This window comes from Coccinella septempunctata, chromosome 8, assembly GCF_907165205.1.
Source record: "Coccinella septempunctata chromosome 8, icCocSept1.1, whole genome shotgun sequence".
NCBI classification, from domain to species: Eukaryota; Metazoa; Arthropoda; class Insecta; order Coleoptera; family Coccinellidae; genus Coccinella; species Coccinella septempunctata.
The window spans coordinates 23,986,315-24,130,493 of record NC_058196.1 but is presented as its reverse complement, the minus strand read 5'-3'; the positions used below and the strand labels follow the sequence as shown (position 1 = coordinate 24,130,493).

General features: G+C 37.5%; 1 protein-coding gene across 1 annotated transcript; it reads left to right on the top strand.

Moving 5' to 3' along the window:
* The first annotated feature begins 50,744 nt into the window (after positions 1–50,744).
* LOC123319359 lies at positions 50,745–133,187 on the top strand. Its single transcript, XM_044906277.1, has 6 exons — positions 50,745–51,021; positions 108,956–109,164; positions 123,291–123,426; positions 126,207–126,340; positions 132,225–132,423; positions 132,936–133,187. Exons 1-6 carry the CDS (start codon positions 50,967–50,969, stop codon positions 133,010–133,012), a joined length of 810 nt encoding a protein of 269 aa, XP_044762212.1. The 5' UTR covers positions 50,745–50,966; the 3' UTR covers positions 133,013–133,187.
* Positions 133,188–144,179: the final 10,992 nt, after the last annotated feature.

Below are 144,179 nucleotides of genomic sequence, written 5' to 3'. Positions count from 1 at the left end.
ACGGCAGCCTGGCGGAAAATTGAAAAATAACTCCTGGAGGTGGTAGTCGGAAGTTTTTTTTCTTAGGTCAGAAAGAGCCCCAGGAAAAATCTACCTGAATTTTAATATCCGAGGTTGCCCGGGAGCGAAATTAATAGGAGCAAATCAGATTCGGTTCTATCTTTAGCTATATGACGAGGATCGAAATTTTCAAACCGACTAGCACTGACTCGCACGCATCTAAAGGTAAAAGTACAAACTCAATATCAAGTCACTTGACCTCCTGTGATAACATAGAAGAGTTTATTCATTCATTGCTGTATCCCGTTACCGAGAATATAAATCTACAAAAAGACTTAAAAGCAAAACTATCGGTGCCATCAAACTTGTGTCTGTGTGCCCTTCTGTGACTGAAGAGACCATAGAGAAAGAGACCATAGAGAAAGTCTCTGGAAGAAACCCAACCATGACCTACAGATCCTTCCACACTCCGGGCATGGATAGTCCCCAACCAGATCTGGCCGCCGCTGTATACTTCTCGAGTCTCCATTATAACTGTGTACCAAAGACCTCCACTGTAACCTGTCTAACGCTAGTGGTTCCCAGTTATGATTGGCATCAACTGATTTTAGGGATTGATGCAGTATATCCTTAAAACGCTTATACTGGCCTCCTGGTTTCCGAGCTCCTTTTGTGAATTCGCCATAAAGAGCTATTTTGGGGAGTCTTGTGTCGCATCCTCAGAATATGGCCGCTCCATCTTGAGTCTCAATTGTTATACAACTCGCGCGCTGCAAGACTTCTGCTTTGAAACTTCGTGGAACCAACTGATGTGTATTATTTGTCTTAGATGACATTGTTGTGTTTGTTCAAGCTATTATTATATCGCCCGTAGTTCGTTCAGCTTTCGCTTCGGTAAAGAGAAGTTGGAAGGACCACTACTTTGTAAAGAGCTGTCTTGGTCTGAGAATTGACGTCTTTTGTTATTAGTAAACAACAAATATGAATTCATATTTGTATCGGACGAAGAGAATTCACGGACGGAAAGTGTGTGATGCGGAGGAAATCTCCAAAATTATTCGACTTTCTGCTCAGAAGTTAGTACGTAAACTGTAATTTTTTATTGAGGTCGATGAAAAACTGTTTATGATTAAACGTGTACATCAATCTAATTTTCAAAGTTGACAGGTATGCCATTCGTGCCAATCATATGGTTACCAGAAGTTTCGGTGGCTTTACCACCAGGTTACCAAGCCTACTAAACTCTTTCTGGATACTTTTTGATTATCAAGAATGGACAATTAAAAGGAAACAAAATAATTTAGTTTCTCTAAACCCTTTGGCGTCTACCATTATCATAGATAAAATAAATAATAATAAATATTATTTTATCTAACAAAATAATTTGATATTACCAATGAATTAAATACACACAATCGGAATGCATCCCAGGCATATCGGGTTAAAAAGGCTGAAAATGGTTTAAAAAGACGAAGGTCATCTCAATTATGAAAAAAGTGAAATTTGCGACAATTTTCTAGAAGAGTTTATCTTTTGTAGACCAAGAAACCTTGGAATTTTCGCATTTTTATTGTGTGTGCATCCGAACAAATTTTCGTGCTTACTTCTTTTGTGGAAGAGGAAAAAGCCTCATGATGATGACATCAAAATCGTTTGAATCATACAAGTGATTCAGCTGTAATCGATCGCCAAAATTTGGTGAATTTTTGTTACTTCATTTGAAAGGAAAAATTGTCTTGCCAATCCCATACCATCTGTTTTCATCGATGAATAAAAAATTTTTCAGCGTTGGCAATTCTAAAGCTGTGTCTACCTCGAAAAGGAATGCTTGTAAAAAAAAAATAAGCCATAAAAAGGAAAGCAAAACATATGACGTGTTCACCGTACTCCAGAACACTCTTTATATTTTCATATACCTGAACGCCCAGTTACTGAGGAGCACAATGTATTGCGGCTGTGTACTCAGGTGTCAGCAACAGAAGACTGGACAACATTTGGCTGCAACTGTTTAAGAAAGTCCTTTCCGGAACAAAATTCAACCTGACAAGTATGCAACCCACAGAAGCAGCTACAGAAAAGTACTTCCTACGCGTATCCTTCAGATTGATCACTTATTATCTTCCATCCTTTCTAGATTCAATTGAAGTACTCGTGAATTATATCATATGAAATCATGAGTATGATGAAGCTTATACGAAAATTCATTAACCATTATAGAGTCTCTACAGGTGGAGATGTGGAAGTCCAAAATATCAGATCCAAAAACCTTGGACTGGTATACAAACGAAACCAGTGACCACTGACCTGTTTCCAGCCCCAGAAGATCTACTGCACCAGCAACATCTTTTCCCCCTGCAGGAAGGATTGTTCGGCAGCTTGCTAGCTCCTGCAAGAAAGCTGCCATAAAATGCTCAGGGATATGTTCACATTTGAGGGCCAGACTTACTCCAGTTCTGATTCATTTTGACATCGTTTGACAAATTGTTTCCTCTCCTACAAAAGAATGCAAAAGATACTCTCTTCTGAGTGAAAACTGCAAAAAAACAGAAAAAGGCTAACAATTTCGACGGATCTTGATCCCCAAAAATTAAGCTCTGGCAGAAAACTGTGGCAAAATTCACTTTACTGATTATGTGAGATACCCTCCGTCGTTCGAAACCCCTTCCAACTTACCTATTAGTAATTTTTGGGAACTAAAACCCTAATTTGCCAGGGCTAATGGGCAACTTAGATATGGCAAAAATAATTAAAAATTCAAAACGCCGTTACGTCCTAGCTCAACTGAAATGAATAGATATAGGTACTATAAAAGTTAAACTCCAAAGATTTCAAGGGAAAACATCTTTATTGAATTGTTGTGCACGACTCTGGATATAAAATGAATAAAGCATTCTCCCCCCTCTGCAGGATTACCTGAAAACATTTTCCCAGTGCAAGAACCCGAAAATTCGGAGTTATAAATTAATATCGTCGCGAACACCGAGAGAGGGGTTGATGAATTCAATTCTGCCCCATTATTCGTGTTCAACAATACGAACAACCTTTTGATTTTCTAATTGTGATTGAGGGAAGAACAGCAGCACCTTCCGTATCGCAGTCGAGGACCCATCCCGGCGGAAAGAAAGGAAAAGGGGACAGTCGGAAAACGATCCGCACTAATTGGACAGGACCATTGAACGATCTCTGCAATTTAATTAATTTTTCGACTATAACGGACAATTAAAGACCGTTTATACACACCTAAAGTCGTAACAAGAAATCTAATTACCGGAGGACGATGCCTGAGTCATTTCGTCGTTTCAGGGAAGTTGGAAATCGTTTAAGTTTCCACGAAAACGGATCTGGAAATCGGGAAGTTGTCTGATTTAGAGTGGGGGAAATTCTGATTCTTACTTATATTGGATAAGTTCCAATGACTCAAGATGAAATAAAACCAAAAAATTACCACTCAAGGATTTCATTCTTCGATTGCGAAAAAATGGATTTTTTTCATTATTGTAAATAGTTCCTGTACGTTGGTAATAAATTTCTTGATAAAAGTTTATATGTAAGATATTAGTCCAGGTGTAATCCAAATCTGTCTGCATATACGAGGATGTATTGATATCTAGTTAGCCTAGACCAGTTCCATGCATAACAAAATATTGCGTTGCCATAGCAACGAACAAAAACTAATTAGAAGTGTCAGTGCGAAGTTTGAGTTCAGAAAAGTAAACCAGAGTTACGCAATGGATTAAAAGAAGGAAGATGTGCACCGAAATTTTGAAAATCGAAAAATTGGAGTACCGAGCCATCATCAAGTACCTGTATTTAAAAGGGTTTAGAGGTAAGCAGATTTACGAAGATATGCCCTTGGTCCTTCGTATGCGACCGTGAAAAATTGTACTGCAAGCTTCAAAAGAGGTAAATTTTCCATTGAAGATAATGACCGATCGGGATGGCCAGTTTCTGTGTCAGTCCCCGAAAATATCGATGCAGTTCATGACATGATTTAATCAGACCGTCGAATTGGGCTGAAACGGATATCTGAAGCACTGAATATTTCATACAAACGCGTTCATCATATAGTTCACGTCAATTTGGGCATGAGAAGAATTGGTGCAAAATGGATCCCCAAATGTTTGAATGTTGACCAAAAGCGTGCAAGGGTAGAAGCAACGCGCTCGATCTGTGGATGAGACTTGGGTACATTTCTACGATCCAGAAACAAAGCAACAATCGATGGAGTGGCGACACTCTGGGTCTTTGGTTCTCCAAGACCTAAGAAGTTTCGTGTTCAAAAATCTGGCTGGAAAAGTTCTTGCTTCAGTTTTTTGGGATTGCTATGGAGTAATCATGATTGATTTTTTAGATAATGGTAGAACAATAACCGGAGATTACTGTTCGACATTACTGACCACTCTACGGGAAAAAATTGAAGAGAAAAGACGCGGAAAGCTATCCGAAGGTGCTTTGTTTTTGCAGGGCAATGCCCCTGCACACAAATCTCATGTTGCCATGCAAAAAATTCGTGATTTAGGGTTTGAATTACTAGAACACCCTTCTTATTCTCCAGATTTGGCTTCATCCGACTATCATCTCTTTCCTCAACTGAAAATAGTTCAAAAGGTCTTAAATTTTCTTGCAACGAGGAGTTAATGGAAGCTGTGGAGGTCTGGTTTGCAGAGCAAGAAGAAACATTTTTTTCGAAAGGTCTAGAGACGTTGCAGGTTCGCTGTAATTAATGTATCCAATCAACAGGAGAATATGTTGAGTAATAAAATATTTCGACATTGACCCAACGATACTAAGGCATTATCAAAAATTTTGCTACATGAATTCGAAAAGGGCGTTGTTGGAATTTCACCCACTTTATTGCTGCTAAAGTTTGTTAAACTGATAAGGGATCAGCGATTTTTAAGCTCCGCAGTGATGATGCCCATTATAGAATAGAATAGAATAGAATAGTTTTTATTAATCCATTCAGACACAATACAGTGTATAGGACAAGTCAAAATATACATAACATAGAGAGGAATTGAAATTACAAATCAATGAATGCATTCATCATTAAGATATTCATTAATACTATAATAACATTTACTTAAAAGTAAAGATTTTATTTTCTTACCAAAAGCAGACAACTTCAGTGATTTAATTGAATCGGGAAGATGATTATACAAAATAATACTCTTATATTTAGCAGATGTCTCATATTTCGTTGTTCTATGTTTAGGTACAATAAAAGTTCTAGTATTCCTTGTATCATAGTTGTGGGCGTCGGAAAGCTTAGGAGTATACGCCTCATTCTTTTTAATGTATAAGAGACATTTGTATAAATATATACAAGGAGCTGTTAAAATCTCATGTTTTACAAATACAGTCTTACAAGATGTTAGTGGACTGAGACGGAATATCATATAATCATATAATCTGATATCTAACTCTCAAAGTCCTCAGTAATACGAAGATAGAGATCCATATTTCTTCTTGAACTGTGTAACACAGCTTTTTTCATCTCATTAAACAGTTCTTATTCACAAACATGTCAAGTTCCCTCGCTGAGACCTCAACTTTTCCAATCATGGAACATGATGCTGAAACGAAATACTCGAAAAGGGAAGAAATAACTAATGGACCCAAGTTTAAATAGCATGAATATATTGCTGAAGTTATTGGAAAGCTGCTGAACTAATTTCAACTGCATAATTTGTACGTCGGAAGTAATGAGCTAACCATTTACAGTTTTCCGTTTTCTGAAGTGAAATTCATAATTACACTAATTCTACGAATCTTCTATTGAAGGATTTCGCACTGAAAATGAATGGAAGTCCAGTTAAAGAATATAACATAATGGACCTATTAAAGCAATTCCCCAAATTATACTTGTTCTACCTGAAAACAACTCTAGCGGGTTTTCCTGTTTGGTCCTTTTCACGAGAGCTTTCAGACAAATATTTTCTATTCGGGATAATCACAATCATGCTCACAGCGACTTGCTCTTTGATGTTAGAAGGATGAAATTTTCAGGATATACTATGTGAGGCCATACTGTATGTTTTTCCTATTTTGGTGAAGAAAGTTTTTCTGGTTGTTACAAAGCAGTGCTGAGATTTGTTTCGAGTTTACCTCAGAAGTTTTCAATATTTTAAATGGAAACCAATATCTTTTATTGAAATATGAATCCACACCTGAGAGTCAATTCATTATAAATGTTACCTATCAACGATATGCCTTAAATCAACCATTTTCGTGATATTCAAGAAATAACACTTCGGTAACATGATAAATATGATAACAAAATCACAGTTGTTAGAGTTCTCCGTCTAAAAATTCAAAAGTTCTTGCATGATGGTGATCACGATGTAAGGAAACAATATAGGAGATACTCAAAGTTGTGAGGTTTCATATCAAATCATTTTTTCACGCGTCTCATAATGAGGAAGAAATTTTCAATGAGTTAATATGTTTATTAAGACGTTTTTTTAATTCAAAGCCAAATTGAATGCACTTTTGACTCATTATTTGCAGATTTCTCCTTCAGTTGCAAGAATAATATCTTTATAATTTCCCAAATATTGTAATCTAAGCGGGTTAGATCTTGCGAACGAGGTGGCCAGAGATGAGGACTAATGTTTGCCAGCCACCGATCTTCAAAAAGTCTATACAAAATATCATATAGGAATATTACCTGTGTTATGTGGAGGTGCATCATCTTGTTGTGAGCATTCTGAACGTCGTTTTTCACTAGCGTCTCATTTCAATATATTGCTGACTACCTATCCCCTGAAAGTGAAAGCTAGTAATCGAATTAATATTTCATTCAGATTGATAAAAGGTAGCATAATATTAAGCAATGACTTTAAATACGTTTGCGTGTGCAGAAACATCGATTCGAAAACAGAAAAATACTTACTTCCACATAAAAAAAAATCCCCCAGTTCAGCGGTGTCATAATAGAGCAAAATAACAATATCGGAAATTGCCCCAAAATAAACGCAACAACAGAACTATTTTAATATTCACAACGTAATGAATGGGATGAATATAAATAACACGCGATACAGAACGATTTGGAATATTAATCAAAGGGAGACAATGCGAAAGTTGCCAGTTTTATCCATTTTTAATTCCATACGAATGATAAATGAGCTCGGACTTACAAGAGGAATGGATTCAGCGGAATGACGAATATTCCAGTGAGTAGAGAAGCGATTTTTTGCGTGAAATGTTGGAACACCTGCAATCCTCCACAAATTTCTTCCTTTTGGATCGAGGTTGTGACGAACGCCTCTGCAAGAAATATGGACCTATTGAACGAAGTAACTACTATACTATCTACTAAACTTAAAGCCGATTTATTCACCCATTCTTAAGGTTATTGAACACTTTAAAGATAGGTCAATAAACCGACCCTGATCGTTAAGAAACAGAAATTTGTCGGTAGCTCTTCAGTGACTTTCAAAACAATGAATATGGTTATGAATATACTCAAAACAGTCGCATGTGACCATTAAATTCAACAAAAAAAAAAATAAACAATTCGACATAATAGTAGACATTTGCTTACTTTTATTCCCAATTGTGAAGTTAAAAGCTCTTTATGGAATTCGCCCAAATATAACTTGAAAAACAAAATTTAAAAAGACTGAGGACCCCTATTCTTGCTTGAAGACACCACCCAATTGAGATGTGTCACACTACACTGTATTGATGAGGGACAATAACCCTGAAACCGGTCTACAGTTTGTGTTGACATATTTCAGCCTCTCTGAGAATTCCTGCGCTGAATCGTGACTAGCACGCATTAATGCAACGACAATTCTTTGAATTGTTGTTGCATTCAAATTAAAACAATTAAATATTTTTCAGTCACGTATTTGGAATCTAGAATAGGAAACACAGTGCTTAAAATACAAATGAAAAAAAATTGTCAGGTGTTAGATTATGTAAATTAAAAAAAAACTTATACAGATCAGCTTTCTAAAGTAAGAGAAATATTTTTCATCATAGACAGATTTTAGAATTTATTATCAGAAAAAGTGCTTGCTTTTTATTTGACTGTGAAACTGATTGCAGAAAATAAATAAATATCTCACCCCGATTGTCATCACGTTCAGTAGTCGGATCAAGGGAGTGCAATATATTTTGTCGTCAAAAACGCCGACTATTCAAAACGTTCGATACACATCAGAGGTCCCCACGTCTTTCTTTCCAAGGCCCTTGAGCTGAAGAAAAAGAATCTATTAAGGACACCTTCTATGGACTCTAAAGTAGGCGAATATTCCAATTTTAGGGATCCCGTTTCAACTCCATCACGTTCTAGATGATTTACAACAAACACCGTAAAAGCGAGAGTTTGTATAGTGCCGATTTTCTCATACTTCTTTCCTTCCTTCATTCGCAGAGGACGCGGAAGAAAAATATCGAGAAAAAACGAGGACAATGCCTGACCTCACGTAGGGGGAACCCTTTATTTCCGATTGAAGGAAAACCATCATTTTAAGCCAGTTCGTTATATTTTCAGACGAATAAAGTTGGAACAATAAATTGATAGATATATTAGGAAATGAAAAAGTCGGGTAACTTCTGTTATATGGATTCAATTTAATCGAAACTTCTACCATTCAAAACAAAAATAACTTAAGCACTGGAGATCCATAAGGTTACAATATTGAAATTTATATTATTTAACTGTCAATAATCAGGAACAAATAGAAGCATGAAAGAAAAACGATTCTAGAAAATTCTGTAGATAACTTGTAGAATATAACAATTACAATTTCATTAAGCATAAATGAACCAATATTAAAGAAAATAAAACAATAAATGAAGACAACAAATCAAAAATTTATAAATAAACTCTTCAAGCTCTTCAAGAAAAGATATACGAGAGTATCAGAGGTTGAAATATTTATGAAAGAAAGCTCGCACTGATTTATTTTCAAACGTAAAGTCGTCAACGTATCAAAATTTGCCAGATTGAAATTTTCAACTTGTCAAAAGTTGGAAAGAGGACAGTGAATGTGGTTACAGGTTTTTTCACAGCATTTATATTATTGATCGAATTGAGTAAATGTTGTACTTCACTTCAGGATAGAAACTCATCTTGTTTATTTTCATACAAAAAAAAAGGAACAAAGTGTTATTATACCTACATGTAACATTAATGTGTGTTATGGTGTTATTGTTTTTCTTGTCACCCGAATTCTTAATCTTCTCTTTCAATCATTTCCACATTGTTTTTATTTTGTTCTTGAGACTTATAGGCCAAGGCCCCTTCTCTTTTTGTTTTTATAATAATTTTAATAATAATAATAAAAGAAGCCCAATTTTTGAATATAAATCTACCTGTCTGAGCATATTCACAACAAAAAGATTTAGGTACTGAATTTATTCCAAGTTAGAGATTCGCTTTGCATATAAGTTGATACAAATAAATTGAACGGATACCTCCGAAAAATTGAAACAAAGAAACGATAAAGTCCTAATTATAATATTACAACATCGACTGATTGTACATCCTTGAAGAAAATGGATTATTATTTTACATTGATGCTTCCTGTTACAGTCTCATGAAATCTCACGTTTCACAAGCGAGGTTTGGGTTTGAACCATCACCGATAGCTGATGATGCTCTATATTATTTTCCCTGGATTATATGATCGGGGCAATTCTACCGTAATTCAATAAAAACTGTCTCGGCAATTGATTTTCGCTCTTGATATTTCATTCGGGCATTCACTAAGGACGTAGTATCGGTTGGAAATGGTGATGGATTGGTTTCGATAGAAAATGGATACTCGAAATACGAGTGCTTTTCGATATCGAAGTAGTTGATGATAAGCTACGTCTTTTCAAGGATAACAAAGTGGTCTACTTTATCGAACAAAACGATACGTATTCTGAAACAAATTCTGGGACAGAATGAATTGGCGATAGATTTTTAGAATACAGGAAGTGTTTTGTGAATTTTTTTCTGAAAGTCTTTAGTTCTGATTTCAACACTTGAAGATGCCATAGGCATAGCTGAACACGTTAGGTAGTTTATGACGTATCTTGGGTTTGTTCACTCCTCAATATTACCTTGACCAACTTGTGACAGGTGCACTAAGGTGTGAAAGAAATATTTCTCGGAAATTTCCATCATATACGAGGATATATTGAAAAATTCTTAGCCTACTATAGAACCAAGAAAAAATTTCTATGTCAAAATTGTTTAATACTCAACATATTGTCCTCATAATTGGATACATTCATTACAGCGAACCTGCAACATCTCTAGACCTTTAAAAAAAATGTTACTTCTTGCTCTGCAAACTAGACCTTCACAGCTTCTATTACCTCCTCGTTGGAAGAAAATTTACGACCTTTCAAACTTTTTTTCAGTTGAGGAAAAAGATGATAGTCGAATGGAGCCAAATCTGGTGGATAAGGGAGGTGTTCTAGTAATTAAAACCCTAAATCACGAATTTTTTGCATGGCAACATGAGATTTAGGTGCAGGGGCGCTGTCCTGCAAAAACAAAACACCTTTGGATAGCTTTACGCATCTTTTCTCTTTAATTTTTTCCCGTAGAGTGGTCAGTAATGTCGAATAGTAATCTCCGGTTATTGTCCTACCCTTATTCAAAAAATCAATCATGATTACTCCATGGCAATCCCAAAAAACTGAAGCAAAAACTTTTTCAGCAGATTTTTGGATACGAAACCTTCGGTCTTGGAGAACAAGAGTGTCGCCATTTCATCGATTGTTGCTTTGTTTCTGCATCGTAGAAATGTACCCAAGTCTCATCCATAGTAACAATTCGGTTTAAGAAGTGTACATCGTTTTCAAATCGAGCACAGATCGAATGCGATGCTTCTACCCTTGCACGCTTTTGGTCAACAATCAAACATTTGGGGATCCATTTTGCAGCAATGTTTCTCGTGTCCAAATTGACGTGAACTATATGATGAACGTGTTTGTATGAAATATTCAGTGCTTCAGATATCCGTTTTAGCCGAATTCGACGGTCTGATAAAATCATGTCAAGAACTGCATCGATATTTTCGGGGACTGGCACAGAAACTGGCCTTCCCGATCGGTCATCATCTTCAATGGAAAATTTACCTCTTTTGAAGCTTGCAGTCCAATTTTTCACGGTTGCATACGAAGGACATTGATCACCAAGGGTATTAAGCATATCTTCCTAAATCTGCTTACCTCTTAACTCTTCTAAATACTGGTACTTAATGATGGCTCGATACTCCAATTTTTCGATTTTCACAATTTCAGCGGACATCTTCTTTCTTTCAATTCATTGCGTAACTCTGGTTTACTTTTTTGACCTCAAACTTCACACTGACACTTCTTATGAGTTATTGTTCGTTGCTATGGTAACGCAATATTTTTTTATGCATGGAACTGGTCTAGGCTAACTAGATATCATTACATCCTCGTACATAAATGGTTCGCTCAAAATTTGAGATTTTTTCGGCCTAATTCTTATCAGTGTGATTTTATATTTCTGGTACCTATCAATTTCAATGCAGCATCTTTGGCTCATCATTTTTTTGATTCGAAACCGAATCATCATAATATTATGAACTGTTAGATGAAATTGTTAACAACAATAATTGCTACATCTATGTCAACAAGACGTGGATGATAATGTTCTGAGATTATCTGTATCTACATATATCTGATAAGTATTGCGCCAGCATTGCTATTGTTATGATGTAAACAGCGTATAATGCGTATAATAGCGTATAATATAATATGTCGAGTGCTTCTTCGAGTGATACCGGACACATCATTAGGACTTGTAGTAAACCTAGAACTGCTAATTCTTTTTGTCTATTTGAAGTTCTAGAAATCGAAATCTTATCTGTTGTCAGAACGATGAAAAACAAAAAATCATTTGGTTATGATGAAGTCCCAATGACGGTGGTAAAGAAACACATTTCATTAATAGTCAAGCCTCTTTGTTTCATGCTGAATTGTGCATTCAAGTCTGGAATCTTTCCAGATGCTTTGAAAAAGTCTATTGTCAGACCTTGCCACAAGAAAGGGAATTTGAATGATCTCTCCAATTACAGGCCGATTAGTCTTATAACATCATTTGCCAAGATTTTTGAAAAAATTCTGGTGAATCGTCTGCTGAACTTCTTCAAGAAGTTTAATGTTCTGTCCAAGAAGCAACATGGCTTCACTCGAGGCAGAAGCACGGAGACAGCCATTTTCGAATTCATCCAAAATATAATTGTCTCCCTGGAGGGTGGTGAGTTTCCTGGTGGACTTTTTATTGATTTCTCTAAGGCCTTTGACAGTGTTAACCATCAGATCTTACTCTCTAAACTTGAGGTCTGTGGAGTCAGGGGTGTGGCACTCGATCTGTTCCAGAGCTACTTGACAAATAGAGTTCAAGTCGTGATGTTGCACGATGGGGGTGGTTGTCGTGTGTCGTCTGAGGGTACCTTATCTAAGGGTGTACCTCAAGGTACGATGCTGGGACCCATTCTATTCGTGGTATATATTGATGACCTACCGGAGATCTTCCGGCTGAAGAATGAAATTGCGCTAGAGCTACCCATGAATCAGATTGATTCGAGATCCGGTCTGCATTATGAGAAACAACCCTGCTCGGCTGACGTAATAGGTGTCTCTGGAAAGATCATCTCTGACCTACCTAGCACCTCTTCGGACAATGATGTAGCGGTAACAATAGAAGAATATCTCTATGCCGATGATACGAATATTCTGGTCTCCTCTAGAACTGTTGAGGGTACATCATTTCATTTAACTGAAGCAATGTCATTGATTGAGGGCTGGTGCAGAGAAAATCGCCTTGTTCTCAATAGTGAGAAAACTAATGTAGTTATGTTTTCTAGTAATCGATCTAACTTGACTTGCCCTGAGAATGTTGGTTTCAGTAATGGTGTGGTACAGGTTGGCTCGAGTACGAAACTTTTGGGAGTTCACATCGATAGTTATTTAAGTTGGTCAGTTCAGTGTGAATCACTAACAAGCAGATTGAACTCAACAATATATATGTTGAGAGTTTTACGAAACCAAATTGACAGTATCACTCTTAGGGTTGTTTATTTCGCAAATTTCCAGTCAGTTATGTCTTACGGAATAATTTTTTGGGGGGGGAGCTCTTCAGCAGAACAAGTCTTCGTCACGCAGAAACTTGCTATCAGAACTATTTTCAATATGAAATTTAGAGAATCATGTAGAGGTACATTTAAGAGGAATCGAATTTTGACGCTGCCAGGTCTATATGTTTATAGAGTTTTACTCTTTCTTCATAAGAACAGACATTATTTCCAGGATTGTAAAAATATGAATTCTACAAGGAGAATGCATGAATATTTTTTTCCTAGACACAAACTTTCTCTAACTGAGCGAAATGTATTTTATATGTGTATGAAGATATTTAATTATTTACCCCGTATGATAAGGAATATTGGTGTTTATGACAATTTCAGAAAACGAATATTTTCATTGATAGTTGAGTGTGAGCCTTACACGATACTTGAGTTTAAGGATTTCTGTAATAGATTATAGTTTTCGGGGCTTTGGGTTGAACTTGACTTGTTCCAATTTGTTAATTTTAGCAATTATGGAAATAAAATCATATTATTATTATTATTATTATTAATGTATAATACATGTGTTTAAGTGGCTTGCAAACTCGTTGCACGTGCTATGGAGGTGTTTAACGGTTAACACTTCCCGAAGGAGAAATAAGGAATTAGTCCAGTTTATGGTTATTTGTTACCTCAAGATGTGTAGGAACAGTAGCAAAAAATGTGAATTGTTTACCCGCATCTGTCGCATCATCAAAAGGCATCCTCATCCCCCGAAATGAATCCTGCAAACATTCATAACAGTCAGTATCATAACAATGGAAATATCAATACGGGCGAATGAAAAGGCAACGAAATCAACTTTTAATAGATGCGTTGTATGTTAAACAAACACAAACACTGATATCGTCTATGAATTGAACATCAACGTTGGTGGGAATCGATAAAAGCGACACAGGCCACGTTAAAATGAACAAAAATGGGTTGTTTTCACGAATGCGCTCATCGATTAATTGTTCCTGGCTAATAATGAAAATGATGATTTTTTTTCATAAATTCATTTACTCACCAAAACGTGTAACTAAATTATTCTGCATGGGTGATATATTTAGAGATAAAAGCGTAGATGGTTATTTTGTGTAAATATCCTGAATTTATAAACGTTATTTTTCGAGCGTAAAAAATTTTGTATATCGAATTTCAAACAAAAGCCTATTATTCTTTTTTTATCGAATGAACCTACTGACATGCGAATATTTTTCTTGTAGTTTTGAAGCATATTTTGTTTCAACTCCATCACCAGTTATTCAAAATAGCTATTGGTTTGTCACCGTCTTTTTGTTGAAAAGAAAACCTGCGAAAGGTTAAGGCTAGTTAAGCAATTGCTCAATGGTAATACAGGGGGATTCACCACTATGGACGCTTTTTCTAACTTATTAGAATTTGTGCAAGTGGGATTAGTCGACAATAATGAATAATTTTCCCCCTGAAATAATTTTAGGCTTCCGTTTTCTACTGTCCTATTCCAAATGGTACACAAAGTATATCTTTCAAATGTTACATAGCTGATTTGCTGAGAATCTCAACAGTATGACATACCTTCGTTAAAAACTCAGTAGTTTGTGAGTTATTGGTATTCTTATGAAAGAAACAGTGAAAAAGAAAGGTAACTTTTTTTGGAATATCACAAAATTATGACAATTTCCCCATAAAAGTCTAAGGCCTGCCGCAGACATGCAACTTTTCAGTTTTGCAACTGTTTAGTTGCAGAAGTGAGTACAATGCATTTATATGGGGCCCCGCACACATGCAACTAAAAAGTTGCAGCGATTGCCTTTGTGTGCGCCCTCGAACCGCTTGCAATCAAACTGTTGCGCAACTGAAAAGTTGCATGTCTGCGGCAGGCCTAATAGGTCATCGCGTTCAACCACCCTGTATACTACGCAAGTTCATCCTAGAAAAAACTTCCAAAACCCACTAGAGGATCTAGACTGACCCCTGCCGGAACTCCAATATGTTTTCTGTCATTCCATTCATTAATTCTGGATGATATAAAGTGGGAAATTCAGAAAGCGGACCCAAAAAAGTTTCATCAGTGACAGGTGTCGACATTAGTCTACAAAACGAATTGCCGGCCATAACAAACGTCGGTACACATTGTTGAGTAAATATACAATAGGGATGTGTGACGCATTCTTTGCTTTATTATATTAAACATTCGGACTAATTTGAATTTCAGAGATACTCCGAATTCGAACGTTAATTATTGAAGCTATGGTTTCTGTGTATCATTTAGGCCCGGTACTTTCACCTTCGAATAAATTTTATTCAATGTCAGTGTTTATCTATGTTAAATGTGAATAAGTATCTGTCAAATAATTTACTATCTGAAGGATATCTTATTTCGGTGCTTTCAGATGAAATTATTTGACGAATAACAATTCTATGAAAACACGGTATACTACTTTTAACTGATTAATGTGAAATAAGACACCGCATTGTAAAAATTGTTATAATTCCAACTAGAAAGCAAATATTTCTTGAAAATCACACAAATTATATCCATACATCAAGAAGCTAAAAAATTCAACCAATAATGACGTACCGACATTCGATCTATGACAAATGAACTCTTATTATCAAGTTTCAATGACAGATTTATTCGATGTATAACATTATCTGAAAGTGAAAAGACAGCATTTTTACTTATCCTAAGAATAAGACTTATCTATCGAATAAATTTAGTTATTGGCACGTGAAAGTACTGGGCCTAAGTAGAAAAACGAATATCTTCTACTCTGTTGACGCCCCTCTATGAGGTAATCACAAAAGAATATAATATTTTCTTCTCCTTTCTTTCTTTGATATTCAATATGACTCTTAATTGTGGCCAGTTAATTCTCATCATCCAGTTGACCATCTTTATTGAAACACAATGACAAATATCCAATCCCCCCTCACATAATCTGCCATATAACAAATCCCATTGCATTTTTTTCAAACCTGGAAGTTTATACCCCTGCGAGCTTTCATCCCCAAAGTTCATATTCATTCCCAACTCCAACTTTAATCCGCAGTTAGAACTTCACGTAATCAGATATATTTTCGAGGGACCCGATTCAAACTTATCGAATCATATTTTTCGACGGTAACAATCGCACACATATATGAAAAATCCAATTTCCTGGAAAATCAAACTTCGGAGTTAAGTATTAAATTTGGAGAGGAGAAAGGGGACACCTACTTCCGGTTCGTCGCAGTCAGGGCTTCGAGGTAATGTTGCGGATGATTTGTCCAACATTGAATTGTACTTTGTGAGTTTGTTCGATTCTTTTGAGGAACGGGTTTCTGGAATGGACGGGTAGTCGAGATGTGGTCTGATGATCTTTGACCAAACACAGCCTAATCTCAGGAGCGCACATCAAACTTTTATAGAATCATCCCGTATTTCATTGAAATGATGTACTGGTTATGAAAATGTTGAACATTTGAGAGGGCTACCTGAAAATGGTAATGCTTTCTTCACTTAATAGAAACGTCTGACTCATTAAGATCATTTACTTAGACGTATACAAACACTAATAACTAACTATACCACTATCCTTGCTATTTATTACCACTTGTACGATGTATTGATATCTAGTTAGCCTAGACCAGTTCCATGCATAAAAAAGATATTGCGTTACCATAGCAACGAACAATAATTCACTAAAAGTGTCAGTGTGAAGTTTGAGGTCCAGAAGAAGTGAACCAGAGTTACGCAATAAATTAAAAGAAAGAAGATGTCCACCGAAATTTTGAAAATCGAAAAATTGGAATATCGAGCCATCATTGAGTACCAGTATTTAAAAGGGTTAAGAGGTGAGCAGATTTACGAAGATATGCTTAATACTCTTGGTGATCAATGTCCTTCGTATGCGACCGTGAAAAATTGGACTGCAAGCTTCAAAAGAGGTGAATTTTCCATTGAAGATGATGACCGATCGGGAAGAACTTGGGTACATTTCTACGATCCAAAAGCAAAGCAACAATCGATGGAATGGCGACACTCTGGTTCTCCAAGACCTAAGAACTTTCTTGTCCGAAAATCTGCTGGAAAAGTTCTTACTTCAGTTTTTTGGGATTGAAATGGATCATGATTGATTTTTTGAATAAGGGCAGAACAATAACCGGAGATTATTACCCGACCACTGACCAATGTACGGGAAAAATTGAAGAGAAAGCTATCCAAAGGTGTTTTGTTTTTGTAGGACAACGTCCCTGCACACAAATCTCATGTTGCCATGCAAAAAATTCGTGATTTAGGGACTTTAGGGTTCAAATCACTAGAACAATTACTAGAACACCCCACTTATTCACCAGATTTGGCTCCATCCGACTATCATCTTTTTCCTCAACTGAAAAAAAGTTTAAAAGGTCGTAAATTTGCTTCCAACGAGAAGGTAATAAAAGCTGTGGAGGTCTGATTTGCAGAGCAAGAAGAAAATTTTTTTTTTGAAAGATCAAGAGACGTTGCCGGTACGCTGAAATAAATGTATCCAATGAAGAGGAGAATATGTTGAGAAATAAAATACATTGACTTTTTTTTGGTTCTATAGTAGGCTAAGAATTTCTCAATATATCCTCGTATTTATTTCCACTCGCCGCTTGCACTGTAAACTGTAGTGTCCTATCCTGCTCCTCCGCTGGGCTTATATAGGCGCTGGCACTTTCTAGAAGGATCAGGGCCGGACTGGTTACACCACTTATTCTGGCTCTTGACCCTCTTAAGACACTCTTCCTGGATATTTCCCTAATATCTGGCGAACCACTAGACATTAACCTCGTAATCTTTGCGACATTTTTGACATTATCATGACAGAGACAGATAGGTTGAAAGAATTTTTTTTCAATTTCGACTTTTTGAATCTTCTGAAATTGAATCCGTACACCTTGTAGACTCTTCAGCATATTGTCTGGCAAAAATTGGCGAAAATGATCGTGTGCACAGTATTTCGGGAAATAATAAAACAGCTTGATCCCATCAAAAAGATCTTTGCCGCAGCAACGTTCCTCATAATAAGCTTTCGACATCAAAGCCGCAGCACACGCGGAGTTGAATCGGCCACCTCTTTTCCGATTTTCTATCACGCGTCGCTTGCCGCTGTAGAGTCCTGTTTTTCAGCATTCCAGGACAAACGTCCCGGACTGTTTGATTTAAATCCCCGCGTTTAAACAGGAAAATTCGGGAGGTGTTTACGAGCCATTACCTTCGTTCTGAAACAACGACCGTGCTAACGATTCGTTGAAGTTGGGGTTCTGTTTTAACCGATTACTCTGCGAATATTTGTGTTTCGGTGACTGAACATAATCGGAGCTGAAATGAGGCGTTGGGAGAGCGAATAGGTCGATTGAAAATAATAGAATTCTCATTGCTTTTAATATGGACGATGAGTCGTCTTTCCACAGGAAATTACGGCGATGTGCGATGTGTATCTTCTTGGGTAGGGAAGTTGTAATTGAATTTTGTATCGTACACTACTATATCAATCAATAAATTATAACTGTGGGATCAACCATTGACGTATACGCATGATGAAGATAGGAACTCTCCTAGTCGACGTCCTGGACCGAAATGCTTCTCACAATAAGTAAATTAGAACTAAGAATTTATTCAGACATAAGGACGAAACAAAGTCCTGCATTATTACCCGTGGAACATGGCGAAGGCTCCTGATTATACCTGTCGCTTCTGTCAAGTAGTCACTGACCACACATGGGAGACATTCCTTTTCCTCTTTGTCAAGGTGGAATATAAAAGAATGTTATTCATGTATATTATTGATTATGTATTAGTTCTCTCTCTGTATTAGGTACTTGTTATTCATTTTTTACTTTATTATGTATCCGTTTTTGATTAATTCTTGTGCAATTCTATAGTAACTATACATTTGTTATTCTTAGTTGACTCCTTGATTCTTACGTCACTCTCTTGACGCCTGTAGATTTTGCCTTTCACACATGGTGTTGCGAATAGCGTTGGAAAATGGGAGTTCGAAAGCGATTCACTTCTAGTACCTACTAGTGCAACCGACATAAGAATTTTCTTGAAGAACTCAAATAGATTTCGTCAGTGTGGTGGATGTGAAGGTATGTCACCCACCCCGTACATGTTAACTCTCAACCTCAGGTTAAACCAACCTCGTCTTGTCCTTCTCCTCTTAGCAGTAGTCTGATTTACGGTGCGAAAGCCGCTGGATAGACGAAAACAAAGCTGAGAACGGCATCTTACCGTTGGGTCTTTTCTTTTTACTTATAAACCTCTAATTTTTAGGCTGAGTTCCGTTCCTGTGTTAAGTGAAAGTCTTGGTTCTGGCTGGCATACTAATTGGAGAAATCTGGTTTGCGGTCCAGGTAGTATTCCCTTTTCTTCCTGTTAGATTTACTTAGTAAAAAACACTTCTGACTGTCATCTGCATATGATACTGAGAGAATCTTTCAACTGCATATAGGATATTGTTCGCTATTTCCATCTATTGAACTGTACTTTTATTTGACTGAAACTAGATTATATTTCTGTAAATCGTTGTTATTATTGTACATTACTGACAAATATTTAGAGATATTGAATGAATTTGTGAACTGGGATTTTGACCTTGAATAGTTATCGCTAACACCCTAGGTAACAGGGAATTCTGTCTTTCACTAGAAGCCACCATGGTAAGTTTGCTATTTTTCCTATAAAGATTAGTTGGAAACTCCAAGTAAAAGGCCCTTGCAATGTATCCACCCAACTAAATACAGTAAATGGTTTGTCTATTCTCTTCTAGACCGAAGAATCTCTGTGATGGTCAGTAGTACTGGATAGAACTTCCAGATCTTATGAACTCAGTAGACCACATTTGCCACTTCGAAACGTCTTTCGAAAACTTTGAGAACTTCCCAGACCAACGAGTTGGTCTACGACTTGACCACCACCTGCTCAACCATAGGTGCTATCCAGAGATGTCTGACACCCTGGGGTTTGGAAAGCGCTTGTAGTAATACTCAGACAGGCTTTTCTCTGGCTTCTGCTTAAGAAGATCTTCTCCATAGAAGTCCACCACACCAAATAAGTAAAGGTTAGGAGGAGCCCCACCACCACATTACACAACCAGTGCATAATATGATTTTCGAAGATTCATTTATGGTCCATCACTCGTTGAGTATTCCAGAAAATAACGGCATTAAGGCATCAATTCGTTTATTCCAGCATTCTGCAGCTCAATATCACACCAAACTATTCAACTTGCACATGTAGAGCTCAAGCCCGAACCAACACAGAAGACTGATGAGGTAAGGCACTCTCCTTCTGGTGAAGCAAACCACCTCATCCAGGACTAATTGAAAGATCGTTTTCTAGACACCATCGTTCGATTAAAGCACTCTGATCAACAAATATCGCTGATAATCTTACCTCTTTTCAGCTGGATGAGTTTGATCGTATAGGCCATGATAACCCTACCAGATGCCCGTTCAGGCAAGATTCCAGAGTTAGTGGTGATAGGGCTTACCGCGCCATTGAGATAGTGACAGCTCTTAGGCTAAATGTGTTTCATCCCGTTATTGACTGATAAAATCATCAGTGAGATTGACTCAGACTATTTTTACCTAACACACACACAACTGCCATAGAAACCTCCGTTCCTTGGGACGCCCATCTAATACAATCTGAGAGCTTTTATCGAGGCCTATACTGGCTAGCGAGACAACTGTCATCAATTGGGCAGATGCTACGCGGGTCTTTCAGGCTCTTCGCTGCGAATATTTCCTTCAAGGTGTACAACTCTGACATGGGTCTTGTTCAGGTTGACGGTAAGGTGAGTTATTTGTAGCGAATACATAAATGGCCACCCATTAAAATCAGTGCAGTACCGAAACATGCTGAACGATTGCTGAATGGACCAAAAGTGTACATCATTCGAAGCCAAAATCCTATTACCTCCATCAAACTTTTCTGCTCTAGGCATCGAACATAAACTTCGCAAGAACAATTTCCTGGATCCCTCAAAATAGATACGCATCCAGCGAAATTTCTTAGGGGACTTGGCCGCCATTCGCGGCGGCGCTGAATGCAATTAATCAGGGGTCTTCATGTCCACACACACACACCCGCTGTGCAGGACGTGGGAAATGAAGTTACGCTAACTTTTCGTGGCCGAACTTCCTAAACCAATTCAAGGAGCTCAGAAAAGAGCCGCTATCCGTTACATCCGCGGTTCATCAGTGTCCTTTCAGGAAATCTACTTTCCGCCGTGATCACCGCATTCATTCGGTAACATGGTTGATTGCTTGGATTCCGCTGGAAGAAGGGCCTGCTGATGAGAGACGCGGCATCCTGGGATATATCACAAAAACGGCATTAAAAGTTGTTGTATCAGTAAGATCGATCGCCTGCGAAAATTCGACAGGGTCGGGTTTGGCCCGAACGCGGGGACGGTCTTTCAGGATCGCCAAGTTGTTCTTTTATGGACACTCTCTCTTTCTCTCCTCAGCCATTCGACATCCAATGTTGGATATAGGCCTCTTCCAGACTTTTCTATGGTTTTCAATGTTATGGACCCACATTCGGTAGACTCCAACCTCCGTTTGGAATATTCAGCGCTACACTGTACTGACGAGGGACAATGATCCTGAAACCGGTTTACAGTTGCGTTTAAATGTTTTGACTTTTTTAAGATTTCCTACTCCCGTTTATGTTATCGATATTGATAAAACCAAAAATCCTAGTAAGTCCGCCAGAAAGCCTTCAAACAGATATCAGCCTGAAGGATGAAACCTAGAATAGGTCAAGCAGTTCAAATACTTGGGAAGCTTCCATAAATACTAGGGAAATACACAACCGTATCAATTCGGCATAACGGGCATTCTGGAAGCTTAAGGACAGAGTGTTTCAAAATCACGACCTCAAACTGAAAACCCAGACAGCTGTTTACAAAGTGGTCGTCCTCCCAACGCTTCTTTACGGAAGCGAAAGCTGGACGCCCTACAGGCGATATAATAAACAGCTTGAACAAACGCAACAACGTCATCTAAGACAAATAATGCACATCAGATGTTTCCACGAAGTTTCAAATGCAGAATTCTTGCAGCGCGTGAGTTGTATAACAATTGAGACTCAAGATGAAGCCGCCTCATTCTGAGGATGCGACACAAGACTTCTCAAAATAGCTCTGTATGGCGAATTCACACAGGGAGCTCGGAAACCAGGAGGCCAGTATAAGCGGTTTATAAGAGGTTTGAATTAAACCTCTTGGCAAAGCTCTCCGATATAGTGCTAACACTGGCTGTCACTTTGGACAACCAGGCCACACTGAGGATCCTAGAATCACACAGCCAGGGTTCTCTGCTGATACAGCAATTGGCTAGTGACAACAAGATGACCCTCTCCTATGGCTGCCAGGAAATTGTCTGATATAGAAGAGAATGAAGAAGCCGATGAACGAAAAGGTTGAATATGCTCCCTTTGTAGGTTTGAAAGAGAGCAATATGAAGCAGTGTTTCAACAATTTAGGGTGAAAAATAAAACAACACAGTTATGAAGAAACGAGATGCTTTTACCGATCTGCATCAGAAAGCTTCATTAGATTGCCACCTGCATATGACTATGAGCTGAATAGTAGGTATGCCAGAAAGTGGTTCAAAAATGGAACGAAAATTTTCAGTAGTACACAATAATAAAGGGAAAGTTGAAGAAAAGTACTACAAAAATGAAATGGAACGAATAAATTCATTTCGAAAGATTCTTTATTTTAATTCCAGGAATAAAAACTGGATTTACGTGTTTGTGCAAATTCATAACTAGTGTGTTCATCCAACCAGGTATTAAACTCACACAACGTTGCATGGTTCGTAGTAATTTGTTTTTACTATATTTCCAAGAATTTGGTTCTGATCAAGTTGAAAACTTATATTTGTCGTTGACAAAACATCTGCAGATTTCTTCAAGCAACAAGATATTTGAAAATATGTGATTTTCTTATTTGAGTTCTTTCTGTTTACCAGAGAAATAAATAGAGAGAAAGAATTTGAATTTTCAAATCTATACCTTCACATTCAGTTACGCCAAGCAAGGACTAGGTACCGTCCTTCTCTTCTTCTCGTTCATTCTTCCCGTCACAAACATCGAGACTCCTTTCTGAGAAAAACTGAGTCAATAAAATAACGTCTCCCGCAAAAATTCAGGATGATACCGTGAAATTTACTCACTTCGAAATAAATACACTTGCCATGCAAATTTTATGGCTCGAGCTGAGATAACGCGTTTAAGATTTTTGTTTTAATTGTATCACCGGTGTGACTATAAATTTTCGCAGACCCTGGGGAACAATGTAACCTCTTAATATGCCTTACGCCGAGACAAACGACTACCGTTTGTATACGGTGAGTTTTGAGCGTTCGTTCTGACATTTTTTAACGATCACGCTCGGTTTCAACAGGTGGGTGCACGAATGTTCTATCATTCTATTTGATTGTTATCTATAGATTGATTAAAAAGTTTTACCCCCATGTATCACAGTGGACAAACACTTCGGAAAAAAGACAAATTCATTAATAACTGAGGTAACACCAGTGTGTGGCAATGGTTTATTCATCCCCCAATGGTACTCAGGAACAATAAGTACCACTCCATTTTGTATCTGTACAAATGAATTATCACAACGAAGTTTTTCATGTTGTCCCGTTTATTTTATCCTCATTAAGAGATAAAACCCTCAACTCTTAATAGAATGCCACCAGCATATTTCAGTAAGTTTAGTCATAACCAGAAAGAGTAGCTCCTTTGTTCAACACCCTCATTATTTGTAGCCTTTTCTGCTGTTTGAACTTCCGGAGCATCATGTATCTAATTTGTTTTTTCGCTCCGCTAAATCAAATGAGGCAGCAAGAAAAGCCGTTTAAGTGTTTATTTACGATCTGCGGAAGACTGGATCGCTTTGATTTAGTGCTGTGGTATTGAAGTGACAGTGGGATTGTCGAGGCCCCCAAGGGACTAGCCAGAGGCCATAATTTTCAAAGGGGCTGTGCTGGGAATCGAATTAATCTGGACCAAATTGTGTTATTTTTAAACGAAACACGCATTTTCACGTATATCTTCGCCTAGAGGGCTCTTTTCACCTTCGTTCAGAGTGGAATTTTGTGGGGAAAGTTGAAAACAAAAATATGGTTCACAATTTCCACCGAATTAGATTAATGCTGTGTTAATGCTAACAGGGATATGAAGAGCGCAAACTGTTTATGGTTCTATCGAAAAAGAATAGGGAAAGACCGAACTTGGCAACCAAGTGTTACTTTGAGTAGCAAACTTAAGTTATCAATATTTTATAATATTTATTTGATAATTTTAATACTTATATTGGAGCTTGGAAAAACTTCATATATGCTAAATTGGACAAAATAGAAAGAACAAGCGGTCGTCTTGATTTCAAAAATCTACTGTCAGAATATATGTTCATTTTCATTCATTGCTACAAGAAGGCTCAAAAACAAAACTAGCGTTGTGATTAAATTTATAATTTCTTGGGGCTACTTGCGACCCTGTGCCCTTCTGTGACTGAAGAGACCCAACCGTGACCTACAGATCCTTCCACACTCCGGGCATGGATAGTCACCAACCAGATCTGGCCGCCGCTGTATTGTGAACCAAAGACCTCCACTGTTGTCTGTCTTAACGCTAGTTGTTCTCAGTTATGAGTGGCATTATCTGATTTTAGGGATGGATGCAGTATATCCTCAAACCGCTTATACTGGCCCTCTGGTTTCCGAGCTCCCTCTGTGAATTAGACATACAGGGCTATTTTGGGGAGTCTTGTGTCTTACATCCTCAGAATGTGGCCGCTCCATCTAAGTCGGGCCCTCGTTGCTTGAGTCTCGATTGTTATACAACTCGCGCGTTGCAAGACTTCTGCATTCGAAACTTTGTGAAACCATCTGATGTGCATTATTTGTCTTAGAGGACGTTGTTGCGTTTGTTCAAGCTGTTTAACATGTCGCCTGTAGGGCGTCCAGCTTTCGTTTCCGTAAAGAGATGTTGGGAGGACCACTGCTTTGTACACAGCTGTCTTAGTATTCAGATTGAGGTCGTGATTTCGAAACACTCTGTCCTTTAGCTTCCAGTATGCCCGTGATGCCGAATTGATGTTGTGTATTTCCGTGTCTAGGCTAGCCCTAGTATTTATGAAGCTTCCCAAGTATTTGAACTGCTCGACCTGTTCTAGAGTTTCATTCTCCAGGCTGATATCTGTTTGAAGGCTTTCTGACGGACCAGGATTTTGGTTTTGTCGATATTGAGTCTGAGGCCTAAAGCTTCGTATATATGTTTATATAAGGGTCCAACATAATCTGTAGATCCTCTGAGCTGCTACACCTCTTACAGGCATACTATTTTCAGCAATTATGGAGACAGCTATGGCGAAAATATTGGACAGTAAAGGAGCTAACACGCATCCTTGTTTTATTCCAGAGTTTGTTAAGAAATGGTCGGTTGTGGAGCCATTATGTTGTATTCTAGCGTTGCTGTTGGTATGGAGGCTATTGCATTTGTTCAAGCTGATTAATATGTCGTTTGTAGGGCGTCCAGCTTCGTTTCCGTGAAGGAGCGTTAGGAGGACCACTGCTTGGTAAACAGCTGTCTTGTCGGAATATATGTCAAAGTCAAAGGATAACCATGTATAAAAAAAATTGAAAATATCTACTGCTGAGGAGATAGGACTATTGAACCCAATCAGAAGGAGGAAAGCATCTTATTTTAGTCACACCTTTATAAATGAGAAATTTGCTTTTATTCAGCTGATAGTCGAGGGTAAAATCGAAAGTTTTTCTGTTTGCGAAATCTGTTTCAGTTTATGAGACGCAGCAACTCCAATTCATAAGGCTCGGGAGAGAGATCAGAGTATCAGATGATGGTCGCCAACCTTCACTAGGAGCAGGCACTTCAAGAAGAAGAATTGAATAACTCAAGTACAAATAATCAAAATATGTGCCTGAAAATTCCTCCCAAATTATTGCCAGGTTCCACAGAAAAATGTATTCGATTCTAACTGACCTAGATGAAATGAAATTATAAATTATTTACCTGAAATTCTCGAAATCTCGGAGATGAACGGTTTTAACGACGTTCAGTTGAACCTTTCATAACCGTACACCGTCGTACAACGCTCTGAAAGAAGTTGAAATATTACGATCTCAATTTTTTTCAACATAAAAGAATTCTTCGCGACCTGGTAGATTAAGAGGCCTCCCTCCTAATATCATTCCGTGAAGAATGAAAAAAACGGAAACACGTCCTTTGTCCGCGCGCGATTGACGAAAATTCCCTGTTTTTTTGGGTTAACGGAATTTTAAATCGGGATCCGGGGCATAAAAAGGGGAGAAATAAATTCTGAATGAAAGCGGGAAGGAGTACTAAGGACGAAACAAAATCGTGAGCTACCAAATCTCGAATGAAAATGGGTCATGCACACCATAAACGACCCTCCTTACGGAAATAAAATAAATAATAAATCCCCTTTATAGAGAAACGGCTTCATCTCAATACCTAGATCAGGAGAGAGGGATTTCCGTTGGAGGAATTCAAATTGGGTGTAGAGTAGATTGTAGCGTCTTGACTTGAAAATATAGTTGAGCGTTTTTCTTAGTTGATTTCCTGATGTTGTTTTAAAGGTAAAAAATTATTTTTTATTATACTGATTAATAGATGTACTACTATAGTTTCTGCTTATTTGTAATTACGGAAAAGGTGTGCTCATTTTTCCAGCTTTGTTCAACTATGTTTTCATCGCCATACAGAGATGCCAACTGAGCACTAGTGCTTCTTTTCCAGAGCCGCGTTAAGGTTAAGACACAGAACATCCACGTTCCAAATTGCATAGCTTACTCGAAGATAAATTTTTGAAGGCTACTTGAATTAGATAATGAAATTTCATGAAGTATAAAGGTGATTTACCCACGTCATGTCAGATGAGTACCTACCTAATCTGTGTCCACCTTTAGTGAAAACCTCATTTAATCTTAAGCGCCTCAGAGCAAAAACCCGTATAAAGTTTATACCGAAACTTCAATATGCAGACGACTGCGCACTTATCGCTAGCAGCTTAGAGGATCTACAAATAATGTTGGACACCTATAAAAATATATACGAAGTTTGAGGCCTTAGGCCCGTATTAATAGTCAGATCTCAAAACGGGTCTCAAGACCTATCTCAGTTGATACTTTCTCAAGATAGTGACAGCATCTCAAGATGACGGCTCATTAATAAACTCATATCAAGTAATTATCAGTTTGATACTATCTCAAGAAACGAGACTTGAAACTGAACTTATGAATGTCTTGAGTAATAGTCTTGAGATATACTTCAGACTGCAAAAGGAAAAGAGAAATCAGTATTTTTATTTCTGCTTGATATTCTTCAATACTGTGGCTCACAATAAAGTGTAACTAAGCAGGTTTTTTTTTATCTCGAACGAACGAAATATGTCACATATTGGATCAGCCGCCGATGTATGTGGTCCAGATGGGATCTTGGGGTATAAATCCACTCGCGAAATTAGGTAAAAGGGATGTTGATCAAGAGATTGTTTTTCGACCAGACCGCGGAAGTAGCACAGATTACAGAAACTTCTTTATGTAATCTGTGCCATCACAGAAGGACACTGTAGCTTTACAAACAGCGGAACCCTGGACGTAACATCTGACTGCAGCTTCCGTCCTATAGCATGAGGTCTACAGAAGACCTACAGGACCAGAGTATCCTCAATACTTAAAACTTGAGGGGGAAGCGAAGTTTCCATCTTTGGAGTTAGGTGAGTCAACGAGATGGCGTGAAACTGCGTTCAGGAAGCTATAGGAGATATTGTCACAGAGTGTAGCTCATGTGAACTCTGGACATTTGAAAGATCCTGGAGTCGTGCATGCTTCTTGTCAGTTCACAAAGCAAATCAACCCAACCTTCATTTCGAGATCATCTTGAGTCAGGGTTCGACCATACTCTAAATTTGACGTTCCCAAAACCTATCTTGAGATCATTCGAGTACTTGAGTCACATTTATTAATAAGCACCTACTCAAGTGAGATCGCGGATTGAGACGTCATCTTGACAGAGTCTCAAGTCAAATTTATTAATCAGATTGATGTCTCAAGACGCTACTTAAGACATTATCTATACTTGAGATCTGACTATTAATACGACAGAACCAAAATCCTGGTGAGTCCGACAGAAAGTCTTCAAACAGATATCAGCCTGGAGAATGAAACTCTAGAACAGGTCCAGCAGTTTAAATACTTGGGAAGCTTCATAATTACTAGGGCTAAACTAGACACGGAAATACACAACCGTATCAATTCGGCATCACGGGCATTCTCTAAGCTAAAGGACAGAGTGTTTCAAAATAACGACCTTAATCTGCAGATCAAGACAGCTGTTTACAAGCGTGGTCCTCCCAACGCTTCTTTACGGAAGCGAATGCTCGACGCTCTACATGCCATATTAAACAGCTTGAACAAACGCAACAACGTTATTTAAGAGAAATATTGAACATCAGATGGTTCCACAAAGTTTCAAATGCAGAAGTGTTGCAGCGCGCGAGTTGTACGACAATCGAGACTCAAGTAACGAGGGCTCGACTCAGATGGAGTCGCTAAAATCAGTTAAATACAATCATAACTGGGAACAACCCAGATCACAGTGGAGGCTTTTGGTCCACAGTTATAATGGAGACTCGAGAAGAATACACCGGCGGCCAGATCTGGTTGGTGCCCAGAGTGTGGAAGAATCTATGATTCACGGTTGGGTCTTTTCAGTCACAGAAGGGCACACAGTCGCAAGTAGTCCAAATGAAATTTTAAGTTTGATCGCTCAGATAATTCTGTTTTTGAGTCTTTTTGTAGATTTATTCCTGGTAACGGGATGAAGCAATGAAGTTATCGCTCAGCTAATTGTTAGCTATTGATGAAGACTCGAAATAAATTATGGTGAAAGTCATACATCAGAGTTTTGTAAGGTTTACAGTGTTTTTTGTCCAAACCTTCTTATACCTACATTATCAGAATGTTTTATAATATCATGTTTTCGAAAATTCATCGAGACTGGGTGACACGAGGTATTTACATGTAGTAAAGCTCGCAGAATTAATCCAATGAAAGCGTCCGTCCATGACTCGTTTCGTAATATGAAATTATACAAACACGAAATTGCATTTCTGCATGTCGAAACGTCATTATTGCGCCTACAATGTCTACATTCATCGTTTTCGATAATTTCGTCCGATGGTAACGGCCTCGTCGATACTTAACGATCAAATGGCATTTACAGTAAACGAATCGAGAATTTAAATCACGTTTCCGGGCACTCCATCCCAGATAACACCATTTTTTGAACGTTGTTCATTCGGCGTGATTTTCATCAGCCTGCCGACGATAACGACCAAATAAATTTCGGGGCAAAATGATAGCTTCCAATATTTTTCCAGTATGGGTTGGCGCATGGGATATCGATCAGGTTAATTGAGCAATGCACATATTTATATTCCACCTAGGTTATCGAAGCACTGCACTGTCTTCTGCATCATATATTCCGGAATTTGAAAGCTTCTTGTGTTGAAGATCTCTGCCAAGTTATCCAGGATTAAAATATCTTTGTAGCTAAGGAAAATGAAGAATACAATCTTTTTTTCTTAATGACTGGAACCAATAAAATTCTCCAAGATTTGACGTGTTGGTCAGAGAATCTGAAAGTAATGATTTGACGCTCTATTGTGCGCTGCACCCTCTAGTCTTAAATTATCAGCTCTAGCTACAGTATCTGGATGTTAAAAGGTAAGTTGAGAAATCATTATCAGAATGTTAATAACTAAGCACGCTGAAATCCAGCTACTATAAAAAAACTGTATGTACAGCGTCGCAGCACTTGAATGCAGCGACTACAATGCAACTACAAACTACATTTGTCATGCAGCCACAGTACAGAGTTGTTGAACGGCAAATACAGCGATAATATTGTAATCACTGTACAGCAAGCTATACTTCAAATGCAGCAGTTATGCATGTGCAAAATGTTACAGCAAGCTGCACTTCGAATGCAGCAGTCATGTGCAAAAACTGTACAGCAAGCTGTATCTTAAATCAAGTAGTCACTGTGCAAGGACTGTACAGCAAGATTCACTTAAAATGCAGCAGCCACTGTGCAAGAACTGTACAGCGAGCTGCACATTAAATGAAGCAGTCACTGTGCAAGTACTGTACGGCAAGCTACACCTTTTATGCAGTATTCATTGTGCAGTAACTATAATCGAAACTTGAAATTATGAGCCCATATTCTGTTTATACTGAAGTTACCTGTATATCCAGAAAGTCGATTCTGCAAATCATAAATTTTTAATTTTAATTAATATAACCCATATTTTGGTAACGACAGCAGTCTTCAATTATTGAATTATATCTACTTCTCTTTCTCTTCAACCTTATATATCATAGTCGAATTTTCAAATCCTTTCAACTTCTCAGAGAAAGTATATGTTTGAGTCTCAGAAATTCCTTCGAATTATTAGTCTACAGTCCCTGGCCAGTTTATTAGACGCACTGAGGATTTTTTTTATATTTAATGGTATTGCCCGAAGAAAAAGCAGAATATTTGAATTTCATTTCCACAGAATGTCAGTTTTATCTACGACTCTCATTAAATTGTTCTTTTTGGCATTTATTTTTGATGTTGTAGTATTAGTACTTAAGTATGAATCAGTACTATGTCTTGCAGTGGACGTCTTGCATTCTGCAGGTTCGGACGTTATTTCGATAATCCACATATGAAATCATTATCTTCGAATGCAGCAAACCGAACATTTCTGCATTGATAGTATGAAGCTCTCATAGCTACACAGGGTGGCTCAGCAAAATATTAGAATTTCATATTTAATCATCAATAAATTAATATTTTTTATTGAATATGATATATTTTATGTGGAATCCATTTACAGATGAAGTATATGTAACATATACATTCAATTTAATAATTCAATATTGAGATTTTGCATCGAATCAATGCGTCTAATAATATGGCCAGGGACTGTAGGTTCTATTATTTTCGGTTAGTAGGCAAGTCCAATAAAAATTGATTCAATCAAACAAAACTTAATCATCGAATATAATATGTATATAGAATAATTCATACTAGTACTGTACAGCAAATGTATATCAATTAGGTACTCCTTTTTTGATGCAGAATTATCAATACAGAAAGTGTACAGTAACTGTATATCAAATACTCCCTTTTTTAATGCAGAATAAACTGTGCAATCATTAGAGTCATTCGGGGCAACTGTGCGCACTTTTGCCTTTCAAGCCCTACCCTGTTTCAAATGTTGAAGCTAGGAGAATTAAAACATATTCATAAGATAGATAGATATAGAATTTTCTTATCTATAAGAAAACATCAAAAAGCAAACAAACGAAGACGTTTTCTTTCCGCAAAAAAGAATTTAATAGAGAAAGTCGGAGTTCGTTCACATGCCCCGTATTGCGGGTAAGTGTGCGCACCCTCACGGGGTAAGTGAACGCAGTGCTTAGTGAACCACACAATCAAAACAAATTACAAAATAATCTCATCAAAATGTTACAATATTAGAGAAATGCTGTTTATTGTCAAAACAGAAGCGCCTTCTTACAAGCAGTGCATTATTGTTCGTGCCACAATTCTTGGTGAAGACAACACTTGATACATTCCCCTGTTGGTGGCTCTTCATATTTTTCTGAACAAATAGGACAATATTGATCGAGTCTTAACAAAGAAAATCAACAAAGTCATAATTTATTCCTCACTGAACTAATGCCCATATATGAATCTATGCGCACACTTACCCGCGCACACTTTCCCCAGTAAGCCAAAATTTGAATTGACGTTTTTATAGAGTTGAACAGCTAAGAGAACCTAAAATTTTTTATTATATATTTAGATTAATATGCCCATGATGGAATAAAATATTGTTTAACACTGAGAGACTCGGAACTTGGACCTGGCAGAATTTGCAGAGATGCTGAAAATTAACAAGAAAACTAGTGAATTTGATTGATTGCAAATAAAAAGTTAAAGAAACGTGGGACGGCGCACTCCTTCGAAAAACTAATATGGCGATTTTGCGCCCTTGCTTCACCCAAATGAACCCCTCTTTCATACATTGCATAGTCGAGATATACGCACTGCGCACACTTACCCACTGCGCTCAGTTACCCAGAATGACTCTATAGGTATATTAAAAGCTTCATATTCATAATGCAGTATTATCAATACAGAAATTGTGCAGTAACTGTATATCAAATACTGCAGTTTCAAAGTGCAGAATTATCAATTGTACTGTGCAATTGTACTGTGCAATTTCAGTACAGCATTTTCTGTGCTGCATTCGGATGGCACTTGTTATGCAATCTCTACAGTTGCTGTATATTGTGTTTGTTGGGAGTGTACTAGAACAAATGAGGTAAGGCCAATAAATAAATTTCAAGGCAATTTCTTCAACTCCCACTAGGATTATCACAGATCTAAGATTCTCTTGTAGTTCACTGATATTAGGTGCATCTTAATTTTTCTGATAAATTCCAGCTTTACTATTTGATTGCTAGAACCTCCTCGAAAATCATAACGGATCAAAGCCCCTGTTTGCAACTCTATTATGGTTCTTAAATTCCTGATAAGATCTTAAAAATGTCCGTTGCTCTAATCCAAAAAGCTTCAATCGAAATAAACCCAATATTCGTCTGAATAATTTTGACTTGAAACGTTTTGCAGTTCTTCATCAACACCCTGTCCTATATGTATATCATTTCGACACTCAGCCCGGGTATTTCCATCAAAATGACCCTAAAGAAATCAAATAGAACCTTCATACACCCGCCAAAGTGTCATTATTCCTATTAGGGTTCACACCCCTTAACAGGTAAATTTCCGCTAATCGAGTTTTCAATAAGGTCAGTACTCCATTATCCTAACTGCCTAAAGGGTCGTCCAGACGATTTGAATTTAGTCCCTTTATAATTGTTGGCAACATTGTATATCACCCTCGTGGATGATCCGTATTTGAGATGCCGAGAAAGGTAAAATTTGATTAATATGCTCAGTTGGGTATTCCGTTTGTTGCCAAGGGTTCTTTTTGATCATTAATCAGTTTTCAGTTGTTGATTTAGGAGTCTAGGATTTAATTTGAGTTCTTCAAGCACATTCACAATCTTGGTTCGACTAGATATACGCTGATTCAACTGGTTCAATAAAGAAACTGAGGAAGAGTAGGTTAAGTAGTAGTAACATTATTGACTGGAGATGAAAACCTATGTTACAACCACAAAAATCTATTCCACTCCAGGATAACACCCCCGGAGGCATTGATTTCAATGTTTGAGCGTAAATGGATAACTGCTCAAGTATGTCATCCCTTCCAATAAAAGCAACTATACTTCATTCAAATTTATTTTAGCAGTCGGTTGGCCATGAAATAATTTTCTCAAGTTTTTGTAACTAGAACGAAGTAAGGTTGGCACTCATGTAATGTCGTTAATGTCATAACGCCGTTGCCACAACTATTATCAATTTTTTATTACGAAAATGCCGAAAGTGATTGTTGCCCTGTTACTTGTTTATTCATGTGAAATTTTTGTTCAAAGGTGAAGTTCATTTTAACTTGAAACTTCCTTCAATTCCTTCTACTTATATTGATGCAAGATGATTTTTGTTGAAGAATTTAACATTCTTGTAATTATCTGTTAATTCCTTCGGGAGATACCCATTCCCAACCACTGCATCATATGCATTTCATCTTCGAGTTAATATTTTCGAAAACTACAAATGATGTAAGCCAAAGAAGATAACGAACATAAACTCTCCTCAAGCTAGTGCATATTATGATATTATACTGATCTCTTGTATTTTCCATGCAAATAACTGGATTTGGTATGACTTCAATCAGTTTGTATAAACTTCAATTATGTTCGTCACATATTTTCCGAAGAGATTCGACATTGTGATAAAATACGTAATAACAGAAACTTTTACGTAGAACGGGCAACATAGCGTTGATTTAAAACCCAAAAATGTTTTGACAAGCTTCACATTTTCGAACTATACAGAGTAAAATGTGTCAAATTTCCATGGCCAACCGACTGCTAAAATAAAAGTGAATGAAGTATAGTTTTATCGTAATTTCCCATACAATCATTTCATTTGGACGCCCTGTATAACTTCCAATTAGTCTGATGCAATAACCCAACGTGTGAAAATAATCTCCGCTTTTTTATTGTTATCAAGGGCCAATTTCCCGAACGAATAAAACTGTTACGACGCGATAAATTTATCAGTGTAACAAATCGCACTATCCTCGTCCAATTTACCAATAGAAACTCATTTCAAACTTTCGAATAACACTTCGAATTTACAGTGAAAATTTCCGGGAAAAACTCGAACTTATTTCTATCTACTTAGCCGAGTTCCTCCATCCATAGTAAAGAGCAACTCGAAACAAGTTTCATTTCCAACCAACTTATAGTGGCCCTAGTTCATAAATCTTTATTAAACACACTCAACTTTAACTGCAGTGCAGAGGTCCATTGTAAATTGGGGATTATTTTAATTCGCACCCTGGATTACTCAAAGTTTAATCCCGGCAAAAGTTGCTCTATGGTCGGAATTTTTGGATGCATATAAAGTGCCTCGGAGAGGTTTCGGAGACTGTAGGAATGGCAGGAAATAATCATCGTGGTGATTTATGCAGGACCTAATTGAATCTGAAGAAAAATAGTGTTTGATTGGTTTGAGTGGTTATTGAAGGCTTAGGGAATTTTGGTGGAACTTGTTGCATGGAGAAATTCTACGGAGTTGAAAGGTGTGTGATGGCCTGATGAACACACGAACGCACAGTTCTAAAAAATCATCGAATTTTTTGTTTGTTCGAAAGTCACCGTTCGAAGTGGACATTCTTCTTTTTAGTTGGGGAGCCCAAGAGGGAAATTAGGGATTTACATGAACGTATCAGTTTAATATAAGGGGAGATACCCTGTAGAGTACCTCTACCAAAAATTAGACCTGTATATTTAGGGGAAATTGTCTAAGACAGCCTATCAGAATATTAAAAAAAAAACATTGTACATACTCGATCGTGTCACATAAAGATGTACATATGTGGTTAATTACATGTTGAAAAGTACACATTCTCTTAATCTGACAATTTAAACGTGACGAAAATGTATGAGAGGGCGCCAAACATGCAAAAAAAAACATCATATGTACATTCTCTAGCCCAGTGGCTCTGTTTTCTTATTTTGACTCTAATGATTCAAGAATAACGAAAAAAATATAATCTGACAGTTTAAGCAAGGCGAAACAATAAAGATTGTCCATAAAGGTTACAAAAATCAGTTTTTTTTTAAATTATCTCCTCTCCTGGGCTTCAAATCGTTTTCTAATTCATTATAAAAGTTGTAGAACATAACATTTTCTACAAATTTTGTTCGAAGCAATTTTTTCTACGTTCAAACGTTTTTGAAATATGTGGCGATCAATGACATTAGACTGGGTTTTTAGATTGACCTTGGACTTTCGCATGTGTGGCTAAGCTCCTCGCCCTTATCGCACTCTAACTCGAAAAAGATTAGGAGTATGTAAAATAGCTTCAGGCAAAAGTTGGGAAAATTTTTATTACATACAACTTTCATAATGAATACGGAAACGATTAGAGCTACAGAAAGGGGGATAATCCAAAAAAATGCCTTTTTATCATCTTCAAACTGTCAGAGAAAACTCCCTCTGATTAGTGTCAGAGTAATAGGTCAACTTATCTGCAACACCTAAATTAACCATCTGTATGAAAATCTGACACGCTCGAGTATGTGCAAGTAACTATTTTTTTGCATTTTCAAAGGATCACTGTGACCTTGCTTTACGTCTGAATTGTCAGTCTCTTGAAAAGTAGCTTCTTTTGGGTCCAATCAACATATCCTCTAAAAATCTGACACGGTTGAAGAAACCTTTTTGTGAACCATTTTCACTTCCATACGGCCAGCCCCACCACGCAAACTGTCAGATTAACATGAATTTATTATCATACACAAGTACAGTATATACAGTATCTTAATCTGAAACGCGCGAGTGCGTATACCTGACAATTTTTTTTTAACATTTTTGAGAACCCGCAGACGCTTTCCCCGCTGCTAAAAGTGCATACATCATAAAACTTTTTTTTCTTTCTACCATCTGATTTCAGAATCCACCAGGTCTCCTCGACGCTCGAGTGAATCCCGATTTAGCATCGTCGGCTCCCCAACTATTTGAAGTAAGCGAAAATGGCCGCTATGAACGATGAACCAATTACATTCATTCGTTTTGAAACTCGAACGAAAAAACTTCCTTTACTTTACGAACGTGAAATATCATCATCGCGGCATTCCTGGAAAGCATCAATATCAGCGAGAAGCGGAATATCAACTATTCAGAATTCGAGAATAATTAATTACAGTGGAAATCGAATCTATCCGACTCATTCAAATAAGTCTTCGCTTAATTACATCGAATTATCAATCATCGTCAGTGATAATATGCCGAGACATCTTCGGTATCTGTGGGTAGATTATTACTAATCACATTTTGTTGGAAAGATTTCGTTGAACTACACTGCACAACATTTGATCGAGATCAATTTAGTTGATATATTGTTGTCTGAACAAGAGTGTGTCCATCGGGGCCGAAATCTACAATCATGCTTGAAAAAAACATCCAACGACTCCAATCTACAACTGTTCAATTGTTCTTGTAATGAATTTTATTTTTTTTACAAATCAATGCACTTCTTTTAAAAAAATGAGTTTGAATTTTAAATTGGCATACTTTCAATTTTAATTGAGGGTTCCACTTTTATTAATCCTTTGCCAAAATTTGTGTTCTAACCCTACTGTCATTAGTACGATAATCTGGTGGTGTGAAAACCCAGGGGGGGTCAGGACGCATTCAAGGGTGAGCCGTCTTGCTCGAGCCATAACCCTGCTGAGGTTAAGTTACGATAGTTTTTTTGGGAGATACGCTGATCGAAAATTGACCTTCAAAAGGTGGGTAAGATTGAAAATTGAACAATTGTCAAGACCAAAAGATCTTCTACAACAAATTTGACACTAAACTATGCTGAAAATTTACTTTCTGTAGGGATATGTGAAGTGATTAATTTCTTGGTTTTTCGAATTGTATTTAAAAATTGCTCAGATGCGTTACACGTCATTTTTTCGTCTGCAAAGATTCATAAATATCCTTTTCATTTCAAGATATTCTCGTGGTGCAGGGTCATCATAACCCTGTTTACTCAGTTACTGATTGCTTATTTCGTGACCAATTGGTCTATTAACGTTATATATTATTTACTTTCAACATTGAGTGGATTTCAAGGCATCAGAATCCTTTTCACATCCGCAACGAAAACCGAGGGCTCGAAAAACGTCAAAAATGCACGACGAACACCGGGGGATGAAAGCTCCTGCAACTGCAATATGTAAATGAACGGTCCTCAAACGAATCTAGCCGGAAAATTTCACGTTGACAACGTCCCATCGTAGTTTTCGTGAATCGTGGAGCACATGTGGGATTAATCAATTCAATTAGGATTCAGCTTGTACGCTTCCGGTGATTTCACATCGATTCCATCCTTTGACGGATATCTTTTCCGTAATGAAGCACATTCGAATTCATTAGTTACTTCCAGGAAGCAATTTGTACCTCGTTCCAAAATCCGTCTGAAAATGATAGTTCGTGACACGATCGCTATCCCTGGTTTCTTTCGGATCAGAATCAGGGAAAAACCAACAGGGAAGTTGGAAATTGCGTTTGGGGAAATTGGTTTTCTCGGTATTATTCGATTACGTGCAATATCTATTACATAACCTTCTACCTGTAGTTTTTGGTGATTCCTAATGATGAGTGGAGTAACACATCGATTCTGCAGTCGAGAGTCTAGTTTAATGATCAAATGCCCGCTTTCAACGCAAAATCTTGGAATAATGGAACCATAATAGTTATTTATGTACCAAGGACGCAAAAGTGTCTATTATAGTAGATCCTGTAAATTGATATCCGAGGCGCAGCAGAGGCTAGCAGGAGGGTGGGACAAAATAAAGTTTTTTTGCCGAAGTGCATTTTTTTTCGACTTCACACACCTTCTTAAAAGTAAGTACTTATGTACCCGTTTGATAGCCTCGTCTAGGTCGGCGTATTTGCAAATTCCCTCTGCTCTGGAGTAGTGATAGTGAAATCCTTAGCGCTATCACTATCCATTCTTCATTATAATGAACACTGTCATTCAACCACGTACGTAATTCACTCGTAAAATCTAGCAGATGTCGTAGAGAGTCAATTTGACAATTGCAAATGACAGTTATTGTAACGGGCACTTATGTTTTCATCAAATTCTGTATTCTTAAAATTGATTCCATCGCCCCTCTATCTAGTATTGGTATCTTAGGGATGAACGGCCAGACGAAAACAGTTTGCAGACGAAAAGTGTGTGCCAGAATGCAGATTTAGTTTTATTGATTCAAGGTCTTCAACGAGTTCATTGATGATTTGATAAAATGTCAACTCTGACAAGTTGAAAGCTGGCCGTCCAATAAATCCTCTTACTGATTTTTCATGATGAAAGAGTTATTTCTCGTCAACTGCTTTCAGAATTATGATTTTTGTTGCATTTGGTGATCTAATTTACATGCTTAAGTATTTTCTCATTCTTTAAGTGAAAATGTCTACTTTCTGGACTCAGATACTGAAGGATCTCTACACAAAGGTCTGTTTTATGTTGAAATACTTATACAAGATCCTTGATTTTCTGAGTGCAAAAAGTAGACATCAGTATAGGGAACTCTAACGATTTGTCAAAATCAGCTAAGCATTCGCTGTCGTGGGGCACACAAGCTTTTCCCTCCATTGATTCGCATGCTGTTTTGGTCGAGTATTGTGTTTTGTGCATGTTTTTGGGAAAAATGTTCTTCCCTACGTTAGATTAGATTGATCAGACAATAACTTTCTAAGAAATGCCTCTTTACATTGATAATAAAAAGCTTTGTGTGCCCCACGGCAATGAAGGGTCAGCTGATTTTGACAAATCGTTAGAGTACCCTATAACGTCCAGTTTCATCGAATTAAACGTCACTTTAAGCTCAAAGCTTCCTTTACTGTAATTTTTAGTAGGGTTAACGGTCGGTTTCATAATGAAATTTAAAGTCACTTTAAGCTTAAAACTTCCTTTAATGTCATTTTTAGTAGGGTTAAAGAAAGCTTTAAAATTAAAGCGACTTTTGGTTTGATTATGAAACTGGTCTTAAGGGAAGCTGTAAAATTAAAGTGACTTTAGGTTTGATTATGAAACCGGCCGTAAGAATGAGAGAGCTTAGTTCTTAAAGTGTTTCAATTCTTACACCGGCTTATATCGGCGAATACGCCATTTTGCAACTTTGGAATTGATGATATCGGTCCTTAAATGCATCTTATTCAATTACCATTGTGGCAAATACTACGAAACTATATTCTGATACAATTGCATGACAGCCTCTAAAGTTGCAAATGCTTTTAAGACATTTTTATAAGTATATAAGCCATTTTTTTTCGAATCAAGCCTAAATCACATCCGAAATTTTGAAGTTAGCCGAGGATCCTGCATTGAAATTGATACCAGACAAATCCAGAAATTCTGATATCATCGAGGGTTTTATAATGAACGAAATGGAAAAGTTTGACATCGTCATAATGATCTGACTGCAGCATCCACGTCATGGTTATTAAACGGTAAGGATGTTTATATGGTCAGTGAAAATGCAGATTTCAAAATGCATTAAAACATCGAAAAAACAACAGAATTTTTCAACACTCACATGAAATAAGAAGTATTTGTTTCAAAATTTTGAAGGATTATGGCACATAAATAAAAAGTAAGGGTAGACTAGGATTCGCTACTTGCCTAGCAATGGTGCCGGCGTGTTTTAATTTTCACATTTTGCATTCTTTTAAGTTCCTTGCATAATAGTAATGTTGAAGATATGATGAAATTATCATATCTGCTGAAAATCCTTGTTATATGAACCGAAATACGTGCGGAATCTCAAGTTTAAAACACTCCCTGCTAAAAGGTCTTCCGAAAATACTCTTCAACACAAGAATCTACTATACCCTGTTGCGTTTCCTCAGCAACAGCTGAAAGACAAATTCCGAATGTGAATGGAATTATGGAAATGATGCCAGTGTGTCATAACCTCGTTTGAATATTTGAACAAGTCCTGGAAACTTGGAACGTTACGTCATGAAAAATTTATACAGCTATTCTCTCGTTATTATTCTCCCATTATTCATATATTTATTGCCAGGATTTCATCTGAATCGTTTCACCGAATTATGCAATGGTTTATAGGATAGAGGAGGGGTGTTTATTCGGTGATAAATATGTGTAGAGCTTGGAGAAATATTCTTAATGGCGAAACGTTTAGAATCCTTAGAATTCTCCAGTGATTTTTCGCCTTTCGTTATTTGATTTCATATTAGACACAGTTTCTTTCGTTTTAAAGAAACAATTAGTCGTTTTTATTTGCAGTCATATAACTTGGATATTTCTGCATGACCCTATAGGTATTTTGTCGTATTATTATCATCTGTTTCCCAACATTTATCTGAATCTGATAAGATCAAGACCATATGGTTAGCATCTACTCTTTCCCAATGAGTAGGACTTTCTTTTGACACCCTGAGTGATTTCGGAATCCTTTGAAATGGTCATTATCATACTCATACTCATACTCATTTATTCCTCAATACTTCAGAGGAGATGTCAAAAAAGTGTACAGGCGAAAATATCTTCACATAAAACAATAGGTAAAGTGAATCACATTGACAAATAAACCGCGCAAAAAAATTAACGCACATTCTGAAAATCTCAATTTTAATGAAAGTTAACACTATAACTTTCATAACTAACTTATTTTTTATGTTCTTTCGGGAGGTTTTGAACGAAACAAGACACATTAAATGGAAGAAAAATTCAGGATTTCACCGAATCTTATGTGAAAGAAGAGAAATGAGCAATTTTCAAAATACTGAAATGCTGATAAGTGATTTAATACTTGGTATTTCCACCCCTTGCGTTAATTACAGCTCGGCAACGACGGTTCATACTCAAAATGAGTGATCTTAAAATGTTCTGATCTAATCCTTCCCAGATTTCTCTGAGTTGGATTCCTAAGTCATTAAGAGTAGTTGGATGATTTTCTGAACTTCTCAGACCTCTATTGAGGTTGTCCCGAACCTGCTCAATCGGATTGAGATCTGGACTTCTTGCTGGCCATTCCATTCGAGAGACTTCAACCTCTTCAAGGTACTCCTGAACGATGCGCGCACGATGGGGTCTGGCATTATCGTCCATAAAAATAAAATTTTCACCAATTTATGGGGCAAATGGCACTATATGCTCTTCAGGAATGTTCCTTATATACTTATCAGCATTCATAGCTCCATTATCAACGACAACTAGGTCTGTGCGAGCAGTCAAAGATATTCCACCCCATACCATAATCCATCCTCCCCCGAAACCAGTAGTATTCAGGAAATTGCACTGAGCATATCTTTCATGTGGACGTCTGTATACAAGGGAACGTCGATCACAATGGTAGAGGCAGAATCTAGACTCATCTGTGAAGAGAATTCTTTCCCAATCGGCCTCTTCCCAATGGATATGCTCTCTCGCAAAATCCAAACGCGCCCTTCGATGGGCTGGGGTAGGAGCTAGGCCTCTTGCCGCGACATGAGGCCTTAAATCATATTCTCTGAGGCGATTTCTTATTGTCTGAGTGCTAATTCGCACCTCATGAGTTTGCTCAAGCTGAATTTGAAGGAGGCGAGCGGTTGCAAACCGTTGTCTTAACGAAGAAACTCTCAAATAACTTTCTTGAATGGCAGATGTTACCCGTGGTCTACCCTGTCCTAGTCTTCGGACATTCATACCTGTCTCCCTGAATCGTTGCAACATTCTGGACACACTTGTATGGGAAACTCCAAACCTTTCTGCAATTCTTGTGTATGTCCACCCTTCTTCTCGCAAAACTACAGCTTGGGCACATTCCCCTTGGGTCAAATTGCGTGTTTCGCGTTGCATAGCGATCGAGTGTAGAAAATCAAACGAAAGAAAAACTATTGATCACTATAATTGATCGAGAACAACTGATTTTAGAATGGAGCCAATACATTCATAATCTGATAATGTCATCTTTTTTTATTCCTGCTGGGAAGACACATCTGTATTGAAGAAAACCGTTGAAAGTGGATAACATATGCATGCATAATTCTAATAAAAATAATTATCATTGAGAACACCTTCAGTTGTAGAATTAATTTAAGATTTCCATAATGTGCGTTAATTTTTGTGCGCAATGTATAAATAAATACATACATATACATTCAATATACACTGTGTCCGTACAGTATGGAACAAAGTCATATTTAGCTGAACAGACCGTTTTATTGAAGGTCTTCGTTCATTTTTATGTTTGCGAATACAAAATATTTTCGTTTCATCAAATCTATATTTTGTATGAATTTTGTAGAATTAGTCAACACTTTCTGTGCTTCCCCATGTTCTTGAAAATCTGCATTTTTCCCATTTCCACAATTAAAGGGAATTCTTTCAACTCTACGCTCTTTGTTTTTGTTCAATTAACTTTTCGAGGATCACCTAATTGATTAGGCGAACCGAGCACAATTTCCACCCTTCCTCTTCCTTGTTTTGACGCTCTGATGGATTCAAGCGCGTATATTCACTGTGGAAAAACGAAATCAGTTTTCCGGACGCGGAATTTATCTTGTCTATATACTTTGTCACTTATACATTCCACACAATTTCTCCGCTGCAGCAATAACAACGATATCTGTTGTACAAAAAAGCCTATTTCCTCTTCCGCCAAAGTTAGATGACGAAAACAGGATTCTTGAAAGTTGTTTATATCTAACCATAAAATTTATTGCCACTATTAAACCTGATAAAACATCAATCTAACAGTAGAAAGCGGGGCAGGAGAATGCTTTAATCTGCTGCTGGATCAATCTGCTCTGAGATCCTCCGTTATAGCGTTACCATAAAAAGGATAATGAATTTGATTGCTATTTTCGCGTGGGGTTTCAGTGAACTTATTACTGCTAATTTTGCCTCTTATGCCAATATTCACCATACTTTATATCGATTTAATGATGTTGCGGTCACATAAAATATGTATTTTTTCTCGATATTGTATAAGACGGAGAGATGGGACGCCTTGGAGTACCCGAAATTTTTTTAGCAGTGTGTAAAAGCTTTCATACCAAAAACACCGCTAGAATACAGCATAATGGCTCCACAACTGACCATTTCTTAACAAACTCTTGAATAAAACAAGGCTTAGTGTTAGCGCCTTTACTGTTCAATATTTTCGCCATAGCTGTCTCGGTAATTGCTGGCATGAGTATGCCTGTGAGAGGTGTTGGAATGAGATTCAGTTTTGATGGAGGCCTGTTTAACCTGAAGCGCCTCAGAGCAAAAACTCGTACAAAGTTTATCACGGAACTTCAATATACAGACGACTGCGCACTTATCGCTAGCAGCTCAGAGAATCTACGGATAATGTTGGACACCTATAAATATATATATACGAAGCTTTAGGCCATAGACTAAATAACGACAAAACCAAAATCCTGGTAAGAACGCCAGAAAGCCTTCAAACAGATATCAGCCTGGAGAATGAAACTCTAGAACAGGTCGAGCAGTTAAAATACTTGGGAAGCTTCATAAATACTAGGGCTAACCTAGACACAGAAATACACAACCATATCAATTCGGCTTCACGGGCATTATGGAAGCTAAAGGAGAAAGTGTGTCAAAATCACGACCTCAATCTGAAGACCAAGACAGCTGTTTACAAAGTAGTGGTCCTCCCAACGCTTCTTTACGGAAGCGACTGCCGGACGCCCTACAGGTGACATATCAAACAGCTTGAACAAACGCAACAACGTCATCTAAGACAAATTATGCACATCAGATGGTTCCACAAAGTTTCGAATGCAGAAGTCTTGCAACGCGCGAGTTGTATAACGATTGAGACTCAAGAGACGAGGACCCGACTCAGATGGAGCGGCCACATCTTGAGGATGCAAGACACAAGACTCCCCAAAATAGCTATGTATGGCGAATTAACAGAGGGATCTCGGAAACCAGGAGGCCAGAATAAGCGCTTTGAGGATATACTACTCAATCCCTAAAATCTGTTAATGCCAATCATAACTGGGAACAACTAGCGTTAGACAGGTCACAGTGGAGGTCTTTGGTACACAGTTATAATGGAGACTCGAGAAGGATACAGCGGCGGCCAGATCTGGTTGGTGAATACCCATGCCCGGAGTGTGGAAGGTCTGTAGGTCACGGTTGGGTCTTTTCAGGCACAGTCTAAATTAGCCCTAAGGAATTATAAGTCTGCTCCCACCGTTTTATTTCCTTTTTGGTGATTTATTCCTGGTAACGGGATACAGCAATGAAGTATGAAAAAAAAAATGTTTGGTTTTCTCTTGAGTAATGTAAAAAGAGATGTATATAACATCAAATAAATGCTACAGAAGATAAAATTCAATGAGTATCCATAGAAGAATGTCCGCCACATGGTTTTGCAGAATACACTGCTGAAAATCTGTGGAAATTCGATAGGAAACTTACTTTTCCATATGTGTGAAATTTTCAGCTTTGCTGAACATGTGAAGAGGTGTATGTTTGTTTATTGCATACACACATACACAAAATATGTTCCGCATGACACTTATAGCTTAATTGAAAAAAATTACAAGAACATTGTATTACTGCAGTTGTACTTCTGTTGTCTAATTGTTCGATAATGGGTTATTGAATTTGCAGATCATATAATGTTGTACAGTTGTGTATTTGAAAAATGAATCCCGTTATACTATTTAGAAAACAGAGAATTCTAGCATGGGAACTGGGAAAAACACACCGTATAAAATAGGGGATAAACCTGATGACCGAAAAACGTTCACGTTCATTTCCTTGTGATAACATTCGAAATTTGTATCGCTGACTAGAGCAATTTTCTTGTAACGAACATACACCTCAGGGAGCGTTTTGACCTACATGTTCGTTCGTGAAATTGACCATATGTAACGAGAAACGGCGATGTTTGTTCGTTTTCGATATATTTTAGGGGTTCAGGGCCTCGAGCAATCGACACTCAACTTTGTAACTTATTTAGAGTGTGATAAAATGGCTTTTGTAACTGTCCCGTGTTATAAGGTTTTCGGAAATTGATTTTTACATCGGATGTCGCATTCGATTTTGCAGGGTTGGGGGTTGGTGGAAGATATCGTTAAGCAGAGTTTCACTTCGTGTATGTTGGCACATATCTGCATTGAATAAAGGGACAAAATCAAGTATACAGAGTGAGTCTTTGACTCGTACAAATATTTTAACAGTATATTCTTGAGCTCAAAAGAAATACTTTATTTTGACCATTTTTTCCGATTCGGCTCTGATAAAAAGATATAGCCCTCTTAAGTTTTCATAATGAGCTGCGCCACCCCAGGAAAAATAAGATTACTTGCAGAGTAACTAGCTGAATCTGTGACGATACACATTTGTGGATCTATTAAACAGAATTGTATTCAGCCAAAGTACAAAATTTTTCAAACTTCACAGATACTTTTTAATTTTTAAACATCAAATTACTCTGAAGCGGCGCATTATACGAGAAAATATGAAAGAGTACTTTTATTTCACAAAACGTTCAAATATTCATTAGATAGTGTCCAAATTAGTTTCAAGAGTTGAGTTCTTTGAATTTTTAGTATTTTGTTGTACGTAATGGTCATAATGAGAAAACTGGAAGACGTGGGTTATATCTTGTATTCGAAAAAGAATCATCAAATAAATGAAAAACTATATTCCGAAATTCATTTCATTCGATGAAACCGCTCGTGAGATTTAAAGAAAAACATTTTTTTTAAAGATTTTTCAACAGCCTGTATCTTTCAAACCGAGCCGGTTTGGAAAAAATGGTAAGGGAAAAAAAGAACTTTTGACCTCAAGAATATAATATTTGTACGAGTCAAAGAAAAATTAATGAGGTTGTGTCAAAAAGTTGAATTCCGAATCCTCTCTTTCAGTAAATTTCATGAACTTCTGGTACAATTTCACCTCATTCAGTTAGATATTGCGGTTTATATAGATTAACAATGATTTGGTTGAGAAACCACTTATAGAAAGCAAGTTTTTCATTACATTTTCATTATTGTTGATAAACCTTGGGACTTTATTCTTCGGTAAAATAAGACTCTTAAATACATTTTTGTATCTGTGAAAACCATCGTCATGCTGATTATTTTGAATAATCCAACCTGGACTTAATGATATGTATAAATTAAATAATATATGGTGTAGCAGAAGCTAAAAATCACATTTACACAAAGAATGAATTATCAGAAAGCCATAGCTTATTTAAGAACGAATTGCTTTGTACGCCCGTTGAAAACCTTCGTACTTACAAGAAAAAGGGACTAAATCTGAACTTCAATTTGCCTTGTGAACTACCTATGCATGATCGATATTGAAGGACAAGAACATGATATGAAATAACGAAATAAGTCCATATAATTTGAGGTATTTTCAATCCCTTGTAGTATGAGTAAAGGTGCCTACAGATTACTCTGAAGTGACGTGGCACCAAGTTGTAATGCGCATGATTCAAAAAAATGTATAACATACGATATTGCGCGGAAGCGTTCAAATTGTTCTGACGTGACGTGGGAATGCACGTCCCACTTCACGCAATATCGTATGTTATACATATTTTTGAATCATGCGCATTATGACGTTGTCCCACGTCACGTCAGAGTAATCTATAGGCGTTACAGTGCTGCCATGTGAGAATAATTGAGATTTTATCTTTGAAAAATGAATAAATCATATATTAATCACCTTCTGTGTCTCGAAACGAGATGCCCTATTTTTTCCAGGTGGTCTCATGAAAATTCTGTGACGTCTTTCCAAATTACCACCGATGATTCATCTTTTTTGAGCCGGTTTCAATAATCCCTAAAAATCTGTTAAACTTCTTTTTTTGCATTTACTGGATGACGAATCGTCTGAGTGAGAAGTAATCCATTAAGAAGAAGTAACCTTTCGAAAAAATCACCTCACAGTCGCGCTTTAACTCTGACACAATAAATCTAACCCCCTTGTACCCCGGGAACTCAACAATGAGAAACAAATTCCTCGAACTCCCTTCTGAAATCCATTGTCTCCTTCAGCAGGCCTCTCTCTCCTTTGCTCGGATATCCGAAGACGTCGGTCTCCCTGTGTGAACTGGAGATTAGTGCGAAGTGTCACTCAATTAATAACGATTGATTCCCCGTTGAAAGTGGGACCTGAGCCCTGCGGACTCCTTGTAGTCGCGCTTTTTTCCCTCTTTTTTGAGGCGTGTCCCTTCACGGAATTGCCAGGATCGGAATACCAGAGCAATTAGTGTAATAATTCATCCTGACGCGAACAGCGAAAAAACTTCGGTGCTTGTTTTCGAAATAAATCTCCAATTTCAATGAAGTCGAGAGGGAGGGAGAATTATCGAATTCGCTTAGGGGTGTTTGCTGAAGTCAAGATTCGTGTAATAGAATTTTTTTCGCCCTCAATTACAAACAGAAAAACGACGTGGATGGACTGAGCACCGAGCGATGGATTCGTAGATTGGAAAATGGGAAATAACGGAAATCCAGTTTAATCAAATGCAGCTTTCATATAAGAGCGTGCCCCCAATTTTATTTCACATTGAAAACAATAATCGGACCTATATTCAAATTGCTCCTAGCTGGAGTTCGCCTGGAGAGAAGTTCATACAAAGGAAGTGAACTGAAATGAATTTTTTCGTCGACCTGTCGTCACTATGATACGAGACGGTAGTGCAGTGGCTATTGTGTCAGTTTCGCGAATGCACGATTAATAAAAACGTAAGTTCTTGTGACAATAACTGTCACTTGATGTTGGCAAATTAATTCTTTACAAAATCCGATAGAATTCACGGGTGAATTAAAATATTAGTGTTCATAATAGTCAAGAATTGATAGTGGTAACGATATGGATTTCTGTAAAATTATCATCTAGTCTGTTGTTCGAATAGTGGGACGTAGCCGAGGCCAGCAAACAGTACTTACTTTCATGAAGGTTTGTGGAGGTCGGCAAAAACATGTTGCCTGGCTTACAGGCTCGACTATAAAAGAAAGGTTTTCGTCCTTGGAATAAAAATAACAATTTCTAGATAGTTTTACTGATGTTCGAAAACAGAGTGAGTCTCAGGATGATCAGATCAAAATCCAGGAGTGACAAGTAAAAATGATAACAAACCACAATCCCTCCGCAGTAATTCTTTGTCCGAAAACTGGGTGGGATATATGAGGATAGTTGATCGAATTGATTCAAACCTCTTGAGGAAAACCTCGAACATAATTCCAACCAGATTTTATTTCGTAACAGCCTTTGTTGCGATAATTAATTGGACAAAAAAATCATCCACATGGTATACCGATGGAATAAAATCAGAGACAGCCACCCAAAAAGCTTGATAAATGGCGTAAACGTCAGTACCCACTGGACCTCAACCGTTCTCTTGACTGGGGAAAAAGACCTAATGTATGACATGGGTAGAAACGCCTGCCAGCAAAACAAAACAGACTAGAAAGACATAAGACAAGCAACTCGAAGATCATATGAGTGTTCACCAATGGATTTCGAGTTGCAAGTAGTATACCAGAAGAGAGTTCTGCCTCACTTTCATGACAGTACCATACAACTGAGCACGAAGTTGAGATTATTATCACATAAAAGTGAGGCAGAACTCTCTTTGCTATACTACTATTACATCTATATCTGTGCGTGTCTTATGTCTTCCTAGTCTGTTTTGTTCTGCTGGCATGCGTTTCTACTGTCCCATGATCAATTGATGTATCGGGTATTCTGAGCTTTCATGATGATGGCTTATGAATATAGAGTGATGGATTACTTGATTGCTGGGTGTGTTGGAAGGATAAACCAAACCTGCCACTGCGTGATAGATAGTAGATGATATAAGGAATTATATAGTGGAAGTGGGTATCCCAACACGATATGTCTTGATCAGCAGTCATGTCATGCTCCATCCAATAGATCAACCCTCTGGATGAAAGCTCAGAATATCCGATACATCAATTGATCATGGGATAGTAGAAACGCATGGCAGCAGAACAAAAAAGACTAGGAAGACATAAGACAAGCACAAATGAAGATGTAACCTCTCTTTTATGATAGTACTATATAACTGAGCTCGAAGTTAAGATTATTATCTATTATTATTATCTTATAAAAGTGAGGCAGAACTTTCTTTGCTATACTACTGTTGCATCTTCATTTGTGTTTGTCTTATGTCTTCCTAGTCTGTTTTGTCCTACTTGCATGCGTTTCTACTATACCATGATCAATTGATGTATCCGATATTCTGAGCTTTCATCCAGATGGTTGATCTAGTGGATGGAGCATGGAATCTACATCCTACAAGCAAACATGATGTGCATAAGAGTTTCCTGCTTATTGAAACATACCCTGTTGGGGTACCCCCTTTCATTATATTATTGTTTATACCATCTTGTATCTATCACTCCATGTTGATAAGACATCATCAGAACGGCAAAGGGTAATTTTTCCGACAGGCCATGGTGCTTCAGACTCTTCGAATATACAGATTAGGAAAAAAATTGCCCTTTGCCTTTCTAATGATGTCTTATCAACATGGAGTGATGAATACTAGATGGTATAAAGAATAATATAATGAAAGTGGGCACTGAACAACTTGCAGGGTACGTCTTGATCAGCAGGAAACTCTTATGCACATTATGTTTGCTTGTAGAATGTAGAGTCCATGCTAATGGATAGATCAAGAGCTAGTAGCAATTTCCGATTCTGCCGAAAATAATATGGCGAATACAGAAGATAGAGATTGAATGTTCGAATTGGGTACTTTAAACTCAACGCATAACCTTTGGATGGTGTTTCTGATTGAGGGATGTTCAAGAGGAATAAAAACTAACTATTATTGGCGTCAGAATGCAAAAAGCAACACTGCTGAACGAGTTCGAGTCATCAGGTCCCATGAACTGTAAAGGCCACTTGCATCTAATCTTTAGGGCAGAATTATGCACAATAGATCTTTAGGTCAAGGTGCATGACCTTTCATCCCTCCTCTAATCTAATCTAGGACAGAAAGAAGAATTATCTCAAGAATGTGTGCTATGTTACTCAGTGTGTATCCAAACAACTTCTTCGGAATCTCACACTTCACGTGCCTTTGAATCAAATGGGGATTGTGATGGATGTCCAGCTGTTTGGTTGTTCAGACATGCATCTTCAAGCCGAAGAGTTCTGTAGTACAAAAATCTTGTCTATAACAAACTGGCGTATTCACCTTCAAGACGATAATCCGAAGAAAAAATTGCAGAACAATCTTTCCGATATCAATTCTCACGCATCTCGAACCGGACAAAACTTGCAAATCAAATCCGGAGCGTCCATGAATCGGACGCCTGCGCCTGAGGCTCCCCGGAGAGCCGCTCCGGCACTTGGCACTTGGTCCAGCGCATCTTCTCTCGCAGCCTCCGACGTCGGTCCAGGAGCGTCGCGAAGCGCTTTCCCGCACGGGACGAGGGATAAGAGGCGCTGTCGGTGCGCAGTGTTGAGCGCTCCAAGAACTACTGTTTAATGTGCGAGAGGTCTCTTCAATTGGCCGGATAGTTTCGAAAACTTTTGACCGTTCGACTAGGATATGTTGTGAATTCGGACTTTTTTTTTGGTTGGAGGTTCGAGTATGGAAGTTTTACGCAGATTTGTCGCTTTTTTCACCGTGATTTGTTTCGTTAGAGGTGAGTGCTCAGTATTGGAAAATAAACTTGGGAAAGTGGGATACAAGAGTTTGAGGAACCTCAAGTCTTGGTGAATTTTAGCATAACGCGAATGAAGATTACTCAAATTTGTAACTAATTTTTCGAAGGTCGATTTTTTTCGGTCCCGAACTTTTTTCTGTAATGAAGCAAAATGATGTCTTATATTTTAGTGAATTTTTGAAATTTCATCTCTATCACCGAATGAGTACAGTTGTTTTAATTATTTTTCGGCACAGTATATCATTTTCTTCACAAAAAATTATGTAACAGGGTGATTGATTATAAATACCACTTTGTGGCATATATATATGACTCTGTAACTTTTTGTGTCACCGTATAGAACAACAAGTTCCGAATGCAGGATTTATAATTCGAACTGATTTTTATTTATACAGTGCGTTTCGGAAAGCCAGTGCGTAATCCGTATTTCTTTACTCGAATATTTATCTTAGTTTTTATTTCTTCTCATCTGTCATACCCCAAATCTAGATGTGACATATGAAAAGATATCAACATAAGGATAAATAGAGGCAACTCGTATGAAACAATGAAAATTATGTTATAACAATAAATTTTTTCGAGCCCCATGAATAATAATGATTATTATTGATTTTTATTAGGCAACCACTACTTACAAAATGTTTTGTATACCTAATGAGAAAGAAATAGGCTTATACATGAGGAGTCTTTGACTTTTACATATATTTCAATAGAAGATTCCTGTGGTCAAAAGAACCACAGCTCGGTTGAAAAAATGCAGGCCTTTGATCTATTAGAAAAATGTAATTTTCACTTTCAGAATAATGTTCACCATCTTGTCCCAACACAAAATTCTACCCACAAGTTCCAGTTTTTTTCATAACGTCCATTACATACATTGAATTTTATAGGTTAACTACATTGAGTTCTTCATCTGAGGCAATTCTCATAAAATATACCATTAAAATACAAGATATTCAACAATTAGATGTAAGGTAAACGCTCACTAATCAATATTGACCAGTTTGAAAAATGAAAACCTTCTTCATATTGCTTCTTCCTCGTTTTCGAGTACGTAATTTTGAAGATAAAAAATATCCTTGAAATTCGATTAATTGGGTACTTTGGCTGAATGCAGCTCTGTTCGAAAGATCCACAGAGATGTGTGGACGGAATATGGTTTTTCCAGGGGTGACATAGCTCATTATGAAATCTTAAAATGTTTCGTTTGAGTCTTCATTTTCCTTTGTAATACTTCAGTTGGCAGTTCATCCAACCACTATATCTTCGAGACATTTGAAACTAAAGTTATTCAATATATTTTTTCTACAAGCGTGCGCGTTCAACCTTTTTCCCGCACGCATTCCAAGTTGCAAAGAGTCACTTTCCCAAAACGTGCGGGAAAAACGCCTGCTATTTCTTTCCCGCACGCATTTGCGTGCGGGAATGGATTAGCAGGGGTTTTTCCCGCACGCAAATATTATAGAGTAAATTAAATTCTATCATGTTTCTATGCATAGAACGTCAACGATGAGAAACCCATAGTAATGACATGCAGAATTACGTCTGTCATTATATATAAATTAATCAAATGAGATATGATCTGTTTCGTGAAATGGATATATTTATATATTTCAAGCGCTTGTAGAAAAAATATTGTTCCTAACTCTTGCGTAAAGTGTCTTGCCCGCACTCAACTGCTTACCCGAACTCTGCTTCGCATCGTTCGGGCAACGGCAGTTTCGTGCGGGCAAGTATCACTTTCCGCACTTGATAGGAAAATAACTATTTCAGAGATGTTTGTCTACTATTGGAAATATGTCCCCATTTCATCAATATAATTATTGATTGCGGTAGGTTAAAGGTTGAATACGTTTGTTTTTGTAGATATTTTAGAAAGGAATTCGCTCAAAGTCATCAATGTAAACAAATACGAATGATAGCTTTAATATTGAGCTCGATTCGTTCTTAATTCAATAAATTTTTTATGTATTAGCACTATAAGACAAGTGACGATATCTCAGATCCACTTATTTTCGAAAAATTTCTTTGACTGTGACGAGAGTTCATAAGCCTGTTGTAAGCAGGCCATTGACATGCAGATATTGGCGATTTAAATATGTTACAAGGAATGTTTTGATGGAAAAAATAATGATAGTATCACGTATCAGAGGTTCAAACACTGTGGAGTAAATTCGACATTCCGGAAATAACAAAATTCTAATCAGGTTTTTATTTGAATGTAACTGGCCGTGTTTACACTCGTCCATCACTAATTAGTGCATCAGCTATGGCTTGTGTGGTGCACATAAATGGCTTGAGGCTATTGATCATAAATCCATTGATAATTGGAAATATGGAGTAATACCGCGTATAGTTGATGAAAAGATAAGCAATGACGAAATTTCGTTAATTGATAGAAGAATAGATTCATTCGAAATAGATCTATTTATCTGTTATATTTGGATATTCATCGAATTCAGGAGCAAAATTATTACAAAAGGTATTTTGAAAAATGAAAGAAAAGTAAGATAGAGAACGAGAAAATGAGACAAAGATATAGAAAGGGAGAGAAATGAATTCAAAAAAGTATTTGTATCTGGAATTTTTTTGAATAGGCACGTGATGAAATTGGAGATGAAACATGCTTCGACTGTTTCATGTCATATATTTTGGAGCAAATTACAAATAATTCTTCTTCGTATTCCTACGGATAATTGGAATAGGTTGAGCGTATTTCAATCTCTGTGTGATAGTTCTATATAGAGTGAATCTTTTTATTTTGAATTACTCAACTTTTCATTTGTTCGAGGAGTTTGTCATGCATCCTCTACGACAGTTGGAGGGTAGGTAGAGTTTATTTAATGGCAACTCTTATATTCTGTGCCAGAAATGGATAAATCTTTTGCTGAAGATGATTTGATCATTACTCTCTTATTTCTATTAGCTAAGGGCCGGTATATTCATCTTCTCTGTGAAGAATTCGATAACTTTCGTTTGTCGAATTTAACGACCACCTGTGACCAGTGATTTTGAGTATATTCATAACCATTCATCGTTTTGCTAGTTACTGAGGAGATATCCAAACTGGACCTGAAATTGTTGAATTAAAACAAAAAAATCGATGACAATGTAATTGGTATATTCTTACATCTTTCATCAGTTACAACCCTATCAAAAAACCATGTTTCTGAGAGCACTTCAAAAACACCAACCACTCCTGTGGTGTATGTTATTTATTTCAAAACACATGGAAAAAGTTAAGTCGGGTCCAGACTATGTAACAAAACAGGTTATATAGCAAAGTTATATAACTTGTTAGAGAAATTCAATTGAAAAAGTTATATAACACAATGTTATACAACATTTTTTTTGCTATATAGCAAATTTTGTGTTATCCGTTGGGTGTCGGTTAAGCCGGGTCCAGACTATGTAACAAAACATTTTATTAACAAAGTTATACAACAAATGTGTTATACAACTTCGTTATATAACTTGTTATAAAATAGCAGAGACATCCAGACTATGTAACAAAATAAAACTAAAGAAAAGTGTTCATCTGGATGCAGTGGCATCTGTAGTATTGAAAATGTCCTCAAACGTAGAGGATATCATTTTGGCAGCAGCAGCTTGCGTGATTTTATGTAGACGAGCAGTGGCGGCTCGTGATCTAGTTCACTAGGGGGCTACTTTTAGAATAATAATAAAAATATGAAATTTCAAAACCAGTTTTCCGCAAGATTTTATGCAATTTATAATTCTTTTTGAAACACACCTGTTCTTATCTACTTGCTCGTTGTGCTTAATAATATTAATCCGGTATTCTAATTGAGCTGCGATATTAGTTGTAACCAGAAAAGCTAATTCTGTCGAACAATTTACATGCTTGGCAGATAGCTCATGCTCCTTAATTTTTTCATTAAGGTGCTTCAAATCTCTAAATCCTGCCCTTGCCCATACGTTATCAATTGTTATACACTTGTCTTGAGAAGTTTTTGGAGTTTTATCTGCCTGGGTTAAATTTAAATCGGGAGTCGTTTTACCCAGCAGTTGAATACGGCTTTTTTCCGCCAGCGAAAGCCTCGCGAAATCAGTTTTTAAAATATTTTGAACACTATTGTCCGCCGTGATTTGAAAACGTAAACAAATACGAACGCACGCTAGGTTGTTTATACGCTAGCCGGCACAGAACAGACCCATCTTGACTTACTTTATGCTAGCCGGCAGCGGCTAGAATGAAGCGGATAGGGGCGACTTTTATCGTAGCCCTTTTACTCCTTAAAACGACCGACCCGAAGAGTTGCGGCTGGAGCCGAATGACTGTCCGAATGCAAGAATTCGGGGCTACACGATTCATCGCCCATGCAGGGACGAACTGCTAGATTATGATTGAAATAAACAAAACTGCAGGAGTCGCATGAAAGTTTTACATTAATAAATTATATAAATAACCGTGGAAAGTAATATTTTCATTGAAAATCGTATGGGAAAGTAAATAGCATAAAAGGATTGATTTCTTGTGATTTCTTGTATGGGGGGCTGTAGCCCTATAGCCCTCACAGACCAGCCGCCACTGTAGACGAGTGAAATCTCATCGTTGAGAGCTAGAGGAACATTATAGTGGAACAACTCTTTTGAAGGATCTAGCAATGGATGACATAGACCCATTGACAGGGGACATTAAATGTGATGGTAGTTTTAAAAATTTCCTAAGGATGACAAGTTCTGATTTCGAATACCTGATATATCAAATCGGCCATAAAATAGGCAAAAAAGACACGACATTTCGAGATGCAATACCAGTAAAAGAAAGATTGGCGCTGCAGTAAATGTTTAATAACACAAGTGTGGACAAGTTGCGGCGTGTTTTATAACAAAGTTATATTACTTTCTTTGATCTTTACCGACACATAACGGATAACATAAAATTTGCTATATAGCAAGAAAAATGTTGTATACCATTGTGTTATATAACTTTTTCACTTGAATTTCTCTAACAAGTTATATAACTATGCTATATAACATGTTTTGTTACATAGTCTGGACCCGGCTTTACAATACCAATTGAGTAAGTTCAACCATTTCATCCTTATAACAAAAATAAAAGGTTGATAAAAAAACAACATCAATAACCAAATCATACTCAGCAGAGTGCCTTTTAAAAACCCAACTTCCTTCCAGCCTGGGAACAAGGTGCACAATGGGCTCCTCAGATATACAAGGTGTAAATGAACAGTTGTCGAAAAATAGTGTGAGCCTTTCACTTGAAACATTTGAGCACTCCCCGATTGGATACAGCACCCTAAAGAAGGCACCTGAAACGCAATTCTCAATTCTTCCTTTATAAACCAGAAAAAACACAGGAATGACATTGATCAGATATTCAATGGAAGTGGGAATGCAATTGAAAAAAATTGTTGATGTTTTACTGTAAACAGTAATGTCAGCATAATGCCTTCTGCTGGTAAAATTAAGTTTGAAGGTAATTCCTCCTATACGTATATGAAACGTTGATCTTCTTGAACATTTTTTTCACAAAATAGTAAATAAATACAACAACTCTTACCAGGGTGGAGGACAATCAAGATTTAATATTTAAAACGAAAATAAAACATTTAATAAATGAATCCATAATGACAATAATAGAATCTACAACGAGAGATAATGGCATTCAATCGAAAATTATGCAAACGAAACGGAAGGAAAAATTCTATTTTTCCCTCTTGTTTGCCCACCCTCTACGTAAAGGGGACAGGGCCGATCTCTTTGGTCCGGATTAGATTGGTCGGGGATCCCTGGGGATGAGCGATTCCATATAATTTAACGCGGTTATCTCGAACGGTTTAACCCGGTAAGTAGTTATGTAATTAGGCAAATTTCTTGGGTTACTGTCAAATGCCCTCAAGTGATGTACTAACCCACTTTTCGAGCTTTGAAATGATTGACGCTCCGACGAACACGGTGGACCTTCTAAGGTTCGATGAAAATTTGATTCGGCCAAAATTGGAGTTCGATGAATTACTTCGGATATCTCAAACAGTACTCATCCTTTGAACACACCCAATCAGTTCAGGGTCCAATACTTATTTAGTGAAAATATTAGTTGCTTCAATTCATTCAGATAAATATTACCCATCAGTCTTGGTTTGCAAAGATAGTGATTTAATGTCAATAAAGCAACTTTACTACAAGGCAGTAATAAGATACATGTTGAAGTATCAAGATTACAAAGTCAATATATCTCATGGCAAAACACTAGATATGTAATAAAACATACCTTATGTCAAGTCAAAACCATATTTACTGTCTTGGCCCGAAGGTTTTTAACTGTCAACCACAGGAATATAAACACAAACCTTATTTAAAAATAAAAAAAGAAATCAATAAGTGGATTATAGACACTAATTTTCAAATTACTTACCAAATATAGAGTCAGTGGATAGAATGTTGTTTGCTTTTTGGTTCTAGATTTTTGAATTGGGGAAAAGGGGTGTTTCTTTTTCTCTTTAGTTTAATTTTTGGGTAAATTTTGGTTTGAGGACTTTATGACTAAGAGAAACATGAGAGGAAACATTGACCTTGAATAGAGAATGTATATTTTTTGTTAATTACCTTAAGCGCACAGTATTAATATACCATAGTGCGCCAAATTGCTGAATAAATAAATAAATAAATGAATGAATAAATAGATGAATAAATGAATGAATAAGTAAATAAATAAATAAATAGATGAATAAATGAATAAATAAATAAATAAATTTTATAACGACTGCATAAGGAGTAAAGCCTAAAATCAACATGTTCTTCACTTTTTTTTGTAGAAAAATCCTTGGTGAGGTCCGTTTATCTTTCAAACTACGCAGCTTGTCAATTATAAAGAGCAGTTCGTCTAACATCATCTTTGATGGGTGGAGAGTATTTGAAGTTCTTCGAATTGCAACTCCATTTGTTTGCCAGAAATGGATAGACTTTTTTAGACTGATCATGGTATGGGCATTGATAAGTTTTTATCAACCCTTTTCAAAAAGGGATGAAATGGTTAAACTTGCCGAACTCCATTCTTTGAGTTTTTATATATTCTGAAATCTATGGCATATAGTTTAGAAGTGACTGATGTTTTTCAGGTTCTGTAAACAACATGTTTTTTTCGTGAGGATGTCATCATCATCATTGCTGAATTTCGTTACCGAGAAAAAATCTACAAAAAGACTATCGGTGCGATCAAACTTATAATTTCTTCGGGCTTCTTGCGACTGTGTGCCATCTTGTGACTGAAGAGACCCAACCGTGACCTACAGATCCTTCCCACTTTGAGCATGGGTAGTCGCCAACCAGATCTGGCCGCAGCTGTATTCTTCTAGAGTCTCCGTTATAGCTGTGGACCAAAGACTCCACTGTGATCTGCCTAACGCTTGTTCCCAGCTATGATTGCCAATAACTGATTTTAGGGATTGATGCAGTATATCCTTAAACCGCGTATACTGACCTCCTGGTTTCCGAGCTCCCTCTGTGAATTCGCCATACAGAGCTATTTTGGGGAGTATTGTGTCTTGTATCCTCAGAATGTGGCCGCTTCATCTTAGTCGGGCTCTCGTTACTTAAGTCTCGATTGTTATACAACTCGCGCGCTGCAAGACTTCTGATTTGGAACTTTGTGGAACATTCTGATGTGCGTTATTTGTCTTAGAGGACGTTAGTTGTTTAATGAGTCGCCTGTAGGGAGTCCAGCCTTCGCTTCCGTAAAGAAGCGTTGGGAGGACCACTGCTTTGTAAACAGCTCTCTTGGTCTTCAGATTGAGGTCGTTATTTTGAAACACTCTGTCTTTCAGCTTCCAGAATGCCCTTACACAACCCGTGATAGGGTTGTGTTTTTCCGTGTTCAAGTTAGCCTTCGTATTTATGAAGTTTCCCAAGTATTTGAACTGCTCGACCTGTTCTAGAGTTTCATCCTCCAGGCTGATATTTGTTTGAAGGCTGTTGAAGGACTCAGAAGGTAATGATTTACTGTAGAAATATTCCTTTTTTGGAATTTTTTTTTATGTCCTTTGATCCATTCAATTTTCCGAAACCACCTGAATACCGAGCTCATTTTCTTTACTTTCAAAAATATCCTGCATGAGTTTCTCTCACACAATCTTTTGTTTGAGAAAGCAGAAAGGTATACATTGGATCAACCGACGAATTTTTATTGCACTCTCTATAATGCTATTGCAGTTAAACCATGTGAGAATCCTGCATTCCCAGCCTCTATAGGCGTTCTACATTTTCTTTTCAAAAACCCGGCGGGAAACGCAGTGGATGAATTATGGTACGGGGCATGAAAAAGCTGCACAAAGACCGATATGCGAACTAAACAAACGCTTTGACTCAAAAAGTCTAGTGGGTATAATACAGATTTTCCTTCGCGTATTTCCGAATGTTCTGCAGTCTCAAACTATTTCACATTCCGCAAAAGAGGAACTGAGTGAATACGATTGAAAGTGAAGTCAACTGTTATATCGATTCTCAGTCAATTCAACTGATTGCGAGCTTTTGATCTTGTGCAACTCAAATCCATTTTTTCGCATTAATCGTGTGAAACATCAAACTGATTTGCATCCATGCAACAGATTATAGAAAACAAGAATATTTTGTTACAAAAGTTACGAGGATATATTGAAGAATTCTTGGCCTAATATAGAACCAAACAAAATTTCAATGTCAAAATATTTTATTACTCAACATATTCCCCTATTAATTGGATACATTCATTACAGCGAACCTGTAACCTCTCTAGACCTTTCAAAACAAATGTTTCTTCTTGCGCTGCAAACCAGACGTCCATAGTTTTTATCACCTCCTCGTTGGAAGAAAATTTACAACCTTTCAAACTGTTTTTTCAGTTGAGGAAAGAGATGATAGTCGGATGGAGCCAAATCTGGCAAATAAAAGGGGTATTCTAGTAATTCAAACCCTAAATAACGATTTTTTTGCATGGCAATATGAGATTTGTGTGCAGAGGCGTTGTCCTGCAAAAACAAAACACCTTTGGATAACTTTCCGAGTCTTTTCTCTTTGATTTTTTCCCGTAGAGTGGTCCGTAATGTCGAATAGTAATCTCCGGTTATTTTTCTACTCTTATCCAAAAAATCAATCATGATTACTCCATGACAATCCCAAAACACTGAAGCAAGAACTTTTCCAGCAGCTTTTTGGACACGAAACTTCTTGGGTCTTGGAGAACCAGAGTGTCGCCATTCCATCGATTGTTGCTTTGTTTCTGGATCGTAGAAATGTCCCCAATTCTCATCCATAGTAACAATTCGGTTTAAGAAGTCTACATCGTTTTCAAATCGAGCACAGATCGAACGCGATGCTTCTACCCTTGCTCGCTTTTGGTCAACATTCAAACATTTGGGAATCCATTTTGCAGCAATTTCTCTCATGGTCAAATTGACGTGAACTTTATGATGAACGCGTTCGTATGAAATATTAAATGCTTCAGATATCCGTTTTAGCCCAATTCGACAGTCTGATAAAATCATGTCATGAACTGCATCGATTTTTTTGGGGACTGACACAGAAACTGGCCTTCCCGATCGGTCATCATCTCCAATGGAGAATTTACCTCTTCTGGAGCTTGCAGTCCAAGTTTTCACGGTCGCATACGAAGGACATTGATCATCAAGGTTATTAAGCATATCTTCGTAAATCTGCTCACCTCTTAACCCTTTTGAATACAGGTACTTGATGATAGCTAGATACTCCAGATTTTCGATTTTCACAATTGGACATCTTCTTTCTTCTAATTTATTGCGTAACTCTGGTTTACTTTTGTGACCTCAAACTTCACACTGACACTTCTAAGGAGTTATTGTTCGTTGCTATGGTAACGCAATTTTTTTTTATGCATGGAACTGGTTTAGGCAAACTAGATATCAATACATCCTCGTAATAACCATTCTACTGCTGATCTATGAATGCTACTCAGCCACAACAACTGGAGAATGTATGAAAACCAATTGAATTCAATATAAACTATTACAATGAGGCATCACTCGGTATATTTTCACCTATACAAATTATTTTTAGAAGTGGTGCTATCCTTCGTAAGAGTTGAAACTTAGTATCTATAGTATCATTCTCCAATGAAAAGAATTTTGATAAAGGAACTCATTATTTACTGGACAACTGATGTAGATAACGTCCTACTTCGCAGTGAAAAAAACCTAGCAGTTACCATCTCTGTTTTCTCGTATTCTAACGCCTAATGTATAAAGGGAATTGTACTAGCAGCGACGATTTCAAAGACTTCCCAGAATTTAATCAAAGTCCGACTGGACAAATTAAAACTGACATAGTCGAGCAGGTCTGAAAAGAATCTAATCTGGATTGTTCTAATTGTAAATCTATTTTCTCCACTTCTCCTTCTTGCAGCGACCGTCGTCGTAAATCTCATTCTGCGAGAACGGATTAATTCGTCAGTTTTTTTCTTCTGCATATTATGCTAACTAGTTCTAGTTGAAATGAAAATGTCGTCATCCTACTTAAGGGAATTTGTCCGCCAGTTTGCCTTTAACGCGATATACTTTGCAGAGTTTGGCATTTACACTTTAATTAAGCCTTTCGCCCTGTTTCTGGATGGGATATTTTCTTGATGAGACCCAAGAAGTTGATTATCTGGGATATCTCGGCATGAGATGGCGAAATTATTGAAATGTGAAGGTCGTGATTCCTTTTGGAATTTCAGAATTCTGGTGAGCAGCCATGAAACCAGGGAGGATGAATAATTTATAACAAGTATGCCTGAAGGAGGCTGATGTTTTTCGTGTATATGTATACGGGGTGAGACTTTGACCTGTATATATTTCGACAATAGTATCTTGAGATCAGAAATAACACTTTTTACTGATTTGGCTTTGGAGCATTAACTCACTTTTTTCAATACATTGGTGAATTGAGTGAATTAATGCGGAAAGTTTACTACAGGATTTTCGATGAATGTCATCGTAGAATAAGTTCCCGAAAATTGATTCTTCTATTTTTCATTTGACTTGTCCTATACATTGTGAATATCTTGAGGTACCACAAAATACCTAATTATTATTATTATATCAATGCATTAAGATGAACAGCCACAAATACGCGCCAGTTGTCCTGCTAATTGTTTATTCATGTGAAATTTTTGTTCAAAGGTGAAGTTCATCTTGATTGAAACAACTTTTTTTAATTCCTTTTACTTATATTGATGCAAGATGGTTTTTGTTGAAGAATTTAACATTCTTGAAATCATCTGTTAATTCCTTCGGGAGATACCCATGCCCAACCACGGCAACATATGCATTTCATCTTCGGGTTAATATTTTTGAAATCTACAACTGACTTAACTTATTCAAACTTTAGCCAAAGAAGATAACGAACATTAACTCTCCTCAAGCTAGTGCATATTATGATATTATACTGATCTCTTGTATTTTCCATGCAAATAACTGGATTTGGTATGCCTCTAATCAGTTTGTATAAACTTCAATTATGTTCGTCACATATTTTCCGAAGAGATTGGACATTATAATGAAATAAGTGATCACAGAAACTTTTACGTAGAACGGACAACATAGCCCTGCTTTTAAACCTACAAATGTTTTGACAAGCTTCACGATCCCACATTTTCGTACTGTACAGAGTGAAATGTGTCAAATTTCCATGGCGAACCGACTGCTAAAATAAAAGCGAATGGAGTATATTTTCTCTGAACTCAAACATTCTTCTTTGCCAAGTTAACAAACATAGAACTCTATAACGACTTATAACATACAATAACAAAATCTCCCTAAGAATAACAAGCTAAATCTATGACACCACACACACAATCTTTTATGCCTTAAGGTTAATTCCGTGGAATTTCTAAACATTTAGCCAAATACCCCACTTTTTTAATTTCACATATATTTTTCATTTTTGAATATCAAATAACTCGAAAACGGCGCATTATACTAGAAAATATGAAGAATACCTACAATTTTCAAAATGCTCAAATATTCATTAATATATATATTCTTTTGAATGTCAAGCAATACATTTTTAGTTATCAAACAATATAGCAGATGTATGAGTTTTAGCAAAGGTTAGTGTAACGGGGTACCATACAATTCGGAGTATGATACAAGAGCTTAGGGAAAAACCTTAGTAAAAAAACCCTGTCTCCCCGTGAGTATTGTAGTGATGACAAATTTGTTTACAGAATAAGCTTTTAATACTGAAGGGCTTCCTTTCCATTGACATAAAAATTTCTTCATCCTCCTTCCATTTCGAAATAATATCTGAAACAAAGAAACACAGCAAAAAACGAGAAAAGAAAGTGAATAATAAAGCCTTCATCCAAACTTATTCCAAGACTTGATGATGACTGAAGAAAGAAATAAATAATCATAGGTACATAACTTGTTTTTCAATTGCATTGGGAGGAATATCAACTCTGCGTCAAAAATCTTCTGCTGATCTTGGTGGAGGATCACCCTCGTTGTTAGAAATGCCTTCAGTACTCAAATTAATAATAGCCAAATCTTGCTTTTGACTGGGAGGGTCTTTCGACCAGGTCCAGTCTTCCAAGTGATGATTCTTCTATTTTTCAGTTGTTCGAGGAACGCTACAGGACCCTTATGTTGGGGAATCATCTCCCATAGATATACCAGTGGTTATTCAGTAGAAAATTGAAAAAAACGAGAAAGAAATTCAAAAAACTTCTGACATATTCATTAATGAGCAAACTATACAGGGTGAGTCTTTGACTCGTACAAATATTTCAACAGTAGATTCTTGAGGTCAAAAGTAACACTTCTTTCCTTTACCATTTTTACGTATCGGCTCGGTTTGAAAGATACAGGATGTTGAAAAACCAAGAAAAATGTTATTTTTAGTTCAAAATCACGAACGCTTTTATCGAATGGAATGAATTTTGGAATATACTTTTTCATTTATTTCATGAATCTTTTCCGAACACAGGATATCACCCACGTCTTCCAGTTTTCTCAGTATGACCATAACGTACCATAAAAATTCCAAAAATTTAAAGAACTCAACACTGGAAACTATGTTGGACGCTTTATAATGAATATTTGAGCGTTTTGTTAAATACAAGTTTTCTTCATAGTTTTTCGTATATTGGGCCGTTTTAGAGCAAATTGATGTTCAAAAATTAAAAAGTATCTGTGAAATTGGGAAAATTGGGTACTTTGGCTGAATACAATTCTGTTCAAAAAATCCACAGATGTGAAGTGTTACTTATGTTTTTCCAGGGGTGGTACAGCTCATTAGGAAATGACTTAATCTTTCTATCAGGACCGCATCAGAAAAAATGGTAGAGAAAAAAAAAGTGTTTCTTTTGACCTCAAAAATCTACTGTTAAAATATTTGTACGAGTCAAAGTCTCACCCTGTATACTGATATTTTTATGGTATGAAATGTAAAGAAGTAATTGATTTGGCTAAAATTTGTACCGATTACGTTTTACGTCGATGAAGTGAAAAAGACCTATCAGCGCTTTCTGTGTATTCATAACCAATGAAAGTTTTACGAGGAAACCTGTTAAAATCCATTCTGATACCAATCCGTCCATTCCATTCTCGGTCTTGTCGAAAATGAAGGCGATAAAAATGCCCCAATTGAAAAGTTCAGTACACCCTTTGACGGCAGTCAGGATTTCGCTGATCAAGGAAAGCACTTAAACTTTCCAACTCTTGGGAGGTAAAATATTTTTATGGTGAGGCAGGATTGAGTTATAGCCTTTGACCTACTTCCGGACTGATTAGGAACTTTCGGTGGCGTGGAATTTATGTGAATTGTTGGTTTTGCGGCGCATAATGTTCTTACGATGATAGAGTGGGTAGGGGGCTGTCGGTTACCGCCACAGACATTGATATGTAAATGCCACGAAGGCGTTACATAAACAGCCAACTTTACGTCCGCTGCGGGCAGCAAAATATTCCGTATCTCTTTGTTCGTCGAGATAAAACGATGCTGCAAGTTCAAGTTTCGAAAGCGAGTGTTGTGCGTACGCCTCATTTCGCGATGAGGTTTTCCACTTTATCAAATGGAGAGGGAAATGTCTCGTACTGCGGTATCATACTGCATCAGGGGATGGCAGTTGTTAGCTGGAGGGCATGATTGTCTACATTCACAGCAAATGCGGAAGGTTTTACTGTTTTAATGCACTGAACCAAATAAAAAGCGCCGACCAAGTACTTTGAATCCTTACATAATGCTATACCCAATGATAACAAGTTAAGCCTAAAATTAATTTCCTCATCTTATTGTTGGTCTTGCGGTGACCTTACATTAAGCACAAGAAACATATTCAGATCACTAAATTAATATATGTACAACCATCAATAATATGTAACGAGCAGATCTAGGCATCAACCATGTAGAGTCTGTGAAGGATGGTACAAACGCAAAATTCTTTTGGAGTTCAATTCCTGTGAATAAGAATGCCATGTGACAACATCGTCTGCTAGTCAAAGAAAGGTTTGACAAGCTTGACTTTGCTGGAAAGGAAGAAAGAAAATATTGAGGACCACAAATATGTAAGAGAGATGGTTAGATGTTAAAAGGTAATTTTCTTAGCACAGTCAGCTGTCCCCTTTCACCAATACTTTGAATATGAACCTCAACAGTAATACTAATTCACGCTCCACAGCTGAGGCTTACCCTTCTACGGCCATTGTAGTTTATCTAAACAGGGGCTCATTACTGAGGATAACATTATGCCCTTTTTTTCCTCAATGCTGGTGCTCCCCCAGTAGTTTTAACGTTGACGAAAGTAGTGATGCTCTGCTGTCAAAAAAATAACTTATAGCTGTACCAGTTTGTTGCAGAAGGAACCTATACATTCCTGAATAGAGAAGGTTGGAGCAATATCAAGTCGATCATGGCCTCTTAACTATTTGGATACTTCTATACTCACTTCAGAGAGGGACTGAATAGACTCCCTACATAATTCACCAAATGCAATCAGACCAAGAGGATTGGTGGATGGTCTTCTAAAACACAGCCCTCTGATTATTTCCACGAATCTCATACTCACCGTAACTACTAGTTAGCACGGTATCAATCCGTATGTCCGCATTTCACCAAGTCTGGTTCTACAGGAATCGAGTTCTTGTCTATCAACACTCATATAAACATACTGAACAAAAAACTTATCCTTTGAATTGGATTGGTGGCAGCTAATTTTCTGCCTTGAATTAAAATTCATAGCAATCTCTAAAGAAGTATGAAGAAGTTTATGACCCACTCACAGAGATGAGAACAAAATTGAACAGGTCATCAGAGTCCGGAATCCAGAAAAATCAACATGTTTGAAACAGAAAAGAAGAAAAGCTTGAAGAACCATGAAGGACCTTCGTAATTATAGGGTGTTTTTCAAAGGTGAGGCTTTTTTTGGCAGAAGGTAGAACACATCAAAATAAGTCCTTTAACTAAAGATTGTCTATACAAAATATCCAAGATGACTGAGATTCAACCCTTAGAGGTCCGACAAAATTTCATTCAAGTAAAAGGTGACTCCGACATCGCAAGAACCAAACAAAACATGAACATATGGCTGGGCAATGGATGGTTCAGTACCAAGTTCATCGGATTAGATGCATCAGGTCACTTTTGAGAGAATCATAATTGCTGTATCGTGCAATTTAGGGAAAAAATGTAGAAAGTGCTTCTTGAAAGTGCTTATGTTAGTTATGTCGAAAGAGTGCTATGATGTTTCCCCATTTGATTCCATTTTCAGTACGATTGTTGGAATGTTCGAACAAGAAGATTGTGATGCTCATTGTGAAATAATTCATGAATAATTTATACGTATTATTATATTTTTTACACTTGTGTCCTAAGTCTCAATCTGAAGACCAAGACAGCTGTTTACAAAGCAGTGGACCTCCCAACGCTTCTTTACGGAAGCGAAAGCTGGACGCCTTACAGGCGACATATTAAACAGCTTGAACAAACGCAATAACGTCATCTAAGACAAAAAATGCACATCAGGTGGTTTCACATAGTTTCGAATGCAGAAGTCTTGCAACGCGCGAGTTGTACAACAATTGAGACTCAAGTAACGAGGGCCCGATTCAGATGGAGCGGCCACATTCTGAGAATGCAAGACACAAGACTCCCCAAAATAGCTCTGTATGGCGAATTCACAGAAGGAGCTCGGAAACCAGGATGCCAGTATAAGCGGTTTAAGGATATACTACATCAGTCCCTAAAATCAGTTAATGCCAATCATAACTGGGAACAACTAGAGTTAGACAGGTCACAGTGGAGGTCTTTGGTACACAGTTATACTGGAGATTCAAGAAGAATACAGCGGCGGCCAGATCTGGTTGGTGACTGTCCATGCCCGGAGTGTGTAAGGATCTGTAGGTCACGGTTGGGTCTCTTCAGTCACAGGAGGGCACACAGTAGCAATTAACCTTAAGAAATTATAAGTCTGTTTGTACCGATAGTTTTGTTTTTGAGTCTTTTGTAGATTTATTCTCGGTAACGGGATACAGCAATGATGATGATGATCACCTATGAATCTGCCTATACGCTGGCCTCATTTTTTGAAGCTGAGTGCAGCACGAGTTTGAAAGACCTCTCCTAGCAAAGGACTGGCTGCTAAAGTTGGGCAGTCAATCAGTAGTACTGCACGATGAAATCCAAGAGTTGCAATGAATTTTTGATTGTTGGGTTTTAGCTATGAGATAAGATTTCTGGATCTGGACCTTGTAGAGTAGAAGAATTTCATCTGGCGAAACTTATTTGTAAGCCCTGATCTTGAAGTGATATCCTAGCTAATTTGCAGGGGACTTTGCCACTTTGACCATACATTCGCTCCATTATTGGGAGTAAAAAAATCAGGAAAACCCCAAATTGCACGCTATGCCCATCCATCGCTGATAATAATCCACGACCAACACTCTATTTTATGAAGAGCGGAACATCGTGAAAGGGCAACATAATAGAGGCATATCCGAAACAGCAATTCTAATTATTATTGTGCGGCCACCCCGAAATGAACTAAAATTGTTCCCCAGGCCGAAATGATTCAACGCGGCGCGGCTTTTTGAACATAATACAGTTTGAAGTTGGGAGTGCTCTCTCGAATTCAGTTAAGCCCAATATCAGAAGTGCCTCAAAGTTCTCGGCCCAGATTACTTTTCATTCTTCCTGATTGCACCCGGATCGGAATCGAAGAACTTGATTTTATTACGTTAATAGCGGGCCTCTGTCTATCGTATCGGCCCTAAATGAAGGGATCCGGGCGATTTTGGTAGGAAACTTCGAACGGATGCGTTTATGCGGAACTTGCGGGAGAATTTCAGACATTTACGTAGATTAGGATGGAGGACTCCCGTTTACATTTAAGGTTGTTTCTGTAATTGAGGCAAGTTCAAAGTGGGGAAGTTTGCCTCCGTAGTGAAAGGTAGTGGATGTATCCCGTAATAGTTCTCAAACTCGCCGACGTTTGTTTCTGTCTTATTTGTTCGGTTCCTCGACGAGTTTCTCACGCGGTGTTTTTCAACGAATTTTCAGATTTTCGACGAAATCGTGAATGGGAAGCATACCGACTGAATTAGCTCATGATATTCTATTGATTTGATACAATGGGAATGTCCACTTATTCATTGGCAAATGAAATAACCAATTTGTTGATTTATTGTAAATTGGGTATTCTATTTATCAAAGTGTTGATTTCCAAAAATAGAATGTTTAATTGATATGGATGTTGATAGTTTATCTTGTTAATAGAATATTTTTGAATGTCGAACTTTACTGGAAAGGATAAATTCGTAAATAATTAATTAGATATTTCCTAAATTTTCGTCTGAAAAAATTTTAGTGGAACTCTTTTTAATGAGTGTTTTTTTATTAGCTTTATTTCGTACTACCGTACTCAGGAAAATTGACGTTGACTCACCCCGGGTTTCATAAAGATTGATCGGGGAATCAACGCTTGATTGACGAATAGACGTCAATATGTATTCAATCAATAATTCAGTCATGATCATTCAGAATATAATTCTGGTATCAAATTGAGATGTTCATACGTCCATTCAATCATTCTCAATCATTACTTCCTCAATATATTCAGTAATTAAAAGGTATCAGTGATTTCGTTTGAAAAATCGAGTGACTGTCAAATCGTTGATCGGGCAATCGAAGTTTTATGAAACCCGCTGTTACCATACTGCAACTGCAATCTTTCAACGAAAAAGTTGAGAAACCGTCCTCTACTGGCTTTGTAGTTCGTGGCCTACTACATCTGAGTCTTTGACGAACAGTTTCAGTGGCAAAATACCATAAGAGCCATTTGATCTTTATCCGATCAGACTGAAGCAATCCTAGGGCTGTATTGTTGGCATCGCCATGGGATGAAACTTGTCCTGGCATTATGAATATGAATAGGAATCTCTAGTTTATCTTTGGTCAAGCATCCCATCGAAAAACATCGAAGCATCGATGTTTTGCAATCGGGAATTCAAATTCAGATAGCGACATGATGATGACAGTTCGAACTAAATCTATGGTAGAGTCATTGTCATTTTTGACGGGGATTTTGAAATCTTCTTGAAATAAATCATATTTATTCCATTTAGACGTTTAAAGGTGAGCGTCCACAGTTCCGCATCGTACGCAACGTACGGATCGCAAAAAAAAATCAAGAGATGAATCCAGGCAGTACGAAATGTATCAGTGGACGCACTTATATGAGTTTTTATACAAAGCATTCTAAAATACTTCCGATGCGATTCGTGCGTTGCGTACGATGCGGAACTGTGTACGCTTACCTTAAGAGTACATTATTCAACCCATTGCAACAAGATTGAGTTGACGTTTATATATTCAGTAAAATTTTATTTCATAAATAAGATAATTCCCTGGAAATATCTATTGAATCCTACTCAAAATGGAATGAAATTTTGTACACAACAAGCGAGTTATAAATGTTTACTCATTCGAAGAAATGAACCACTCTCCCTTCGGGTTTAACTTTCTCCATTTAACTCACTTGTTTAATAGTTGGGGAGCCGACGATGCTAAATCGGAATTTACTCGTGGAGACCTAGTGAATTTCAAAGATTGGATAAAAAGAAAAAAGGTTCCATGATGTTTGCATTTTCAGCGGTGGGGAAAGCGTCTGCAGGTTTTTAAAAAAATTGTCAGGTGAACATACTCGAGCGTGTCAGATTAAGATACTGTATATGCACTTCGTGTATCTGATAATGAATTCATGTTAATCTGACAGTTCGCCTGGTGGGGCTGGCCTTACGAAAGATAAATGATTCGAAGAAATTTTTTTTGAGCGTCTCAGATTTTTAGAGGATATGTTGATTAGACCCAAAGGAAGCTATTCTCAAGAGACTGACCATTCAGACGTAACGCAAGGTCATAGTGATCCTTTGAAAATGCAAAAAAAATCTCTACTTGTACAAGTGATCGTTTTTTTTTCTATTCTGACAGGCTGTCCTAGACAATTCCCCCTATATACAGGTCTAATTTTTGGTAGAGGTATCCTATAGGGTCCAAGGTATCTCCCCTTATATTTATATGACACGCTCGTGTTAATCCCGAATTTCTCTCTTGGGTTCCTCAACTATAAGTATGTAACTATTTTCTCAGTTGAAAGTTGTGTTTTTCATTTCTAAAGATTGTTGTCGAAACTGTATTCAAGTGTGTTAGTTATTATCAATTTTAGTTGATTAGTCATGAAGTGTTACCATTTTTGAAAAAAATCTGACTATGTTCTGAATTAGCTGATGAAAGTGAGGAAAATTTTTTGAATTTAAACCCCATAGAAGGACAATGATTATATGAGCGCCACAACTACATCATACCTCTTCCATTATTCCTAAAATTGACACATTGATGGTAAGAAAACTTGTTGAACTTGAAACGGAAATTAGAAATGATTTTCTTAATGGATTTTGAAAATGTTATCGGAATTCCAATGTATATCAACTTAATAGGTGTAAGAAGTCCTCTCTGGAGGAAACATATTTTGTTGTTTGTGCAAAAACTTTCTTTTTGAGGTTATACAATACCCAGGTTAGTTTGTTCACCTCCTATTCTTCGTTACTGATTTGTAATATATAATACAAAAACTCTACCATGTTATGAGGACAATACATATTTCCTTAAACATCGACTAAATGTTCAATTTATCGTGAAAACCGACACCTTCACAAGAAAGTCGTATTCGAAGATTTGCTCGAAGAATCAAAATAACGACAACTTTACTAAGCTTACCTCATTATCATGAGATAAATGAAGATATTTCCAAAAATTTTTATGGAAACTTTTCACACACAAAAATGTTAGCCGTTCTTCGATATGAACAAACAGAAGTCTACTAAATTTTTATTTACAAAAATTGACACCAGGGGCATATCATTTGTTTGAAATTACCAATAGTGGACATCGATCTTTTTTCAATAACATCCCTGCAGGACCAATATATGCTTTGCAATATTGACTTGGAGCGTTTTTGTCCCAAAGAGTAGGAACTGCTGATCGTTCTTTCCTCCTGCAGTATTTTAAGCGACTCGTTTTGCTCCTGAAATAACAAAAGTCTTCTGCTCGAACATACCAATACGTGAATTTTTCCACCTATTTGTCGCTTCAGCAGTCTTCGTCGTTTGTTACAGGTACAATGAAGGTCCTTGCATCGCGAATTCTTCTCGCTTCAACTCGACGAGTACAAAGATAACCCCCCGTAATATATTCTTGTTTTCATAAACCAAGCTTCGCACCGCGTGGACCGGCAATATCTTTTTCCCGGGACCTTTTTTAATCCCTCGAAATGAAATTTATGCAGTTTTCCTAGCGTGGAGATCGCTCTGAAACGTTGTGAACGAAAGTTGGTTCTGTATTGTTTCGGACGATCGATCAGGACCGAGCTGGCAGATCTCAAAACACTGCGTGATATATCGCTGTCTGATGCGTCGATGTGTAGGACTTTTTTGTTGTTTGTGTTTTTTTTTACCAGATGCTCCGTATCGACGTTGGGGGAGAGATTTAGGACACGGATGAATCACTGCCGTGATTGACAATAGGATGTTTGGAAAAGATAATTAAACTTAGCGAGGCAGTTGTGGTAATCTAAAGATATTTTTCACTAAAATTTCTGCTATGGCCTATGGATTCAAAAAAAGCAGGTAGATATTACACAGCGCAAAAAAATTAACGCACATTCTGAAAATCTCAATTTTAATGAAAGTTAACTCTACATTGACTTTATAACTTATTTTTATGTTCTCTCTGGAAGATTTTGAAAGAAACAAGACACATTAAATGGAAGAAAAATTCAGGATTTCACCGAATCTTATGTGAAAGAAGGGACATGAACAATTTTCAGAATACTGAAATGCTGATAAGTGATTTAATACTTGGTATTTCTACCCCTTGCGTTAATTACAGCTCGGCAACGACGGTTCATACTCAAAATGAGTGATATTAAAATTTTCTGATCTAATCCTTCCCAGATTTCTCCGAGTTGGATTCCTAAGTTATTAAGAGTAGCTGGATGATTTTCTGAACTTCTCAGCCTTCTATTGAGGTTGTCCCAAACCTGCTCAATCGGATTGAGATCTGGACTTCTTGCTGGCCATTCCATTCGAGAGACTTCAACCTCTTCAAGGTACTCCTGAACGATGCGCGCATGATGGGGTCTGGCATTATCGTCCATAAAAATGAAATTTTCACCAATGTATGGGGCAAATGGCACTACATGCTCTTCAAGAATGTTCCTTACATACTTATCAGCATTCATAGCTCCATTATCAACGACCACTAGGTCTGTGCGAGCAGTCAAAGATATTCCACCCCATACCATAATCGATCCTACCCCGAAACCAGTATTATTCAGGAAATTGCACTGAGCATATCTTTCATGTGGACGTCTGTATACAAGGGAACGTCGATCATAATGGCAGAGGCAGAATCTAGACTCATCTGTGAAGAGAACTCTTTCCCAATCGGCCTCTTCCCAATGGATATGCTCTCTCGCAAAATCCAAACGCGCCCTTCGATGGGCTGGGGTAAGAGCTGGGCTTCTTGCCGCGACACGGGGTCTTAGATCATATTATCTGAGACGATTTCTTATTGTCTGAGTGCTAATTTGCACCTCATGAGTTTGCTCAAGCTGAATTTGAAGGAATCGAGCGGTTGCAAACCGTTGTCTCAACGAAGAAACTCTCTTAACGTTCTTGAATGGCAGTTGTTACCCGTGGTCTATCCTGTCCTAGTCTTCGGACATTCATACCTGTCTCTCTGAATCGCTGCAACATTCTGGACACACTTGTATGGGAAACTCCAAACCTTTCTGCAATTCTCGTGTATGTCCACCCTTCTTCTCGCAAAACTACCGCTTGGGCACATTCCTCTTGGGTCAAATTGCGTGTTTCGCGTTGCATGGTGATCGAGTGTAGAGAATCAAACGAAAGAAAAACTATTGATCACTAGAATTTATCGAGAACAACTGATTTTAGAAGGGAGCCAATACATTCAAAATCTGATAATATCATCTTTTTTTTATTCCTGCTGGGAAAAAACATCTGTATTGAAGAAAACTGTTGAAAGTGGATAACATATGCATGCATAATTCTGATAGAAATAATTATCATTGAGAACACCTTCAGTTGTAGAATAAATTTGTAATTTTCATAATGTGTGTTAATTTTTTTACGCAGTGTATTTTTCCATTGAAGTGAGTTTGAAGCTTTCCATTTCCTCACTCAGATGGTTGTACGCTAACAACAAACAAACTTCGTATTCCTGAAACAAAATTGTTAATTCGAACTCAGGAAGATCAACTTCTTATTGAAGTTTTGAATATAAATGGGAAAAAAATTGAGTCTTCCCTTCACAACTCAATTCGAAGCCGAGTTTTCCCATTGAAGGAAAGCCTGAAATTTTACGAATTTCAACCACATTTCTAGAGGAAAACTGGATGAAAGACAAATTCAATAGTCAATTTATGTGGAAATGCAGGATGTTTTCCGCGTAGTAAGGTAGACCCTAAATGAGTGAAAATGTGGAGAATCAAATTAGCTCGAGGCCTTCCTGAAATAAATTTTTCATACGAATATCTGAACTCGTTTTGCAAGGAGAAATTCGACTTTTGTGGAACTCCGTCACGTGCCATCGCAATTATTTCTGGAAAGTTCTGATGTTCGTTTCTTTAATGAGTTACTTTTATCTAGATCTGTGTAGGCTTTGAGAAGTACAAAGGCTCTGACGAAGTTCTTGGAGGATGAAAAGTGATACGAGTTGGATTCCCAGGATATTCATGCTATCTCTCTTCCTCCTTTATGATGGAATTCGTCAGGGACAAACCTTCGAAACAGGATTTGAATGCCATAATTTAGTCGAAAAGGTTTGCTGGATTTGTAGCAGTACTTTATACAGAAGTTTGAGGGAAATTAACCCTTTATGAAATAATATTCATAGAATCTGTTCAGAAAAGAAGACTCCAGATATCATATGCATCTTCAGGTTCAGGAAAACCATCATTATATTCGGAAATAGTTGCTGCAACTCAATAAATATCCTTATTGGGCTATTTTCATCATTGATATGGGTGAATATTATACCTTTCATTCTAGCAAAAATTATGTAATTTCATTTCTTTAGTTTGTTTCGAAGGAAATTTATGCTTTGGCTAGCATTGTCAGCAGGAGCAAGGAAAGGTATTCTGTTGGCATCAGGTGATTTGGAGTTTTCTTTATAATCCACATAGATTCTACATTCACTGGCTTATGCTAGACTAATGGTTCCCAAACTTATTTTGCCTAGCATACCTACTAACGAAAACCCTGAAACATAGATTGAAGAAGTGAGAAGGTAGCCAACAAGGTGGTTTGGGTCCAGAAGGGGTTTTATCTCGATACCCATCTCAAAAGTGTATTGACTCTTTCAATTCCTCCAATATAACAATGCCCTGGTACCCTTAGCAGAGTCACCTCCAAGAATGCAGTTATGCTGATGATACTGCCTTCATGAAGAAGATTAGGGCCACAATTGAGGCCAAAACGGCGGCAGCGCTTTCAGAGGCTCAGAAGTGGTTCTCATCAAATGTGTGACGACCTCCTGTCTCCATCTGTTGCCGTCTTCTTCTCCGAAGATAGAAACCTCGGGCGCCACCTCTAGTTTAAAGTGTTGAGGACACTCGGAACCTGTAGGCGGTATCCTACAGGTGACCAGGAGCTACAGTCAGAGAAAGTTATGTCCAGGGGTCAGATGTTCATGAAGTTCGGACAGTCCCCTATCTCTGAAATATCTTAGAAACTCTATTCGGGAGAAAAATAAAACACACAATAACCATGAAACTTCTATTCAATATCTTCTATATACATAATGATGTCGTACAGGGTATAGGGTGAATAAGCGGTGCAGAAGCAGAAGCGGGATGTAACGTGCTTTTAATGTCGAAGCGTGATGAGTGAGCAAAGTAAAAATGCGGGATGAAGCGGTCGGAGTTAGAATGAAGCAAGAGCGTAAGTGAAAACAGTGCAAGTTAACTCTACGTTGCGTACAAACGGCGGGTAGTAACATGGGCAAAGTCGGTCATTATGAGCGAGACTGGTGTTAAGACGGACGGCGGTTTGCCGGTATACTTTGGTGAACCGAGGGAAAAACTAAACCACGGAACAAGGACGACGAACGCACCCGCGAGGGTGCCCTCGGAATCCAAGGTGTTCCGAAATCACGGGGGCTGTACCCACCCCCGTAACCCCAGTGGGTGGCCTAGTTCGAAGGGGATCATACCGGACAGTTGTGTAGGATGGGCCGTTTGAAGCTAACATCGTACACCTCTGTACACTCGGAATTCCAGGAGCGATGCAGGCCGTTTGAAGCTAATGCATAATCTCCAAGAACTCGGGCGGTACGGTTAGGGAAAGGCGGGGTAAAAAGGGGTAACAAAGGAACATACCTGGCAGGTGTGTAGGATGGGCCGTTTGAAGCTAACATCGTACACTCCCGCACACTCGGAATCCCAAGAGAGATGCAGGCCGTTTGAAGCTAATGCATCACCTCTAGGAACTCAGGCGGTACGGTAAGGGTGGGCTGAGCTAGAGACGGCGGAACGTACCTGACAAAAGTGTAGGATGGGCCGTTTGAAGCTAACATCGTACACCCCTGTACTTTTAGGATACCAGGAGACATGCAGGCCGTTTCAAGCTAATGCATGGCCTCCAGGACCCGGGCGGTACGGTGGAAGGATGACACGGAAGCATGTACGCGCCATTTGAAGCTAGCGTACACACCTACGCATACTGGGAAAGTCCATGGGGTAGTGTAGGCCATTTGAAGCTACTACACAACTCCACGGCGGAAAGAAGGGTATGTGGGAAAATAAATAAACCGGCAAATTAACCAAAAGAGTAATTAAAATAATCATACCTGAGACCTTGCCCATGTGTAACCCTTGAATGTACTTACTATCAGGTATACTTCTCGGACGGTTGATGGAACACTCTGGCTTCATTGACTGAATTTACGAAATCGCTCGAATTTATACCCGGCACGGCCCTTTTTTATACAATTGTCAAATGCGCAATTAAACAAATTCGGCATACGATATCCCCCCTTGACCTCACGTTGAAGACATCGCGATCCGGGAACACATGGGTCCGCGCGGCCTGAAACCGGTCGACTTAATCAATTCACGTTACGGAAATATGAAAATGAATAACTCGGAAACAAAACTAATTGAAAATTTGCTTTGTTACAAATGGTCTTCTCTAAAACGAGAATAAAACTCAAAGACTATTGCTGAGTAGTAGGGAACACAGCAATGATTCGCTCTCATATCTTGGCTTAACCTTTCAATCATCGTTACGCTGGAACGACCATATTGAGGAGCTGTGCGGTAGATTGTCATCATCTATATATCTGATTAGGAGAATGAAAATGATCTAAAATATAGAGACAGCTAGGCTCACCTACTACTCTACTTTACACTCGCAGATGACCTATCAATCAATATCAAAGTGCAGTAAACACGTGAAAGAACTGCTACTGTAGCGAACAATATACAGCCTGGAAGAATTCCTATCTCGATTTGTTTATGTATGTGTGTTGGTGTGAACTCGTATTATTATATATTTTACTTTTCTTTTGACAGGTCGTGTGGTCTAGACGACAAATATTTATATTTATATACTTACCTATGTATGCATGTGTGAATAAAAAATACCTTATTGCCTTTGGTCTTTTGCCTTACGGCAAATGGCAATGGCTGATGAAACGACATTTCATGTCAGCAGGGAGAGAGCTGTGCTAACCCAGGTCTTCTCTCATCGTGGTATGGATGTCTGTTGTGATATAGTCTCTGGAATGCAAATTTAGACAGCTAGTACCCCAGTCCATAAGATATAGATATAGTCATGTCATAGAGGCATGACAATTCCTGTCCAGATACCCCATCAAAACCTGTTACTTTTTCTGATTTTGATCGTTAATGAACATTTCGAAGGATTCTGAAATGAAATACTTTTATAGTAGGCATAACATCAAGGTATTTGATGTTCAATAGACTTGATTCAATATGCTTCTATGTGTCCTCTCCAGTTTTCAAGTTTGAGTTTCGAAACCAACAATTTTTCTGCAATATTCATGCAGCGATCAAACCGTGTCGAATAAAAGTTAACTCCTTGACACATCTTCAATCAATCCTGAAATACTGACGATTTTCAGGTGGGTACGGGTCACGATTTCGAAGATGACAAGTCCGCATGACTCCCAGGGGGAAGGCTGCCCCATAATGATAGTTCACCCCTCACGTCTCGTGCCAGGCATCGTCAGACTGTCTGAGAATGGTTTCAGTAACCCCGTTCAGGGTCTGTCAGTTCCGATATATTCCAGCTCGGGGTCCCAGGGGTGCGGGCGATCTGATCCACGACTCACCGTGAACCCTTCGGCGATACGTCTGAATTTTCACGTCATTCTCCCGGAATGTTTGCCGTCTCAGACGGCTGAAAAGAATCACGTGTGCACAGTGGGATCGTGTTGCTCTCTGGCGGACTTCAGAATGGAGTTCGCGATATTTTCCACCCTTAGAGCACGTCCGGGTGAAGCATCGAAGGGCTACATTGAAATAAATTCGAGAAAAATATACAGAGTGACATTTAAGAAAGGATACTCGATATTAAAAGAATAAGCTTTAAATACTGAAGGGCCTCCTTTCCATTGACATAAAAATTTCTTTATCCTCTTTCCATTTCGAAATAATATCTGAAACAAAGAAACAGAGCAGAAAACGAGAAAAAAGGCGAATAATAAAGCCTTCATCCAAACTTATTTCAAAACTTGATGATGACCGAGGAAAAAAATAAATAATCATAGGTACATAACTTGTTTTTCAATTGCATTGGGAGGAATATCATCTCTACGTCAAAAATCTTCTGCTGATCTTGGTGGAGGATCACCCTCGTCGTTAGAAATGCCTTCAGTACTCAAATTAATAATAGCCAAATCTTGCTTTTGACTGGGAGGGCCTTTCGACCAGGTCCAGTCTTCCAAGTGATGATTCTTCTATTCTATTATTACATTATACAGACACTCTTCTGATTGCAATCCAGTGGCATACTATGATTTTTTCAAACAGGTATATTTGCTGAGCTATAACATAAAGATGTGTTTTTTCTTATGAAAACATTAGTTTAAAATGACTTAAAAAGACTAAGGGCGATGTATGATATATTTCTGAACCAGGAAAAAAATAGCGATTCTTTCTAAGTAATTTCAAACTACTGTTTTTATAAAAACAAATACAACTTTATGTTATAGCTCAGCATATCAATCTGTTGAAGAAAATCGTTGTACGCTACTGCATTGTCTCAGTAATCAAGAATGATCACGCCGAAACGGGGAAGCAAGTAATACAATAATAAGGATTAATTCAGATGTATATCTACCACCCGCTGATATGAATATCAACAAGTGTTACGATCTGAATTGAAGTAGTCAATTTGCCATCGTCAGGGCCCTAAATGGAGTACGCTCCATCGAAGAAAGGCAGATGCTGACCATGGTTTCGGTCCCAGTTGACCTCGTCAGAGCAACATATCTTCTTTCCGATGGAGAACGTTAGGAATGGATGGACTCTTATTCAATACTGGCAGGCGTTACTGAGTACTATCCAGTGACACAGAGCGCCACCCAGTACGAAACGATATCCGAATAAATCCCTTCCAGATAGAAACCCAGACGAAGACATCAGCAGTAACACTTGTTGATATTCATTAGAGAAAATATGGGACATATGCTACTGTCTGGGTTTCTATCTGGAGGGGATTGAACCGCATATCATTTCATACAGTTGTGTTACTGAATAGTACTCAGTAGTGCTTTGTATTACGGGATAGTACTCAGTAGCGCTTGCCAGTATTGAATAAGAGTCCATCAATTTCAAACGTTCTCCATCGGAGAAGAAGCTCTTACCAGGTCAAATAAGACCGAAACCATGGTCCGCATCTGCTTTCCTTCGATGGAGCATACTCCATTTAGGGCCCTGGATGGAAAATTGGCAAATTCGATTCAGATGTAACAGCGGGTGGTACGCATCTGAATTATTCCTTATTGTCTCGATAATGTTTTCATATCAACATCTTAGCACAAACAAAAACGGAGATAATGACAGAAGTGGAAGTAGCCCAAATTTAAATTTCGGCCTATAACTCGGAAAAAGAATTAGTTTCTCAGAAAAAACGATCGTTTTTCTTCTATCTCGTTGGGTTAAAAAGTTGAAGTTCAGGTATTAACAATTTTGCCCACCCTGTACAGGGTGGGCACCATTTTCTATTATTTATATCATTACAAACCATATGATGTTATATATTTTTGAAATCAGTAAAAATTAAGGTTTCAAAAAATTGCACAAAAATCTAGTGTTCCTATTTAAAAAAACATAACTTTGGGTCATAGCTTCGTAATTGAAAATCCTGCCAAAAAAAGCAAGCACGCCACTGGATTCTACTTAAAAAAGGGCCTGTATAATGTTTCCATTTCAGAGCTTTATCATCAGCGGAAATATAAATTTATTTCGAAAGCGCCATTTTTCCAATTTTCGCTTATAACTCGAAAACAAAAGAAGGTGTCCAAAAATGACTACTACTGTTGTTAGTTTCTCAGAAAAAAGGAACGGGAATGGAATATCAGATTTTGTCTATCTCCACTGGTTTAAAAGCTGTAGTGCTAAAACATCGAAATTTGCCCACCCTGTACATAATACATCGAGCGTGTCAAATTAAGATAGTGGATATGCCCTAGTGTCTCTGATAATAGATTCATGTTTATCAGACACCAGTTTCCGTGGTGGGGATGATGCCACATGCAAAAACGAAGTAATATCTAGTGCCAGTGGCTTAGCTACGAGAAAAATACATAATCGTTCACGCTTTAAACTCTCCTATGAGAGAAACTCTCGGATCAATCCAACCGAACATCCGCAAAAGGAAACCTTGGAATTCAAATCCCAGAAGCTCCACTCAAGGGTTTGCGATAACGAAATTCGTCGATCGATGTGGAGTCCCATTCACACAATGAGGTGCATTCGAATGTATATTCCATTAAATATTTTTTCGAGTCTTTCCCCACTTCTCAACAACCCATTCAAACGTGCTCGATTCCGCAATCAACTGCGTCTCCCTTGCTGATGGAAAATACCATTGTTCCCTCTCTCACAAACGCTAAGTACATATTCTGAACGATAATAACACAAATCGGATTGTGGTTTGATAATTGACGATGTTTTAGATAAAGGATGTATTCTTTTGAATGCGAGTTTTTTTTTGCCTTTTTGTCTGCGATTATTCAGAACGTCGGGCCGATCAAGCTTAAGTGCTAACAGCATTCATAACGAACATATAAAACTGAATGGGAGCGTTAAAGAAGATTGATATTGCGAATTCTGACAGTTCTGCAGGGCTCTGTTTGTTAATCCTGGATTAAACTTCCCCGAAATGATCAACAGTTCCACAATACTGAAAAGCTCTGTTATGAAAAATATTAACGAATGAATTCACATTTTACCTATTAACTGAAAACCAATTTTCTAAGAAGACTGGGAAAGAAAAATCCATGATTTTGACGAAAAGCAGATGCTGATCATGGTTTCGGTCTCATTTGACCTCATCACAGCAACATAGCTTTTTTTCCGATGGAGAACGTTTGGAATTGGACCCTTATTCAATACTGGCAAGCGCTTCTGAGTACTATACAGTTACCCAGAGCGCCGACCAGTATGAAACGGTGTCCGATTCAATCCTCTCCATATAGAAACCAAGATGAAGACAATAATAAATATCAGAGAACTAGAGGAATATTGTACCAATATTTCACAAGGAATAGCTATCTTCTGCATATATAATAAAAATTATTTAAATATTTCTTTTTCTGAGAATGACTCATTTAGTGGCTTGCAAATTTATGGTAGGAGGAAGGTAAAAATGATTCTAGCATACAACGATTACCCAAATGAATATAAATGACTGAAAATCTAAGAGGATATTATTCAACACTAATCTACTGTCACATCTCATCGGAGAATCCATTCCATCTCCAGAGTCTGGCGTTAGGAGAAACCTAAAGTTCGACTTTTAATTAAAGAATTAAAGGTTGCTAACGAAAACCGATAGGATATCTGCGGAATCGGACGGCCAGAAAACCAAATCCCGCAGTTTAAAGCTCCGCAGGAAATTCAAGGTTCAATAAATCAAGGTTTCGGAAAATACACCAGATAATACCTGAAATTAATTGTGGTTTTCTGGCTCACGCGGTACACAAGTTCGGCCAGCTCTATTATCGGTCGTTCTTCGTACGGATGCAATCAGGATTATCGGAGGGATCCAAAGAAAAGAATTAAACACTGAGGTTTTGGGAGATACAGGGTGTTTTCCGGGAATAGATCGACAATTTGTACGAGAAATGTGTTCCAAGGTGCATAAATCTGCCACACTCTGTTTCTGCTTGAATTGCAGTTCTGAAGTATGCCAAAGTCTTCTCTGAAATAGAATATCGAACTTGGATAAAACAGTAAAAGAAGTGGACATTATGTACTTCACTCGAGTGAAAAATAGGTGGTGGTTATTATCGAAAATGGACAACTGATTTTAATTTAAGCCCAGTCGAGGATCTCCAACAACTACTATGAAACTGTCGGCAAACAAGGATGGCGACATCAGTCTCATCACCGCTGTTGAAACATGAAAATTTAACTCATATAGGTAGCTATCCGACGTGAAAGCCTTTTGGACTTTCACAAAAGGGATTAATACCGCGCTAATCACCTACTTGAAACAGCCCACAAATTGACCCTAATTTCCGGGCACTCCATGAGGGACGCACAGGCTTCAAATGAATTTATGTCGGGCGTTTGAGATTAATAAACACGAATCCCGTGACATATAACTATATCGTCGCAATTGAAAGGCAATGTATGGTATGCCGCCATTCGATTCAGTTTTGCTTACCTTTTTACTATAAAAAGCGAAAAATATATATAACTGAAGTTTTAATAAAGTATTTCGATCACAAGAAGACATATAACACAATGATATTCAATGTTCAGAGCCAGATCTGCAAAGATTACATATACAATATATATGTGCCAAGTTGCAGGAAAGTTCATTTCAATTTGAAGGTACATTTGAATTTGATCTCATCAATTTTTATCTGAAGAATTATATCTTTATCTTGACTGATGTGCTTCAACAAGTCTGCATCAGTTATCGGGAAAAATACTTTTGGGAGCCTGTATGATATTTCACACTACCAGGATATACATGGGATGCATACCCAAATTAGATTTATGGATATTGGAAAATATCGATGTTTGTGTTAGCTGGAAAATGGCTAGTAGGTGAAATCAGCCAATAATCTTTATGATTACCTAGCTACAGCCATATCTTAAGCGACAAAATAGTTTTTGTCTAGCAGTATGATAACCAAGCGGAGATAAAAATATGGTGTCGCAATCTTCATTCCGTTATGATGAGGCATTTTTTGTTTGTCCATCCATAAATTCATAATTTTCATAATGAGGTTTACTAGATGATTGGGGTTTTGAATGAGAAATTGTGCCGAATATTTGAATTTATATCTGAAGAATGACATCTTCATGTTGACTGATGTGTTTCAACAAGTCGGCATCAGTTATCGGGAAAAATACTTTTTGGGGCCTGTATATTATTTCACACTACCGGGATATACTTGGGAAGGTATGTTGATAAGTTCAATAATGAGCTTATGGAAAAAAATCACGATTTCTTCGTGGTTTTTTATTATCTAGCTAGACGACAATAATCTTTATGGTTGCTGATTCACAGCCATATTTCAAGCGACAAAATGGCTTCAATCTAAGAGCATAATGGCCAAGCGCACACAAATATAATATCTTGATATCTATTTCGTTATGAAGCGTTTCTTGTTTGTCCATCCACTTATGTTCACAATCAAATTGACTAGATGATTTGTGTTTTGGAAAATATCTGGAATATAGCTCGAAAGTTATGTTTAATATCCTTATAACGAAGCCAACAGAGATAATTTTGAATTAAATTCATAATGCTCAGTCAATATTAGCTGATATTGATGTTTGGAATACAATATTCATATTCTCCATCGTCTCCTAAGTAGATATAAAATCTACATCTCTCATTGGTTTCTTCCATCAAGAACTAGGATTACCGAATATATTCTCAGTGTCTTTTTGAATATTTTAAAGCTCGGACATCAGAAAATTAATTTGAGAACTGTCAGGTCCTCATCACCATCTCCTCCCTAAACTAATTTTTCCTGTCAACAACATTTTTTCTCCGAGTAAAACTTTATTATTTCGTCTCGATCTCCAATTATCTCGGCCTCCTGGAAAGAAAGGTCACTCGAAATGAAAAATCGCGCAGTTCCTCATCGAGCTCACTGTGATTTATTCAGATGAAGCTTTTCGACCGTGAAATTGTATCATGGGACAATGAGTTGAAAGAATAATTCTACGTTCGCTTCAAGTAGTTTTCTGTTGAAATTTGATCTTCCTACAGTCATTAAAGAATCATTCAATTTCGCAAATTCTTTTCATTATAATTATAGATAACTCTCATACGATAATGTCGAAGTCAACAAATTTTGGTGAAGAAGTTGTAGTCTACAAATCAGAGATGCTGACCTATATGGTAGCAAATATATTTACCTCTTCATTGAATTCTTTGTTTCCTAATATTCCTCAACAATTCTTCTTATTTGCAATAGACGAATCTATGTAGACGTCTGTCATACTTGTGGATATTGTTGGACTTCAAACTTCCTCATTTCTCAGTGTTCAAAGGAAGTGCAATCAGAACAACCAAAGAAATTATATCGTATGAGAGGATTCGTTCCATCCGAGGATGAAGTAGAGAAAATGTTAGTTCTTCCGCATTTGCACCGCAAAACCGCTGTTTGTACATTTCACAACACAAAGTGAACTGGGATATAAAATTCCACCATAATCACCTGCTTACATTCTGTATGCCTCACACGAAGCCAATACTTTGTCCTCACTAATGAGGGCGTTCAAGGTGTGTGGCAAAGTTTTGCGCTATGTTGGATTCAAGAGAATAAAATTTGGCGCATTCAGCGAGCCAAGTATTGCTATTGTTTTACTCTGACTTCATTATGCAAAATGAATGAGCCGGGTTTATAATCCTATGCAGCGAGCTGGTTGGTGCTGAATGAAATGAGTCTCCCCATGGAGATGTTTTTTCCAAGTTGAGCTTGGCATTGTCTTCAGCGTGGAAAGCTGATGTCACTTGTATGCAGAATGTTCAAAGGAATCTTGTTTGGAAGGTTCATTCGATTTCATATCTTCCTTTGAGTATTTTCCCCTGAATTTCCTATTTATGTTGGAGGTTGCTTCCATATGAGTATTTATATTATATGTTAGTCTAATAACATTGTAGACTATATTAATTTGAAGGAAAACTCCGAACACGATAGCTATCTCTTCAACAATTGTTGCTAAATCGTACTTGGATTTCAATTACTGTGCTGCTCCTTACTAAAAGGTTTCAGACTAAATTTCATAAACATAATTTCTATGTTGACGCCTACTGCAATGCATCAATAAATCTGAGAGAGTCTGTTCCTTTTAGGAATTTTATTTCGGGAGAATTTTTTTCAAGAATATTGTTGACAGCAAGGTGAAAAATTTCACAAACATTTATTCCACCCAAGTTGGCATACATCAGCATTGGAAAATCATTAATCTTCCTACTGAAACCGGAATTTCTACTTCTGAATTCCCTTTCATACTTTCTGGAGCTGGATTCCACACATAACGCTCTGTGAGAGGAATGACATCGCCATCATATATTCAATATCGGCAAGTTGCCATCTGCTGTGCCAATAACGTTATATTATAATATGTTCTAACTCCCCCAGAACGACACTTGCAGGATAAGTTTACATACTTGATGCCAGAGAGGAATATTAGCATGTGGCACAGGGGGGTAGTGAGGATTTTAACACCCTCAGCGGGCAGCAATCAGCGTCTTGCCGCTACTGCATAATGTGGCGACACGAATGTGTTGTTCCATATATTCATCAATAGTTTATGAATCTGCAATAATGAAACTGACACTTATTCTATACATTTCATTCGTATTCTCATGCAATATAATCGACATATAAATGAGAGATGTGATAATTTCAAATCTATTCGATAATAGTTTTTTTATCTGGTAAAGCTTCATTTCTTCGATCAAATTGTCTAATCTTGAGAAATTTCAAAGACTCAACCCTAGAAATTACACTGCGCAAAAAAATTAACGCACATTCTGAAAATCTCAATTTTAATGAAAGTTAACTCTACATCGACTTCATAACTTATTTTTAATGTTCTCTCGGGAAGGTTTTGAACGAAACAAGACACATTAAATGGAAGAAAAATTCAGGATTTCACCGAATCTTATGTGAAAGAAGAGAAATGAACAATTTTTAAAATACTGAAATGCTGATAAATGATTTAATACTTGGTATTTCCATCCCTTGCGTTAATTACAGCTCGGCAACGACGGTTCATACTCAAAATGAGTGATCTTAAAATGTTCTGATCTAATCCTTTCCAGATTTCTCCGAGTTGGATTCCTAAGTCATTAAGAGTAGCTGGATGATTTTCTGAACTTTTCAGCCTTCTATCGAGGTTGTCCCAAACCTCCTCAATCGGATTGAGATCTGGACTTCTTGCTGGCCATTCCATTCGAGAGACTTCAACCTCTTCAAGGTACTCCTGAACGATGGGCGCACGATGGAGTCTGGCATTATCGTCCATAAAAATGAAATTTTCACCAATGTATGGGGCAAATGGCACTACATGCTCTTCGAGAATGTTCCTTTTATACTTATCAGCATGCATTTATAGCTCCATTATCAACGACCACTAGGTCTGTGCGAGCAGTCAAAGATATTCCACCCCATACCATAATCGAGCCTCCCCCGAAACCAGTAGTATTCAGGAAATTACACTGACCATATCTTTCATGTGGACGTCTGTATACAAGGGAACGTCGATCACAATGGTAGAGGCAGAATCTAGACTCATCTGTGAAGAGAACTCTTTCCCAATCGGCCTCTTCCCAATGGATATGCTCCCTCGCAAAATCCAAACGCGCCCTTCGATGGGCTGGGGTAAGAGCTGGGCCTCTTGCCGCGACACGAGGCCTTAAATCATATTCTCCGAGGCGATTTCTTATTGTCTGAGTGCTAATTTGCACATCATGAGTTTGCTCAAGCTGAATTTGAAGGAGGCGAGCGGTTGCAAACCGTTGTCTCAACGAAGAAACTCTCAAGTAACGTTCTTGAATGGCAGTTGACCTTCATACCTGTCTCCCTGAATCGCTGCAACATTCTGGACACACTTGTATGGGAAACTCCAAACCTTTCTGCAATTCTTGTGTATGTCCACCCTTCTTCTCGCAAAACTACCGCTTAGGCACATTCCTCTTGGGTCAAATTGCGTGTTTCGCGTTGCATAGCGATCGAGTGTAGAAAATCAAACGAAAGAAAAACTATTGATCACTAGAATTGATCGAGAACAACTGATTTTAGAATGGAGCCAATACATTCAAAATCTGATAATATCATCTTTTTTAATTCCTGCTGGGAAAAAACATATGTATTGAAGAAAACCGTTGAATGTGGATAACATATGCATGCATAATTCTGATAAAAATAATTTTATCATTGAGAACACCTTCAGTTGTAGAATAAATTTGAGATTTCCATAATGTGCGTTAATTTTTTTGCGCAGTGTATTATTCAATTGATGACTTTGATCATCAAATGGTTTAAATCCTGGTCACGGCACCAATTTACAATAATTACATTACATTTGTAGCAGTCAATGCATTCTCCAATTCCATTATCGTTCCAGCTTTTTTCTGTAGGCTGCCAGATTATTGACCGATGCTTTTCACATGCATCATCCTGACAATCAGGAAGGATTCTCGTGTCCAAAGGAACAATAAATTGCCAACCAGAACTAAAGCTGCCCATGGAATTACATGTTTACGATTCAGGTGTTTCCGAGGAGATTGAAATCTGCTTAATATCTCCGGTCATAAAGGGTTTACATTACTCTTTATTAAAGACTTAACTGCCAGATATTTTTCAGCATCTACTGAATCCCGCAAAATGCTGCAATATATCATTGAAACACCACACTCACTCAGTATCAGCTGATAAACATACATTCTTCACCAGAAACTCCCACTTATAAATCTCCCTCCTGGCGTCTCTGGCAGCCCAAATACACCCACGTTTCGGGAATAAAAAGTATTAAATTACTGTGGATTAGGATAATTCATACGCTGCCGTGTCCGCGTTGATTTATTCCGTCCGTTCTATTTGAAGGCACTTTTATTGTTGCCATGAACTAGGTCACAACGTGATTACAGACGGTGTGTAGTGAGAAGAGCACCACAGCTCTGATTAATCAGAGATTTTGGTATACCCAACATTGTCCCATGTAATGAGGGACGCCAAAAGTGAAATCTTTTATGAGCTTCAAAGAATGGGGTTGTACTTTTAATCCTCCATTCGAGGAACTGAAGTCACACTTTCAATCCCTCAGGGATTAAAAGTTCACATTGAGGAGATCTATGTAATGGACAGGTCATTTGAAATATTCATATATTCTTCCATTGCTTTCAAAGGTGAGGCTTTTTTTTCTGACAGAAAGGTATAACTCATCAAAATAAGTCGTTAAACCAAAAATTGTCTACATAAAATATACAAGATGGCTGAGATACAACCCCTAGAAGTTCGACAAAATTTCATTGAATTTCAAGTACGGGACTGTGGAAGGTGACTCCGGCATCGCAAAAACGAAACAAACCACTAACATATGGCTGGACAATGAATGGTTCAGTACCAAGTTCATCGGATTAGATGCATCAGGTCACTTTTGAGATAATCATAATTGTTGTATCGTGCAATTTAGGATGACAAAAAATGTAGAAAATCGAGGCAATTTCTTGAAGGTGCTTATGTTAGTTATGTTGAAAAAGTGATATGATGTTTCCCCATTTCATCCCATTTTTACGACGATTGTTGAAATGTTGGAACAAGAAGATTGTGATGCCCATTGTGAAAAAATTCGTGAATAGTTCAGACAAATTTTTATTGGTGAGGTTATTCTATTTTTTACATTTGTGCCCTAAGTCTCTTCTGTCGGTTGGTATCGAAATGAGCCATTTCATAAAATCGTAAGTTACTAAAAAATAAGGAGAACAATTCGGCAATACAAAGTTTCAATTTTCATTACCACGTAAATATCGGACGAGCCAACATCCTTAACGAAACCACATGGTCGAATCAGGAGATACGTTTTTTCCCACTGCTTTGCGATAATTCAGCTAACAAATGGTCTAGGGTCGTATTAGGTAGGATCTTTTTCAGTGATCATTTTCATTTTTTCTCAACTTTGTCATTTTGAAAGTTTTATATAGTTGATTTTTGGTGAAACGCTTCATTTTGACCAGTTCTACGATCTGTTGAAAAAAAAAGCATCACCTTCAAATCCACCTTGTATATTTATCTGCATATATATTTCAGGACGAGACATGAAAAATTACTTCACTGATAAATCTCCATCTTCAATCGTATCTTTTGAAGCTTGTAATCCAATTTTTAGAGAAGCATTTGCAGAATATGGATCGTCGAAGGTACTAAGCCTTTCTTCTTATACAGGGTTGGGATAAAGTTTGGCACCAAATTAATATCTTTGAAACACAACGGGCGATATTTTTGAAATTTGGCAGCTGAGTGTAATGGACCACAACGCATCTGATGAGCATATTTTCATTAATGAGATACTTCCGGCTTAACCGGAAATGACAGAACTTTTTTTTATTTAAATGGGACATCCTGTATATTTCTGCAGATTCTGAAAGTGCACTTTGTTTCGGATCTGTCCATATCGGGTTCCATGTAAAAATTATCTGTAAAAAGAAGAAATTCAGTTTTTTTGTACATTTGAGAAAAAATCCATTCAAATAAATAAATCGTTGTTATTTGTATCAATAGTGAGAAATAAAACGAAATACTTTGTATTAAATAACTGTTTCTGCTTTTCATGACGTATTTTTCATGAAAATCTATAAAAAGAAGAAATACAGGGCTTTTACTAATAGAAAAAATTTATTGAGAATAATTAAAAAAAAAAAATTTTGAATGTTCGAAGTGCTTGCCATTCACCTCCTTACAATAAATTTCAAAATAACCGTCCGTTCCGTTTTAAATATTATATATTAATTTGATGCCAAACTTTATCCCAACCCTGTATATGCTCACCTTTTAGTTTAACTAGAGGCACTTGATGATGGCTCGACAGTGCATATGTTAGATTATAATTCTGCTAACAAACGTTCTAGGGTTGTATTAGGATCTATTTCAGTGATCATCTTCCATTTTTTTTCAGATTGTCATTTCGAAAGTTATATGTGATTTTTGGTGAAACGCTTCATTTCGACCAGTTCAACCTTCTGTTGAAAAAAAGTTTTACCTTCAAATACACCCTGTATATCCGCATTGATATTTTCGGACAAGACATGAAATATTACTTCACTGATAAATCTTCATCTTCAATCGTGTCTTTTGAAGCTTGCAATTCCATTTTTGGAGTTGCATACGAAGAATATCGAATATTGTCGAAAGTACTAATCCTTTCTTTCTATATCTGCTCACCTTTTAGTTCAACTAGCGACAATTCTCTCAATTGTGCAGCTTTGGTCCTGTTATATCGACGTTTGTTACAGTTTGTGAGTTATTCGATTATTCAGACAATACCACTACAAAATGATAACTCCTAAGGAACTGTATGCCCCAATTACTGTAGTAGATAGTAGACCGTAGACCTCTAGATCGGGGTACAATAAATAGCTCCCTAGCAGGAATTTCAATGAAGAATGACTGGAGCAGCCTAAAAACCAGTGATATTTGCATGAATTGCAATTTATCGTTGTCCTTAATTAACGTTCATTCCAAAGCCGTCGACAGATGCAACCTGAATTAATTATACCCTGGAAAGTATGCCTGTGTTTTGTGAACGACAGATTTCATCCGGAATAATGAATTGGAAGCCTTGAATTCTTTGCGGGAATAGGGGATTACATAAATGTTTGACGATTAACGAAAAATATTTTTGAGCTCTCTGTCATGAGGTACACTGATGACGGGGATTATGAGATTTGTTTTCCCTCATTAATGGGCGTAAAAACCCTGGAATATATTTTGAGAGGCTTAATCACATTCAATTTTTTATCCAGCGGAATTCAGTCCACTCATTGATATAATATTTTCGACAAAAAACGAGTAAAAGCCTTGATGTATTTGCTCAAATTCGCATATTATTGTTGTCGAAGTCTACAGAGTGTTTACAATATTGTCAAATGTGCAAGAGTACTTTTTTTGTAACGAATTCTCCAAGTTTCTACCGATATTAGGGTCGTTTAAAGGCGTGGTGAGATACTCATGGAGTAATCCTATCTGATGATAGAAAAATTCTCGAAAGATGGAAGTTGCATTACTCTTAGGTCTTGAATCAAAATAACGACTTGGATTCACCTATTTTAGACCGGCTTCCCGAGTAGGTATAGTCCGATGACATCGCTTGATGACGAAATCTCCATGTCGGAAATCATACGTGCGATAAAAAATATGAAAAATATTATGTCACCAGGTCTAGACGGCGTTCAAGCGGAAATATTCAAAGCTTGGGTGAAGATATTGTCAATAGTCTCCTAACACTATTCCTCAAGATCTAGGAGCAAGGAGATGTGCCACAACACTTCAGAAAAGCTTAAGTTATCAACCTATAAGAACAAAGGCGATACGTCAAATTGCAACAATTACAGGGGCATATCTTTGCTTAGTGTGGCCCGGTAAAATTCTCTCGTAGATTATGGCTAATCGTCTGATTCCACTCTTAGAAAAGCTATTACCTGAATCCCAGTGGGGCTTTCGGCCCAATAGAAGTACCTTGGACCTAATTTTTACACCGCGACAGCTGCAAGAGAAGACCCGTGAATAATAATCAGGGATCTATACAGCCTATATCGATTTAAGTAAGGCCTTCGACTCGGTGAATCGGAGAGCGCTATGGAAAATCATATGACGCCTTGGAGTACCCAGAGAATTCTTAGAAGTTTGTTAAAACCTCCATACCAACAACACCGCTAGAATACACCATAATGGCTCTACAATCGACCATTTCTTAACCAACTCGGAAATAAAATAAGGCTGTGTGTTAGCGCCTTTACTGTTCAATATTTTCGCCATAGCTGTCTCTATAATTGCTGACGTGACTATGCCTGTAAGAGATTTGATGGAGGCCTGTTTAACCTGAAGCGCCTCAGAGCAAAAACCCGTACAGAGTTTATCACGAAACTTCAATATGCACATGACTGCGAACTTATCGCTAGCAGCTCAGAGGACCTACAGATAATGTTGGACACCTATAAACATATATACGAAGCTTTAGGCCTTACACTCGTACACTCAATATTGACAAAACTAAAATCCTGGTAAGTCCGCCAAAAAGCTTTCAAACATATATCAGCTTGGAGGGTGAATTTCAAGAACGGGTCGAGAAGTTCATTGACTGCCGGACATGGAAACACAACCGTATCAATTTGGTATCACCGGCATTCTGGAAACTAAAGGACAGAGTGTTTCAAAAACACGACCACAATCTGCAGACCAAGGCAGCTTTTTACAATAAAGTGGTCCTCCCAACGCTCCTTTACGCAAGTGAAATCTGGATGCCCTACAGGTGACATATTAAACAGCTTGAACAAACGCAAAAACGTCATCTGAGACAAATAGTGCACATCAGATCATTCCACAAAGTTTCAAATGCAGAAGTGCGCGAGTTGTACAACAATTGAGACTCAAGTAACGAGGGCCCGACTCAGATGGAGCGGCCACATTCTGAGGATTCAAGACACAAGACTCCCCAAAATAGCTCTGTATGTCGAATTCACAGAGGGAGCTCGGAAACCAGGAGGCCCGTATAAGCGTTTTTAGAATATAGTGTACCCTTTAATCAGTTAAAGCCATTCATAACTGGGAACAACTAGCGTTAAACAAATCACAGTGGAGGTCTTTGGTCTACAGTTATAATGGAGACTCGAGGAGAATACAGTAGCTGCCAGATCTGGTTGGTGACTATCCATGCCCGGAGTGTGAAAGGATCTGTAGGTCACGGTTGGGTCTCTTCAGTCACAGGTGGGCACAGGTCGCAATTAGCCTCAAGAAATTATTGGTTTGATCTTTTTGTAGATTTATTCTCGGTAAGGGGATACAGCTATGAATGAATGAAAGCGTCGGCTTAATATACCACAAGCTACTGAGTTCGTTCCCGGGCTTGAGAAGAAAATTTTTCAAACGACACAGGTAGTTATGCGTCTGTATATCATAAAAAGAAAACGCATTCTCATCAATTTGTGTATTGAAAATCATGAGATGATTCTCACTGAAAATCCTGCATAGATAGACGGAAATATTCAAGATCTCCCAAAGGTATCCATCCCTTCTTCGGTATATCTATATGCCTACACCACGCCACATCGCGGTAAGTGGCAACATCAACCGAAAAACGTCTCCCTTTCATGTCTCGTTTTCGCGAAAGTAGGTAACAAAGCGCATCAGCTGACGCATTGAAGTCTACCGCTGCCTCCGCGATTATAATAAGCTTTTTGCCATGGAACCCCCCTCCGAGCCGAAATTAATAGGAAGCTGTCATGGAATTTGCTGCTCTATATCTTCGTATTAAGAAAATGAATGTCCTTTTTGCGCACGCTAAGAACTTGTTATAAGGAAACGATGCCGGTCGCGTCGAAAATGACATTTTAAGTCGTAAAATTCGGGTTGCTTTATGGTTTCGAAGCCTCGGGCAAAAAGATAGTAGTTTTTTTTTGAGATGTTATCCCATAACTGGTTCTGATAGGAAACGAAGGGATAGATGAATGGAATTTTTCAGACTCAAGGGTATGTGTATTCTTGAGTTATGAAGCGGAGGAGCGCTTTCAGTTATATTGAAAAATGGGGCATAGGAACTCAGTGACTGACTGTTTTCTGTCGGAAGGAATCCATTGTTTTACATCATTCGTTTCATCTGTGCTCAAATTTATTAATTTTTTGTTAATCAGATGGAACCGCTTATTTAGAACTTTGCGATGCTGATACACATTTCATCATCTGCTGGCCAAAGCACTCTTAAAAAAAAATAGAATTTATCCCCTAGAATAATTTGTTTCTTACACTCAACGTACTCATTTGACCTCGTCAGACCAATAGCTTCTTCTCCGATGTAAAAAGAAAACGTTTGGAATTGATGGACTCTGGCAGACGCTACTGGGTATTATCGAGTAATACTCGAGCGCCACCCAGTATGAAACAAAATCCGATTCAATCTCCTCCAGATCTAAACCCAGATGAAGACAATGGCATATGTCCCATATTTCCTCTAATTCAGTACGCCGGCTTGCTTATTGCAAGCAACATGCGTGTGAACAATTGAGAAGTTGGGAGCACGTTCAGTTCATGGCAGAAATGATGCTATCGGTAAAAAAAATGAAAAATGATCACGCTTTAATGAAAACGATAATAAGAATTAATTCAGCTGATATGAATATCAACAAATGTTACGATCTGAATTGAAAATGCCAATTCGCCAACATCAGGGACACTTGAGTCATTCATTCATTGCTGTATCCCGTTATCGAGAATAAATCTACTAAAAAACTCAAAAACAAAACTATCGGTGCCATCAAACTTATAATTTCTTAGGGCTAATTGCGTCTGTTTGTCCTCATGTGGCTGAAGAGACCCAACTGTGACCTACATAGCCTTTCACACTCCGGGCATTAATAGCCACCAACCAGATCTGGTAGCCACTGTTTTCTTCTCGAGCCTCCATTATATCTGTGGACCAAAGACCTCCACTGTGAACTGTCTAACGCTAGTTGTTCCCAGTTATGATTGGCATTAATTGATTTTAGGGATTGATGTAGTGTATCCTTAAACCGCTTATACTGGCCTCCTGGTTTTCAGGCTCCCTCTGCCAATTCGTCATACAGAGCTATTTTATGGAGTCTCGTGTCTTGCATCCTCAGAATGTGGCCGCTCCTTCTGAGTCAGGAACTCGTTACTTGAGTCTCAATTGCTATTCAACTCTCACGCTGCAAGAATTCTGCATTTGAAACTTTGTGCAACCATCTGATCTGTCTTAGATGACGTTGTTGCGTTTGTTCAAGCTGTTTAATATGTCGTCCAGCTTTCGCTTCCGCAAAGAAACGTTGGGAGGACCACTGCTTTGTAAACAGGTGTATTAGTCTTCAGATTAAGGTCGCGATTTTGAAATACTCTGTCCTTAGCTCCCAGAATGCCCGTAATGCTGAATCGATACGGTTGTGTATTTCCGTGTCCAGGTCAGCCCTAGGATTTATGGGCCACTAAATGGAAAACGTTCCACCGAAGAAAAAAAGATGCTGACCATGGTTTCGGTCTCATTTGACCTCGCTAGAGCAACACAGCTTCTTCTCCGAAGGAGAAACATTTGGAATTGAATGACTCTTGTTGGATACTGGCAGACGCTACTGGGTATTATCGAAGATAGTACTCGAGCGACACCCAGTATGAAACGAGACCAGATTCAATTCCCTCCAGATCGAAACCCAGACGAAGGCAATGGCATATGTCCCATATTTCCTCTAATTCAGTACGGCGGCTGAGAATGTTTTTTCCTCTTGAAAGTTTCAGTAATTTTTTTCAGTATATTCTGACTATTGGACATTGTCAGAGCAATCTGTCGAAAAACTTGTCCACGAAAAATATTCATTTCTGGAGCCCAAATAAAATAGAATTTTTTTTATCATGAATCTCATCCCAAACGAAGGTACAATAAGTTGTAATGTTTTGAAAAAACTGATTATATGGTATGAAAAAGAAGTGTATATATGTAAAAGAGAAAACACAGTAAAATTTACTGCGGGGATAAACCTAAAAACATTTTGAATGCATAAATGAAAATTTCCATTTGGGAGTGAAAAATCAGGAAGAGCTATTGAGCCATCTACTGCAAAACAGTCCATTACACACTGGAACACCATTAGTATTTCATTCGGTGGTCGAGTATATTTCACCTCTCGAAATTTCAATGCGAGTCGATGTACCTTATTAAATTCGGAAACAGAGAAATATCCCCGGAAATCGGAAAGCCATATTTCATATCGGTTTCAACTTTTGTTGAAAACCAACAGTGTTATCAATTACTTCGCACTTTTCACACCCATTCAATTCAGGACCATTAGCGTAGGTCACATTTTAATCGAACAAAGAAAGGATGATAAATGCCTGACCGAGCCATGGACAATTGCCCTACTGATTTAGAATCCTTTTTCTATTATATCAAGATCGCGATCTTTATTAGTTCGGTGGTATTGAAAGCCCCCAGCTGAATAGACTAATCGGGGTTAGTTTCAATCAGGAAAAACCCGTAAATTTTTGATCGGATGAGAAATAGGGTGGTATTGTTGTTGATTGGTGATATATAGGTTCAGAAATTTATTTGGCTAGCCAGGGGAGAATCTTATTTATGTGATTAGATTGGTTTTGTTGAAATCAGGAGGAGTTTTTAATCCACTGAAATCTTTAACAAAATTCACTTGATTATCAAATCATTTATACACTGAATGAAATTAAAATATGTGTAGCATCGTATTTTTATACCTAGAAAAAATTTTTCACCGAGAAAATGATTTCTACAGGCTTGTTATTCGTTGTATTATTGTAGAAATAATTTCCTTTGTGACTCAAAAATATCTTTTTTTCGGTTTGAAGAATTAGTTGGAAAAAATCAAGTAATTCAAAATATTTTGTTCTTGACTCGAAGGATGCTTCTTCCCCAGGTGGATCAATTTTTTTTCAGACTTGGGCTCTGAAATTTATCTGTACACTGGTTGATGAATAGATAGGTTTGAACTCGTGGTTCGAAAAATATTGTTTGCTCTCTGCTTATCCACGATGGAATTTTCTTCTCGGTAGGTACTGAAAAAATGATTTTTGGAAAAGAGAAATATTTTTTCAGAAAGAGAAATTTTTCTGATATACAGGGTGTTTTCGGAGGTGAGGCTTCTTCTTGACAGAAGGTAGAATCCAAATAAGTAATTTCACCACAAATTGTCTATATAAAAAATTCAACCCTTAGAAGTTCGACAAAATTTCATTGAATTTCAAGTAGGTACGGGACTGTGGAATGTGACTTCGGCATTGCAAGATCTAAATAAAACATAAACATATGGCTGGACAATGAATTGTGCATTACTTCCGAGTCAATTTGTTGTATTGTATCAGGTCACTTGAAAAAATTGTTGTATCGTGCGGTTTAGGGTGAAGAAAATGTTGAAAATTTAGACATTGAGTTCATTGAAAGTGCTATTATTGTTACTCTTTTTCATCCCATTTTTACGAAGATTGTTGGAGGTTTGGAACAAGAAGAAGATTGTGATAAACAATGTAAAAAAATTTGTGAATAATTCAGACGAATTTAATTGGTGAGATTTTGAGCCAATATTCAATTTTTTTACCCATGATCCTAAGTATTTTTCTGTCAGTGGGTATCGAAATGAGACATTTCATAAAATTATTCTTCTCACTTTATAATGAGAAGAATTCAGAATCCTAAGTTTCCATTTTTATTCCAATGTAAAAATCAAACGAGCCAATATCCTAAACGAAACCATACGGTTGAGTCAGTCATCACGATAAAAGTTTTTTTCCATTGCTTTGCCATAATTCAGATAACAAATGATCTAAGGTCGTATAAGGATCTATTTCAGAAATAATTTTTTTCAGCTTCTTCGTTTTGAAAGTTTTGTTGTTGAAACGCCTTATTTCGACCAGTTTTACATTCTGTAGGCCTCACATTTAAAGACACCCTGTATGAATCCAAATTATCCACTTCAATTTTTGAGCAGTGTATGTGGTTAATGCCTTGAACTGTTATATGTCGAATGAAAACAATCCGTCTATGTGTCCAGCCTTCTTCTCATAAAATACTAGACAATGTTCGTAAGTACTAAGATTGTATATTTTCTACCAATATGACCAGCTTTTGATCAGTACAGAGATCTAAAATGCTCGGCTCTCCAACTAACAAAAACTCATTGAAAAATAGGAGTAACGTGATCTCAAAAACCCAACAAACTGTATTGGGCACCATACATGGGTTAACCACAATCAGGAGGAGGTTCTGGATCCACAGAAGTCACGAATAATCGACTCAACTCTCGTAAATCTCCTTGTGAGTCCCAATCACAAAGCACTCGAAATATTCGGGAAAATTCCCAGCGAGCACAACTCCCTCACAAGGCCTTCCTAATATCCTCGACTTTGATGCAATCCACGTAAGCATGTAATATCATATTACGGAAATATCCCATCCGATATCCGTATCCGAGTACAACACACATAATCCGAATCCTCAGATGGCATTGTGAAATTTTACTCACCGATCCAAGTTCAAGGCAGCTCCATCCCATTATCTCAGCAGTCGGAAACGAATCTGCAATCGATTCAATTCAACGTGCACATACGAGGAGAATGAGGACCTACGAAGGAGCATTTCAGCAATTGGATACGGTGGATGCAGCCCCTTTTCGTCCGTCGTTTTTGTCGAGAGTAACAAAAAGTCCATCATATCTCAGATGATTCATTCTTTGATGAGAGCAATGTGGGTAAAGTTTCAGGGCTCTATTGGATTTCGCTTTTGTGGGTTACGATACTGGGAGAGATGGGAGCTCTGAAAAAGGTTCGAGATAGAATTCCGATAGTTTCGGGTCAATGAGCTTCGCGTATCGGGAACAAGCGACTGAAGTGCAACGAATTTATGTCAGGAGTGTCTTGCGTTATTGTTCCATTGGAAATAAGTTTTCAGCAACAAAAATTTCTCGATCCATTCTGGTTGGTTGTTTCCAATGATGAACCCTTTGAGAGTGGGCAAAGGAAAGAATTATAGCAACCCTTAAAATTTTCTCTCTGGCATTAGGAGAGTAACCGCTTGGTTGTATCCTCTTGAGGATCCAGGACTGGCTTCTCCATAAGCATGGCTCTGAGGACACTTATACACAGGTGTTCAGATGATTCCTTTTGAATCCACAGTTCCTGCATGTCTCATTCGCTGACACATCCATGCGGTTCAAGAAAATATTAGTATCGACAGAGTTTCGTCAGAAGTATTACCATTGGACAAAGCTAAGCTTGTGGTAGCTTCGGCGTGGAGGTCGGTGGAAGCACCACCAATCTCTTCTTCTATTTACCTCCTACTGTTGGACCATTCAAAAGGACCCAACAGGGGTTAAATTTGATTCCATTTTGAACGTTAATGCTCCTCCTATTGTTCTTCTCTACCAAAATATCCTGGCTACTGCAGTAGTCATATTATTGTCGGGTGATTCAGGAGACATCAGCTGCCGTTTAAATTTATATGTAGATTACAGATTTAATGGGGGCTCCATTGCACTGCAGACCTAAAGGTCCATTGTGCAGCCCATCAGAACTAGTTTTGCTGTAATCTATAGTTCATCCTTCAGCTCTAGAATTCTAATGAACAGCAGTATTTGAGATGCCTTCAAGGAGGTTACTTTCTCACTTCTACAAGTTTCTCGTTCTCGATTAATCGAAACTCATCCAGTCGGCTTTCATGTTCATGTCTTCGCTAGGTGCTGACGTGCTTAAAGGGTTCTTCGTCTTCTTCTTCTACGTGTGGTGCCACACCGGGCTGAACTGAGGCCTAGTGGTCTGTGGTTCGTCCGCTTGTAGCTAGGGAGACTCAAACCTTGAGACATGCTGACAGAAACGCCACAAGTCAACATAGAGGATTCCCTCTGACCATAGGAATAGTAGGTGTTGTATTTCCTAGGTGTGCCATCTTTAACTCTTCAAGGTTGCTACAGATGAATAGAATATTGTAATGAATCCCAGTTTTCTGAGGAAAATTGGAGTTCATTTTAGTGCATTCCTTTCGTTTAACATTTCCGCCTTTGAAAATATTTTAATTCTCAAATATTCAATACATTCATTCCGATAGGCAGAGTAAATATAAAAAACCGTTTATCTGTGTTTAACGTTGTTTTTCTTGCATGCCGTTGAAGGTTTCGACGTTTTTCTGATATTGATATGCGATAAAGCGGAGCAGACGACGTTTTTCATTCTTGTCGCATTCTGGAATTTTCAGATTTTTAACGTATGGGGGGATTTGTCTATAAAAGCAGATTTTCCCCCGCGACGGTCTCCTTTACTTTTTGATTTCTGCTCTTTCACTTTGACTCTTTTACGCCCCGTACTTTTCTGCGATTCGACGTTAATTGTGTGCATGACAAGCCGTTCAACAATTTTAAAAATAATTTTGTGTTGCGAGTATAAGTGCTATTAATTAATTTTTAGTTTTCATTTGTTTTCCGCGAGTGCCTGAAATAAAGGAGGTAGGTCCCCGTCTTTACCGTTTAGTCTTAATTAGACCTACACTGGTTACTTCTTTGACGTACTGTATCGCTTTCTGTTATATTTTATCGTACTTTACCCTGTTTCGCGAGTCTGACTTTTCCCTTCGCTATCAGTCATGGCGCGTAAGCCCTTGGGGTACTGAAGGGAAAGTCCCCCCTGTCCGCGTTCTGCGTCATAAGTGTTGAATCCGAAATCTCTTCTTTTCTATCAGTCATGGCGCGTAAGCCCTTGGGGTAGAGAATAAGAGATACCGCTCGTCGTCAGTGAAATCCCGTAGTTGCGCTAAAAATAGACCTTTTCTTCGCTATCAGTCATGGAGCGTTAGCCCTTGGGGTAGCGAGTAAAAGTCTCGAGTAGATCCGCCCTGGTTGTGTTTCTTTCATTAATTACATCCCGATACCGTATAATGTGTCATTTCACTTCGCGAGGTCATCCTTAGTATCCATTTCGTCAGTTCTGGTTGGCGCATTTTATTGAACAACCTTTGATCTTTTTCACTGTATAACGGTATAAACTTTATTAAGTGCTCGTGACCGGATAGAATTTCCCGAATGTATGTTTGCTGGTAGATTCGCTCATATTTCATACCTACACATATCTACCTTGTACATATAATCAGTTTCCGAAGGTGTGAATAAACTAGTACATAATTTGATTTTGACTACTTGCCCACCTTAGATAACAGCAAACTCTGTCTCCGACTAGCAGCTACTCTGGTAGGTTTGCTATTCTTCCAAGTGAAAAGAATAGCTGGCGCTCGAAATAAGTTTTTTCCGAGGTAACCACGTTACAATATGTTCAGTCAGTTTCATCAGTGTTTCTGTACCACACACCGGCACAGGGAGCAACTAGTCAGTCCTTTTTGTTCTAAATGTTTATAAGGTCGGCAGTCATTGCTCCAGTCACCAGACTCAGCTGTTTCCTTTCCAGGGCCAGGATTCTTAGGTCTAGAGGACGGTCTCTCAATGAGAAGCTCGACTGCTTGAGATCACTTACCGTGGTCCATTCAGAGGAAAATTTCTTATCTAGCCATTTATTAAAGAAGTTCCTTACAGATGTACGACCGATGGGCAGCGCTGGTCCCGGACCAGCAAAAGCTGAGCGAGACCCCTGTTTACCAAGTATGTCTGGCTTCTCGTTTTCTGGAAGCCCTGCGTGCGCCAGACATCAATTACTTCCACAACGTTACCGAAGCCCAGCTCTCGCAGCATTTCTGCACCAACTATACAGCATACAGTTCAGCCTGCACTATGGAACTATCCTTCCATAGGGACAGATAGAAACGATGTCCCACAATTCCTCATCCAGGCTGTGGACTGAACAGAGCCATCGGTGAAGCAAGTGGACCTTGAGGCACAAGAAGCTTGTTTGGTGTAGACCATAGGTCTCTATCAGGAACATCTATCTCTATCTATCAGGAACAATTACCCTGTAGGGTTAGGCGAAGTGAATGCTGGTGCCCGCGCGGTTCTGTCTATGGAGAAGAAATGCATTGGCATCCTCCACCATCTTGTGAGTGCTTGCGTACCCCCTAAACAGTCCACTATCACGCCATTATCCTTTTTCACAGACTCTAAAGAGCTGTCTTCATAGCCACCTCTGTAACTACAAGGTGTGAAGGGGGTAAACCCAGTAGACACTCCATGGCTGCCGTAGGGCTGCATCTCAGAGTGCCAGCAATGCTTAGACAGGCTTTCCTTTGGCATTTTGTCATAATGGTTCGGCTACAGTTTTTCCCCATGCAAGACCATCGCCACAAGCATTCTCGCTTGAAGGATAATTCCATTCTTGTGAGGAATTTTTATTGGCAAACATTTACGTTACATTATAATTGTTGTAGTTGATACAAATGCTGCAAATAGGTCAAAAATTCAATAAACCTCCACAGGCATACAATACATTTCCAACTAAAACATTTCTGCCCTTTGAATTCTATTCGTTTCTATTCCAAAAACAGCAATTCATCACGCCTAGAGTGCCACCACAAGTGCAACTATCTCCAAGGCATGATTTTCCATTCCACCCCGCCCATATTCTGTATCACACCGACACGACATTAATCAAATCGTTGCGGCGCAAATGTACCATGAAATTATGTAGCAATAAAACATGCCCGATATAGAGTGGCGTCAAAACGAGAGGAACTGCAATGACGAGAGCACAAACGACGTTTTTTTTCAGCTCGCAAATTAGTTGATACGGCCGCGAACATCGGTGTTGGAGATTCGATAGGAAATCGTATAATTGGCGTGGGACACTTTGAAAGGATTTTAGTCGGGGGAAATGAATTGGAAACTTACCTTTTAATTGGTTGCTCTGGTGTGAAACGTTGGTATTGGACGATGTTTGAAGTGATCGAAGTGAAAATCGCTTTTTTCACACTTGATTCGTCAAAGTCAATGGAATATATGATCTGTGTTCTATTTGGAATATTGTGAATCAACATTTCAGATAATGCTAAATTTCAAGGGCAGGAAAATTGTTAAATTCCCTCACTACATTTGAATAACCATAAAGAAATATGAAAATGAACTTCGCAAAAAAATTAACCCACATTATGGAAATCTCAGATTTATTCTACAACTGAAGGTGTTTCCAATGATAATTATTTTTATCAGAATTATGCATGCATATGTTATCCACTTTCAACGGTTTTCTTCAATACAGATGTTTTTTCCCAGCAGGAATAAAAAAAGATGATATTATCAGATTTTGAATGTATTGGCTCCATTCTAAAATCAGTTGTTCTCGAAGAAGGGTGGACATACACAAGAATTGCAGAAAGGTTTGGAGTTTCCCATACAAGTGTGTCCAGAATGTTGCAGCGATTCAGGGAGACAGGTATGAATGTCCGAAGACAAGGGTTTGCAACCGCTCGCCTCCTTCAAATTCAGCTTGAGCAAACTCATGAGGTGAAAATTAGCACTCAGACAATAAGAAATCGCCTCAGAGAATATGATTTAAGGCCTCGTGTCGCGGCAAGAGGCACAGCTCTTACCCCAGCCCATCGAAGGGCGCGTTTGGATTTTGCGAGAGAGCATATTCATTGGAAAGAGGCCGATTGGGAAAGAGTTCTCTTCACAGATGAGTCTAGATTCTGCCTCTACCATTGTGAGCGACGTTCCCTTGTATACAGACGTCCACATAAAAGATATGCTCAGTGCAATTTCCTGAATATTACTGGTTTCGGGGGAGGATCGATTATGGTATGGGGTGGAATATCTTTGACTGCTCGCACAGACCTAGTGGTCGTTGATAATGGAGCTATGAATGCTGATAAGTATATAAGGAACATTCTTGAAGAGCATGTAGTGCCATTTGCCCCATACATTGGTGAAAATTTCATCTTTATGGACGATAATGCCAGACCCCATCGTGCGCGCATCGTTCAGGAGTACCTTGAAGAGGTTGAAGTCTCTCGAATGGAATGGCCAGCAAGAAGTCCAGATCTCAATCCGATTGAGCAGGTTTGGGACAACCTCAATAGAAGGCTGAGAAGTTCAGAAAATCATCCAGCTAGTCTTAATGACTTAGGAATCCAACTCGGAGAAATCTGGCAAGGATTAGATCAGAACATTTTAAGATCACTCATTTTGAGTATGAACCGTCGTTACCGAGCTGTAATTAACGCAAAGGATGGAAATACCAAGTATTAAATCACTTATCACCATTTCAGTATTTTGAAAATTGTTCATTTCTCTTCTTTCACATAAGATTCGGTGAAATCCTGAATTTTTCTTCCATTTAATGTGTCTTGTTTCGTTCAAAACCTTCCCGAGAGAACATAAAAAATAAGTTATAAATTCAATGTAAAGTTAACTTTCATTAAAATTGAGATTTTCAGAATGTGCGTTAATTTTTTTGCGCAGTGTAGATCGTTTGTGATCGGCACACTCCTTTAAAATCATTCTAAAGGTGCCTAGAGATTTCTCTCTTGTGATGTGGGACCATGTCATAATGGGCAAGTTTCAAAAATCTAATGTACGATTCAGCGCAGGAGCGTCCATATTGGTCTGACGTCAGAACAATTTGAACGCTTGCGCACAAAACCTTATGTTAGATTTCTGAATAATGCGCATTCTGATGTGGTCGCACGTCATGTCAGAGTAATCTGTAGGCACCATTCACTAAAATTGCTTCAAATTGACAACAATAGTTTGTCCTCAGAACAGACTTGATCGACTTGGTAATAGAAGGAAAATATTAGAGTAATAACGACATGTTATTTTTCTACACCAATTTTTCTACGCAGCACACTTTTCTTCTCCCATACAACACGACAGTCCGCTCCTTACCATTTGAGTCTTCCGATTTATGCTCTTCGAGATCCTCTCGGAAAAACGGCTGCATTTTGCTTTCACCCACCCTAAAACAGACTCATGTTCAATATTTGAATGAATGATTCTTTTAAACAATTCACGAAAACCAAAAATAATCACGTCGATCATGAAGTGATTTACCCTATATTACTCTAATGATTCATCTGATTTCTGCGATCAGGAAAGCCGCTTTTGTTGACTGAAGTGTGGGAAGCCAGATCCGTACTCGAGATTTCACAGAGATGCATTCGACTTAGGGGAGGAAATCATGCCATCTTTACTACTATTATCTGAGTCACAAAAAAAGACATTCTTCAACACCTTGTATAATCATTCTTTTATAATTGAGTGTATTTCGAAGTGAAATCAATTCGTATCAAGAGTAAACCCGTTATTTTCGAGACTCAAATGAGTCCGTTCGGAATGACAACCCTTAAATGGATCTTCCACCGCACAGTGGCTGAAATCTGTATGAAATCGAGAATTGGAAGTTCTATTATGGAAACCTCGAATGGAATTGGGTGGGAAATCAGGACGCTCGCTTTTACCAAACGTTGATTGATGATGCTGGTGGTATCAATTGGAGTGTGGCGAGCTTGGAGAGTGGAAGGAATGCAGGACCGCTCCTGGGAAAGAACACTTAGCGGTCTGGAGAATTGGCTTGGTTCCCCGTACGATTGCACATCAAAGGAATGGGGACTTTCGAGGGAGATGGCGGTAATTGAGAACTGACTCTTGCGCTTTCCATGAAATTTGCAGATTTTCATTCTTTTACTCATTCTGAACGTGCTGATAATTTTAGCCTCCACCCATCATCCCAGACAGTTCACCACATTCGTATAAGGGTTTCACTAATTTAAGGTTGCATAAATCGTGAAAATATCCATTTTCGAGGCAGCTATATGATAAGGCCTCGGATTTTCCAATTTCCCTCAATGTCTCAGATTTCATTGAGTGGAATGGTGCTTTTTTCCTCTGCTTGTTTGTTCCATACAGAGCGATCAAAGAATAACTCACCAAATTTATATCTTTGAGTATCAACTATTTTGAAGAAGAATGCCAGTAAAAGTTTTTTTTTTCGAAATACTCCTGTCCACCAAAGGAAAATTTGTTACTCAATTTCACCTGATTCGTTTTCCCTTACTTTTATACTGAAGTCTACTCTACCCACCCTCCTCTACTCCACTCAACTTGACTATAATCCATTCCATTTCGCTCCACTCCACTCCATTCTATTGCATTTCATTCCACTCAACTCCACTCCAGTCGACTCCACTCTATTTCCACTCCACTATACTCCACCCCACTCCTGTCAACTTCACTCCAATCCACTGCAATGTACTCTACTGCACTTCAATCTATTCCACCCCACTCCACTCCACTCCACTCCACTCCATTCCACCCCACTCTCCTCCACTCCACTACACACTACACTCAACTCAACTCAACTCAACTCAACTCGACTCAACTCCACTCCACTCCAATCCACCCTAGTCCACTCCACCCCACTTCACTCCAATCCACCCAAGTCCACTCCACCCCACTACACACTACACTCAACTCAACTCAACTTCACTCCACTCCAATCCACCCTAGTCCACTCCACTCCACCCCACTACAGTCAACTCCACCCCACTCCAATCCACCCTAGTCCACTCCACTCCACTCCACTCCACTCCACTCCAGTCCATTCTACACCCTTTATAGGAGAAATTCGGTGAAACCATACATTTTGTTAAATCTTATTCCCTGTCGAAAAAACCTTTGAGATCATCCTGTATATATAAGATCCTTTCTCACCGTTTCATGAAGGATGGCGTTTCAAATGGGATCCTGCGGAAACTCCAAATTGTATTTCAAATACCCACCTTCTGCTCTACCTTTTCCAGATGAAAACGGGGAAATCATAAATCACTTTGAGCTTCGCAATGGTGTTAAAGTTCGACATAAATAAGGGTGTTGGCTGAAACCGTCACCTCTCACACATCATAATTCAGGCCGTGCAGCAGCATCCAATGCATCTTACAGGGCAATTTATCACCTCTGTGTGATGCTAACATAAAAAGTGAACTGAGATAACGTGTTCGGCCGTTGCAGTCTAGCGCAATCCCATCAGAAAATACACTTACGTCCTCAGAACCGAGAAAACAGCAGCTCTGATGAGTTTATCATTTATTCACCTTATTCATCCAGACCTCGCAAATGCGTTGGGAAAATCTCGAGGAGCATTCAGCGGATGAGCAGGCAGTTTCTGGGAAGATTATATTTATTGAGGTTTTTATATTAAATTTCTTGCTGGATGTAATTTTCGCGTTTCGGGTTATATATTCTTCATTATGGCGGGAACGTGCAAACTAGCAAATTACTATCAACACGACACGTGGATTCGGATGTAACGGAGCGGTTTTTAAAACGGTCATTTTAATGCATGAATAGCATTCACAACTGGAATTGGTTGGCGTTAGCCTGAACATGTTGGTTTGATTGCTGTGCTCAAATGAAACGATATTTTGATAGATGTACTTGGGTGTGTTATCGTTTAGTGGGAGATACGAATTAAGCAATTGAATTGCTTGAATATATTGTAGAAGGTATACAGAGTCTACGAATTTAACGTTCGTATTTTCAGGGGGTTGTTCTAGAGGACAATGCTTGGTAGTCGTGCGGGATATAGAAATCTAGAGGAAGAGTCAAGCTTTCCGTAGAGGCTGAGATGGTGTTTTCGAAAGTTGAATCAGCCTGTTAAGTTGAATCTACCTACAAGGTGGATCTCCTGACCATACATTGGATACATTTTTTACAGCGAACCTGCAACGTCTCTAGACCTTTCAAAATAAATGTTTCTTCTTGCTCTGCAAACCAGACCTCCACAGCTTTTAGTACCTCCACGTTGGAAGAAAATTTACGACCTTTTAAACTTTTTTTCAGTTTGGGGAAGAGATGATAGTTGGATGGAGCAAAATCTGGTGAATAAGAGGAGTGTTCTAGTTATTCAAACCCTAAATCACGAATTTTTTGCATGGCAATATGAGATTTGTGTGCAGGGGCGTTGTCCTACAAAAACAAAACACCTTTGGATAGCTTCCAGCGTCTTTTCTCTTCAATTTTTTCCCGTAGAGTGTTCAGTGATGTCGAATAGTAATCTGCGGTTATTGTTCTACACTTATCCAAAAAATCAATCATGATTACTCCATGGTAATCCCAAAAAACTGAGGCAAGAACTTTTCCAGCAGATTATGGACACGAAACTTCTAAGGTCTCGGAGAAGCAGAGTGTCGCTATTCCATCGATTGTTGCTTTGTTTCTGAATCGTAGAAATGTAACAATTCAGAAACAATAACAGTAACAATTCGGTTTAAGAAGTCTACATAGTTTTGAAATCGAGCACAGATCGAACGCAATGCTTCTACCCTTAGACGCTTTTGGTCAACATTCAAACATTTGGGGATCCATTTTGCAGCAATTTTTCTCATGTCCATATTGACGTGAACTATATGATGAACGCGTCCGTATGAAATATTCAGTGCTTCAGATATTCATTTTAGTCCAATTCGACGGTCTGATAAAATGATGTCATGAACTTCATCGATATTTTCGGGGATTGACACAGAAACTGGCCTTCCCGATCGGTCATTATATTCAATGGAATGTTTAACTCTTTTGAAGCTTGCAGTTCAATTTTTCACTGTCGCATACGAAGGACATTATTCTCTAAGGGTATTAAGCATATCGATGTGTATTAGTGATTAGAGGTGTCTTTTCGGTCGAAATTTCAGAGAATCAATTAGACAAAATGCCGACGTTTCGATTTTATTTTGAAATCATCTTCAGGGCTCTGAAATAAATGACAAACTTTATAGTAAAAACAAGTAAAAATTCAAAGGAATAGAGAGTAGAAGTCTCGAAACAGGAACATATAACAATTATTGAATAAGAACATTAATCAGTCTAACAAAGTAATAAATTTGATCAAAAATATCTTTGAAATTATCATCATAAAATCGAAACGTCGGCATTTTGTCTAATTGAGTCTCTGAAATTTCGACCGAAAAGAAACCTCTAATCACTAATACACATCGATACTAAGGTCATCAAAAATATCAAATTTAAGCATATCTTCGTCAATCTTAATCTTAACCTTTTTAAATACAGGTACTTTATGATGGCTCGATGTTCCAATTTTTCGAAACCTCAAACTTCACACGGACACTTCTAATGAGTTAATGCTCGTTGCTATGGTAACACAATATTTTTTTTATGCATGGAAATGGTCTAGTCTAACCAGATCGCAATACATCCTTGTATGCCAGTTCGAGAATTTTTTCGCAGAATAGTGAATACCCAAGATATCAACTTTAGGCGTTACTTTTTACCCACTTTGTATGCATGAACCTCTGGGTCCACCGATCCTGAAATCCATTCGTTCAATAATTGAGTAAAGACGAAAACTCATGAGGAATTCCTATACGAGTACATGAGACATATCATCTACATAGACATGAAACACAGCACCGAATCAAAACCGCTCACATCTCTAATTGAATCTCTTCTTATTCCAGTTGTGCATTCGTTGAAAGATGTGGTTCTGGAGATAAAACCACGCGTCGTACACCTGGGCGCCTTTTCCACCCTCAGCTGCAGATACGATCTTGAAGACGCACCCCTTTACACCGTCAAGTGGTATCGCGGCCACCATGAATTCTACAGATACACGCCCAAGGAATTTCCCAGCACTAAGATATTTCCATTCGACGATTTGCATGTCGACGTAAGTATAATCAATTCGAGTATGTTAATTTCGTGTGGATTCACTGGAGCGGTTCACCGGAAAATCCTTTCGATGTCGGGAACCACTAGAGATGAATTTTGGGATGTGCGAGAAATTAATCAAAAGAAGAATTGAGGTAGCGAAATTTGAAGAATGCTTGGGGCGTTATTACTCTCGATTTAAAAGGGTCATTTTGAGTGGTGAAACAAGATTCAAAACAACCTCAGTGTCAGCCTTTTAGATTTAAAGTGAGTGTGTACAAATTACGACCGAAAACTAGCTGCATAACTCATAACTAACCTATTGGACATCTCACATTTCTGAATATCAATCCGACCAGAAATACAGGGATTCCTTCTTCTCAGTAAACATTTTTTCCTCTCATGAAATATATCCCCCATTATTTGGAAATATCATAAGATATATAGGCGTGAAGTTTAACGAAAGGGGTGACGCCTTAAGAGGAAGGCAATGAATATTAATAAGAAGTACTTCAGATGCATACCACCCGCCGATACGAATTCGACAGGAGTTACGATCTGACTGAGCTAGCCAATATGCCATCGTCAGGGTCACCAAATAGAGTACCCTCCATCGAAGAAAAGCAGATGCTGACCATGGTTTCCATCTCATTCGACGTCGTCAGAGCAACATAGCTTCTTCTCCGATGGAGTAACGTTTGAAATTGACGGACCCTTATTCAATACTGGCACGCGCTACTGAGTACTATGTAGTAACTCAGAGCATCACCCAGTATGGAACGGGAACCGATTCAATCCCCTCCAAACTCGAGGAGTTTGTAGTTTAACATCTCGTAATAATTTTGTAGAGGCATTCGAGGCAACTGTGCGCACTTTTGCTTTTCAAGCCATACCCTGTTTCAAATGCTGAAGCTCTGAAAATTAAAACATATTCATACAATAGAGAATTTTTTAATCTATAAGAAAACATCAAAAAGCAAACCAACAAAAACTTTTTTTTTTCCGCAAAAAAATATTTAATAGTGAAAGTCGGAATGCGTTCACATGCCCCGTATTGCGGGTAAGTGTGCGCACCCTGACAGGGTAAGTGAACGCAGTTCTTAGTGAACCACACAATCAAAACAAATTACAAAATAATGTCATCAAAATGTTACAATATTAGAGAAATGATGTTTATTGGAAATACAGAAGCGCCTTTTTACAAGCACTGCATTATTGTTCGAGCCACCATTCCTGGTGAACACAACACTTGATACATTCCCCTCTTGGTGGCTCTTCATATTTTTCTGAACAAATAGGACAATATTGATCGAGTCTTAACCCAGAAAATCAACAATGTCATAATTTATTCCTCACTGAACTAATGCCCATATAATGAATCTATGCGCTCACTTACCCGCGCACACTTTCCCCAGTAAGCCAAAATTTGAATTGACGTTCTTATAGAGTCGAGCAGCTAAGAGAACCCAAAATTTTTCATTATATATTTAGATTAATATGAGTATGATCGAATAAAATATTGTTTAACACAGTCGGATTCGGAACTTGGACCTGGCAGAATTTGCAGAGATTTTAAAAATTAACAAGAAAACTAGTGAATTTGATTGATTGCAAATAAAAAGTAAACGAAACGTCTCACGGCGCACTCCTATGAAAAACTAACTTTGCGATTCTGCGCCCTTGCTTCACCCAAATGAACCCCTCTTTCATACATTGCATAGTCGAGATATACGCACTGCGCACACTTACCTACTGCGCACACTTACCTACTGCGCTCACTTACACCGAATGACTCTATAGGGACATTTTGATATCACTGCTGGTAGAGCAATAAGGATTCCAATGGCTTGTAGAACTTTTTTTCTTGTAATAGAGCTGTAACTTCAAAATACATTGAGATCATTGAGTATTACTTGAATATTCAAATCTGATATCGATGTACATCATGACTGTATGACCAATATTCACTAATGAGGTAGTTGTCTGGTATGCCAAAACAGATCAGACAAACACGAAAGAAACTATCGAGAAAGTACAAAGGCTACTCTGTCAGAGCATCACTCTCATGAGAACCTGCCAACGAATGCCCTTCACATAATTACAGATCTCACAGCTTTACATCTATTGACTGATAGATAAGCCCATGAAGATATCCTCAGGATATCTAAAGAAGGTGAAGGTGAGGAGAGAATTAAAATTCAGAGATCCTAATCCTTTCTGATGCATTACATCTTATCATCGAACCTCCTTACTGAATTGATCAGAAACGTAACCATTGAAAGGACCTTTAATAGGATATGAACAAAGGAATATATGGTAATGGAATGCGCGAATCAATCTTCCATAAATTGGTACCCAAGTGTTTCAATATCCTCAACAGGAGATGGCGTTGGCATATATGGAGCAGTTACCAAGTGAGCACAGTCGTTAGGTTCTTGTTCTATCGTCTATCAGCCAGAAATATTCGCAAAATAAAGTTCTGTGGCTATAAACCTGCAAAGAAACTATCAGAAAAGTGGTATCAGAGCACCGAGATCCAATGTCATCGCTTCAAGTCTGATATAGGAAGTTTCGGAAGTTCTAGGGATGGATCACTCGAAGTTTCTTCATAACTTCAAAACTGGATCTCAGTAGGAATAAATTACATACTTTGACTGCCTTTCTGACCGGACACTGTTGCCTCAGGAAAACCTGATGAGTTTGGTCTAGCCTAACAGAAACAGATGAGTGTAGATTCTCTGAGGAGACCTCCTGGATACGGAATGCCTCACAATTGAATTTTCTGGACAAGCAACCTCTAGAAGTGAGGACGTAACCTCTTTGAAACCTTCCCAGATTCTCTAGTCCATTAGAATTCTCGAACTGGAAGCTGTTAATTGCACTGTAACATCTGTATAATAATTATCAAGTATGTCAGAGTTTCCTTCAACTTCTATGCGACCAACCTTTATACCAAAACATTCTCAATATTAGAACAATGAAAATGGCTTTATACAGTTGTATACTGGACAGTATATCAAGTTATTTTGTTCGATGCAGTATAAATACAGAGTAATTTTGACGTGTGGTTATTAATCGTGGAACTTAAGAACGTATTCTTCAAACCTGTCTGATTTTTTTGGAGCTAAATCACTTTTGTCTCCCACGATACGCTGAAATAACCAATGAAATAATTTTTCACCTCAGTCACCGTGACGCTAACATAAATACGCTTTCGCAAGTCGACGTATGCTGCTCAAATAACGTCTCCCGATCCATTTTTCCACAAATACACACACCAACAGAATAATCCATCAGCTCAGTGGCATGGGGCATACCGCAGCTTTTAATGCCGAAACACTTTCCGCAGAATTTTATTCACCCGTAAAGGGGGCCCATATCTCTAATCCGTACTCCGAAGAGATTTATGGAAGAGTTCAAACGTCAACCTTGGCCAGATGCGATGACCTTTTTCTTTTTGTGCCAAAGCGAGAACGTCTTATACGAATCTCATATATTATTCCGATGCTTCTGAGGTGTATGCATTAGGATGTATACGAGAGAGCACTCTGGTAAACAATGTGTGACGAAAAGTATTTCAGTATGAAACCACATATACAGGGTGAGTCGTTGAGAATTGAAATTCTGGAAAATGGGAAGAGAAGTTTGAATTTTTATTCAATTAACATATCTCAGAACAGATACATTTTAAATCTAGGAGTTATAAGAGTCAATGTAGCCCAATCTTCATTTTATAAGAAATAATCTTCAAAATACTAACATCATTTAGGTTTCTGAGGAATTCTACAGGAAGGAAATTTATTCCCAACTCTACTAATGCAAAGTTGAGACACATGTGTGTGATTGGTGGAAACATGTCTGAATGAAGTGGTTGATTTCTCGTTCAACGAGATGGACAAAATCTCTCCACTCCGGAATCAACAAAAGAAATGCGAGGAACAAACTACTGAAACTTTTTGGACGTATAAGACTGAACTAACAAAGGAACTTTATTTTCCTACATCAGGAATTCATTTTCCTTGTTTATTCTCTGCCGCTACCAAGAAATAACAAACTAGTCATAATGGCAGTGAGTTACGGTTTCCTCATTAATATTGTATCTTGTTTTCTATACCGGCCATTTCAGGAGAGCCATATTTTTTTGTATTTTTCTCCGACGACTGCGAATATTCAGCTGATTAAATCTGCTTTCAACTGACTTCTCCGGAAAGTACATCTTGTATTTCCGTTGAAAAAGAGAAAGCTTATCCCTACGCTTTTCACAGATGAAGAAAATTGTTGGTAGGACTAGATGATATTTTTTGGGCTGTGAATATTAACTGAGAATTATGGAATTATGAAATTTGGTCATTCCATTTTGTGGATGTTGCTGTGAATTTTTCTGGTTCAGTTATTTTCAATTCATTTTCATTTCATTGCACTTCAACTATGTACTGGTTCTTGGTTGATGCCTGATTATATCGAAAGTTTGTTTCTGATAAATCAGTTGAAGCGTTCTTACATTTTACGAAATTAAACGTTCTTTGATCACCTACAGCCTGAAATGGACAAACTTGTTGAAGAACATGAACTGAGACTTTGGTTGGCCAGCGTGCTCATCTGATTTGACCATCTGCGACTTTTTTCTTTGGGGCTACCGTGAAGATAAGGTCTTTAAAAATCGTCCACACACCCTGCCACAACTGAAGCAGCGAATAGCTGAAGAAATCCAGGACATATCGCTACCTACACGAGGAAAAGCAGTCGAAAACTTATGATGTTGAACACATCAGTGTATCGCTGCTGCCATTTTTTTATTGCCCTTTGAAACTGCTAGACACTGTATCTTCGCCTAGACTGAGAGTGGCAAAATGATCTTCATATCCTCATCTACAAACATTTCTCTTTGTAAAACAAAAGAATGATAAAGGGGAACAATTTCACAAGAAATGTTCACTGCTCCTGCAGTATCGTATAAAGACACATGCGTTGCTGGCATTTAGTCAGAATGTACATCTTTCCTATGACCGACTATGGTCTTTGACAGTCTCTCTTTCAATTTTATCATTGAAAAATTTTATAACTTGGTTTTCAGGGAAATATTTCGGGATTGGTCGAAAAGTTATCTCGGTAAAAGACAAATGTCAAAGTAGGAGATACTCTATCACCTGGGTTCACATTGAAATTAGGAGTACCGCAGGGATCCGTCCTATGACCATTATTGTTACTTCTTTTTATCAATGACCTTCCTGCAAGAATGAGAGATGTGTTATTGGGATATTAACGGTCTATCAACATTTTTAAAGACATGTTTGATAATTTTGTTTGCTGATGACACTTCATTTGCTGTTAGGGCTCCTTTTTTGGAAAGCACCAAAGATTGTTCCACACAAATAATCTTGTGATTAACATCGAAAAGACTGAGGTATTCATTTTCTGTGGTTAATGTAGTAAGAAAGTTATTTTTCGCCACCTGGATACTGTTACCACATCCAAGGATTGTGTTAGATTTCTTGGGATTTTTCTGGATAGAAACTTAAGATGATTCAATCGCTATCACTATGTCACTATCGGTCTATTTTTGCTCTGAGTAGAGTAAGACACTTGCTTCCCATGTCATCGTTGATCAATATCTATTACAGCTTAGTATTTAGTCATTCATCTTACAATATTCTTCTTTGGGAAAATTCTCCAAAAACTAGTATGGTCTCTATTGTCCAAAAACGGATTTGGTGCATGATCTATGATATAACTGCAAGGTCGTCTTGCTGACCAGTTTTTTCAACTAATAAATGCCGTTTACACCAAAACAAAAAACAAGAAAATATATCCCACATGTCAAAGCATAAAATTGTTTCACCATTTATCTTCCATTATTTTATTCTTGAATCCTAGAGATTTCAAGGCGAGTGTGAAAGCTTTGTTCATGAAAAATTGTTATTATTCTGTTGGTGAATTTTGACATGGATACTTTTGGTGATTGTCTGTATTATTTTTTTTCGGACTTGTCTCACACAATTTCATGTCCTAAGAGACCACTAAATTATTTATTCATTATTTATTTATATTTCCCACCCTTGTCGTTTGGAGGAAAATAGCAGTACCGAAGGAGATGTAGCCTCTATTGAATAGAGAATCAGTATTCCATTAATTGTAGGCACTTCTAGCTGTTCGCATATTCATCGAAGTGCCGATCAAAGCGTCTCGGTAAGAGAATAATTCCTCTTTTGATTTATAGATTCACATCCGCAGTTCCAATGGGAGAACAGGGGAACTGGAATTAATCCCTCAGTGTCTGATTGACGAATCCGCTTTTCACAATAATAGCATCGTCCGTCGAATCAGGTGAAATATATTGTGCGCAGCGTGCTGTGCGGGCGCAAGCTGTGCTGGGGAATACCTTATTGCAGCAGTCCACTTTTTCAATACAATGGGTGATCATATTTCATATCGAAGTTCGTTTTTTTACGCGTTTGATCCCTCGTCCGACGATTTTTAAAATGAAAATTCGTTCATATCTGATGTATGTTCATTCCGAACGGCCGAACACTCTGCTAAGCGTAGAACTCATCCTAGCGAAAGATATCACAAAAATTGCCTATATAAATACTTTTAAATGACGGAATGGATTTTGTGAAATCTGAAATAGAGCTCTGTTTCCACGTGGAACTATCAACTCCAGGTAGAAAAGTTCTGCATACAAAAGTAGAACCGCGAACAACATTCCAGTTACACGAAACCCAGAAAAAAAATTGGTTATAGAGATTGTGAGTGTTTAAATTATCGAGGAAGATGCTTTGGAATGCTTGTATCCTCTGAGATGATATGAATCGAGGAAAAACTCTGGAAATAAAGGCCTTGAACCAAAAGAGTCAACAGCAGTTTGAAAGTTGGAAAATAACTCACCAATTTTACACTCCTAAAAAACAAAATCAATGATCTCTCCTGTTATCAAACTGATGTTGATTCATATCTATGTTCATTCATTTGCATCCACAATGAAAGGACAACAAACAATAAAGTGAAGAAGCCAACATATTTATGTAGTCTTACGTATAAGGAACAGGAAACAACATTTGACATCCCTTCCACTTATCACACTGTTCGAGAATGACATTTATTTCCGAAATCGAAGTATAGACAGAAACAAATACACAAAGAACTTGACTTTTCATACATTAATAGTTGCACCTGTCGTCTTTGAAGAAAGAATTTTTTTAAGACGACTATATCCATAAAGCGAGAACCGTATTCGAAAAATAACTTTTCTACTGTCGCATCCAATGATATGGGTACCAATCTAAGAGCGGCCACATTTCAATGCGGCAATAATTAAACTTTTGACTGAAAATTCATGCTGCAAAAGGCAATTCACATCGAGATAAGGAATGCTTAATGTGATTGCTTAATGCATATTGATTTTTATTGATAGATCTCAGTCAAATCAAGCATCATTTCAACTTTTTGTATCTGAAAAGATGTATTCTCACAATTATACAAGGTTAGCTTTTGAATCTTACAAATAGTTCAACAGTATATTCTTGGGATCAAAAGAAACACTTTTTTCTTAAACCATTTTTTCCGATTCTGCCCTGATAAAAAGATACAGCTATTTTATGTTTCAATAATGAGCTATGTCACTCCTGGAAAAACAAATTTCCTTTCAGAATGACAAGCTGAATCTATGACACTACACATCTGTGGATCTTTCAAACAGAATTGTATTCAGCCAAATATCCCAATTTTCCGAACACTTCTCATTTTTGAACATCAAAATACTCAAAAACGGTGCTTTATACGAGAAAATATGAGAAATACTCTTATTTTACAAAATGTTCAAATATCCATTAGATAGCGTGCTGCTTAGTTTCAAGAGTAGGGAATTTTTTGTATTTGTATGGTTCGTTGTGGTCATAATGAGAAAACTGAAAGACGTTGGTGATACTTCGGGTTCGAAAAAAATTCATCAAACAAATGGAAAACTATTTTCCGAAATTTATTCCATTCAATGAAACTCTTCGTGGGATTAAACTAAAAATATTATTTTCTTATGTTTTTTCAACAGCCTGTATGGTCTAAACCGAGCCGAATCTGAAAAAATGGTATGGCAAAAAAGTGTTTCTTTTGATCTCAAGAATCTACGGTTAAAATATTTGCACGAGTCAAAGACTCACTCTGTATACGGCGCCATCTAATGACAATATCGTATTAAGTGATAGAATGAGTCATTTTAAGCTCCTTTTTTCATGAAATTTCTCGAATACCGTAGAAAGATACAAATTATACCTAGACTCAGCTGTAACAAGAATAATATCAGGAAATGTACTACCACCAAGAATATCTAATACAGTAGTACATTCACTGCAACCAAAGCGACCTTAATTTCTCCACGACCATTTCCAGTTTTGAAGTTCTTTATACTAACTAGACCGTAGTTAAAGTTTACGAAGTAAATTTCATAATAAACAGTCTATCTTGAGTTTGAAATTAAGTAGCGAACAGAACAGCGACATTTTTTTTATCAAGATTAAGAATAAGTTGGGAGAACATCGAGCCCGTTTTTCTCAGACTTCTTCCTGGAAATATCGCTCAAAGAATTCGCTCAATAAATTGTCCATTATCGTAGCACAAATTGGTACCTCGCATAATGGAGCAATAGTTGGAACTCTTCATAATTACATGTTCACGAATATTGGCAAAAGCGCATCTCCCCTCCGTGTTTTCCACGGCCACTTACCCAAATGAAGAGTTCCATTCATCCTTGTTTATGAAAGAGAACAAACTGAAAAGACAGAAATATTTGTCTAAATTCAAAGCAGCAGCGACTGAGTTATACCGAGAGTAATTTGAATAATAGACCCAATTTTCATTTTGTTTCTTTCCACGGTCGTTTCCTTTATTACCCCCATTTCGGGATTATGATGAACAGGCTTGCTTTAAATTACCTGTTTGCTGGTTTTTGTTTTGGATTGAAACATTAATTCAATGAGGTTAGATGAATAATATTGTCGCCGTTTTAATATCCGTACTCCGGAGTTTTCCGTCCGTTCTTTCACGTGGTTGGAACGATGAATGGCTTTGTTTGTCATAACACTGTACAAATTGGGTGCACACCCAGCTGTCGCTTCCTTTGATGTACCGACATCGTGAAAAAAAATTTTGCCGTTGAAATTCCGGAGACGGTTGCCCAAACACATACATCGAATATAGCAGACATCAAATAAAACAGACGAGTATCAGAAATGTGATGTAGCTGTCCTTTCTGATACTTTCAAGCTGTGAAATTCTTATATTGATTCCAAACGGAAAAAAAACCTAGTTAGGTAGGCTCACACTGGGATCTAAGAAAATAAGGAGTCCAATGCACTTTCCACAAAAAACACGAAACAACGAAACATATTATATATAGTGTATATATACTATAGAGGGTGTTTTCAAAGGTGAGGCTTTTTTCCACAGAAGGCAGAACTCCTCAAAATAAGTCGTTTCACCACAAATTGTCTCTATAAAATATCCAAGATGGCTGAGATACAACACCTAGAAGTTCGACAAAATTTCATTGAATTTCAAGTACGGGACTGTGGAAGGTGACTCCGGCTTCGGAAATACGAAACAAAACATAAACATATGGCTGGACAACGAACGGTTCAGTACCAAGTTCATCGGACTAGATGCATCAGGTCACTTTTGAGAGAATTATAATTGTTGTATCGTGCAATTTAAGGTGAAAAAAAATATAGAAAATCGAGGCAGTTTCTTGAAAGTGCTTATGTTAGTTATGTTGAAAGAGTGCTATGATGTTTCCCCGTTTCATCCCATTTCTACTACGATTGTTGGAATATTTGAACAAGAAGATTGTGATACCCATTGTGAAAAAATTCGTGAATAATTTAGTCGAATTTTATTGGCAAGATTTCGATGTAATATTCTTTTTTTTCACACTTGTGTCCTAAGTCTCTTCTGTCAGTTGGTATCGAAATGAGCCATTTCATAAAATCGTGTGAGTTACTGAAAAATGATGAGAACAATTCGGCGATCCTAAGTTTCCATTTTCATTATCACGTAAATATCCAACGAGCCAATATCCTAAACGAAACCACTTGGTCGAATCGATAATTTTTTTCCTTAGGCTTGCGATAGTTCAGCTAACAAACGGTCTAGGGTCGTAAAAGGATCTTTTTCAGTAGTCAGTAATCATTTTCAATTTTTTTTTAAACTTTGTCATTCTGAAAGTTTTGTATGGGTGATTTTTGGTGAAACGCTTCATTTTGACCAGTTCTACCTTCTGTTAAAAAAAAGCCTCACCTTTAAAAACACCCTGTGTATGTATAGTGAAGGAACATGGATGCTCAGGGAAGAGCTTCGAAACAAAGGAGAAAGCCAAAGAAAAACACTCTGGAAGAAACCTTAAACTCCTTCCTGTCCTTTGGCGCCTGGTAAAACATAAGATGAGAATAGGTTTGGAAAATATTAACGAATGCCAATTGTGTGGGAGTAGGAAGAAACCTCATATCACTTAGTGACCAATTGCCCCACGATCAGATACTAATGCAAAAAAACACTGGACAAGGAACCTGTAGCATCAGTGAGGTTTCTAAACAATCATTGCATCTCCAGAATTCTATCCAGAAATGGTAGTACTGACCGACTGCTCAACTTCAACAGTTGCAACTGGTTCTGAACTTGAGCCAGTTCTGAAGATATTACCATGGTTAATGATTCGTTCACCTACACGAAATGGTATCGGATTCTCATATAGGACTAGGACTGCCGATTGTGAAATCCAATTTCAAGTACATCTATTTACCAAAAATTCTTCGTCGACCAAACTGTACCATTTGTGGAACACGCTCCCGGCTGATGTATTTTTGTCGTGGTATAACCTCCAGCAAATCAGAATAGGAATTACTGGACTTTTTGGTCCAGGGCGTCAACAAGGTTGCATAAACATAGTTGGTGGTCGGAAATAATTAGTGACTTTTTGCAGATCAGCACTATAAAACGAATAGCGAAATTAGAAAACATTCTTTTGAAATGGATACAGATCTAGGCTACACCAAAAGAAATATTGTTATCCAAATTTAGAAAAAATGACTAAACCCCGACAGACAATCCAAGAAGTTTATTTCCTTCGTTTGATAGGTTTGTCTTTGTTTAGTCTAACATCGGAAAAGATTTAGCCTCTAAAATACTAAAATCAATTCGGCAGACTGGATGAGATAAGGTTTTTTCTATTTTTTTCGATCCATAATTGAGGACGAATATCTTCAACCTCACACCCAGAGACCCAGACCAAGGGTTTATGTAGGAGAGAGTTAATTGAAGAAAAAAGCTATACAATGAGTCTTCGGTTAGTGCAGAAAAGCAGCTGCAGAATAGATAGAAATGTAGCAGTCAGTTGACGAATTTATGCGCACACTTCTACTGCCTCATTCATGGTTTGACTGTTAAGCAGCATTCAGCTACCATAATGAAGCCAAATAATACATTCAGTACATACTGATTTCACCTAAGGGCATTTTCCAAGCTTCGCTTTATGAGGAAAATGGGACGTTTCCGAAAGAATTGACTTATGCTTATTTCCGGAGAAGTACATAAACAAGAAATCTCCTCTCTGATCTCCGGTTTTAGTGCATCATACTCCACGATGTCAACTTCCAACACCAATTAGGCAATAAAACGTATATTCAGGCATGCACGTAAGCCGGGAACCGCATAGAGAAATTGGCGGCGCTTTCTATATTCTGTATTTCCTGGAGAAAATGCGAGTCAAAGCAGTTGAGGGATCTACAAGATGACGCAACGCTCATATTAGCACAGGGATAAATTGCATATTACGCGTCGAGAAGGTGGAGGAAATGCAATTTCGCGGATGGGGATGTGGCGGCGAAGTTTATCATAAACACGGTTTCATTACACTTATAAGCGGGTATGGGTGGGTTTTTTTCGCGGATGTACTGGATATAGCCTTTGGAATCTGTATTTGTCTACGTCAACATCTTGGATGCTTCGCATCAACTGTCAGGAAATGAAATTCTGGAAATTTATCGTCTCCGTTGTTTTTCATCTACTCTAAGGAAAGTACGCAGTCGTCTGTTGACTTTGAGACTCCTGAAATAATTTCTCGAATGAAACGTTAATCAGGAGAAGGATGAAGAATATCTTTTGTGTATTTAATGGCCTAACCTATCAGTCTCACTATGATTCACACCAGTAAAATGTGCCAGAATATATAATTCTCGAACGAATTTGTTAGGGTTCAATTTATGTATATGTTGTCAGAACATTTTTAATCTTCAATCATTGGAACACGTCGTCCATTCAATCTCAAAGTATTCGGTTGGCCAGGGAATAATTCTGGAGGTCTCTAAACAAGTCCATGCCATCAGCAAACCTACCTAGGGATGTTATCATTTAAAAAGTGAGCATTGGGCAGAACATTAATCCGATGCTATGCAAAAAAAAAGAGAATGGGAGAAGTAATACTTTTTCTACTTCCCACTCCTGTATATAGGCCTCTTTCTTTTTTTTCAATTGTTTCCATGTCGATCTACACTGTGCTTTGAGAATCCAGTTCTTTCCCGCTTGTCTCCGTGTATCAGAAGTCAGAGATGTGTGAAAAAAAAAGAAGTAATACACTCCCCAACATTACAAAGTCAGTATCATTGAATAGATGGTTCAAATCCACGATAGGAGCTGGAATATACGGGGCCAAGTGTAAACTATAGCTAGGTTGGATTAGGTTAGGTTAGTGGGAGCGACCACCAGAGTAGCGTAGCACTGACATGGCACATACATGACGAAGGCGATGCATAATTTGCAGATATGAACTGAGAATGACATATTTCACGCAACTGACACTTCACTCAGATGTGCGATATCTGAAAACTATGCATCGCCTTTGTCATGTATGTGCCATGTCAGTGCTACGCTACTTTGGTGAGCTCTCCCCCTTAGGTTAAGTTAGGTTAGGTTAGGGGCCAAGTGTAAACTATAGTTAGGTTCCTGCTGGAGTATTTTTCGGGCATAAATACTTGCAATCGGAAGATGCGTAGGCATAAAACTGAGGAGAAACTATCAAAGATGTGACATAGTGATCCATTCTGATAGTCAAGGTGCTATCAAAGCACTGAACTTTTATATCATCGACTGAAAACTGATATGGAATTGTCGAAGGCAACCGAATGAAATAGGCAAGAACAACATGTTCTCTTCAGACAGGGTTCCTGGTCACTCTGTAATCAAAGGATACGAAGAGGCCAATACTCTTGCCATAAAGGGAGCACAAACATCAGTAACGCCACTGACTGGCCAAGGAACCTTTCTGTGGTTCAGGAAGATGTACCTATACCAATAAAAATAGTTGCTTCCTCACAGGGCATTGTCGTCGTAGGAAGCATATGATGATAATGGGCTTATCAGAAACTGACGGATGTAGTCAGTCTGTAGGGAAGATGAGTAAACTTCTGCCCATCTGGTTACAGAATGCCTTGCCATTGCAAGCCTCTGCAAGGAATGTCCTGGACGAGCAAATTATGGGAGGAATCAGGTCTTAGCCTCCTTGAAGCCCTCACAGGTGCTGGCGTTCATTGGAACTCTGGAGGTGGAGGTGGAGCTAGAGCTGCAGATGGCAAAATTGTGGAAACAGCTCTGATGGAGGGTACAATAGACCTCAAGGTCAAAGTCAAAATATTTATTTTAAGGAAAATTTTTTTGTAATTATAACTATATATCAAATAGAGTAAGGTTGGCAATCGTGGAATGTCGATAATCTCAAATAGACGTTGCCAACTCCTAGTTGTTTTCTTATAGAATGTTTTTGATGAAAATTATCTCTAATACTTATCTACCAAATGTATCATCAGAAGCAGTTCAAAATAATTATTAAAATCATTCTTAAAATCCGTTTTTTGTTAAAATTCTAATCCTGATAAGATTGGAGAGAAGAATGAACCTATAAGTCAGTTCTGAAAAGTTCGCCATCCCCCATTCTAACTCTATTTTCCACTCGGTAACGTTCAAATCGCCCAGATGTTCTAGCCTATCGGCACCACCCCAGCATTTGCATTTATCTCCCCAAGTTCGATATTTTTCCGGCACATCTATCAACTCGATGCAATAAGCCGGGCTCGGAGAGGAATTAACAATTTTCGAATTTCCTTACAGTTGCAGCATTCCAACGATAGCCAGGTGGTCCTGAGGGATGTTGGCTTCAACCTATCTGGAAACTTTAGTTGCGAAGTGACCACAGATGCTCCCAGCTTTTATACCCGGGTGGTCTCAACGGATATGTTAGTTGTTGGTAACTATGATCTTATATACCGATAACTGTTCGGTTACTAGTAGGGCATGTGCTTGGATTTGTCTAGAAATATGCATGGGTAGTTCGGATACTTTGGAGAAGGTATTTGTTATGTCAATAATTCAATACAGGATTCGAACTTGTGAGAAGCTAGCTGGGGAAATATTGTATTGTGAAAGAAAAGTAGTTCAAATATACAGGTGGGTAAATACACTCATCGGTTACTTTTCAAATGGTGACCCTTATTTTTGTTTCACCTTTAGATTGGATACTAAATAGTCCAATGGACTCATCTGCCTTAGATTTTGATTTATGCCTATTTATGTGTCAAATATCCCCTAGTACATGGACCCTCAGACAAACGCATAACTTCATAACCATTAACCAGAACTCAACCGTCTATTTTCCAATTGCAAAGCGTTCTTTCAGGGCGTGTAACTCTCACTAAATTTCAAAACACTCGAAAGATTTCAGTGAATGAATATTTATTTTTACGCTTCAAACATTCATATGTATGGAAATGAGTTAAAGGATGTATTCGATTGCTTTTGATGCCGTTAATTCATTGTTTCCACTAAACCAGTACACTATGACTCATCATTGACGTTAATGGCACAAAAATGCAAATACGACAAGCACTAGATCTACCAAACAGAGCCATCCATCAACAACAACTCCAAACACATGATAATTAAACTTTTCATATTTCGATGACCGCTCCTCATGCCAAAATCTATATTTCAACTAGCTGACATTTTTTCCCTCAATAAGAAAGCTTCCATTATATCGCGAGCAGGATGATTTTCTGCAGCTCTGGATCTCGAACACCGTGAATTAAATATCACGATTGAGTTATAACTGGGGAAATGCTTTTGCTCCGGGAAAAGTCGCACAATTGTGCCGTGGGTTGTACAGGGGGAAGTTCTGTGAAGAGGCACTGATTCGGCAAATGGAGCAAGATTTGAATTCTTATTCCGACGATCGTTAATTCAGCGAGTCGAGTGGGATGTACTTTTCATAAAGCTGAAGTTTCCTTGACTACAGAATTTTTTGAATGGCGAAGTCCTTTATTTCAATTAATCAACTGGTGTTGGAGTTCATCAGGGAAACATAAAATTATCAATTTGAGAGAATTAAATGTTTTTTCGCTAAAAGGACTCGAAAGATAATCTACATCATGAAATAAAAAAGTGGCTCTTTTTTGTGGATCAAAAGTACTGATTATCCTTCCCGTATTTCCTTACGATTTTCGAATGAACTGCTCGCCAAAGGGATATTGATGTTTTCTAACTCTGGTGATCAATGAGATCAATACATTAAATATGAGTGGAGCAATAATATTATAATTAATATAAACAACGTTGGTCTTGGAGAGATTTCATCAATGGATACAGCATTTATAGAGACGATTAGAATGTCCATCAGAAAAATAGACAAATGATAAAGTACGAGAGTTACAAAATGATGAAGGCAACAACTAATCGTTGATTTCGAGAAGAGCAGAAGGCTTGAGATCTAATCTGTATATCGAGCAAGATGAATTAATATGTCAATATATCTTTGAGGATATAATAGAAGTATAATGAGAAGATCATGCCAACTGAGGGAGTACACAAATATCAGAGCAGATCTTCCAGGGTAAAAACAGGACGAGAGACTTTCAACCAGTGTCATGGCTTACTAATGACTGTTGAACCATATTAGAAGAGTTCACATCGTGTTCTGAGGAAAATCAACTAAATTCCTGGAGAACATGAGGATTCATTCATCTGACACTCGATAACAGTAATTAGTCATATGTAAATGAGAGTTTAACAACATAGTTGACTGATTCTATTTAGTGAGATGAGCACGAGAACACAATAAATCAGCATTCATGATCAAAGAGATATCCATTTCCATCCATAAGAAAATCTAGAGGAGTCTGAAAATCTATGTAAATTGTAAAATATAATAAAATATATATTCATGGCGAGGCACATAAATGAGTTGACTCGAGAGAACATATCAATTGAGCAGTACTAGTGAGGATTGCAAATATGTTTGAAAATTCTTTATGATTTCACACGTAGACATTTCATTCACAATGAAAGCATGAAAAGAACATGAAAATAGAAAAATTAATAATTTTGAAAAAAAAAATTACTTAACAGTGGTGAACTCGTAGAAAAGTTTTACAATATTCGAGTTCAACACAACAGAAGTTGATTCAGCAATCTGAACAAAGAGAAAATGAGAAGAGAATGAATAGTTTTCGAAGTAACATAGAATTTGCGTATAGGTAGTAATACATTGACGTTTGGAACTAGTCAGGAGCGTAGACAAGAGCGAGGTCGGAGGGGGCATCGCTCAATTTTCGACACAGAACTTAACAAAATATAAATTTTGTTTGAATTACCATGCCATTTTCATCCGAGAAGAGCTGTTTTCAGAAAATTCTGTGTGAGAGAAAAAAATTTTGTTTAACGCCAGAATACGCAAAAAGACACCTCGTATCAAGATTGAACTTTTTTTACGATCTTGAAATTGATATTTTCATGCGAGAATTATCGAAAGATTTAACTACAATTCCCATCACTTCGCATAGATAAATCCTTCATTTTCCCATGACAAATGAAAAATCGATTGCTTGCATGACCTGTTGGAAATTTGGATGACGGTGTTCTGTTAAAAATTCAGCCCTTACCAACCTACCAGGTTGCCTCCTGCATGTGGCGAATATTTGCAATCAATCAATCGCTCGTTAGAAAGCTCTGAAGTCCTCTACTTTTCTGTTTTAGTGCTTCCTTCTAATCCTCCCACCCTAACGACTGAGAGGACTTTTTACGACAGTGGAGACGTGCTCAGAGCTAATTGCACCTCACCGCCATCAAGACCGGCTAGCACCTTGACATTTTATCTGAAGGATGTGCAGGTAAGTGAGGTTTGATGATGTAAATAGAAGCCCTTGTTTTTCCAATCATGGATGCCATAATTTTGAAATTTGATTCATTACGTTTATCCTCTATTCTTTGGGTAACGATTTCTTCTTAATTTTTTTAGTCTTCAGCTTTTACTGACTCTTGCTCTAAATAATATCCTGATTAGTTCCTTTTGATCACAAGATGATGAAACGATACTGAAAATCTATCAACATTACAAGATTCTCATTTTTTACTCGAAATGTCAAGGGCGCCATAAAATCACATCTTTTTGAATTTTTTGTTAATGGTTCTTTACATGAATAGCTGAAAGTTGAAGACCACAAGAAATCTCCACCTCTAAATAAGATTGACCTGTACCAGCATTTGCCCGAAAATTTATCATTACGAAAATATTCGGCTAAACTTTTTCATGTAGGCCAAGATGAATAATTAAGAATTCTTCTGCTTAGAATGGAATAAACATGTTTCTTCAAGCGTAATTTGAAAAATCTGCGACTATACGTCATTTCGAACTCAATAGGATGCCACGTAACAAAAAAACACTCCAACGTTTCATCAGCAAGAAGCAGCCTTATGCTCCTCATCTCGTTTTAATTGAAACTGAATTTGGAAGAGAGCCACTCAGTGCGCACTGCGGGATCTTAAATGGGCGATGCCGAAAAATTGAATAAGACCCCTTTACGAAACTTGTTCAGTTTTGTGGCCAATTTAGAGTCTCAGATCTTGAGCTTCATAGCCGAGATAGTTCATCGCTATTACCATAATGGTATTCATTTCAGAGACGGAGTATTTTACAGTCAGCAAGAGGCTTCTGGATTATCTACAGTTGTTGAGATTTAGATCATGATACTTCGTCAGTTTGATGATCTGTCATGATTTCGTGACGTTATCACTTATGAATGCGGATGAGACATTGATAATTCAGGCCACTATAGGGTTAATTCTTTTTCCAGAAGGTATACCTCGAATAAACCGTTCGGATATATTGAAAAATTCTTAGCCTACTATAGAACCAAATAAAATTTCAATGTCAAAATATTTTATTATTCAACACATTCTCCTCTTAATTGGATACATTTATTACAGAGAACCTGCAACGTCTCTAGACCTCTCAAGAATAAAATGTTTCTTCTTGATCTGCAAACCAGACCTCCACAGCTTTCATTACCTACTCGTTGGAAGAAAATTTAAGACCTTTTAAACTTTTTTTCAGTTGAGGAAAGAGATGATAGTCGGATGGAGCCAAATCTGTTGAATGAGGAGGGTGTTCTAGTTATTCAAACCCTAAATCAGGAATTTTTTGCATGGCAACATGAGATTTGTGTGCAGGGACAAGAACAATACACCTTCGGATAGCTTCCCGTGCCTTTTCTCTTTAATTTTTTCTCGTAGAGTGGTCAGTGATGTCGAATAGTAATCTCCGGTTATTGTTCTACCCTTATCCAAAAAATCAATCATGATTATTCCATGGCAATCCCAAAACACTGAAGCAAGAACTTTTCCAGCAGATTTTTGGACACGAAATTTCTTAGGACTTGGAGAACCAGAGTGTCGCCATTACATCGATTGTTGCTTCGTTTCTGGATCGTAGAAATGTACCCAAGTCTCATCCCTAGTAACAATTCGGTTCGAGAAGTCTACATCGTTTTCAAATCGAGCACAGAACGAACTCGATGCTTCTACCTTGCACGCTTTGGTCAACATTCAAACATTAGGGGATCCATTTTGCAGCAATTTTTCTCATGTCCAAATTGACGTGAACTATATGATGAACGCGTTCGTATGAAATATTCAGTGCTTCAGATATCCGTTTTAGCCCAATTCTGATGAAATCATGTCATGAACTGCATCGATATTTTCGGGGAATGACACAGAAACTGGCCTTCCCGATTAGTCCTCATCTTCAATGGAAAATTTGCCTCTTTTGAAGCTTGCATTCCAATTTTTCACGATCGCATACGAAGGACATTGATCACCAAGGGTATTAAGCATATCTTCGTAAATCTGCTCTCTACCCTCTTAAAAACAGGTACTTGATGATGGCTCGATAGTCCAATTTTTCGATTTTCACAATTTCGGTAGACATCTTCTTCTTTTTAATTTATTGCATAACTCTGGTTTACTTTTTTGACCTCAAACTTCACACTGACACTTCTAATGAGTTATTGTTCGTTGCTATGGTAACGCAATATTTTTTGTATGCATGGAACTTGTCTAGGTCAACTAGATATCAATACATCCCCGTATATTCAGCGTTTAAAATGTCTAGTTTTTCTCAGTACCTATATTGTACTGTGTGTCTATATTGTGACGTAAGCTATCTCGTTTAACACCGACAAACCAGTATTTGGCGTTTCCCTCGAATCTACCACCTACCCCGTGAAACCCCCCTTTCCCATTCGCCATTTATAATGGAAACTGTATCGAAAAAATATATATACGCCGCAGAAACCGATTATCGAATTTTCCAGACAATCAGCCGCGATCGACCGCAACGATTTGTTTGCGTTTTTCGTTTTCCGTGAGAACGTTTAATCAAAATTTACGTTCTCGCTCGATTTGAAGCTGGCTTATCCGCTCGGTCCGCCCGCGTTCTTATTTTTACCACGAGTATCATACAATTTGGGAGAATTCGATTCGGCAACTTCCGTTCGAGGCCCTGGCGTCCTTGGGAATGTACGCTTGATTGGAGTTTTTCGGGAGAAAAACACGATCACGCTCAATCAAGCCTGGAAAGATCGGGGGTTATCCCTCACGAATCAGTGGTTGTTTACATTTTCGCTCTAGGTTGGCGGAATCGTCGGTATAGTTGAATAGTTAGATGGAAGGAGTTTTTTTATGATATCCATTAACGCTATCAATATGTCACATTGGATATACAAACGAACAAACTTATATGGAATCTCAGGGAACTTCACAGGGAACATTAGGGAATGTTTTTTCTCCACTGAATAGATTAGTTGAGGTTGTGGAAAATATTACCATTTTTTATTGGAGAAGTAACGTGGCACTTTATGCTTATATAAATACCTACTTTTAATCAACTTTCAAAGAACGCATTGTCGTTTATTACGACGAAAACGCTTCAGAGATGCTGCATAAATATGTTGTGAAGAGATACTAAAAACATTGTTCGCTTGTATTGGTTTCAGAAGTCTATTCAAGAAGCATTGTTCAGAATGGTCGTAGGCTTACTGTCGTCTTAGGCTCACTGTCGCTGCAGATTGACTATCCTTGTAGGCTTACTGTTGACGTAGGCTTACTGTCGTCAAAAGCTCACTATCACCGTTGGTTTATTGTCACCTTAAATTTACTCTCACCGTATACTTACTATCGCAGTAGCCTTACTGTAACCATAGGCTTATTGTCACCATAGGCTAACGCTATAAAAAAAAATTTAAATACCTTGAAAATAAATCATCCTTTGAAGACGAAAATGCCTTAGTAGTGCAGGATATGTTCTGTAGAACTACAATCCTTATACTGGGCGTTTGGAAAGAGATTCAAGATTCATGATACAGAATAGCTGTAAACCTGCTGTTGTCGTAGGTTTACCGTCGCCATAGTATTACTGTCGCCGCATGCTCACTGTTACTGTAGTCTTACTGTCCATTTTCGTTTCCTAGTCGTTTGCTAACTATCCTCGTTAGCTAACTGTCGTCTTGATCTCAATGTCACCGTATAATTGAAATCGTGGTGGGCTTATTGTCGCTATAGTCTTATTGAAACCTATTGAAACTAACTGTCACCGTAGACTCACGCTATAAAAATAATTTCAAATATCATGAGAATAAATCATTTTCTGGAGAAGAAAAAGCCTTAGAAGTCCAGGATATACCCTGCAGAGCTACTGTGGCCGTTTTAAAAAGATCAAATTGGTGAAAAAACATATCCAATATCCATGGTTTAGACCTAATGTGGCCGTAAGCCCTAGGTTTACAATCGCCATAGTATCGCCTTATGCTATCTAGTCTTACTGTCAATTTTCGTCTCCGCGTATACCTACTCTGCAGAATGCTTACTCTTTCCGTAGGCTTACTATCATCATTAGCTTACTGTTGTCGTAAACTTACTGGCACCGTTTACTTACAGTCGCGGTAGACTTATTGTCGCCATAGTCTTACTCTAACCATAAGCTAACTGTCACCGTTGGATCACACTATAAAAATAATTTCAAATAAGCTATTCTGCAGTACACTTTTTATCACCGTAGGCTCAGTGTCGCTGTTTACATATTATCGCGATAGGTTCGCTGTCGCTTTAGGTTTACTTTTGGTGAAAAATTACTGTTAATGTACGCTTATTGTCAGTATATCGCATAGGCTTACTGTCGCCGCATGATCACCAAGCAGCCAGAAATAATTTCAAATAACTTGAAAAGCAATAATTCTGTTGAAATGTTGTTTATGGAGACAAAAATAGAGTGAATTGAATCCCAGGCAAGAAAGAAACTTCATATTATTAACACGTTTTATTATAGACTTCATATGTAGAAAATATTTTAAAGCGATTCTTAAATTTTTTCTTAGAATCATCTTTATAACTATCGTAAAAATTCTACAGCAATAGGTATAGGCTTTAATCATAAGGCATACTAAAAAAACGTATAAGAATTTCGATGGAAATTAGAAAGGATCAATAATAATAATGGAATTGAAATGTCAATGTCGAGAAGATTTTTGGTTAAGCGTATGTACCTACACTATAAATTCATGTTATTCTTTCCAGTACAGTTTTTCGACCATTCTACCTTCTTCAATCACTATAAGTCCATATAATTGGATTATTTGACTAAATACTGAAGCTTATTATAGAACACACTAATTCTCAGTTAATTAGTTATGAAGTCAACCTTGCATGTCCGATATTGGTCCATTTTGATGAAATCATTATTGTAATTATCTTTATGTAAACATTGCTCAGGACTTGATGTATTTTAAACGTGATCACAGTAATTAGTATGACCATAATTAGTTGATTAATAATGCATTTACTGATTAATGAGACGTGGACATGACGTTAAAAATTATCGATACCCAATTCTAGAAGGAGAACGGATGTCTAGTGTTAGTTATGACAAGGATCTCCTCGATAAATTGATTGTTTCGTTCACTTAATACTAATGAAATGTGTGAAACTCCACTTATGGGGTTGCAGAAGCGGTGTTTTCTTTGCTTTTTGCCACATTCCATGGGTCATGTAGGTAATGTTAGTTCTTTTTTATGTACTAATAACAGAAAACAGCTGAACACCCTAAGGGTTGATGTCAGATATTGAAAAAAAGTAAGAAAGTTCCTGTGAAAAATAAGAAAACAAAATTATAATAGTGAAACACCTCAAAAATAAAAGAATAATGATAAAGATAAAATTTTCTTTTATTTGAGAAGAATAGTTTGTCTTGAAACTATGAACTGCTATCAACAAATTTCAAATTTTGTTTATCAAGCTTAAATATCAAATATCTACTTTCAAATAAAAACAAAATATGACAAATTCTGCTGTAAAGAAAAACAAAGTTGAACATTTTCAGTCAGTCAAGCCTTATTATAGTAGGTATGGTGGGATGATAAATAAACAGAATAGGCTTATTGTACCTATTTGGTAACTGAAACCTATAATAGATATTCAATTATTATGCATGGGTTATGTTTAGCTCTGAAAACAAATATCAAAGTTCTTTGTTCAACAGCCTTGATGACACTCAAAATAAACTGCATCGTTTGCCGATAAGCCAAAACGCCCTGCTCATGATATAATTTTACGCATTTGAGTATTTAACCCTTAACCTCATCTCTGAATATCTTTATAGACAACTTCTTTCGAAAAAGTATAAATTCTGAATTTTTTAAATTTTTTTATTTTCTTATTTTTCAGGTTTGCGAAAGATGCGTGACCAGGAAAGTGTCAACCGGCGATTTATTCTACAGCGAAAATTACCTTGAACTCCCACTGTTTCCATCCCATTTTCAACAAAACCGACTCACACTGAAGTGCGTCGCAGAAATTGGAAATTTATATCAGCAGACTGCTGAGCTCAACCTCTATAACGTCAACGATCCCATCCCTGCCCGAGGTAAGCGTTTTGATTTATTCGTACCAGATATAAACTATCCTGTAACAGGAAAATACGGGATATGAGATCCTGGAGGTATTGAAAAAAATGGACACTTTACATAACCTGCGATTTGGGTTGATATATCGTCCGTTTTATCATTTGTACGTTGAATTTGTGGTTTTGTTCGAGGCTCATTTATATTCGAAACAAAAGGATGCTTCTCGTTACTTTGTTCTTCGTTAAGTTGAGTTTCGTCTGTTCAATGAAAAATTACGTTTGAATAATACTACCCTATGGGATGATTATCGGTCTTTTATTTTCCTCTATTTTTTTTTTTCACGTCGAATAACGCTAATGCTGAGGTGCACTTCGCACCTTTTTCAAGTCTAACCTTTTGAAAAAATTTCATAAAAATGTGATGAATTAAATGAAAGATCTAGAAGCACCATAAGAAAGTGATTATTTTAGATCATTCAATTAGCTGATCAATTGTCATAACTACTGCTAACATCATTAATTTTCTTTTACAGTTATGCAAAGCTCTGCTGTAAGCTACAATATGGCCATCTTGAATTTAGCGATGACTCTGCTCTTCCTGTTAACGTAAGTGAATGTTTTAGGTGAATATGTGTTAAAAAAAATATCAAAAGGGACAATGCCCTATTGTGATCGACTGAATGGCAATTATTATAGTGAATATATAAAGAAAAATTTTGTAAAATTTTATTGCAATATTGAATTTGTATGTTGATGGATGGTTGAATAAATTGAACGTTGAATTATGAGTTTTTTCAATACCTTTTACGAGCAATGGATCCCTGAAGATTATTTGCATTAGAAAAAACTAAAAACATGGATGAAATCTATAGTTCAATATGTTGGTTGGGGTTGTAGCTCAGGGGTTGATGAAAAAAGTATTCAATTTTATTGCTATGTACAGACGGAACTCAACTAATGTTTTTAGCATCTTAGATATTAGAAATTAGTCAAGAAATTATTAATTTAATTATTTAAAAAAAAATATACAAATATCTACTCATGGCGGAATGTTTTCATTACATACTTGGGCCATATAATATTTAACTCAAACGACAACTTGATACTGTTTCATCTACCAAAATCCTCTGCAGAATAGGTAATGCAGATACATATAAAAGAACATAATTCACGTAATGAATTTCGTGCAGTCAGTGAAAAAGGACGAAAACTTCATTTAAATTAGCGCCCGTGTCTGTAAACATCATTATGAAAACATATTCTCAGAATCCTCCAGGAATAATGTTAATTGAAGGTAAATATTTTCCCTCTCCTATTTTTCCAGCAGTGCATCCGCCGGCATAGAAACGAATATACGTAAGTATACGAAACAAAGAGCCCTCTTCTTTCTTATATCAATATAAATCTTCCAACAAGAGTCCCAAGAAAACATCCGTTCGATATCGGATGCAGAAAGCATATGTAGTTGAACAATGAGAAGTAAAGTTTCTCTCCGATGCTTCGTTACATTTTTCCTCCGCTTCCTTTCCTATTGTTTTCATAAAAAAACGCCACTCGGACGCTTCAAGTAGCCGAAGTTTACACAAAAAAACTGTTTACTTCCTGTTCATCTTTTATGTGAACGGAGTACACGGCATGGAATTGAAAAACAGCAGGAATAGGGGGTGCGAAGACAATAAACGACAGAGCGTTATTTTTCTTTCAGGTGTTTTGTTGAATTTTAATTTATCTGGTCTTCTCATTATGGATTCTTTCTCTGATGAAGTGGGGTCGGAGGACAATAGGGTGTTTTCCATGCGATGGACAATGGAAGCACTCAAATTGCGAGAATTCAACATGCAACGATTTTTTGCCAGACAATGCTCTGATTGTGTTCGAAGAATGAGGGTTCATGAGTGAATGTTGGAAATGTGTCGCAAAATATTCGACTATTCGGATTCGCAGGTTGGCATCCAATCAGTCAGTGGCATAAGGATTCGTTCTTTGCGAAAACAACACTAAAATTCATCTTTATTCATTGCAATATCCCTAGGTAAGGTGAGGTTATGGTGGCATCCTCCACTAACTTGAAAGCCCTCATTTGCCCCCTAAACAGTCCCTTATCACCCTATTCTGCATTTTCCCAGAGTCTTAGAACCGTTTTCATAGCCACCTTTGTAACTACAAGGTTTACCCACCAGACACTCCATGGCTCTGCCGTAAGGGTGGATCTCAGAGGACCCGTAATGCTTTTTCAGGCTTTCCTCCGGCATTTAGTCATAATGGTGCGGCTTCAGCTATTCCCCATGCAAGTCCATCACACCAGAGATGCGTAGGTAAGGATAGACTTCACTACTACAGTGTACAAACAGTGCATAATGTGTGTTTTGAAGCCTCATTCCTCACCAAGTACTCTCCGAGTAGATCAAAAATTACCCGTACAATAGATTGCGCTCCAATATCACAACGAGATATAGGACTTGCTGGGAAAGAGTGAGCCCAATGCCAAACAATCTAGGAAGCTTGATTCCTAAGATCTGCAACCACACATCTCTCTAATAGCCAATGGGTAGATCTACTCATAAAATAAATCTACTGTTTGGCCGCCGATAAACGTGTTTCCGCGCCAGAGAAGCCTATCAGCCTGGAGGATGAAACTCTAGAACAGGTCGAGCAGTTCAAATTCTCAGGAAGCTTCATAAATACTAGGGCTAACCTGGACACGGAAATAGACAACCGTATCAATCCGGCATCACGGGCATTCTGTAAGCTGAAGGACAGAGTGTTTCAAAATCACAACCTCAATCTGTAGACCAAGACAGCTGATTACAAGGTATTGGTCTTGCCAACGCTACTTTACGGAAGCGAAAGCTGGACGCCCTACAGCCGACATATTAAACAGCATGAACAAACTAAACAACGTCATCTAAGACAAAAAATGCACATCAGATTGTTCCACAAAGTTTCAAACGCAGAAGTCTTGCATTCGCAAGTTGTATAACAATTGAGACTCAAGTAACAAGGGCCAGACTCAGATAGAGCGGTCTAATTCTGAGGATGCAAGACACAAGACTCCCCAAAATAGCTCTGTTTAAGGATATACTGCATCAATCCCTAAAATCAGTTAATGCCACTCATAACTGGGAACAACTAGCGTTAGACAGATCACAGTAGAGCTCTTGGTTCACAGTTATAATGAAGACTCGAGAAGAATACAGCGACGGATCTGGTTGATGACTATCGATGCCCGAAGTGTGGAAGGATCTATAGGTCACAGTTGGGTCTCTTCAGTCACAGGAGGGCACACAGTCGCAAGTTGCCCTAAAAAATTATGAGTTTAATCGCACCGATAGTTTTGTTTTTGAGTCTCTTTGTAGATTTATTCTGGGTAACGTGATACAGCAATGGATTAATGAATTTCGTGCCATTTGTCTTTCTGTTTCCTCTATCTGAAAAAATCCGAAGAAACTTTTAAGTTTTGAAAGAATTATTACAAAAATATCTGCATTGTCATTTTCAATCGATTTTTATCCATAGACTCCCCAACGAACAGTACTATGTCGAGGATAACTCTAATTGCACCTAGGTAACCTTGTCGTGAAACGCAAATCTCCCCTAAGAAAATAATGCTTGTTCGAACCCCACCGATCTACTCTACATATTGTAGTATCGATTCCCGAAGCCAAGAGTCTGTTGAGAAATTCATGATGCCGTTATCGCTCAGTCACAGCCGCAAATGTCTTCTCCGCTTTGATCGCAGTCCAAAGCAACCCCTCAAAGCTCTATCTATTAACCAAGAATCGGTAAATTCCTGAAATTGTTTACTCAGTTCTCAATTACTACAAGCCGAGCGTTGTCGCATATCCCGGAATATCTTGTGTTGCATCCAAACGAACACGTCTGCCGAGTTGTCGATATTGAACGCATCAATTTGTTTTCCGAAACGTGTTCTCCCTTCACGGTAGACACTGGCCGTGTAATAATGGCTCTGATTGTATTCGCAGCCATTCAGTTGGAACGGGTACAGCGCAGGGTGAACCGAACATATTCAGTTGGAATGTTGGAAATAAGGATTCAGCAGCGCGGATATGAGGATCAGGATTAATAAAACTGCTTATTCAGTTCGTCGATCTCCTGCGTACATGTATTGTTGTTTATAGGTTTGCGTTGTCAATTAGTTATGAATTGTACAATTTACTTACCTACATACTAATTTACGGTAGCCTTTGAAGGAGGAGTCGGCGATCGCACAGCTTTTTCAAGGTACCCACTAAATGGTCCAAATGTTGTATCTAGTAGAGAACAACGAAGAAGAAATGGACGAACCACCAGTAGACGACAAAATAGAAAAACCAACTTCTCCATTTGAAATAAAAGAGATAATTAGAAGCTTGAAAAATAGAAAAGCTCCCGGAAGTGATAAAATAACGAATGCTATGTTGAAGAAATTATCTAGAAAAGGTAAAGCTGCTCTCACAAATATTGGAAACGGTATAATGAGGACTGAACACTATCCAGAAAAGTGGAAAACTGCAGAAGTCATAGTGTTCAACAAACCAGGCAAAGATAAAAAATTCCCCCAAAACTACAGGCCGATAAGTTTATTGTCCGCCCTAGGAAAAGTAGTAGAAAGGGTAATCGCTAGAAGGCTGACAGAAGAAACTGAAAATCTGAATCTTATTCCAGCAGAGCAATTCGGATTCAGAAGAGATCACTCAACTGAACAGCAATTACTGAGACTCACAGAATACATAACAGAAGGATTTCAAAAGCAACAAGCAACGGGTCTTGTACTACTAGATGTCGCCAGAGCATTCGACAGAGTATGGCATGAAGGATTGATTTACAAAATGAGATATGCTGGATATTCAATGAAACTGTGCAAGTTGATTAGGAATTATTTGAGGAACAGAAGATTCTACGTGAAAGTAGAAGGAGAAAACTCCACAACCTGATATATGGAAGCAGGGGTGCCTCAAGTGTCAGTACTTGGGCCGTTACTGTATAACATATATATTCACGGTATACCAAAATCTCCAAGGACTATGCTGACACTATATGCCGACGACATGGGAATCGCAATTCGACATCGCAAGCCAGAAATCATAGAAGGAAAATTACAAGAAGCTATAGATGAAATAAATGACTGGTGTATTAAATGGAAAATAAAGCTCAACGGACAAAAGAGCCAAGCGATATTACTGCAGAAGAGGAGACTGAGAACTACAACAAATTTAGAGGTAGATGGAGAAGAAATCGAATGGAAAAACGAAGCAAAATATTTAGGTATCACCCTAGACAAAGGTCTAACATGGAGAAGCCATATCAAACAAGCCGTTGACAAAACCAAGGCAGCGATGAATATGCTCTACCTGCTGATAGGTAGAAAGAGCCACATGTCAAATGAGACAAAATTGAAAATAATCAAAGCCATTGCTAGACCGCAACTGACTTATGGATCAGGTGCTTGGGGATTCGCGGCAAAGAGCCATATACAAAGAATTCAGGCAACAGAAAACAAGCTACTACGATGTGCCTTAGATGCGCCTTGGTTTGTCAGGAACAAACAGATATATCGAGACTTGAAGTGGGAAACCATCACCGAATTTATGAAGAGGAAAGCTGAAAAGTTATTCGAAACAGCGAAGGAACATCCAAACGAAGAACTCAGGAGACTAGTGGACTACGATCCGGAGGAAGACAGAGGAAGAATGAGAATTTACAAAAGGAGACCACGAGATCAATTGAGGAGAGATTAAAATGAGTACGGAAACTTATTGGAACTATACTAAGAAGAGATATCCGAAATGGACGAACATGAAAACCCTAGCACGACAATGTGCAAGAAGAAATTAACCGATTAAGGGATAAATGGTTTATAGGCAAATGCTCCGAACCAATGTAAAGCAGGTTAGGTTTAGTGGGTCGCAAACTCAGGAGAGTGAGTAACCCCACAGTGTTCCCTAGAAATGGGTTCCTCTGGGCGAGAGATAGAGCCCCGTGTTTTCACGGTCGCAGATTCCCCCTGCTATAAAAAAAAAAAAAATGTTGTATCTGATTTGTTAGGAGTGAAGTAGAGCTGTGAATATTTTTCAGACATAAACATGACGTAAGCTGTATATCTTCAACCATCAAAATGTGTTAGTACTTCAAACATTCATAACATATTGAAATTTATCTTCAAGGAAACGAACAATGAGGAATTCTCCTCAATTTGGGTTATCACAGCATATGCAAGTTTAAACTGAATAATTATGAATTTCACTCATGAATTTTTCAATTGCACCACGGAAACTATTCAAAATTATTCTTCAAATTTTAATTTTAAAATTCAAATCGCTTCGATTCTAGTTTACGTTTTGGCAACAGCGCCTACTAGAAAATAAAAAGAACAATGGCTGTTTATAAAATCACAGCTGTTGATAAGGCGCGTATTCACTGGCGAGCCTCAACAGCAACCTGTATTTGTGGACCTTTATTATCAACGCATATTTCAGTCGATGTTGCCAACTTGTGCAATAGAAACGAAACGCTTCGAATTTTAAATAAATTTTTTTTTCAGTTTTAAGTACTTTAAATAATTGTTTTCAGGAAACGGTTGAAATGGTTATTTCAAAATGTGATGTTTCAAAGATATTTAATAAAAAATATATCATTTTCGTCCGAAGGAGTATTCCCTATTGCAGCATTGAGCACTATCCAAATATTTTAACCTTGGTTTCCAATTTTGAATCAAACAAATGGAAATCTGAGATTTGTAATGAACTACGAAACTTGCTGCAATAATTAAACAACCCTTTATGTATTCCGAATGGTCCGTGAAGATATGTTACCAGGCAAACCCGATTTCATCAGGCCAAACTATTTTGTGTTGGGCCCAAACAGTTCATGCTAAGTGCGTCAGGACAAAATAGTTGGGCCTGATAACTGTATAGGCTAGACTATCCGGTCTCATCCGAACCTACTTTTGATCATTTCGAGTAAAGTATACGGCAGATGGACAATATTAATTCAGGTATACGTTATATTGGTACCTATAAATATGAGCATCAATAACTCTTGTATACATATGAATGATATCAGTTCAGATTGACTAGAAGAAACTGATTTTGGACCTAAAATGTGATTAAAAGTGAACACCCTGAACGTTTCATGGAAAGCAAAGTTGATTACATGGTTTCCGAATAATTTTACGTTCTGTCAAATTATGACAGCACTGAATAATGCTCGTTATTACATACATGGGTTTTATACGCTATGCTTCAAAATCTTTATTAATTTTATCAATAATATCTCATTGTTGACTTAATCTAAGTGTCAGTTAAACCAAGGCAGAAAAACTGTTAGAGTCAAGCCTGCAATTTGATAGACCAAGCTAGCAATTAGGCGGGACAATAGATAGTTTCTTGCCAAGCTGCATGTTAAATTTTTTCGTCGACCACTACACAACTTTATGGAAGTTACTCACCTATTTGCTGGCCATATCGCTGTCACTATCCATTCTGAATAATTATGGAAATTAATATTAAAATCACATTCTCAACACCAAATGACAGTAATAATCACAGGCACTCATGTTTGTATCAAATCATGGATTCACGAAAATGACGAAGCTCTCTTACTGTGCCGTATAGTGACGACAGCGAACGAAAAGAGTTTGCGGAAGAAAACTGTCTGCGGGCTGAGACTATTTGCCTTCAGAAATTGTCGACTTTTTTTGAGTACGACAATCAACATTGTTATTTGAATGCAGGGGATAATGAAGTATCTCATGACAGTTCATTTCGTTTATATGCTAGTTCTTATCATTTACAGAAAGTGCTTTGGTTAATTTATCAGGTAAATGTCCTTTACTTTGGAATCAGTACTAGAAAAACATTCTCAGAAACACGGTATCATTCAAATTGATGAGGTTAAGAAACATAGCATAATCCCATGAATCTTTCACCCAACCTAACGCGTCCTCACCTAATTTAAACTGACCTACTCGATGAAAATCAGAAGAAGAAAGATATTTTGAATAACAAGCTTTTCTTGAATTCTACAAGGAAACAAAAACCTAACCTAACCTTAAGTAAACACTACCTTAACTTCACGGAATGAAATATTCAGTACTGTTATGATCCGTTTTATATCAATCCCTTTATTGTCAATCTGTTATGAATAAAAAATTTTAAATTTAGTTTAAACGGATTCATAAACCTTTTGAAATTGATTTAATACCAACTTTCAATGAATTTTGAAATATTTTTCTATTAACTCTTTCTCAAGGGGGTTCTCAGCTGTAAAGTGCTTTATGATATTTATCAATGATATATATAAAAAAAATTTAATATTCAATTAACAAACTATAATCAATCAGAAAATAATAAAATACAAACACTTAAATACTAATTACTAAATTACCTTACTTTATATCTCTGATTGTCCTGTCTATATCACTTCACGAAAGTTAGCTCCTATGACACTACTTATCTGATATCACTGGTCGAATTCATTATTGTTGTACTATATTGTTGTCAAAATTTCGGAAATTTTCTCAATATCTCTTGAAGAATCTCCATGTTTCCATCAAATTTGTCTTTCTTTCTTCTTTTAATTCGTCATGTATTATATCACCTCCATATTAGGATTTTCTCCCATCAAAGTTCATGTTTATCCTTGTATTCAATTTTTCAATTCAAGATCTCATATGAGATTATAACATTCTTGAACTCCGAACTCTATACATACTGTATCGATAATATTCAATCTTTCAATATCCAAATTACAAAAACATTACTTTCATTCATACTCTCAAAAAAAATTCTGACAATTCTATTTTTTGTTTCCTGTCATCTTGAAATTTTCAAATCTGAGCATCTATGATAATTTAAATATCCTCATTAATGCTAACAAATGTAACAATTTTCTAAAATTCGAAGAACAACTAACTAGCCTAGATCTTATTAGAACTGAGAAACCTCTTTGAAATTTCCAACTGAAAAATTCTTTTATATGAAACTAAATTTTGTACGATTTGAATTGTTACTCACGACAATTCAACAATACATTCATTTGGTAAAAACTGAACCATAACAAATTCTCCAAAATTAAAAATTTTTATTTTTAAATTGAAGATTCTGAAAATGAAAATTTTATATTTTCAAACAAAACTCTTGGATTCAACTAACCTACTTATAACCTTCAATGATTGCTTCATAATAAAAAAAATGAATACAAAACTGAAGTTAAAAAAAAATTTTTTTTTTATGTTGACTCTTTTCTCAATTTTCAATACTCATTTCTTGACTGTACAAATATATATCATTGATATTGAAGATACCACGTACTCTATCTGTATTAATCTCTTTCAATCGATAACTATTTAAATTGTTTTCACTATCAATCATATATGGTCCTTCAAAAGGAGGTAATAGTTTTGCACAAATATTTTTCTTTTTATCAGATATTCTTTTAGATCGGACAATAACTAAATCTCCTTTCTTAAATATAATTTTCTTCTTTTTCTTCTTCTCCATCCTTTTAAGATATTTCTCTCCACTTTTTTTTAACTTCCTTCTAATTTCTTGTAAGATGTCATCATAATTTCTTTCTTCTAGGTCATACCAGTGTCTTTCAGGTTTTATTTGCTTCATCAAAAATAATGGAGTTTCCTCTGTTGTTGTATTTGGAATTGAATTTAAAAAAAATTCTACCTTTTGTAATTGTAGATCCCAAGACTTGTGATTTCCTTCAACTGATATCCTCAAAAATTTCAATACTTCTTGTATAAACCTTTCTGACGGATTTGATTCAGGATGTCTTATGCTGGTATAATTTAATGTAATATTCATTTGTTGACAAAATTTCCTAAATCTATTATTCTGAAAATATGTGGCATTATCCAAAATTACTCTATTTGGTTTTCCAATTTCTTCTACATATTGTCTTACTCTTCTTATAATTGTATTGACTTTAGTGTTCGGGCATGCATACAATTTAATGTATTTCGAGAAAATATCCACCATTATGAAAATAAATTTATTTCCTCTTTCTGTCATTATTAACTCCCCAAGAAAATCTATAGCAACTATATCCAATTTTCCTTCTACAAATATATTTCTTGGTTCGTTGTAATTCACAAAATTCTTGTTTTTGTTCATTTGACATATCTTACAATGTTTGGTGATATTTTTACTGATCGTCCCATCCTTCTTCGATATATAATTTTCCCGGAATATCAACCAAATTTTTCTGCTTCCTGGATGACCATATTCTTCATGTAACTCTGTTAAAATTTCTCTCGCTAATCTTTCACTTATGACATATAAATCCTTCTCCCCTGTTCTTTTTATATAGATATCATCAATCTTTGTACAATTCTTCAATTCTTGTGTTGTCATTTTGCTTTGTTCTTCTACTATATTCTTCTTCGAAAATAATCCTTCGTTCTCCCTTAGAATATTCATTCCAATTTGTACTTTTCTATTTTCTTTTCTCCCTTTTTCATCATCTCTTGTTAATATGTCTGCTACTATATTATTTTTTCCCTTTATATATTTAATTTCAAAATCATATTCCTGTAAAAGTAATGTTCCTCGATGTATTCTATTGTTGAGTAATCTATTATTCATAATATTCAGCAATGATAAATGGTCAGTTTCAATAAAAAATTTCGATCCTAATAAATAAAATCTCAATTTTTTTACACAAAATATAATACTCGCAAATTCCAATTCAGTTACACTATATTTTCTTTCATATTTCTTCGTCACTCTAGAAACAAAACATATGGGTACTTCTATACCATTTTGATATTGTAATAATACTCCAGCAAATTTATACATGGAAGCATCAGTTCTCAACGTGAATGGTTGATCATACTGAGGATGATATATTTTCAAATTTTTTGAAAATTCTTTTTTTATTTCCACAAAAGCTTGTTCCTGTTCTTCTTTCCATTGCCATTTATTTCCTTTCCTTAATAATTCAATCAATGCTATTTCTTTTCCGCTTAAATTTGGAATTAATTTTTTGAAATAATTAATCAATCCCAAGAATCCTCTTAATGACTTCAAATTTTCTGGTCTTCTATAATCTTCTATGATTTTAATCCTTTCTTCGTCTATTGTTACTCCTTCTTGATCTAATTTATATCCTAGAAATATAATTTCTTTTTGGAAAAATTGACATTTCTCTACATTGATTTTTAATCCTGCTGTATCCAATTCCTTCATCAATATCTCAATGTGATTTAAATGACTAACTTCATCCTTTGAAAATATCAAGATATCATCTATATAATGTAAAATGAATTCTTCGTGTTTATCCAAAATTGAATGGAGTGCTCTTACAAGAGCCGAACAAGAACTTTGCAATCCGAAAGGTACAACTTTGAATCTATACAGAACCCCATCAATAGAAAAAGCAGTGTAATCTCTACTTTTTATATCTAATGGAATCAACCAAAAACTATGTTTCAAATCCACCTTTGAAAATATATGAGAACCTGTAATTCTACCAAATATTGCTTCTACATTCATTGGTGCTTCATATTGGGGAATTGTGTATCTATTTATATTCCTTGCATCTAAACAAAGTCTTAATTCTCCATTTTTCTTCTTAACTACAACGATGGGATTTATAAATCTGGAATTACATTTTTCAATAATACCATTTTCTAACATTTTGTTTATTTCTTGTGATACTTCCTTTCTGTATTTATAGGGTATTGGATATGTTTTACTTTTGAAATGTTCTAATCCTTTAAGTTGTATCTTGTGTGTGTAGTCTTTAGCAATTCTGTTTTCTTTAGT

Excerpts from the sequence above, each read along its gene's own strand:
- LOC123319359 (XM_044906277.1), top strand. The coding sequence starts at position 50,967 with ATGGAAGTTTTACGCAGATTTGTCGCTTTTTTCACCGTGATTTGTTTC. Across the intron at positions 109,165-123,290 it reads TCGACGATTTGCATGTCGAC|TTGCAGCATTCCAACGATAG; the intron begins GTAAGTATAATC and ends ATTTCCTTACAG. Across the intron at positions 132,424-132,935 it reads CGATCCCATCCCTGCCCGAG|TTATGCAAAGCTCTGCTGTA; the intron begins GTAAGCGTTTTG and ends TTTCTTTTACAG.